Raw genomic sequence first — 144,179 nt, 5'->3', positions numbered from 1 at the left:
GTCCAAACAGCAGCCGTTGATATGCAATTCATTAATAGTTTTGATGAGAAGGAAAATCGATGCCGTTAGCAATGTCAAACAATTTAGAAAGATAAAGAAGTACAATAAAAAGCATGCCTAGATCTTTCATACCTCCTACAATTCATCAAAACTTAGTAAATTTAAATGAAAAAATTCACTCTTCACCTTGACGTTCTGTGTTCAAGGGTGTTGATTTTTGACATTTTGTACAAAAATTTACATAGAAAATCGTGTAATTTTTATAAAACTCTCCGGAGAATAGTGCCATTATTCCTTTCTGTGTAGAAATTTAGAAAAATTTTAAAATTATCGCTCAATTTAGTGTCCAAACAGCAGCGATTGATATGCAATCCCTCAATGCTTTTGATGAAAAGAAAAATCGATGGCGTCAGAAATGTCAAACAAGTAAACAAGGTGGAGAAGAATACGAAAAGTAGAAAAAAAAGGAAAGGAAGAATAAAACAGTTGGCTAGATCTTTTAGTACCCCTTTTCTATTAGGACTTCTGGTGAAAATTGGGCTGTTAACAAGACAGCGCTACTCAATATCGATCAAAGAGCGCTAAAGAATTATTTGTTAGAAAGAAGTCAGTTGTAAGACTTTAGTTTAGAAACTACAACGTTAAGTTTACTGACCTAAATCCTATAGAAATCTATGGATGATAAAGTTATGCCGTAGGAGACAATGGGTCTACCCTAAAAAAATGGCAGAAAACCAAAAAAAATTAAAAAATAATCAGTCGATACGAATTGATTTCGGCCATTAGAATCGACAAAAATTCACTGGAATTTAAATAATAAACCAATATTTTTAAGTTTATTTATGAGGGGGAAAAACAATTGTATGAAATGACTAAAAGTTAACTTTATTAATATACAAATTAAATAAAGAAAAATTTTAATTTATAAATTATTTATCAATGCAATGTTTATGTTTAAAAGTAATGAGTTTAGTGGGAAACGAACCCACGCTCTTATCTATATTTCACGTATTAAACATCTATGTAAAGTGAATAAGTAATGAAAGAAATGTATGAAAATAAGGAAGGGTCCGAACCCACTCTCTTTGCGTAGAGTATATTATGTACTGTGTGTGTTTAAACAATATAAATTCGAATCTTTCTGTATTAAACTGTTTTAGAAGAGAACTGAACCCATTTTATCATTATAGAATGCATATATTGTGCATCTAAGTGGCAAGAAATAAACGAATTTTGTCTCGAAAGGGAACCGAACCCACGCTTTTATTTACATAATGACTATTTTAAGCATCTATCTGAAGAACGTAAGTTCGATTCGTATCTGAAGTAAGCTAAAAGAAGTGTATTTAGTTTACGAAAGGAGCCGAACCCACGCTCTTCTCTACATTGCATTAATTAAGCGTATATGTAAAGAATATAAATTCTATTTTTATCTGAAATTTTTACAGAATTAGCTATTGTAAACGTAAAAAACAGAGAAATGATTCTTTATATATAAGAGACGAGGGTTGACATTTCTCTATAAAAAAAAACCTCATTTATTCTTAAAAATAAACAAATTTACACTAAAAATCTGCTTATAAATCTACTATTCTTACACAAAAAAATAACCTTTAAAACACTACCATTCCCTATAAAACTTTAAAAATACACTTTCTAGTTATATAAGGACTTAAAAATGTAAAGAAAAAAGTACACTTCTCAATCTTAAATCCCTACTCAACGTTGTAAAAAGACATTAAGAGGGATTAAGTAATTTTAGCATTCTTCGAAAACTATTTTTGCATTCGTTTCTTAGCTCAGTAAACCGGAATGGAGCCGTACCCTGTGTTCTTTTCTTCCGTTCTTGCAGGTTTTCGCGTTACTCGGGTTCCGCTTTAGACAGGTTTACGGCGTATATTAATGCAATAAAAACCGTATGATGTAGGAGAACGATCCGTGTCGTGACCGAACTTTCGATACTTCCGTCAAACATTATGCAGCTCCATTACTAGAAACGACTCGGTAACTTTGCTTCCTCCTACGTCACGGGTGTCTTCTACACACGCGATGTATTTTTATCAATGGAATCGCCCAGTCGTCGTCTACCAAATCACTCTTCTACCTCTCTTACCTGGCGCCGCTGTCAACAACGTGCCATCGATTACGTGTCACAATATGACAGAGTCATAGATCATATTCACCTTTCTGTTGCACAATGTCATAAAGTTGTATTGATTTTAAAAAATTCCAACATGATTTCTCTCTCCATTTTTTTATAGTTTCGTCCCCCCCTCATCTTTTTATCTCGGTTATCTTCATTGCAAATAACGTTTTACAATTGCTAAACATCTCCTTGTTCCTGTGGATGATTGATTAATGATTTGTCTTGACGTCTTCCCTTTTGAAGAAGCTTAAAATATGATTTTTTTATTAATAAAATTTTTGTTTTAAAGTCGTTACTAGTTTATATATTTGCTAAATTTTTTGTATGTTTAATTATGTAATCCCTTCTTTCGCTATTAATAGCGTATTGAAGTATGGATTCGTTATGGTTCTAGTGCTTGTTTTTGGCATTTTATATAAAATTTTTTGTGAGTATTTCTTTAAATACGTAAAAATATCTAAATTTATGATATTTTAATTAATTTTATATAAAAATTTTTACTATAAAAAAGTTTTACCCCGTGTTAAGATTCTTAACAGCGTATCAAAGTATGAGTTTGCGATGGTTCTGATGCTTGTTTTTCTCAGTTTATGTAATTTAAACACAAATTTTTATTTTTAAATGTTAATTATTTATATTTTTAATAAATTTATAAGAAAATTAATGTTTTAATGCCTTTTTATCCCGAGTTAAGATACTCAACAGTATACCAAAGTCTAAGTTCGTGATGGTCGAACCCACACTTTGGTACGCTGTTAATGCTTTGTTTTTCTTGGTTTATATATAATTTAAACCCAAATTTCTATTTTTAAAATGTTAATTATTTATGTACTTTTATATATTTAACAAATTTTATTTGAAAAATATTGTTATAAAAGTTTTCTTCATGCTTTAAACTCTCTTAGTAATGCAGTGAAGTATGGATACGTGATAGTTCCAACGCTTGTTTTTGTCAATTTAAATATATTTTAAAAGAAATTTTCCATAAATACTTCTTGAAAATGTTATTAATTTATATATTTTTTATTAATTTAACATATTTTACAGGAAAATCGTTATTTTAAAAGCTTATCTTCTGCATTAAGATCCCAAACAGCATTTCAAAGTATAGATTTATAATGGTTCTTATGCTTGTGTTTATCAGTTTATACATAGTTTAAACGAATTTTTTTATATAATTTTAAAAAGTATTATTAATTTAAACACTACTTTATCTATTTTTATATATTGAAAACTTAAAAACGTTGCCAAAAACTAGACTTAAAGACATTCCTTCTGCATTAAAATCTTGATAGCATGAAATAAAACATGAATTTATTTCTAATGTTTTTTGTGTTATAAATTTATATTTTACTTAAAATAAAAAAAATAAATACTTATAAGGTTTTTAATGTTTATATAGGCTATATAATTAAATACTATAAAAAGGTTTTTTTTCTGTATATAAGAAAGGTTTCTCTTAACTATTTTAAATACACAAGACCTTCACAAATAATTAAATATGAAAATTTAAAAAGTTTAAAAATATACGAAAATAATTTTAAAAAATATAAAATTTTTATATATTTTTACATAAAAATTCATAAATATTCACAAAAAATTTTGATATAAATACCTGATTTTTGAATGAAAATCTTATGCTAGACGTGTATTCATGTGCTAAATTTCTTCTATTTTTACTCATAAATCTCAAAGTAAAATTTATAAATAAAATTATTTTAAAATATAATATTTTATACAAGATTTCACATATAAAATTTATAAATATTTCCATAGAAAAATGAGTATTTTAGATGCAAAACCTTGACCGTGACCCCTACACTCATGCTCTAGATTTCTTCTCTTCTAAGCCATAACTATGAATAAAATTTATAAATAAAATAACTTAGAAAAATAATTAATTTAAATAACATTTAAAACACTTTTTATATATAAAGTTAATTAACCTTATTTAAAAAATAACGACGTAGATGAAACCTTGTTACTGAATTAAGATGTTTAATGATATGCCCTAAGTATGAATTCAATTTAATTGCTTGGAATTAGCATAATTTTCCGAAAAGATGTTTATATTTCATTCCATACTCGTGCATAATTATCATAATTAAAAGATAATAACTCTATCTTAATGCATTCTACTCGTAAACGTGACATTTTCAATTGAAGATGCTGATATCTTTATCGCTGCTCTTGCTGTTCTTTCTGTATTATGTAACTTAATGTCACCCCTGACTGTACTTTTATATCATTTACAGCTGCTAGTTTATAAATTATTTAAGAATTTAATACTGTAAATATCGTATCTACACTCATTTTTCTCTTATATAACTTTCAGCTGACTCGACTGTTATACAGTTGCCCATTAATGTCTGATTTAATCATTTACCATTTTGGCTCTTTCCACTTGGATGAAGAAAAGTCGAATTCGATCCATGTCTTGGAAGAATGATGATTTTTCAACCCTGTACTACTGCCCAGTGGGGTAAACTGGACAGTAGTAGTAAAGATAGACTGAAACAGGGGGGAGATGTAGTTTGGCCCATTGCCTTTGACTTACTACTCGCTACGTGAACAACAATATGACATTATCCTGATTTAAGACTCCACTACTTTATCTTTTTAACCGACAAAGAACAAGTATGACTTCATATATTAACCAGTTAAACAAAAGTCAACCGAATGGGATTCGATAAAAATGTTAAATTGTTATAGTTTCGAGTCGTATTTTACACAGAATTTAACGATTTAGGAGAAAAATGTTTATTTATTCGAATTAATTTTCTTTATTTTTATGTTTTAATAGTTATTTTATTAAATAATTTAAGCTTTTTTCGTGTAAAATAAATAGTATTTCTTCGTTTTAGAATATAAAATTATCTATTTATAAATGATTGCCATACTTTTCACACCGAATTTGTCCACTCTTCACTAGTTTGAATTCGGAAAAATGATAAATTTTTGATTAATTATACTTATTTTATGTTTAAAAATAAATTTATTAGTGTATTTTAATGTAAAAAGACTAAAAATTTTCCATTTAATACATAAAATTATACATTTTTTGAGCGGAAGAAACTACACATTGCTACACTCCTCACACGAAATTTACTCATTCGAATGGCAGAAAACTAATAAAATTAAGGATAATTAATAAAAAATTTATGTTTAAAATTAAATTTCGTAATGATTTTTAAATAAAACAAATAGAAATCCTTTATTCGAAATATAAATTTAAGCATTTTTCGAGCGAAGAAAATTAGACGTTCCCATACTCCGATTACTTTCATTTATCATATTTAACGTATCGTTAAAAGTATCATAATTTTTAATTATTGATAATTGTAGATCCAATTATCATCTTTAAAACTAATGTTTAATAATTATTCAGCAAAGAGATAAGTAGTCTTTGTGAGTAATGAAAGGGGAATTGATACGAAAGCGCAAGCAAGTTGTAAGTCTATTTATAATGTCTAGAACAGAAGGAAAAAAAAAGGGAGCAAGTGGAAAATAAATGCTTGGTATTTTCTTTAGGTCAGCGCATCGAGATCTCTATTTTAAGTATTTCCTAGTAATTAATTTTATTATATAATAAACAAGAGCGAGATTGTAAAACGATTTTCATGTAATAAATGAAAGAATAATATTTTCTTTGTCCTAAATTTACTCGTTTTGTAACACTGAAGGATCCACTTGTATACGTGGTAATGTTTGAAAAATTTTAAAATAATGCTCTAAATTGTAAATAGAATTAAGAAGACAATTAATAAAATAAATAATTATAGTGTAAAGTTTCAAAATTTCATAAATAAATGTAATTCAAGCGATTTAAAAGGGTCGCAAATTCGCTCGCTCTTCGATAATTCTGCTGTTTTTTTTTTTTTTTTCCTGTATTTTCGTCTTGTATAAGCTTTAAAAATAAAGATAATTAAGGTTATATAAGTGTATTATATAAGTCAATGCGCACGTTGTAGGTAAAAGCATCAACTCTTCTCGAATCATTCGTTCGAAGTAGTAAATTTAATGATTGAATTGTGCTAATGCAACCATAAACTCAAATTTCAAATTAACTGAAGCACTTGGTTATAAAAGGTATTTTAATGCCTTTACTCATTTATAGAATAATATCTTATTGAGTAATTAATTGCTATTGCCTAATGACTTTAAGCTTTCTCCATTTATTTATTTTTAGAATAAAATTATTATTATTATTATCTTTTTTCTTCTAATTTAAGATAAATTTCTTGCTTTTTAATTTAATTTTGCATTTATCTTTAAGAGAATTAAAGTATTTCTACTTGAAAATGAATCAAGATTTGAATGAAATGTAACATTTTTAAAGTATTTTCAACGTAATTTCAGTGTCTGTGTGCATTTATGTCTATATATATAGCTATACACATACTGTGTTTACATATTAGTATTTCTGCACATAGTTTACTATAATTCATACATATGTATTTCATTTTTCATGTAGCCCTATGTATATTTATTTATACTGTATAATATACATACATGCGTGCTTCTGTTCTGTGTACCATACTGTACCTAATGAGTACACATCTGTGTATGTATGCATTTGAAAAAAATATGTATAAGTATGGGTTATCTGTATGTTTACAATACTGTACATGCTTTTTCATATTTTCAGGTATTTTGAGCATGATTTCAACGTTTACATGTATATGAAGATACACGTGTATACCTTGGTATGCATTTATCTGGCAAATTATGGGCATAAATTATGGGAAAATACAGGATTTTATCTCAACAAACCATGGAAAAAATATAAGAAAACGTAGTTTTAGTACGAACAAATGTTTATTTTTTTTACTTTATGTAACAGATTTTTAGAAGATCCAAAAGTAGAAAGTGAATAGTTGAAGATATTTAAAAATTCTATAACAGTAACACAGCATGCTTTCAACATGACACAATACACAATAATACTTAACACGGAGAAATTTGCTTACAGGTCACACATTCAAGTATTTATATATGAAAAAAACATGACATTATTAGCATATATGACCTTAAATATACACACACAAAAATTTAAATAATTTCGTCTCGTGTAGGGGTGAGGCACCTAACTTAACACGTGTAGCACGATAGAAAAATATAAGATACTTTGTGAATTTTAATAATTATTAATTTATAAAATTACTCGAATGAATATCTTATGGATATAATACACAATTAAAGCCTTAATTTTTATTAATTAAAAGATTATTTTCAAATTTTTAACGATTGAAATTAGCGCAGCACCACACAATTTACGAACCAGTAATTAAATGATGAAAGTAGGCTAATTTAAATACCGAAATGGTATCATTAACTAATGTAAAATATGATATCAAACCGGAAACGAGTGACGTCACAAACGATGATACCTCCCGCAACGTAACACATTCGTTATCTACATAACCGGATCGAATTTTTTTTTTCTTAAGAAATTATTTGAAAATCTACCACCGAAAGGTTGAATATTTTAACAAGATTTGATGTAAAATATTCATAAATTTGTTGCCTTATAAAGTTACAAAGGACGGTAGTGTTATAAAGTACTGTAAAAAACGGTATATTTTATGTATTTTTTAACATAAATTATTCACCGATGTGATAAAATATCTGTAACGAAATAGTCGAATTGATATTGAAAGTTGTGTCTCAGGTTAGAGAATAACAACTTTCAATTTTTACCAAGCACTCAACAATTACCTTTAAAGTAGAAAAATAGGAAAGGAAGCCAATAAAACCACTAGTTATTTCTGAAACTCCAAACCTTATAACTTGCAGCTTTAAAACATTACAGGGTCTTGTATGTAATAAAACCGACCCACCAAATGCAATTATCTTAGAGAATTTTCTTTCTCGGGATATTGAATTCGTAACTTCTTACTTTAGTTCGATTAGTAAAATTTTAAGAGTAATTCTTCGTGTATTTTTTTTTATTCTTATCTTATTAATGGTGATGTAAGAATTTAACTGATAATGTAAGTTATTTTTCACGCAAGAACCGCGTTGTAAGTCTATATGGAATAAACATTTAATAAGTCTGCAGTTAAGAAGCACTGTAAATCTATACAGGAGGAATTGGATTGTAAGTCTGTGAAAGAGTATGCTGCACTGTAAATCTATACAGGAGGAATTGGATTGTAAGTCTGTGAAAGAGTATGCTGCACTGTAAATCTATACAGGAGGAATTGGATTGTAAGTCTGTGAAAGAGTATGCTGCACTGTAAATCTATACAGGAGGAATTGGATTGTAAGTCTGTGAAAGAGTATGCTGCACTGTAAATCTATACAGGAGGAATTGGATTGTAAGTCTGTGAAAGAGTATGCTGCACTGTAAATCTATACAGGAGGAATTGGATTGTAAGTCTGTGAAAGAGTATGCTGCACTGTAAATCTATACAGGAGGAATTGGATTGTAAGTCTGTGAAAGAGTATGCTGCACTGTAAATCTATACAGGAGGAATTGGATTGTAAGTCTGTGAAAGAGTATGCTGCACTGTAAATCTATACAGGAGGAATTGGATTGTAAGTCTGTGAAAGAGTATGCTGCACTGTAAATCTGTACAGGAGGAATTGGATTGTAAGTCTGTGAAAGAGTATGCTGCACTGTAAATCTATACAGGAGGAATTGGATTGTAAGTCTGTGAAAGAGTATGCTGCACTGTAAATCTGTACAGGAGGAATTGGATTGTAAGTCTGTGAAAGAGTATGCTGCACTGTAAATCTATACAGGAGGAATTGGATCGTAAGTCTGTGAAATAAGATAAGAATAAAAATAAGAATAATAAGATAAGAATAAAAGGAATTGGATGGTAAGTCTGCGAAGGAGTATGCTGCACTGTAAATCTATACAGGAGGAATTGGATCGTAAGTCTGTGAAAGAGTATGCTGCACTGTAAATCTGTACAGGAGGAATTGGATCGTAAGTCTGTGAAAGAGTATGCTGCACTGTAAATCTATACAGGAGGAATTGGATTGTAAGTCTGTGAAAGAGTATGCTGCACTGTAAATCTATACAGGAGGAATTGGATTGTAAGTCTGTGAAAGAGTATGCTGCACTGTAAATCTATACAGGAGGAATTGGATTGTAAGTCTGTGAAAGAGTATGCTGCACTGTAAATCTGTACAGGAGGAATTGGATTGTAAGTCTGTGAAAGAGTATGCTGCACTGTAAATCTATACAGGAGGAATTGGATCGTAAGTCTGTGAAAGAGTATGCTGCACTGTAAATCTATACAGGAGGAATTGGATTGTAAGTCTGTGAAAGAGTATGCTGCACTGTAAATCTATACAGGAGGAATTGGATCGTAAGTCTGTGAAAGAGTATGCTGCACTGTAAATCTATACAGGAGGAATTGGATCGTAAGTCTGTGAAAGAGTATGCTGCACTGTAAATCTGTACAGGAGGAATTGGATTGTAAGTCTGCGAAGGAGTATGCTGCACTGTAAATCTATACAGGAGGAATTGGATCGTAAGTCTGTGAAAGAGTATGCTGCACTGTAAATCTGTACAGGAGGAATTGGATCGTAAGTCTGTGAAAGAGTATGCTGCACTGTAAATCTATACAGGAGGAATTGGATTGTAAGTCTGTGAAAGAGTATGCTGCACTGTAAATCTGTACAGGAGGAATTGGATTGTAAGTCTGCGAAGGAGTATGCTGCACTGTAAATCTATACAGGAGGAATTGGATCGTAAGTCTGTGAAAGAGTATGCTGCACTGTAAATCTATACAGGAGGAATTGGATTGTAAGTCTGTGAAAGAGTATGCTGCACTGTAAATCTGTACAGGAGGAATTGGATTGTAAGTCTGTGAAGGAGTATGCTGCACTGTAAATCTATACAGGAGGAATTGGATCGTAAGTCTGTGAAAGAGTATGCTGCACTGTAAATCTGTACAGGAGGAATTGGATCGTAAGTCTGCGAAAGAGTATGCTGCACTGTAAATCTATACAGGAAGAATTGGATCGTAAGTCTGTGAAGGAGTATGCTCCAATGTAAATCTATACAAAAAAATTAGAATGTGCAGGAAAATTTAAACTGTACATATGTATTGGACTGGATTTTAAATGTATACAGACGTTAGACTATAAATTTGTACAGGAAAAAATTGAACATTTAATGTGTATTGCCCCATATCTATACAGATAAAAAATTTAACAGTAAATCAATATAGAAAAAAATATTGAACTGTAAATGTGTTTAGGAAAAAATTGGATTGTATATTTATACAGGAAAAAGTGAGATCATGAAGTTTATGGGTTAAATATACAAGAAACCAGTTATAAATTTGTAAATCCAAAACGGGATCGTAAATCTCTATAAGTAAAAACTGGATTATAAATCTTATACAGGAAAAAGCTGGACTGAAAGTTGATAAAGAATAAGGATTTGAGAATTGAATTGTAAAACTACGAAAAACTTGATTTGTTTATTTATCTAATGTTTTTTTTTATTTAAATTTACAGTCTACTTACACAGTCTAGATAACTGAATTGTAGTTCTGAACTGTTTAACTGTACAGATTTATTGTAAATTGTAATAAGGTGTAAGTCTATATATATACGGTATATGTATACAACGAATATAAAATAAATATATAAGATGTAGAAGAGAAAAAGGAACAGAAAGATGAATTTCACAAAAATTTTTATATCCATTAAAGTGGATAGGGGGGAAAAGTATAGATTTGAGAAGATTTAAGAGAATTTTTCAGCCATTTTTCAGTGCAATCTTCAAACATGTCCTCTTGATATTTATCTCAGTTTCAAGACATTTCGATAGACGTGATGAATAATGGCAAAAGTTCTATGAAGTAGTAATTCTGCTTTTGATCTCCATCAAGTCCCTCATCAAATACAAATTTCATCTTACAAGAAAAGTTTTAGGGCCTCCTAAAATATCTTATAGCTTCCGATTGTATTATAATAGCTGACGATTCTTTATTATCTCATTATTCTCAAGATTGATTCCACTTTTTTCAATTCACAATATTAAAATTCTACTCAGAGAACTTTAACCTACGACCCTGTGAAGTGAGGATTAAATGCCTTTTTTTGTTGTTAGAAAATTGCAAAATTTAATCCGTCTCTGCTTGATATGCTATTAGAGTCTGTAGTTTTTGGGTCTGTGCTGTAAATCCGATTGTTACTGTTCATGTTGGACGGAAACGAAACGTGTCAGTAGTAATTGGCAATGTTGGATAGTGTTTTGCCACTATCTTACTCCAGAAAAACACTATGATTATTTACTTCTTCGTTGTCCCTTATAATAAAGTCATGATAGAGATGAAGCAAATGGAATTGGAATGAGAACTAAATTGAAAATTGAAAAGAATGGGTTTAGAAAGGGAAATATATATATATAAATCAACATTATTGATATATCTTGTAAAGGGAAGGGTAGTGTACAATTTTATATTTTGAAAAATAGGTCTTGTTTGTTATCTTTGGAAACTATAAAAAGAAAGAAAATAACTTTGGTAAAATATCTTTTTACTCATTTTGATTGTCATTTTTACTTTAATGTGAGATTATTTTTAAAGTAACAGGGCAAGAAAACTTCACATAAATCTTCCTTCCAGAAGAAACTAAACAGAAACAGATGAGTGTTTGAAAGCGTGTAGGAACCGAACCCACGACTTCCGGTTTTGTTTGTAAATACAATTACAAATAACTGTTCGATAAATATTACAAATTCAATAGAAATTTTCGTGAAAATTAAAAAATTTAAACGATATTACCTTCATCTTTTCATTCATTACGTAACCGCATTTTCTAAGTATTTTAAAAATACTAAATTTACCACAAATTCTAAAGAAAGAATACTTTTTAAATTAGAAATGTTATAAACGAGAGATCAGATCTAGAATAAGAAAATGGGGAAAATACAATTTCTCATAAATTTCTACCTGAAAAATCTGATAGCAAACCTTAGTATTTGGTCATTATTTCAAAGTCACGTCTGCCAATTGTTGGTAAAGTCGTGACTTTATCGTCACGTATGTGGCTGACCTTGGATTAGAAAGACCACGATGTTAGTCTAGAACGTGTCCATGACCCTCCTTTACTAACTTGAATCCATCCGAATACAACATCGTTATTAGTTAATTCAACTACAGTTGATTATTTGGCACAGTATCACTAAAGTAAAAAAAGAAGAAAATGTCATTAAGTTGACAACTCGCTACTTCTGATGGAATTGCTGATCTAGCATTAATGCCTCGAGCAGAAAGCAATTATTGTTTTTAAACTACTTTATTTTTTAATCTAATGTTTTAAGTTTCAATTTTTATAGTATATATTTCCCATTACAGATATTAAGAGTCTACAGATCCAACAGATGAATTGAACATTTTCAAACATTTACTCGTTTAAATTGCTAAAAGAAATAATAAAAATTCACATTATATAGAGTTTAATCTGTTTTCAATTGTATTATGTTTAATTCAAAGTATTATTATTATTTTTTTTTTTTTTAATTTATTTTCGAGTGTTCTTCGAGTATCAAAGCGTGTCACTTCAGAAGAGTTGCTCTTTGCAAATTAAAGATTTTCTATATTCTTTTCGATTTATTTAAGATTTAATATGAATAAATTCGATTATATCTAGCAAATTTAATTATATTAATACTAAATTTTAATATAATTAAAAGTTAAAAGTATCATTTCCTGCGGTGAATTTACATCGTTAGCTTGCCAAATTCTTAGCTTCGTTTCTTGAAATTTTAAATGATTTATGATTAAAAAATTTCATAAATGAATACTTTTTAAATAAATTAAATAAAATTACAGATTTTTAGAGTAGATTTTTCAGTTGTTTTTTGTGTTTCCCCCCCCTCGATCGAATCGATTTTTATTCGATGATTGGTAAGCATTAAATGTAAGATGCTTAACCTAAACTAATTGGCTACATTCCCTGGGGCACTAACCTGAATGATCAAGCGAAATGCATGAAAACTATTCTAGTTATCAGTGATTATGGGGCCTTTAACAATTTGCCAATGCAACGGAAGCTACAATAATACCAATGATTGTGTTTGATTGTTTTAGCATCTTCTGGATTTAAGATAAGAATGAGGAGAACTGGAGAAATTAAATTATTAAATTCTCTTTTCTTCGAAATTAATTAATAGATTTAGAAATTAAATCTGTTCGGATTATTCTAAATATTTCATTTATTTCCACTTAATATGTATTGCTGTAAATGATGCTATTTTGGCTTTCTAAGCGCTCCTTGCGACGCGACGCGGCGCGCACTGGAAGCAAAGTTAATAACATAATCAAATTTACTTAATTAATATTCATATATAAATAATATAATTAAATTTAAACTTTTTCGAATTTGAAGGCTTAATTTATTGTATGTTTGGCTTTAATTAAGATAAACATCTATTAATATAATTAAATTAATTTAATTTATGAATCTTTGGGAGATGTGATTTATAAGTGCTATTTTAAAGCATATTTTCGGTGTAAAAACATGAAAAAAATAGAAAATATTTTATTTAAAAAATATATACAAAATTTAAATATGTTTATTTTATTTATTTATGTATATTTTTAATTTATTTTAATTTAAAATTTCTCAAGTTTTTTTTTTGTTGCGACAAACTTCGTGTATAGTAATATGAGATTGTATAGGAGAAAACATGAGAAAATATTGATGAAATAATATATATGATATTGGTTGGAAAGGAAATATAATTTCCTTATTTTGATAAGAAATAATCAGATCAGAAATAAAGTCAGCAATACTTGCCCAAACTCTAAGAAGTTTGTCTGTTTGTCTTGTGGAAATACGATAACTACATATCCCTTTTCTGGAATTCTTATTTGTATGAGTACAGATTCCCACAGTATCAAATGTTGAGGCACTTTAGTGTCCATTGTAAAGAATGCAAGATCTAATCTCCCTGTTTCTAAGATTCACGAACCACTCATTCATTCTTAAAATGCTACTATAAGATATTATTAAGTGCAACTAAGATAACAAAATTCTTCGAAAATATACTTCAAGATAATAATAATTTAGGCCCTATATATTGCAAGAAACATGATTTATTTAATATGATCTCAACGCAATTAGTCTTTTATAAATAACTACAATATGAATTTTTATAAATTAAACTACTTCTTCACCTGATCGCGTCGCGTCGCGTCGCTTCCGTCGTGCTTAGATTTATGATAATTATTTTAAATATTTATTTTTTTATATTTATATTTTTATATAAATATTACATTTTCGTAAATTTTTAAAAAATTTTAAAATATTTTCCACCAAGTTTTAATGCTTTTAATTAATAATAGAAAGGAAAATATATTGATTACGTTAGTCATCTCGCCGCGCGATGCGACATATGCGCGTACTGTAACTGTTAAGAAGATAAGATCTTAACCTTTTTTACATTACGAAAATAACTTTTTTTTTATTATTTTGATGAAATGTCGTGATAATGTATTTTTTCTTTAATTCTCTACGTTATTTTCTTATTTTTAAACACATTTAAACCAATTAACAGGTTACTTTAATACATTTTAACTACTTGCATGTTACGCAAAAAAATCGCACTTTTACGTAAATTAATTAAAAAATATAATAACATATTGATATATTTAAGAAGAATAAAGTATATTGTTTCGTTAAACAATAATTTCCAGACACTAAAATAATAAAATTTAAACAGAAATGTTGATTTTGCATTTGTTATAATTTCCTGGGGGTATGCTTTTATTGTTATTTATACTAAGAAAATCATTACGTTAAGAATACAAAATTGACTTTAGAGAGAGAATATATACTAAGGTAAGATTTATCTTCATTTTCGAGTCAGCTAGAATGATATTTGTTTAGTATGTTTAAACAGCAAAGAGCTCGGTTAGATAAGGAAATTGTCTCTCTGAGATCGGCATTCTACATTTAAATAAATTCTAAAAAAAAATCGTTAAGAAAATAAATTAAATTCTATCCTGATAAATTAATTTTTATATCCTAATATATATATATATATATTTATCACTAATAAACTGATATTTATCCCTCAAAAAAGCTATAATATCCGTAAAATGCGATGATCTTAAAGTGCGAGCTTTTAAATAGTGTTTTTTTTACTTTATATTATCGCTTTATAATGTAAATGTATGAAAGAACGACGCCGTAAAGTAATTTTGTATGTTTCTTTTTATTATTTTATTTTTAGAAATTCAAAGACATCAAAGTGGATCAAAAGATTCCCTCGTTAAACCACCGCTTCTTGATATCCACAAAGGCAAACCACTCAAACTTTTGGTTCGAGTTTTGGTCCCTGTTAAAGATCATCCAAATGTAAGTTATATATAAATATAAAAGTAAATTTATTAAATTTTCAGCTATTTTTTAACATAATTTTTATGTTTGTGATCCTAAGGAAACACTAGGAAAAATCGTTATCGTTAAACAGGATTTTCTTTCTGGAAAACATGAAATAAAAACGTTATTTATATTATTTATTCTTTTTATTATTATTTTATATGTAGAAATATATAATAAAAATCGTTTGAACGTAAAATTTTATTAGAAAGCTTAAACGTGATTTAAAACGAAAACAAAATTTTTGGCGACTGTTATCTTCTAGAAACGAGAATTTATCAATTGATTTATATGGCCGATAAAAAGCACGTATTAGTCTTTAATACGATTAATATTTAATAAAATAATCATTATTTATTCTTGTATAACATATCCTCGAATAAATAATGATAAATATTTGAAAATTTTATTCTTATCTTCGCTTATAAATCAGCTATATTTTCGATTCGTTCGGCTTTTTATTCGATTGCTTTCTGCCGAAATATATGACCGTTGTTAAAATTAGCGACCATTTGTCGAAATTACTATAAAAAATTGGCAGGAGAGACATCGAAAAAGAATCAATAGACACCTTTCAACGAAGTAATTCACTGTTTGTATGTTCTTTGTTATAAGGTACACGAAAAGAAGGGAGGGAGAATGTTGACTGGAACGAAGTCGATGGATCTATCTAAATTCGATCGAAATTAAATATACGAAAAAACATTTTATAATATAGAAAATAACAAAGTAGATATTGTATACTTAATCCGGGCAAGAATAATTCTAAAACTTTTAGAAAATAATCCGTACGTTGAAGTCAAATCCGGCTTGTCTCCAAAGTCTTTCTAAATCTGGTTTCTGTAGATGGACTAGATATTGTCTCTTGAGGATTTTACTCGCATTTGTTCCTTATCTGGTCTTTCTTTTCTTTAGTTCAATTTTGTCGGCAAACTTTTGGGACCAAAAGGTAACTCTCTCAAGAGGTTACAAGAAGAAACACAAACAAGAATGGCCATACTAGGAAGAGGATCTATGAGGGATAAGGCGAAGGTATGGTGATTATATTACTTTAAAGAGCATCTTTAATATACTTTTAAAGTAATAGATGGATTTATTTTATATTATATAACGTATTTTTTATATATAAAAAAAATTTCTGAAATGAAGAAACTTTTCGAGAAGAACATAAAGCACTACAAATTGAGCATATCGCTTGTGATTGATCTAAACTTCTTAAAGTGATTGCAATCGATCGACCTTACTAAATGCCTCATTACACTTACAATTTCGATTGTCAAAGAAAGTAATCAATAAATAATTAAACCTTGTAAACCTTACAAAATATTATTATCGATATAAATAAATTTCCCATTTTTAACGAATTTACAACAAAGAAATTCGTGTTTACGTTAATTTAAGCACCGAAAATATTATACATTAAATATTAAAATAATTTTGAAGATGTTACGTAGTTAAGACAGTTATCGAACGACAAGTTAAACGTAATTAGTTATATTAACCAGAGTAACATCGTACAGAAGTGAAAGCATTGATTTGTTGTTAAGGTATTAAGCTTGAAAACTTTATAAATATAACTTTATAAATTTAAATTCTAATTTTAAAACACAGGAAGAAGAATTACGAGGCAACGGAGATCCAAAATATTCCCATTTAAATGAGGAATTACACGTGGAAATCACAGCTTTCGCTCCAGCATCGGAAGCTTATTCACGTATGGCACACGCATTGAGTGAAGTCAAGAGGTTCCTTGTACCGGTACGTACTAATTTTAATAAAACCAAGTTTTCGAAATCGTAGCTCTTTGTATTTATTTATTTTTTAAAAAAGGACTACTACGACGATATACGCCAAGACCAACTACGCGAATTGGCATTGCTGAATGGAGAACGTTCTGGACCAAAAGCTGAAACATTCGGTTCCCCACCCCCACTTCCGCCCCCAACTGGTTCCACGAGCTTAACAGTTCGTCTTCGACCATCGACAACACGGGGTCGGAGGTATCCAGTTCCTACCTCACCAGCTGGAAGAAGTCTTGTCCAAGGTCCTGGTAAAGTCACGACAATGTGGAGAGCACCACCTCCAAGATCTATACCCCCTCCGGCTGGTAGGATAGTAATGAAGCAACGTGTACCAGAGGGAACAACTTATCCCGAAGACAATGGACATGTAAGACATTTTCTTAACATAATACACGCGAGAAGTCAATTTTACCTCCAAGTTATAAACATATCCATTAATATTTGGAAGAAAAATTATCGACACGTCACACTTCACTTGACGACGTCACGTCACGTTACTATGACGTATTCGAAAACGTATTCGAAATTTAATGTTATTTTGTTATTTAAATCGAATTTTTGGTCACTAAAACTCGTCATTTTTCACTCTTTCTAGCTTAATTTACAATAAATATTGCTATTATTAATGACTCAAATGCGAGCCGTTTTAAAATAATATTATAAATTCACTCCTTTGTTAAGAATTACTTAAATTTTTGATGATTTTTAACTTTATAAGTGAACGTCGCGGCGCGTTGAGTCGCGTCGCTAATAACGCGCATTACTGTTGATAAATTAACTGTCGTCTAAATTTTTATTTTAAAAATATTTAATTATTTATATACTTTTTATGTTATATTCTATCGAAATTTTTACTTTATATTTTCTGTTTACGATAATACACGTTGAGAAGATGACAGATAATAATATAATTTTCAGCTTTCATATTTTATGCATATCATAACTTCTAAGTTAATTACATGTGCGAAATATCTCGACGTTTAATTAAATTTATATATGAATAAACAGATTACTAAAATACCTTTATTTTTGCAGAAACTTCGATCACTTTTTATTATCTAAACGGTCGCGTCACGCGCTAAATACAATTAAACACCGTAAATATTAACTTTTTAAATATATTTTCTACGTTAAATTATTAAAAATTAAGAAATAAAACTAATATTTCCTTATCTCTTACGAATTGACAAAATAAAATCGTTATAATTTGCAAAATAAACAGTAGGCGACGCGACGCGACGCGACGCAACGCGACCGCTTACTTTTCAAGATGGAGGTAAGACATCGATTCAGACATTACACAATATTTGATACTTCAATCAAAAAGAAAATTGAATAACTAACTTATCTTATTATTTATGATTATTATTGGTAACTGAGTGTCTTAAACAGCAAAAAATTTAGTTAATATTAATAGAGAAATGTCAATCATGATGTAAATTGAATGACTCTCAACTATATTCGATTTGCTATTAGAATAAATTTAATCATTCCATCAAAATTCATTCTATCGATTGATATTCATCATTTGTATTCATAGTCGATCTTCTAAGATATTAAGTTTAAGTTTTTTTAAAAAAAATATTTAATAAATAACGCTTTAAAACCGAATTTTCTTACCTCGATTTAACGCCGTAATTTCGAGTAAATAAATGCGAAATATTTTAAAATTAATAGTTATTATAAATGATTAAATAACTTTATAAAATTAATTAATATTAATTAATTCTTGTACATTAATTTAAAATATTTATTTATATATAAATCTCTTTAATTGAGTATTACAATACTTAATCAAGTTATCAAGCGAGTTTCTACAATTAAAATTTAATTATCGAAATATCGAATAGTTAATGTAATATTCATATTTAACATTGCTATTATTGTTATTTTTCTTAAATAAAATCAACACTTTACAGTAAATTTAGAAATACAGTCGAACCTCCAATAACGAACATCAAAAACTGCTCAACGGCGGTTTTTCAGGGAATTTTCTTTTTAAAATGTAAACAAAATAACCTCCCAACGACGTCCACCACTGAACAACCACAATTTTTTATGTTCCCTTCATTGGCCGTCGTTCAGAGGTTTGACTATATTTCGAATAGTATCAATACTACACCCCCGCTTTACGACCGCTAGCATTAAACCTCCACTTGTACGACTTGTATAAATTTTCTATCATGACAATATAATAATATATAAAATGCCAGATTTTATTGGACATTTCCGGTAGTGTTATTTAAATAAAACTGTATTTTTACGAAAATAATATAAATTTATAACGCTAAACTTACAGAAGAGATCTCGTTATACGACTGCTTTCTAAGTACTGTAAAAATTAATTATTAAAATTAATTTATAATGATTTTTAAATAAATATCATAATACTAGAATAGTATGTAATATAAGGCTGTAGTTTATGGTAAAATATGGTTTAATAGAACCTCGATTTTACTATTTACTTGCTTCGTCGTAAAGCGAGCCGTTGTAAAGTAAGCTGTCATTATTATTGGACTTCAATCTTTAGATTGTATATATATATATATATTCTCACTGTCGTCCGTACGTTCGTTTGTATGTCCTTCATAATTTCTAGAATGGGGTTAGATAGATTAAAATCGAGACCAGATACGGAAAGAAATGATTAAAAATTGCAACCGGGTATTGTGAAGATGTCACAGTAATATACATTCGACTGTTATTATTATAATTATTGTTTTAAGAAATATATAATATTTAACGTCTTTTAACCTTTCTTTTTGCTTTAATTTTTTAGAATTTTTTGAACATTTTTTTCATATAAATTCTTTACTTTCTCATGTTTTTCATCAAACTTTTCCAGAATCGTTTTCAATATAACCGTCAACCACAATATATGTTTTTGTAAGCAATGGCAAAGTATTGAAAATTCTACTTTCGAGACTTTCATTATTAAAAAAAAATTTTTTTTGTCAATAATAAGACAAAAAAATAAAAATAAAAAGAGAAAATTGCGGTTGGACATAAGCTGGAAAGCTTATAGCAAACCGCAATTTTGTTAGATTAATTTTAGTTAGGAGAATGCCTGCTTATAATTAATGCCTACTAATTATTTTTATAATAGATTATATCCTGTTAATTAATGCCTATTAATTATTTTTACATAAAGATTTTTTTGTTTTTTTTTATAATAGACAATTTTGTTAGATTAATTTTAATTAGATGAATACATGTATTAATGCCTAGTAATTATTTTTATAATAAAATATTTATAAAATTAATCTTAAATAATTGACATTAATTGCAAATTCTCATAATATATTATCATTTTTCAAAAATTCTTTTATGATAATTTAATTATTATTATTATTATTATTGTTTTAAATATTCTGTTTATTCCAATGTAAAAATTCACAAAATATTTTTTAAATGTTTATCATGTGAAGCATGAATTTTTAAAGGCATTCATTTAGCAAGAATTTAACAAAATTAAATTATATCACTTATGATACTTGTACTATAAAAAGATGGAATTTTTCATTTCTTATAAAAAGAACGAAGTCGGAAGAGCAAGAAAATTATAATTATGTGATGTATTCTTGTTTGTAAATTAGATAAAAATTTCTTGGTTTAGTGAAAGTATTAAATAATGTAATAGAACAAGAATTTCACTATTTAACTTAGGGATTTCTTCGTTAATTATAGAAGAGAGAAAGAGGAAAACCAATTCTTGAAACATGTACTGTATTCAATTTAATATATCGAAATTTAGCTTAAGGCAAAACTATTCTCTCTTAAAATGAAATATATATATATATATATTAAATCGCTTTAATTCACTTCAATGCTTTCAGAATATAGTAAAATTTAGTATAATAACCCGTAATTTTGTTAATTATTAATTCATGATGAAGGTATTGTATCCATATTTCAATTACAACTGATGGATTCGGTTGATGGGATAGGGCAAAACATGGCGATTTGCCAAGAGGAATACCTTCCTGGAGGACTTTGTATCAGAAACTGACCCCTATTTAGGTGTTATACACGTAAAGAAAACCCGGAAATCTTCACTTTCGGTGAGGCGCGAACCCGCGACCAACTACCAACGTTCCATTCGATTATTGGTGGGCCTTAGCAGAAGAAAATGGAGAAGAAAGTTATCTTCTTTATTTTAATTAAAGGAACAATTATTAAATTTTATTAATATGTTAAACTAGAAAAACTAGAATTTTTAATATATAACGTTTACAAAAGTGAATTTTTATTACAATACTATCGGTATTAGGACACTTGAATGCATTTGTAGATCATTAGAAGTTGCGAAATTAAAAGTTTTATCGCGTAAACAATGGTTTTTTAAAAATATTTCCTCGTTGTTTTTATATATATATATATAAATTTTTGAAATATAGAAATTTATTTACATAGCTTACAGAACGAGTTATACTCACAATTTTACCGTAAAAAAAATAACCTAATTATTCATAAATACAACAAAATTTATCGGTTTATGATAGATATTTTATTGCATTGAATCTAAAATGATTCCCTGCTTTAGATTCAGTTTGCTCGAACGTAGATTCCTCATTTCATTTCCTGCATTTCTCAATATCAGCATTCTGGAAGCTGTAGTTCATTCTGTCTAGAGGGCATTTTCCACAGTTTGAAAAGTCTTGAAGGCCCTTCAGAGTAGTAGGCAGTGTCATGATAAAAAAAATAATATATAGGCTGTATACGCGTATATATATATATAGCGAGAGCAAGCTGGCATCAAGTGTTTTGCAAGGAAAATAGCAGCAGCGAATGCGAATGAAATAATCGTAGCATATTTTCATAAGTCGCTCGACTAAACTCAGTATGAAATATTAAATGTTTATCATAATAACTTTCAATATAAATTGTTTTTGTTTGAATTTATAAATGGTTTTTGAAGACAAAACCATTTTTAAAATCCCGTTTCTTGGGTAAAGATTTTTTACAATTGATCAAAATGTAATATTTTTTATTGGTTTGAAGTGATAAGAATTACTTAAACTAATTATAAAATATTGTAGCTAGATATTTGCTTAGTTATAAATTAAATATTTATATTTTTACCCATATTTAATACTTATTTTATGTTGTCTAGCTGAGCGCTTTTCGCATTACTTTGCTGTTAGATTTTATATATTCTACAATATTAATGGTGTACTCTTTTAAAAATTTTATTTAAAGACATCTCTGAAAACATTTTAAATACTTGAAAAGATAATAAATTATAAAAAAATACATTTTTAATACTGTAATGTAGGCCTATATGGTTAGTACGCGACTCGCTTATCTATAAAGGTTGTGCAAAAGAGTCTCTTGGTGATTTTAATAGATAAAATATAATACATTTTTAGTAATATTTTGCTTTAAATTGATATCATATTTATTTAATGGAAAAAACAAAATTAAATAATTACTGTAAAAAATTGTTTACATTGTGAAACAAAGAATAACTCTTAAAATTATCTCTAAAACATGATTATAAATGAATATTAGCACATTATAATCATTAAAAATTAATTAAATTTAATAAAAATCTTTAAAAATATTCTCTTGAGATAAGAGATTTAATCTAAATCTACTCGATGAAAAGGTGAAGTATTGAAAGGAAACCATAACTATATCATTTGCGGAAGATGAAAACAATTTTGGAGTATTACAATAAATATCAAATTTTACAATATGTCACATTTCGAGTGAGATTAAATGTTGAAATATATAACTATTGGATTTTCGAGCGAAGAGATCACATTCATGAAGCCTGGGGCAAGTGATTGTGACTGATGTCTACCTTCCTGTACTTCAATAAGTTAAAATGAACTTGTATTGATATAACAGGAAATTTTAGACAGGATCATCTTAAGGCTGTAGTGATCGACTGCACACCTGCCATTTTTTTTTCTTCTTCTTCTTTCTTTTTTCCTTTTAGCGAAGGATTTTCCTTTCGAAACTCTTTCCATATTCTACGTGAGAAGTAGGATAAACATTAAACTAACTTGATACCTCCGAATGGAATTGTGCGCTTTCAAACGTTCAATAAATCTTTTCACGAATAAATTTGTCAAACGATGTATTTGTGACATTATCAATAGTTTAGCTCCTTCCTCAAAATGCCTTCTATTGTTAATATATTAATGTTTGTCTTGAAATCTGTTCATAATTTACATTAACATACAGTAATAGCCTGTATTGTGAATGGATTCAATTATTCTATCTTCAGCTTATATAATTATTCTATACTCCATTCAGAATATACGGTTACATACTCTTAATTAATGCTTACAGAATATCTAAAATATTGTATGCAATATTATATATATGAATATACCTAGTTTTTTTTTCCTTTAATAAAAATTTTAATAAATTTATATATTTATTATTTTATTTTTTATATTTTTATAAAATTAAATAATTTATATATTCAATTTTATAATTTTTCTAGATGTATGAAGATGCTTATAATGATCATGCATATACTGAAGTATATGAAGAATTAAGGTAAGTCATTTTAATTAATTTAAATCATAATAAATTGATTAAGTGCATCTGTATGAGTTACTACGCGTTGAAACACACAATAATATCCACGTTTCGATAGATAATGCGATAAAGATTATATTAAATTGAACTTTTATTCAATAATTGAGAGCCTAAAATAGATTTTTCAATTAAAAAAATACTAATTGAAATAGGCTATATGTTTTAAAACGATGAAAAAAATATTATTAAAAATTATAAAACGACTAAATAGGACTTTGTTTTCTGATATCAGTAATGAAAACTATCTTGATGCATACCCTGATGAATATGAAGGCAATGGATATACAGAACCTGAATATATTCGTAAGTACTTTGTGTTTTAATTAATTTCTAAGTTAACGAATAAACCTAATTTAAAATTTAATTAACTTTCTAAATAATAAATAATATAATAATTAAAACGCGTTTTAATATAAAGCCCTATTATCACCATTCACCCTAATTAATTTCGAAAATTACAATGTATATATGAATATGTAATGCAAATCGGTAGCTATTTCTCGTTTATGTTCTTTATGTTGATACCGAACATATAAAATGTATAAATTATGCGATGTATACGTTATGTACTTAAATGTGTTCAGTATTTTGGTTTATTTTATGTTAAAACAAAAGGAATTATACGTTATAAAGAAATAAATACGGTAAAATAATATTGAGAAATTAAAAAATAAATATAGGCAGTCCTCTGTAATTTATGTAAGATATCAAGTAAATGGTAATTGAAATAATTTGGTTATTTGCACGATAATTGGTTAAAAACGTGATTAATTTCAAAGCGATTGGTTGAAGGCGTACTTACGATCGCGAAAATCAACCAATTGTTGTTAAGATAAGAATTTAATTGACGGGAAAGAAACCAATAGAATGCCTGTTATTTTATTTTATTTTTAATCAAATCTCCTCAGTTAAAATTAGTTTTGATTCATATTTTGTTTGAATGAAAATAATACTTTTATATTTAATTTTTGTGTTTTCGTGCTGTTGTTCGAAGTTATTATTATTTACTAACGTTCCATCCTGTAAATACCCTTCACTGTTTACGTTTGTTAAATGATTATTTAAAGTATTTGCTGCACATTTAACATTCACATTACTTCATTTTTATGCACAAAATCCTTCAAACTTATCTATCAGAAAATCCGTTGGATTATTCTGCCATAAAGTTGAAGTGTTTTTCTCGGATTTTCTAAAAGTTATAAAGCACTAGAAAAAAAAATCTTTTTGTATTGAAAACTACGGAGCCTTAACCTTTCTGAATCATTTATTTGCGTTTAGATGAGCATTGGAGCTCCACAGTTGGACGTGGAGGAAGAAGCAAAAGTATCAGCGGCGTTACCAGCCGTCCTCTGAGTAGAAGCAGCATTCGAAGCCATCCTTATGGACCACCACCTCAACCCGTCCTATATTAAATAAAACCATCACCTTCATTTCGTTTCTTTTGTACATATTTCCCCAAAAAAACAAATATATATATATACATATATATATATATATACATATACAACACTCACGATAGAAGATGATCGTGGGTATATTGAAAAAGTGTAAGTCTTCATTTCTAGTCAGGGTTGTTTTCAGCATAGTGTCAAAATTATATGGATGTGTTTCGTATTATAATCATCGTCATAAATAAACAAAAATTAAAAAAAAATCATTATAGAATATACTTTTAAAACTACAGAGAAAAAACTGAATACTAAAGATTATCTAAATCAATTTAAATATTGTCTAAGATATAATTGATGTGTATAATTTCTTCATTCGGCCAGTTAATTTGTGTAATGTTTAATATATGTGTAATGTGTACGAGAATATTCATAAAAATAAAAACAATGTTTAAAAACTATCATAAAGTAATTATATATATATATATAGTTTTTTTATTAATTCTAAAACAAAAATAATAAATATAATAACCTTCAGAACATTTTTTTTTGAATTTTTTTGACGGAGTTTCAAGCTTGAAAAAATGAAGTTTTGAACGTAAAGATGGAAGATACTTAGAAGGTACAGTAAACATATAGCCTATTAAATATCTTCTAAAATAATAATTAAAAAGAAAAAATACTTCGTGTAAACTACGAACTAAAATTAATATTAATAAAATAAATAAATATTTAATTAAAAAATAAATAAATAAATCGTGCTAAAACAGACAAAATAAACCGATTTGTACGATAGATTTTTTTTATATATTACCTTTATTGAAATTATATATTTTAAAAAATTTATTCTTATTTCTATTATTAATTTATTTAAAAATAAATTAATTTTTTAAACTTGTTCTTTTTATATTTATATATAGGCTGAAGAAGAGAAGAAAGGATTAGAATCGAATTTTATCAAAATACAAAAACACAAAATTAAAAAAATAAAAAAATAAATAAATAAATAGCATTTACGGGTATATTTTTTTTGAAGAACGAACAATTTATGATCGGTAAGAAAAGGACAACAGTTTACCCATTTGTTTACTGCCTTCCGATGTTTAAAACTCTTGAGATTTTTCACTTCAAACTGACAGTATGCACATTATCAACTATAATGGATTATTCAGTTGTCTAACTTATTAACATATGAAATATTAGTTTGAGAAAGAAATCTAGTTTAAAACACGATCAAATACGAGAATATTTATATAAAACTTTTCAAAAAATAAAATACGCCATATTATTCTTAATCATTCCTGTATATACGGTTCGAAAATTGACTGTCAAAACAACTTCTCTCTCTCTCTTAATACTTTTACTATTTATTAACCTTTTGTATACAATTTTTGGCAGAATTTTTCTAAATCGAAAATAACGTTTTTCTTTTATTTCCCCCCCTCTCGTCCCCCCTTTCTTTCTAAATTTTATTTATTTATTTATTCTTTTCCAACTTGCATTTTCTTGACATTTGCAATTTTTCTTTGCATAAAGTAAAAGGTAAAAAAATAAATAAATAAATAAAAAATTAAAATAATATTTATACAAAACTTCAACCTTTACTTGTTTTTTTTAATCAATTTGATTTGATTGATATTCGAAAATAATCGTTTCTGACAAATTTTATTATAAATTTTTATTTAACAGAATTTTATTCCCATTTGATGAATATTAATGATTAATGAATATATGAATAATTTTTAGCGTTATTATTTATTTATTTTTTTAAATTTTTACACGATAATTAATCACTACGCGCGTGTAATTTTTTTTTCTCCCTCCCTCTTGGTTTTTTTAATTGAATAATAATTATTTATTAAAAATCAATGAAGGAAAAACTGTTTTAAAAAAAGGATAAGAATTCATTCAATCTTATTTGGCATTTGTAAAATAAAATGTTTTACTTTATTAGTGATGTTTTTTTTTGTGTTGAAATTTCTTATTTTTGTTTTGTATTTTTTTCACCTCAAAACTTTTTGTTTTGTATTTTTTTCACCTCAAAACTTTTTGTTTTTTTTTTATATTTTTACTTTAGATCGAAACTAAATAAATGAAGGGGTTTTTTTGCTATCGTTTTTATTGCTCAATATTACTGTAGTTTTGGTAAAATACACCCATTCTCCCGACTCATTCTTCACTATCAAAAAGTTTGTAATTCAATATAAATAGTGAAAAAAAGTTAAACTTCTCTTTTCTACGAATGATAAAAAGAAAAGAAAGAAAAAAAAGATACTGTCCAGCTCTATTTATTCCTAGTGAATTCTTTCTTAAAGTATTTCACCTTTTATTTTGTATGACTTGAACTTCCTTCTCGATTCAACGTCTGTGTTATATTGAACTGTTATTTTCTTATCGTTCGGATCTATTTTTAAAAGATGAATTCACTATCCGGAAACCATTCTAAGAATACCATCCATTTATAAATTTGTATCTCGAATTTTTAAAAACGATTTCTTTCTTATCTACATAAAAAAACTTATCTATTTTTATTTAAATCAATGGCTCTTAACATAGGGTACACGTACATTATACCAGAGGTGAAAGACTTTCGTATTATAGATGTTTAAAAATAGTTATAGAGATTTTAATGATGATTTTCTTGAAAAAACGATCGTTATTTATCTTACTACAGAGTGATTCTAAAGTCTCTATACGAAGCAGAACATCTAAAGGTCCAGACTCGTGTGCACACTTATACGAGTATACATGTATCAGAGGTGTTAACGTGCATTTGCCACGAATGGGGGGAAGAGTATTTACATGTACTGTACTTTAAATGGAACCCACATAGCTCATATTCTGTGACTTGTAATTGATCTGTTTACTCATATATGGAGACGTTTGAACACTGTACTGTACATTCTGTACACCCCCTAACACCTTTATCTACTTGAGTTTTGTTGAAGGGAATCTTTCTTAGTCCCTTCTCTTAAAGTTAGCCTAATAATTAAGGTTAGGTTAATAAGTTATCCCTTATAACCTAAAGTTAAGCTAAATAAATAAATTCCCTTAAATAAAATGAAAAGGAACGAATCTTTAATGGGGATGCAAGAGCACATTTAAAAATTCAAATAGGGAAGGCAATAAAAAAAGGTTAAGAATCACTGGTTTAAATTATTGGGGCGATTTTAATGCTCTAAAATTTAGTATGCTTAATGGGCCAATAAACTTGTTGCATGGTGCTTAGCTATCTAAAATGGTGTTGTTGCTGCTGTTGTTTTTTTTTTTTTTTTACACGCAAAGTAGCTTAATTACTTCGTAACGATTTAATTGTTACAAGTATTTGTAGCAAGAAAAATATGTATATAAGTTAACAGGCAAATAAAAATTATATATATATATATATATATATATATATATATATTAAAAATATGTAATAAAAATTCGTGATATTTTTTGTAAGGTATTCGAAATATTTCTTAATTAAATATAATATATATATATATAAAACATTATATTCATCATTATCGTCATCAAAGATCAATTATCTCATATGCATAGTTCAGCCAAGGGAAAAGTATTTAAAGAAATTTTAATTAATTCTCATTTATTAAAAAAAATGTAAAAAATATGTATAAAAAATTTACAATAACACGCAAAAATAAAATTAAATTGTGTATATACACAGTTATTATTGTTTTGAGATGATTCTTTCGAATTTTATTTATTTATATACATAAATAGTCAATAAAAATTAATAATAATGTTAATTATAAAGTGTAATTACAATTGGTGTTAAATTGGAAATTTTTAATGTTAAATAATACCAAGTTCTTTCACTTAAAAAGAAAAAAAAATAATAAAATTTATATATTTAATAATGTAAAAAGCAAATATTCTGTAAATAAATATCATATAAAACCGAATGAGATTTTTTTCTGTATTTTTTTAAGTATAAAAAGTCATTATATATAGAATAAATTAAAGAAAAATAATTAAAAATAAATTACTTTTTTAAAGTGAAGTTAAATGCATTTACTTTAAATTTATTTTATATATTATAAAGTTCTAAAAATTAAAAAAAAAATGAATAGAATTAACAATTTAAAATGAAAATCGGAATAAAAAAATGGCGTAAGAGTGAACTTTTTGTTAAGATAATTATTACTTTTATTATAATTTACTGAAGAAAATCTTTTATAATTTTAAATATTAATCTTTTAACTTCATAAATTTTATTTATTTATTTAATTTTATTTGTTTAAAGCACTAATACAAAGTATTTTAACAGGTTTTTTTCGTAGATAGTATGTAATGTATTTTTGTACCTTTGGAAAGTTAGTGTTATATTAATCCGTTATATCAAGAATTGGAACACGTTTCCTTTGTTTATTTTAAATCTTTTCGTCTTTTTATAACTTATTTTCATTAAAGTACATCAATTCTTTAAGCTTATAAAGAACTGCATAAAATGCAATAACACGAATGGTTAGAGAAGTATTATAACGTTTTATAATAATCAATATTTTTTTAATTATAAAATTAATTAATTTATTATTATCGCTTGAGAGAGGTAATATATGGCCCTTAAAATAGACTATTTTACATCATGATTTTTAAACATAAAAGTAAGTTTTTAGGCCTTCTTCTATACATCAGGCCCGTCCTATGTTTGCTTGAAAGTATGCATTAAAAAGGTGTTTTAAACTTAAAACTTATTTATAAAATTTTAAAATTGGCTTTAAAATTCGATTAATTAATCAGTATTTTTATAAATTACATACAAAATATTTTTAAAAAATAAATAAAATTTGCAAATTATACAACCAAACCTATAAACAACGGCTAAGTTAGAAGTTATTTTTCATACAATTAAGTTCCTCCCTAAAACTGGTCACTGTTTAGTGTGGCCCTTATTGGAGGTTCTACCGTGTAATTTATACGAAATTATTATAATATTAATTAATTTTTAAAAAAATATTCTATTGACCTAATTAACTCGTTTATAAATATAAAACTTAAGAACATCCATGCATTTTCTTGAATGAATTCCTATGGTTTAATATTAGAAATTAAAATCAATCATTTAATCAAAAATAGAACAAGTCTAAAATTAAATATATATATATATATATTGGCATAAATTTTATACATTTTTATTTATTTTTTAATGATTAAAAATACATTGAATACATTCAACTTACAGCATCAATATTCGTACATATTTTCGATAAGTCGTATCTCTAACATCAAAAATTCGAACAGTTCGATCAATATTTTAACATTAAAATGACTAGAATGCTTTAAATTTACAAAATTTTAACGTTAAAATAAATATAATTATATAAAAATCTAAAATTTTACACGTTAAACAATATAAGGTTACGTGTAATTATAATTATCTTACATTATAATAAGGCTTTTACGAGAGAGGAAGGACCTTTTAATAATCCGAAATCTAAGTCCTGTCCCTGCATTAAGCATGGTTATTTGAAAACAATTTAATAAAAGGAGTTATTATTTAATTGCAGATATCAGTAATAAGATCTTAGAAAATTATTCTAGAAAAAAAAAAGAAATGCGAGAAATGTGAACGTGATGATACATTTATAACAAACAGGATGTGTGAAAACAGATCGAATGTATATAAGGATGAAATTTTGATGAGTCAGAACTATCTTTCTATTTTGAGCTTCGTTTAATGCTGAAAGAAGCATTCACTGAATGATGTTCATCGAATGTAATGTATTTATTTCATTCTAGCAATTGAATTTTGTACGGTTTTAACAATTTAAATTTATTATTTGGCAGGGAGGTTATTTTTTTATTTTTTTCTTATATATGCGTACGTAAAAATGGAAAAAATTCGATAGATATTGGCGTAAAAATGACTATTATTTAAACTCAATTTTTCGTATAATTTCTCATATAAATTTATGAGAAATATATTGTCGAGGATAGAATAATGATAATGTGAAATGAGATAAATCGTTTTATTATGGTAATTTAGAATGGTTTTAAAATTAAGTAGTTTTCTCTCTTTTATAAGTTACGTTTATTGGAAGATAAGTTATGTAATTTGTCAAAATTTACATGATTTCAATATGTTCCAACTTTTGTTTAAAATTATGTGAATAAGTGTTTGCTAAATTCGTTATAAATTCACCTGTTTAATATCATTTTGCAATTCACTTGGCATTCGATGTTTAAAGAATTCGAAATAATCTATAAATAAATTATGTACAGTACATACGTGCAATTTACTCGGTATTTGAAGGACGTACTGTACAGTAGTATCCTCCTATATAGCGCCAAACTATGAAAATCTGTAAGTGGATATTCTCTATAAATATTAGAGAATCCTTCAGCATCTGCCAATTATTAAGTGTATAATTTTGTATTGTAAATGTCATTATTATTATTATTATTATTATTATTATATTGTGTGACTTTCAAGCTTACAAATTCAAATTTATGTATAGATCTCATTACTACTTATTGTTTCAGGTAATTCAGTGTAGTACGAAACTCGATTTAATGCCAATTTAGAGGCACTGAATCGAAATTTGTTTCTGTGATTCTTATTGTTTTAAGAGCTTCTAATTTAGTCCCAATTTCAGATTGAACTAAATCGAAAATTGTTTAAATATTTCAACAAATTCTGGCGCTATATCCAAGCTTGAATTTAATTCAAGTGTTCGAGATCCTTCAGTTTTAGTACAAGCAATTACACTAAATCGAAGTCAACACCTAAATTTTTAAAGATCATTTTGAAGCTCAATTCGAATTTTTTTTTCTTTTTTTCAACTTAAAATTATTAAAATAATCTATAAATAAATTATATTCGTATATAAATTAAATATTCTAGACTATATTTTTGTGTATAAAGTTGGCTTAAAAGATTGAAATGTGTACTTCTTGTACTTCTAAAAAAAAAGAAAGAGAGAAGAATGGTTTTAATAATTAAAAAATAGTTTTTTTCAATCAAAATTTTTGTTTATATTGAAATTTAGTAGCATTTTTTTCGGTTAGAATGACAGCTTTGAAAAGGAAATAAAACATTTTCTAACCGCTACAAGGATTCGTAATATTACGCTACGTTGCTAACAACTGAAGCAAAATAGAGTAAAGTCGAACGTACAATATGTTTACTTCGTCTGAAAAATATTGATGTATTTTATATTCTAAGCATAGAATAAGTTAGAATGTATTCTTTTATATTATATCTTCGAATCAATGAATTAAAAATTGTTTTTTTTATATATATTTTTCCTCCCTTGAAAAATATTATGCATTAAATTTATACTTTTTTACATCAGTTTCTGTTAATCACATTTTCTTTGATGATATAAAATATACTGTTTATATGCTATTTATCTAAGTAAAATACATAAAAGTATAAAGGATTTTTAGGAGATTTTATATATATAAAGAAAAGATTTAGATTTAAATCAATAATTCGCAATTTTGATAACGTTTAACTTGATCAATTCTCTAACTTTTGTTGAATTTATAAAGCATATAAAATTATTCGTTTGTCTTATAAGTTAAAATATGGTTAAAAGACGTGGAAATGTTGACAGATCTATGGATAATCAGTTAAAGCGACAGTTTATTTGAAAAGTCAATGCAAATCAAAGAAGAATTGAGAACTATTCTTCAGCTATTGTAAAGTTGAAAGTTAGAATTTTAAACTTCTTCTTCGTAATTATATTTAATATATGTGTTAAACGAGAAGACACAATTGAAAACTAGCCAGAAAGTGGTGTCAGAAACTATAATTTAAATCCAGAATTCCTGAAAAACTGATGATAAAAGTCGTAGGAAGATGGGCTTAACAACTGTAATGTGGAGACAGAACAAATCATATTGATTTAATTCCTAAAAGCTGATGATGATGATGATGACGATGTAAATCATGATGACGTTTCAAATGCTAATTCTCAACTTTACATAATATATTCAAAAGATTTAATAGGTTTTGCATTACGATATGGAAACCACAAATTAGCAATGATGACTGTTCTATAAAATTTAAATATAATTATTATAATAAGTTATTAATATATATGTATAATTAAAAAAAAGCCATCAAACCTCTTAACAAAGGCCACAGAAGGAAAACAAGAAAAGATGGCCGTCGTTTAACTGAATTTAAATCACTATTTTTCACTTTAAACTTCGTAAATGAAGCACATTTTCTTCAAGGAGAAAAAATAAGTAAATAAATTTATTATTATTATTATTATTATTAGTTTCTTCTTTCTTTATTTTTGAGCAATCATCAAAATGAAATCACGCCATAATACGAATTTTCTATCATCTAGAAGGTTGTAATAAGTACAAACGACAAAAACATAAGCAATTTCCTAGATATAAATCTCTTCGCTCAGTTACATCCTATAATTTACTCAAAAGAATCAACCATAACAATGACTCGGAAGATACAAATTCAACTTTCTAAATTTACAAAAAAAGAAAAATAATAATAAATTAAAGTATAATAGAAAAAGGGATATATCAATGTAACTTTGACGTTATATTACATATATTAGGAATTGAATTTTTAAATTAAAATAAATTGAAAAATATTTTTAATACTTTAAGAAATTAAATTATTTTATGTTTTAAATATATTTATTTAAATTATTTATAAACAATAGCATTTTCTATATCAATTAAGGCCTATATTGATATAGAGAATGCTATAGAAGGAGGCCTTTAATTAATTTATATATATATATATATTTCCAATGATGTTTTGAAATTCAAAGCTTCAGTATATAACACATACAAAAATTAATATATTAAATTCAATTTATAAATTCTAATTTAAAATTTAAATTATAAATTTATTATATATATATATAAGCAGAATTCTATATATTAAATGTATGTAAAATCAGAAGATTGGCAAATTTTAAATGAAAATTTTTAGAATTAATTAGAAAATTAATTTTATACATTAATAATTTATTTTTAATTATTTTTCTTATTAATTCTTTAAAAAATAATTTATATAAACTCTGAATTTATTATTTATAGACAAAACTCTGTGTATTAAATGTATACAACTGCCAAACTATAAATGAAGATTTTACAATTATATCATTAAAAGTAATAACATATATTAATATTATAAGACACAAAATTAATGCAAAAGCTTTAATTTATATATATGTATATCAGTCTTTAAATATTTTATTAAATTTCTTTAAATTTAATGTATTTATTTAAGTTATATTAAGCTTATATATACTTTAAATCAGATTAAACTTTGTTTCATGTATTATACAGCTTCCATATATATTAATTACTTACTAATTCCTTCAATGCATAAATTTAATTTACTTAAAAAATAAAGTAAAATATACAAATTCGTATATATATATATATATATTTTATTTTTTAAACCTTTTCTCATGAATTTTTATAGACTATCTTTGACATGTTATGAAATAAAAATAAAATATCAAACGGTTGTATAGAGGCATTAAATATAAAATATATTCATAAATATTTAGCGTATAGAAGGGAATATTTATTAAATATAAAATATATTCATTTTTCTATCGAAATTTAAGTATCGTGTATTAAAAAGAAAAAAAAAATGTATATTTTTATGCACGTTTTTGACGGTTAAATTTCGTCTTTCTTGCGTAAAAATATATTTAAAATAAATTCTTGTTACGTATTATCTACTTTAATACTTGCAACTGGCTAAGAGATGTTTCTACCTTTGCTTTTCCTGCGGTCATCGACTTAAACATTGATTTTCCAATGTTATCTATATCTTAAAGTAACAAAGTTCCTTCCAGCTATTCAAAAAGAGTACAAGAAAAAAAAAAAAACAAATGTATTTTTAACGTTGATAGAATTTCGAAAAACTTTTACGAATATAAACACAAGTTATTTTAAAAGAATTTTATTATTATTATTACTATTATTATTCTTTGTTTTTTTTATATATAAAATAATATATATGTCTATGTGTGTTTTTCTTGTGTTTGTATGTCTGTTCCTGACATGGATATTATTTCCTACTTGATTAAACTCCTGTTCTTTTATATTTTATCTACGTATAATTTTTTTCTTTTTTAATATATCATTTAGTAAAAGTATACACGAGAATAATTTTTGTAATATATTTATTAAATTTAATAAAAATAAATAATAAGTAATGTTCATAGTATCGAATTTTTAATGTAATTATATCCACGATGAAAAGATGGAAACGAGAAGCATGGATTCGGTTTCAATTAGGAAACAACTGAAATCGAATCCGTGTCTTTTCAAACGTATTCTTCTTTTTCTTCTTCTTCTTTTTTTTTTAAAAAAAATACAATTAACAGAAAGATTTCAGTTAGAAATTAACCCGTTTTTCCACTCGAAACTAAGTACATTTCTCCTGTTTTGATTTTGCCTTTTGCATAAGGATATAGTTCATATTGTGCATATTATTGTTTATTAATGAAAGTAACTAATTATTTATTAGATAAATGTATGATTATAAAGATAAACGATTATATAGAATAGATTTACGAGTTTTTCTGTAAAGAAATATATAGAACTTTCATGATATTCCCACAAGACGTGAGTTTGGTTTTCACTCTAGGCGAAATTTATTTTATTTTATTTTTTTCATTCTAGACCTTGGTTATTGTTCGGACACTAGTTCTGTGGGCCTGCTAACATTTATATAAACGTATGTATACTACTATATATAAATATTATTATATCGATTTTATATATTAACATGAGATTACTTAAACAACTCTCAAGAAAAAAGTATTTAAGAAGTTTTTAATGCTCCAGTTAGTGGCCGTCATTTGCAGGTTTAACTGTATAAATATTTCGTATAATTCTTTTAAATAAATAATAATAATAATATTCCATTAAATTTATTTATAACTGAATAAAAAGCGATAAAAAATAGTTTTTTTAAAGCGGTAAAAAATTGTATTTCCATGAGAAATTGTTTACTGCGAAGGTCTTTATGCATTTAAAAACTTACGATATTATAATAATTCATCTTCACGTCAGAAGTAAACATATATATGTGTTTTTTTTTCTGAAAAAAGTAAAAGATTTATAGTTTTTTAAACCGTTTACAATACTCTGATCGTTTAAAACTCTCTAAGAAAACATTTTATCAATCCGCGAGATTTTTTTTACATGTTTGATACAATAAACTATCAACATCATCAAATATTAAGGCAAAACTTATAAAAAAATTAACGTTGGTATGTTATAAATATATTATAAATATATATATATATATATATAATTAAAATAATTGTATTTATCAATAAATAACTCGATATACATTAGCAGTAAATTGTCTTTCTCTCGATAAATTAATTATAAGCTGAATAATTTGCCTCCTGTGCTTCTTTCTCTAACGTTAAATATTTTAAAAAAAATATATATATATAATACATTAAGCATTAACAATAAGTAACGTATTAAATTATTTATAAAGTCCTACAAATATTAATATATATATATATTTTTTTAGTTGTAACATTGTAAGATGTAATGCAATCTTTAACAATTTATATCGTGATAGGCGATGTACCTTTTAAATATATCTAACAATAAAACACTATGGTGAAATTACAATAGAAGAAATGCCTGTCAGAGAGATGATTGATCTGTCTGTCTGTCCTTTCTTTTTTTTATACTTTCTCTCTCTCTCTCTCTCATCTCGTGGTTCAATCAAACGAATGTTTCGTGACGATCCTAATATTCTTGGCATTCACAAAAAAACTCAATAAGTACATCCTTTAACGACATTTACAACGAGTCTACAGTTTGCTAGGTTCAGAATTATGATTCGAGCTGACAATATTTTATAAAAGGATGCATCTCTGGTGAATATGAAAAGTGGAATTGAAATTTATTCAGGCATACGTGTAGACGTAATAGCTTTTGAATAGTGATGTCTTTAAATGTTTACCGTATAATATGAAATATTCAGCTTTCATTCCAGTTGAGCTTACGATTAACTATCGTAAGTGATGACCGAATACAACGTACGAAGACACTTACCAAGTAAATAAAGCGACGTTAACGTACAAAAAGTGTATATTATTCAGTAGTAGTATCACTTATAAATCTTGCTGTATACGAAAATGTATTATTTTATTTCCTTTCTTGGATTTTCTATGAGAATATTATTCTATAAGCTAACAGAGTAAGGTACAAGAAACAATGTATAACGTCATTTCTTATTAACACAGTTCTATTTAAAGAATGAAGCTATGTAGGTTAGACTAGAGTGTGAATTAGATTAACTTAGTTAAAAAGAATTATTTAGTTCGATGAAGTGGAACTAACTTAATAAAACATTTAAACTTTTGGAGAATTGTGTTAAGTTTTCTACATAAAAATAATGTTTAAGTAAACAGAATTTTTATCCTATTAATTGAGAACTTTATGTGTAAAATATGGTATGTGTTGAAATAATCGCAAAGTATTGCAGCTTGTGTTTTATTGCTCGGTTCATATTCCATAGAGAATTTCGTGTCTTCTTCTTTTCCTTTTTATATAAAAAAAAAAGAATTATTTTCGGGTTATTTTCTATAACGTTTCATAAGATTGAATGGAAATCTTAAATTATATCTAGCAAAATCGTTACAGAAAATGGAAAAAAGAATAGAATAGTAATGAGGTTTGCCAGTATCAGAAAAATAGAAGCTGTCACGCTTTTAGAAAAAAAAGTTAAGTTAAATCAAAGATACATTTGATCAAGAAAGCGAAAGTAAATATCGAAATAATTTTTATATTATTTTAACCTCAAAAACAATGTAAAATAAAATACTGTTATATATTATATACTTTCTTTTATAAAGTAATTCTTTTTAAATTCTCTTAAGGTAAATGCATTCGTCGAATATATTTTTTTCATGAGAAAATACAATAGCAAATCATTTTAACTTTCAGTAAATAAAAACAAATAATAATAATAATTATATTTTAAATAATAATTTCGAGCCTGACCAACAGTAGGCCTACTAAGAAAAATGAGATGAGACCTGGATTAGTCACAAATATGGGTTCTACCCTATCTTAAAGTAATAAAAATATATGAATAAAATAAATAAATAGAAATTTTTATCAATTATCAAGAGTGTTTTTAATCAATCATCGTGTTTTTAACTTAAAAACTAAATTTTGGGGGCTCTTGTCTATTCCTGGGGCTTGGGACAAATAGTAACTCTATTTGGTCTTGGATAGCTCTATAATAAATAGTTTAATAAATATTTTATAAGTTAAACAGTTCATTTTTAATTCCTTTTTAAAATTTAATCATTAATTTTGGATTGTTTTCGGTTTATTTTTTTAAAATTAATGAGCTTTAAAACAAGTAAAACATTTATAAAATTTTAAATATTTTGGTTCTATGATAAATTCGTAATTTATATATCCTTTCAAACACTTAATTAAAAAATAATAACAATAATTAAATTTATTGTTTACTTTTTATCATGCTCTATTTCTCAGCAACTATTTATCAAAGAAGTAAGCAATCAAAGAGATTATTTTTCTACATTTGAGACCATTCTATAAAACTTTAATGTTTTTTCGTTATTTTTAAACAAAATGTAATCGTTTTAATATCGTATATTAGATCAATAAAAATAAATGGCATTGAATTTAAACAATATATATCGAAAAAGACGAATTTTTTGCAAAATATATGTATGGAAAAAAACCCTTCAAGTTGGACTCCCCTATAACTGAACATCCCTCTGTACTAGACACACCCATACAATTTGTCTACCTCTCTAAGTTGGACACCTATCTACACCTTTGTAAGTCAAACACTCTTGTATTATACCTAACCCACCTAAATCGGACACTCCTCTAAGTTGTCTTCTTTTAATTGGAACGGGCGAACATCTACAGTATAATAAAAACAATAAATTTTCATGCTTTAAATGTCATTTCGTGTGGCAAGAAAAGAATAATAAAGCCACAGACCACAAAATTGTTGACACGGTGGAGGAGGAGGAGGAAGAGGAAAGATGACGAGTAAGAAGACAAGGACATTTGTGATTTTAATAAAAATGACATTTAACTTTTTAAACATATTTTATTGAATTTTAGAATATAGAATAGAATTTTAGTGCAGTGTATAGAGAGTTTACAGTATTTCTATAGTCTTATAATAATAGAAGTAATCGATAAATACTAATTTTTGTCTTTTTATTATGAAGCTTCCTGGAAGACCTTTGCTTCCAGAAAATGGCTTCCAACTCCATAATGGGCCTGAAAAAAAGGCCTTTTTAGTGTTCAAAGGCAGCAACGATTCAAAAAAAAAACAAATAAAGTTCAGGAAACAAAAATTTTGGTTAGTTGTGGAGTAAAGCAACGTATCACACGAGCGATGTGACAAGAGAGGAGGACCTTCAATGGGAAACTGTCTCCCTATTTAAGTGTTAGGCACGTAAAGAAAACCCGGAAAACTTCACTCGGCCAGCTCGTTGGTCAGGCACAAACCCACGACCAGTGTTCAATAGTTATAACTCGTCCACTGACGAGCAGAACAAAAGTGTGTATGAGCCTGAATGAGTAACCTTCCAGCATAAAATTGAATGGCATTCGGTTGACTGGTTGATTAATAAACACGAAATACTGGCATATTATACGCTGTCAGGCCATAGCTATGCCCATTACGAGAACACCTGACCCGCAATGGGAGTTGACAAAATGAGTGAAGGATGAGAAACAACGCTCTGATCCGTATTGCCTATGATAAATTGTGGGTAGTCCGGACCTTATTTAAACCCGAATCCGTATGGAACCAGATTAACTTTACATAAGGATTGGGTTCGATTTCTAAATTTAATTTCAATTTATTTACTTGAATAAATATTTTTATACATTACGATTTGTTGTAGTTTTAATGAATTAATTAATTTAATCTATAACAGCTATTTTTAAATATAATTTATACAGAGCCAATAATTTATCCATTATATATTTAATTATAAATAATTCTTTATCAAGAGTTTTTCGTTAATTTTGAGGACGGACAAACCGACTGGCTTAAGAATTCAATTTAATGTAGAAGCTAGAATTTAGCTAAAAAATAATAAATTTCTATTTTAATGAAAGACTACTTTTGCCATCAAAGGTATTTCACAAATCTTTAAATTAACAAGATTAAATTTCATGTGTTTCTCAATCAATTATATAAATCAAAAGGTGTCATTAATTAATTAAAATAATCGATTTAAACTTCGGCTTGCAATATCACTTCTTGGAAATATATCATTATAAGTGCAGTAATTAAAGAAGAAATTTGTAATTATCTCGAATTTTATACACGAAAATTGCAATTTTTTCGGTTAGTTTTCTTTATTTTCTTCACACGAAAAAAATTGTCTCGAGAAAATATAAATTTTAACTCAAAACGGAAATTTATTTAGCATTAAAAATTAAACGAATTAAAAAACTTAAAAATATATGGGCTTATATATTTAATAATTTATTTTTATTTATTTCCCCCTTAAAAAATTAAGTCAAACCCCTGAATATTGGTTAAAAGGATGGACGTTGTTCGGACGTTGAGGGTTATTTTATATGCATTTTTGTTTAAAAAGAGTTTATAAAATTTTTAAAAATACAATATTTTAATAATAATACAACATAATTCTTTTTTAATTTAACAATACAAAAGTACTAAAAGTGTTGTGTATTTTAACAATACTTTAAGAACAATGCTAACAATAAGAACAATAAAATATTTGCATCTTTTATAGAAACAATGAAACAATTGTTACGTCATTAAAGTTTTAAATTAAATTTCTTTAAGAATCAAAGACATTTACTTCATTAAATATTGTAAATAAATTTCAATTTTTGTTTGTTAAACTAAAAACAAAATGTAAAAATCAACACAACAAATACTTCGAAAACAATAGCAATATAATTTCATTATATTTATTATTCAAGCATGTTTTATTCCTGTTTAAATATTTAAATATATATATATATATATATATATATATTATTAAACTCCTTAAAAATTGATAAATATCTTATAAATAAACACATTTCTTAAATCGAAATCTTTTCTTTTTCCCTGTTTGTTTATAGAATTTTCTATTGAAGTTACTGGCAAATGTAGTGAAAAATGTACGATTCACTCTATAAAAATTTTTTTTTTTGTTTTAAATTTGCATTTTTTAGAAAAAAGTAAATATAAAAAAACACATTCAAGTCGGAAATGTGAAATTGACTTTCAACATTCGGAAGAAAAAAGTAATTTTCTGACGGAAAATTTGCTTGGTTGGTTAGTAGAATGGCTCAGAAATACGACAAAATACAAGAAATTTCTTCGTCTTCTGAAAATAATTACTTAAGTATTGACTTCTTTTCATTTCTTAAAGGCAAAAAGTAGAGAAAAAAAAGTATTTTATGGAACTATTAATATACGAATGAACAACTTTCCTATTTTGTTAGAAGATAAAGTAAGCCTTCTACCAGTTTTCAAGCCATTACACAATTTAAAAAAAAACTGCACACGAATCTGGACATTTATCCACTTTTTTTCATACTTTAACGTAGAAAAAGATTGGAAAAAATATAATTTTAATTACTATACTAGTAGTATACGGTATTAAAATAATGTTTTCTGTTAAATTAATATATTAAAATGAACATTTTTACATTAATATATTGCGTTAAGATTTTCTTGCTGGTGTCTCGTTTGAAGTTAATTAAATATAAAGTACTTAAGTCTGTAGTAGTTTTTGCAATAACGTATCATTGCTGTAATTTATCTGAATCAATTCGAGCTTTTGCAGTATTAAATAGAAAAGTTGAATTATTTATTTAGTTAAAGATATATCAAAGGATTTAAACAGAATGGCTGCAATGATGTAGGAGCATGAATGTAATATTGTACTTTAAGAAAATGAATACATGTATCAGCTGTTGGATCATTTATCTTTAAACACTTTTCATGCTTTAATATATTATCTCGGATTATCTTTAAAGTCCTACTCCATTTTTAGATTTAAATATACAAAAAAAAAAAAAAAAAAAAAAAAAGTGATTCATTTAAGCCCTGAATCAACGACTATGATTAAATTTTAAAGTGTAGTAAAGTTTCTACGATCATAAATATACAATATACTTACGAGGAAGCAAAATAAATCTGGTTTGTGTGAAAATTTAATAAAAATCTTTTATTTAAATCATTCTACAGACAAATATTTTATTGTAGAAAATGTATAAATTTAAATTTTATAACCGTATTAAATTTTTTATTATTATAAATAATTGATTATTTTATGTTTTTATGTTATGACATATCGTTTATTTTTCTAAATAATTTGTTTAGTTAAAAAATAATTATTTTTTCCAATTAAGAATCTAGGAAAAATTGTCCAGTTTGACAAATATACCACACTAAAGGACCACCGCTATCTGAGAAACTAATAAAAACATAGACTTAAATTGTTCTTTTATTGCATGCTACGATTAAGTTAAAATATGTAAAGAAGAAACAATGTCTTCTGCCTGGGGTGATAATTAAAAAAACTTCCACACCAAAGACTACGTTTTACGTGTTTTTTTATAGAACGATTTGAAAAAAATAGTAATTATCATCGCCTACAGAAGACATTGTTTCTTTTTTCTAGCATATTTAAACATAGGTCCCATCAGTGTTTCTTCATGAAAATATTCCTGGTGGGTATTTTTCTTATCTGAGGGGGTGACAATTGCAATTGTCATCTCCTTGTATATATATATATAAACAATAACCCTTTAGGTGTTTTTAGAAAAGTGTTTTATATGAGATTATGAGGAGATATTTTCAATCTCCAGAGAGTTATACCCTCCTGAGAAACCTCTTGTAATAAAACATTGATATCTACCTGTACTTTTAGGAGTTCTCTAAACGTTAGACAAGGATTTGTGTATAATTTTTTTTAATTATTATTTTATAAAATGTTAAAAGCAATAAATTAAATTCCCTTTTTAACTTTCAGCTCACCTCACTTCAGAACAATGGCCATTCCCGCATGGCCGTTTTTCACAGGTTCGGCCGCATACATTTTAGCATTATATCGAAATAAATCTTTTATTAATCTTTTTTCGCAATTATTTTATGTATTACTTCAACAAAAGAAATGCTGTAGCAGTAACTATTGAAGTTGAATAAAGCTCATAAATTGGTATATTATAAAAATTGATTATTGGAATAGTCTTTTACATAAAAGATGTTCAATAGGCAAACCAAACTGTGTAAAAAAGATGGAAATTGTTTGAATAAATATTATTACTCCAGTGAACTGAATAAACAGAAATTAATTAATTCTACAGCTTATAAGAATATCTTACATTGCTTTATTTACCTTTATTTACATTTTAATTGTTTGCTACTGAAAAAAATATATATTTGATGTATAAAGTGTAGCAAATATAAATTATTATTTAAAATAATTCCCAATTATTATTATTATTATTTTCTTCTCATATTTTACAATATATTTAAATATTAAAATAAAATTTAAAAAGAAAAATTAAATATATCATATCGCATTTCAAATATTGTAAATTTTGATGAAAAATTTACATAACTCTCTTCAAATATTAATACTGTATCTCAAAAATAAAAACTGCAAACTGAATTTTCATATCAATTTCTACACGAAATAAATTCGAAAACATTCTCATAAAATATGCATAGACTAGTGAAAGTTTTATATAAAATATGTCTCAAGATGTTGATAAAAAAAAATATGTGGAGGTTGCCTTAAATTGATAGCTTATGTCAAGTGGAAATAGTAAAATTTAACAGATTTGAATCGTATCTAGACTCATAAACAACGTTTATATATGTTTCTTGGTTGTATAAAAGGAAAATATGTGTACACATATATTTGTTGTTAAACACATAAACCGTACACGAGAATTACATGTAAACACTACATTGTACACAAATAGTAGAGAAAAACACTATACAGAAATATAGGGTTGCCATAATTAAGGTTTCTTTATTTAGAGCACTCTAATTATAAACAAATAAGCGGATTGACACCAGAATTTGTATATAGACTAAGCAAAGAATACGGAAAAATTAAAATTAATTGTGGGAACTGTACAGGAAAATTCACAAAACAAAACGTAGTAAATAACGAAGAACAACCTTAAAGTGACAGTTTACATTAAACGTTACGTATAAAGTCAGTGAAAACAATAGAATGGATGTGAATCCGTGTGATTTCTGAATGTGGGGCCATTTAAATAATAAGATTTATCATGGAAACGTTGCAACTTGAAGGATTGCATTACGAAGCATTACTGTAGAACACACTGTTCATCGCCTTCAAATTTTATACCCGAACAATGAGAGACATACTGAACAATATTTTCTTACATCAGTGAACAGCTTCTGCAAAAGGCATGTTTCTTGCTGAATGAATAAATGTATTTTCGTTGTTTTGTTTCCTGTATTTACCGGTAGTTTTGAATTAGTTTTGTTTTTTGCAAAATCCCTTTCCGCATCCTTTACAAAGTCTGTATACGAATTCTGGTGTCGATCCACTCTTTGATTACAGCTACAGACTGCTCTAAATAGAGAAAGTAACTATGGCTATCTTGTACTATGCAAAACGATTACACACAAATACTGGACAGAATAACTAGAGATATATATGAAATACTAGAGATGTTTATACATAAATATTATGTATACACATTACTACATATAATACTAATATTCCAATAAATATTGTATTTATTGCATGTGATGTTAAACTTATATGATGAGCATAATGACGTGTAAGAACGGTGACCATTCGATTTAGTGAACAATCTTTTGGCCTTTCCTATTCTTTGTGTACGTAGCGAATTCTTGATACGTTTATCAAGAATTCACTATGTTGAATTATTCCACTATAAATATATATATTATAGAATTCAACAAAAGATACAGCTTATATAAATTTACTATAAGCTGTACAAGTTCAAAAACAAGCCTTAATATAGATATCAATTCTGTAATATCTTACATAATACTTGCATAATATATCATTAAAATGTACATACAATATGTCTTTATAAGGTTTAAAAATATATTTTTAAACCTTATATACAAGATAGGCCTATATTGCTTCTATTCGCATGTATATTTCGAGTACACAATATAATTTAGTATTAATACTTTAATAATATATACATAATATAATTTAGACTGCAGTTCCTTACTATATAATCACACATATATAAAACATGTATTTGCTGATACATGTTTTTATATATAGGCTATACACAACGCCAAAGATGCGTGCCCTTTACCCTCATGAAATACATAGAATATTTTTTATTAATAAAAGGAAGCCCTAAAGATTTTATTTCTCTGTTAATAGAAGAGAACATTCATTTACAGGGATAGGAACCACTATGGGCCCCTATTTTTTCTCTAGTCCCAAGGTACATTCCTCAGCTTTCCCCTCCGAAGGCCCTGTATTAAATACACATACGTTATCTGTTATAGTGATGTTCGTCGAGCATTCAGGTTGATTTTATATACAATGTACTGTACATAGATACACGAAGAATAATTTTGTCAAGTGTTGCAAATATCTTTAAAGTTAAAAGACAGAAGTGTAGAGATCTGTTACGTAAAAGACATCAGAGTTGCCATCTATTGAAAGAAACTGCAAAGTAAACTGCTAAAAGATTTTTCTACCATTTAATTAAGAATTAATTAAACAAATTACGAAAGAAACCAATTTAATTAAGAATTGTTTAGATTATACAAATATTTGAAATTTTTTATTTCTACTTCATGTGAATTTACACGAGTAAAAAAGATTTTATTTCATTTCATTAATTAGAATTTTACTGAGTGTTTTTAATAGTAATTAATAAATTAAAATATATATAAATTATAAATTTTTAATTGATATAAAGTATATAAATAATGTATAAATGTGTTAAAATGTATAGCTTTTGCATTAATATTTTATATATATATGGTAAGTGGGGTCTTGCCCCTCCTTATCTTTGTAAATAAGTAAATTAACAAGAAAAATCAAATAAGTACAGATAAAATATTGTAGTGTGACTTATACACATGTATACAGTATCTAAGAGTTTACTCTACATCTATATCTACAGTGACACAGTGGTAAATGTAAGTTAGCACGTTGTAATTCGAGCCTCCTATCTGCCCCAGCTATTCTACCGTGCATTATATAAAGTATAAAGGGCCTTTTATAAACGAAGAAAGGCCTGAGCTATTTACATTTTGAGGCTTTCGTTACATAAAAAAAAAACAAAACAGAATTGAACAGTTGTATTATATTTTTAAAACAATGTAATATTTTAAAGACCCTATCACGTGAGCCTCTTGACCTGGACTTTACATTTACAGGGGCCTCAAAAACATTTATTACAAATTGTTTATTTCATCGCATTTCTTGTGATTTAATGGGAACCATTTATTTGTTTGTCAAATTTTATTATTTAAAAAGAAATATTATACAAGTTTTTAATTTTTTTTTTTTTATGTATTAAAACTTGTAAACCTCTAACAGTGCCTTAGTATTTTATATAAAGCAATTTTAAAATCGTACATCTGAACAACAGACAGACAAACAGACAAATCCACATAAAAAATTATTGATTTTATATAAAGAAACTAACTCATCTACTTAAGTAAATAGTTATATATATACATATAAACACATTAAATTTAATTTGATTAAAAACATAAATGAAGTACAATACATAAATCAATACCAACTAGTAATAAAAATAAAACTGAAAAAGAATTTCTAAATTCTATCAAAATTACAAATATCTATAATAAATATCAAACTTATAAAATTTTAAACTATAAATTTAAATTCCAATAAACTTTGTGAAATTCTAATCAAAAGATAATCTTTCTACAAACAGAATTATTATTAAAATTTAAATAAATGTCGGATGAGTTTTAACTAGAAAATATATTTGTGATTTATTAGAAGATGTAGTCAAGATTGAAGGATATTGTGGAAATTTTCAAAAAGATCATTGAGAATTTACTACGAAGATTTTTATGATCTTGATATTTCCATGGAGTTTTTTACGATCGAAAATTTATTGTGAATTTCTAGATTTTTTCAATCTCCCCGAGGGAAAAGTATTCTATAGTTTAGAAATTCTTAAATGTAAATCTATAGAAAAGAAATGTGCATTAATGCAGTTAAAGCATTTTTTTTTTTTAATGTTATAACTTTTATTATTCTGGAGTTTTCTTGCGGGGTATTTTTACATAAAAGATAATTTATAATTCAAAATATTCAAATTTAAATAAATCAGTTACATTTTTTAATGTTTCAGTAAATGTGTAAATTTATAATTTTTAGCTTTTAATTATGTTAAAATGGTTAATGTTACCTTAGGTAGCCAAGATGGCGGCTCGTCTCTAATTCCAGCAAGGAAACAGTGGGAAGCACGTTCTAACCTAACCTAACCTATTCTAATAAATTATCGTAATTATTGGCAACCAAATTATTAGAATAGGTTAGGTTAGGTTAGGTTAGAACGTGCTTCCCACTGTTTCCTTGCTGGAATTAGAGACGAGCCGCCATCTTGGTTACCTAAGGTAACATTAACCGTTAAGATTTATAAATAATGTAATGGAATTTAATATTTAAAAAAAGAACGTTTTCAAACTCTTAAGAGAACCTTAATCATACCATTATGGATTGGTCTGGATCCACAATGGAAGCGGAAGGAAGGAGCCTTCTATTTGCAGAACAGACCGCCTATGAAAAATTCCTGATTGTGCTCGCCCGGATTCAATTCTGGATTTCCTAGAGCTGTAGGCTGACACCTTAATCGCTCGTATATTTTAAATTTAAAATGATTACTTTCATCATTATCAATGTTTTCATTAATTATTTATTATCATTTTCACTTGACACTATGTAAATATAAAGCAATGAAAACAGAGCGCCTTTCCCTTTCAACATCACGATAAACAATAAAATAACAGGAGTAAAAAACAGTAAAAAAACACCTTAAAATGACATTATTTGGTATAGATATATTCCCTTAATTCCCCCGAGAATTTTAATTATTACGTATCATTATCTTTATTACTTGATTTATTATGGAATTTCATAAATGTACACTTGTAATAAAAGATAGGAAAGGTTTATCTGTGTAATGAGAGAATTTTCTTATTCTTACGTAGATAAATCCGTATAATATTATAGATTTATGTTTATATATTAAAGAAAAAAATATATAATTACCATTTTTTTAGATTATTTTCATTAAAATATAATTAATGATTGTTTTCTAATCTTCTATGCAAGTTGTGTATTGCGAATCCATTCTTATCTTTTTAAAATACTGACTTTATCGATTTGTAAATAGATAAATAAATAATTGAATTGGAAAGATTATTCAATTTTGAAATGATTTCAAAATAATATGAAAGTTTTAATAATAAATTGTATTAATAATTAGCATATCATCAAGTTCCGCTTCGAGGATTAGAGTAAATTTGAATTATATGTTACAGATCGTTAATTCTTAAAATGTATATCTTTAATGCTTACAATTGTTCAAAAGGATAATGAGAAAATTTAACATATATTTCGATATATTTGTATAAAATTAACGAATTTTTTTATTTGGATTGATAGTTTTATTGATTTTTTATTTAATAAATAACTAAAAATTAATACAGTCAAACCCCCGAACAACGACCACTGACAGGAACATAAAAATGGCCGTTGTTCGGAGGTTATTTTGTATGTATTTCAAAAAGAAACGTTCCTGTAAAAATGGCCGCCGTTACTGGAAAGTCGACTGTACAATTTCGTTGTAGTATGGTTTCAATGGTAAGGGCCAACAGGGCTAAACGGTCCACACTATCTTGATTTGTATGAAACAAATCCACCATTTGCTCTCCTCACCAGGCTATGCCAATGAATAAAGAATCTATACGATTCATTCACTTTCAATAGCTTTTTTAACTTAAAAGCATGACAAAGACATCAGCTTACTGATTTGAATACGATCCAGATCCTTATAATTTATGAGAACAGTTTGAATAAATGCCCATCTTTTAATTATTTTGACTGATCCTATCTATCAATAACAAAAATAATGGAAAAATTGAAATTATTTTGTCTGTATGGACTGTGTAGTTGGTAAAGAATTGGATTGGATTTGCTACTATGTGCATGTTTACGCGCGAAGCAACCAAACCAATTCAATTCAATCCATTCTAGTATACACACCGATTTTTATTGTGTTATGCATGAAATTGGAAAAAGTAATTTTATCAATGTATTCACTATCGTATGATTTAATGTAGTGTGTATAATAAACAGGATATAACACAAGATGATATTGAAAGATATTGAAGTTTTAAATTCTGTAATACCAATATTTTTTTAGTATTTGCATTGATGGCCGAAGCGGTTGAGGGATCAACCTATCGCTCCAGGATCGAATTTTTCATACTGTTCTATCAAACCATTCAGCATCCGGTTTGGCTTTTTAGTATTCAGCATTGTAGGTTTGGTTGAATCTATTATGAGCAGAGGAAGGTTCCCATAGGCCAGATGTGGTCAAAATTACTTAAATTTTAATAATTCATTACCACTTATAACCTTATTTTTACTCCCCGTTCTCAATCCGTATTCTGCAGAACATTGCTATTCCACGAAAAACAAGTTTAACGTTTTTATTGCAAATTTATTTCAATGTACTATAACATATTATTTTATTCATAGACAATTCCATGTTTGTTTTTTTTATTTAATACAACGAAGTTTATTAGTTCATTGCCTCCTTGTTTCGTGAAAATAGTAAACATGAAATTGCTTATCGATTTTTGAATATATTCATGATAGTCCTTCTCGTAATAGAAAGTATGTGAATGGTGTTCGGCGGGTTGAGAACCACTGCTTTAGAGAAATCATTAAATATATATATATAATAATAATAAAATAATAATCTGTTAAACATTACTTTTTACTCATATCGTTATAGTGTTTTACAATGCATTATTTTCTTTAAAGTGTTTGATTTGTTACTAAGTCAACAAGATATTAAACAATTAAAACAATTATGCACAGGAACGATAATATAAAATTCATTAAACTAAAATACGATTTAAAATATATTATTTATAGGTTTTCATATATATATGACAAACAACCGAAATGATTCAATTTAACACACGTTTTTCGGTTATAAATTTCATTTATTTGAAATTAGAAATAATTGAAAAGAATATTATTTCCGAATTTAACTTCAAAGATAATATTAAAATCGAATATATTATCACAGCGCACGGCATTAATTTTCGTTATCCTTTTCGGTAAATTTATGATATTACTGCAAACGACGTGTAATATACAATATTATGAATTCGTATTATGTAATTTTGGTTTGCATATTCACGTAATCAATCGGTTACATTCAACTATTAATTTAATTTTCGTCATTTGGTTACCTTTATTATAAGCATTATGCAAATATACCGTAAAGGGAAGAATGACTAAAATGGCAAATATTATATACATTTCAGTTTTCAATTGTTCCAAAAATTAAATGATGTTAAAATTCATTAGGAATATCTTAAATGATTTTATACCACAATATCGATCTTTTCATTTTCGTTATAATTTCTTATTATAAGAAAATTCAATAAATATATTTAGAAATAAAGGTTAATGTTACCTATGGTTCCAAGATGGCGGCTCGTCTCTGATTCCAGCAAATAGAAGAAGGGAAACAGTGGGGACGCACGTTCTAACTTAACCTAACCTATTCTAATAAATTACCATAATTATTACCAACAAAATTATTAGAATATGTTAGATTAGGTTAGAACGTGCGTCCTGTTACCACTGTACCCCACTGTACTGCTGGAATCAGACGAGCCGCCATATTGGAACCATAGGTAACATTAACCGAAATAAATAATATATCTTTATAAAACAGAGAAACACTGTCACACTGAACGAGGGAGCCTGCAGGATATATACAAGGTATCACGTAAGTCTGGAACTATAGAATATGTTGATATTTGTTTATTCTTTTACATGGTATTGAAGAAGATAAAACGAATTCATATTATTTTGAAAGTGTGGACCGCAAGCCGACAAAGTGTTCAATAGTCTGCAACCAAATCGATCGGAAGACTAGATTCAGCTTGTTAAACACTTCGGTGACTTCACACTGACTGTGGGATTTCACCATCAAACTAATTTGAAACTATTCTTTGCGCAGTGCCATGCTTTACCTATAAAAAATAACCAAATTTCAACTGAATTATGGTTCTAGCTCTATGGTCCCAGTAGTGATTGAGTGGATAAAGCCATTAAACACTGGTAATTTGTCGTAGATTCGCCCTTCACCAACGGATTAGCCATGTGGAGTTTCCGGGTTTTCTTCGTGAATGTAACAACTAAATGGGGAGTAGTTTCCTATAGAAAGTCCTTCCAGAAGGCATCTCCTCGACAGATCACCCGTGTGTTTCGTTACCTCATTCCATCAAACTATCCAGACTTATGCTCTCCACGAGAATAAATAATTAATATTTTTAAAATAAAGCGATAATTCCAATTACTCTAAAAAATGTGAGGTTTTCCGAAATCATGCGTATTAAAATTGTTATTATACACATCATTATTAGGATTATAAATTATATCTCGGTCAGCAACAATACAATACTAATCAAATTATTACTCATTATTATATGTGTAATAATTTGTAATTATTGTGCTTCAGTGTCAGTGATTGTCACCACAGACTCTGTTTTTTTGCGTTATGGGCATTGATGGTATTAAATTTTGGTAGTTTAAGATTGAGGGATGGGGAGATAAAGGGGGTCGTGTGTATCTCCAGTAGGGTCGATCTTAATGACGATTTTACTTGTTATTAGCATTTATACTATTTTAATAAAACTCTTCCGTACCCTCAAAATTAAGCTTTTTGCCATTTTATAATAGTTAAAAATATAAAAAGCATTTATAACAAAATCTCTTAACAGATGGCGCCACATACAAATTTATTTATTTTGCTTAATTAATAATATAAAAGTTATTATTTTTTTAAATAAAAACTCGTGACAACTGAGAAAATTATGCAACTCTCGTCGCTAGATTTTTTAGTAATTAAATAATACAGGCGAGAAGCTTTTTAAATTAATTAATACTTAATTAAATGATTTAATTTTAATTAACCAAAATTATTTAATTATTCTTTTTATATTACCGAAAACTGCTTAAAAACTGAAGTTTATAGTAGGCTTATTTACTAATATTGTGTTTTTAATAATATGGAACTTGTTATACGCGTTTAACTCATCGTCAAGTATTTTTAATAAGAAAAACAAGAATAACCAGGAAAATAAGAATCAAGAACATTGATACAAAGTCAAGTATCGGCAGTAGTTCTTCCCTTCAGGTGTATCAACAATTCTAACCTTAAGGAACAACACGCGACGGTATGTTTAAGAAAAATATGTTTAAGAATTAAATCAAGTAACGCGAATACTGATAAATATTTGTTTATGAGATAAGTGAAGATGATTATTTGTATAAATTATACACCGGTCACGCAAATGTCTAAAGTAGATTTTTTTTAAATGTGATTTTGAGGTATGTGTAGTTTAATATTTACAACGTCTATATATGTATATTGCATTTCATGATTTGTTCACATTTTATTAATTTTAGTTGACTGAAGAGGGATGCTATTAAGCCCGAAACGTATATAAATAACGTGTATGCGTATCAACTGAATGAAAGTTAATGATGAAAAATGCCAAGTGGTCGAGTGATTGCACTATATCGTGTTTGAACAAAAACGAAAAAAAAATACCGACACTGTTTCAAGATTGATAAAAATATAAATTGAAAATTTTAATTATATATAAAGTAAACATTTTGGGCCTTTTTTGATCAAATCCTTGGTTAGTCTTTCCATGCTCTGAAAGCGGGCCCCACGACGATATGATAAAAAGGTCCTCTTAGTGTACACAGGGTAGAGCAAGCGGCCGGATGGCCGAGCGATCAAGGTGGCAGCCTACCGCTCTGGGGGACCCGGGATCGAATCTGAACGGGTCGAGAAATCCCCAGGAATTTTTCGGGGGGTGGTCCGTTCGGATATGTTGGGCCCCGTCCCTCACCACCCGGTCGCCCCACTGTGGGTCTGGCCGAACCCATAATGGGCCTACTAAAAGAGGCCTTCTTAGTGCCCACAGGGCGGAAAGAGTTAAAAAAAAAAAAAGGGTAGAGCAAAATATGGAAAAAAATAATTCCATTGAATTAAAGCAATTTTTCTTAAAAAAAAAAATATTAATTTTTTCTGTGTTTTTATTTTAAATAAAATTTAAAAAAAATACCATTTGCTTCTAAAAGTTAAATGGCATGGCCCTCTTTGAATTTCTGAGAAGTTCTAAATCTCATTACTCTAGAATCGAGTTTTAAAAACTCTTAAAAATGACACAGAAATTCCAGAGAAGTTAAAGGAAAATTACAGAGTAACATGATAACCGATGATCAAGAAGATAACAAAATTTTAGTAATTGATAGTTAACCCTTTTGATTAGCATGTTTATGCTTCTAAGCAAATTATATTTGATTACATTATTATATTTACAGCTCTCGTTTATACACAACTCTCCAACAAGCAGGGACATTTTAATACCTGGGCAAACCCAGCAAATGCCGGGTTAGCATTCATTAAATGGCCATTAATAATAATAATAATAATAATAATAATAACTCCTCTCCGTGGTCACCACCTGGTCGTGGTGGAAGAGCCCAGTAATTTTACTGATGCATAGGGCAATGCAGGCTGGAGCACAAGCTCCTGATAGGGATACCCATGCCAGTAAGGTCTATGGGGAGAAATGAAGCTAAGAGTGACCACGCCCACATTCTGTGGAGATATTTTTTATGGTAATAACCAGATCAAAGTGTGATACCGGCTCGGACGTCGCCTGGGTTAACAAGGTCCGCGTTCGTGGGTTAGGCAGAGGCTCACGTTCGAAAAATAGGACGCAGTCTTCCTTGGTTACCGGTGGCAAAAGCAGCACCGGCCCAAGCATGCCTACTGCAATGCCCTCAACAGATGTGAGGAATCAACCCAGCCTTGGTATTTCTGTGGCAATGCATCCACAGACCACAAAGGCTGGAAAACCACGCCAACAGATGAAATAAACAGTAGAAATGAACGAGTTTATCATCCGTAATTATTACATTATAACAAAACTCGAAACAAACATGACAGCATACAGACAACAACTACACCATAAATTCACACAACAATATCCTCACCTCACTGTCACTGAACAAAGGGTTGTTGATCAAAAAAGAACAATTATACACAACAACCTTATTCCACAAACAACACTTGAACTTATCAAACAACAGGTTGCTGATCAAATACATCAACAAACAGAAACATCTAACATTAATGAAGATCACGTAACCTGTCAGGATAATCCAATAACAAGCATCGATAATAACACACATACAACAATTACCACTAATGATACTACAAACACTTCCTCATCCATCACTGATAACATAGACATGGATTTAGTTAATACGCTCTCACTTATATTTCAGGAAACACTCACTAAATATACAGGCACAGACGACCACACAACGACCACGAATACCAAAAATCAACATGTCAAAGGAAGTAGGAAAAACACTAAATTATGTAAACACTCACTTAATATCACACTACATTCATTCAATTTCTACACTCGCAGACATTCATACATTAGTTTATGCTGGGGCAGTCACAGTAGTGACACACCATGAACTGAAAGTACAATCACAGACAAATACACAGAAAACCCAATTCTATCACAAGCCTGCCTGGCAGAGAAGAATAGAAACACAAATAAATGACATTAGACAGCAATTAGGCAGACTGATACAATACACTAAAAACAACATAACACCCAAATTACGGAAACAGCTCAAAAACATTTTCAAGAAAATAAAAACACACACAAAACACGAACATCACAACACACGCATTACAGAATACATTGATACACTAAAACAAAAACTTGCTACCAAAGCACGTAGACTCAAACGATACAAAACATGTACACTACGAAAACAACAAAATAAATTATTTACAAACAATGAAAAACTCTTTTACAGACAAATTAATAACAAAGCAAACACTGATACACAGCACAGTGGCACACCAACAGAAGAAGAACTCACAACATATTGGTCTTCTCTTTGGTCCAGTGCTGTCAGGCACAATGCTGATGCAGGCTGGATTGAGGAGGAGAACAGAAACTTGCACAACATACCAACTATGCCCTGTGCTGAAATAAACATACATGATTTCCAATACACTGTTAACAGAACACACAATTGGAAGACACCTGGTGTAGACAACATTCACAATTTCTGGTACAAAAAGTTTACATCACTGCACCAGGAACTAGCTAAACACCTAACACACATCATCATCAATCCACAAGATATGCCAAATTTTCTTACTCAGGGCATTACCTACATGAAACCTAAAATCAACAATACCACAGACCCCCACACAATACAGACCAATTACATGTCTTCCAACACTCTACAAATTATTGACATCCTGTATCACAAACAAAATATACAAACATGTTGAAGAACACGACATTCTTACGGAACAACAAAAAGATTGCCGTAGAAATCACAGGAGATGCAAAGAACAGTTACTCATACATTTAGTCATTCTACGGCAAGCACACAAACAACACAGAAACATACACATGGCATATATAGACTACAGAAAAGCATTCGACAGTGTTCCACACAGTTGGCTGCTACATATTCTACACATGTACAAAATACATCCATCACTCATTGCATTCTTTCAAAACACTATGCAGCACCGGAGAACACCACTACATCTCAGAGTTAGTAACACTTCCATACAAACAAACCAAATTTTTATTAAGCAAAAAATTTTTCAAAGATATTCCTTGAGTCCTCTCTGGTTCTGCATAGCCCTGAACCCATTATCCAACATGTTAAATAACACGCAATATGGTTACAATATCAGACATGAAAAACAACACAGTTTACACTGTCACATCTCATGTACATGGACGACATAAAACTTTATGCATCCACACAAAAACAACTTCATCAACTCCTACAAATTACACATTCATACACCAAGGACATACAAATAGAATTTGGCCCAGATAAATGCAAAACACTTCACATAGAAAAAGAAATCCTGAAGAAAGAAGATTTTGCACTTGGAAATGGAGACGTTATTGAATCCATGGAAGAGGGCGAGTTCTACAAGTATTTAGGATTCCAACAGGCCAAACTAACAGAACATACACAAATAAAGCAAAGATTAATTAAAGCATACCAAAGTAGGTTAAATGCTATTCTCAGAACACAGTTAAATGCAAAACATACAGTCAAAGCAATAAACACATATGTTTTCCAGTACTCACATATTCTTTTGAAGTTATACATTGGACTCACACAGATCTTGAGCAACTCCAAAGGAAAACAAGAACTACACTTACTAAGTATAAACAACATCATCCTAAGTCCGCCACAGAAAAATTAACCCTTCCACGTAAAGATGACAGACGTGGCCTGATTGACATAGTTAACCTTCACTACAAACAAATACAGTCACTGCAAGAGTTTTTCTACAAAAAACAAGAAACATCACAATTACATAAAGCATTAACTCTAGCAGACTCAAATAACACACTATTAAACTTACACTCACATCATATAGACACAACACAACATATAAAAAGCATAGACACCATTAAGCAATCGTGGGCTCGAAAGGCACTCCATGGCAGGCATCCTTATGATCTGGCCCAGGATTTTGTTGACAAAACTGCGTCAAACAGCTGGTTAGCTCGGGGATGCCTCTTTGGGGAGACGGAAGGATTCATGATCGTCATACAGGATCAGGTCATAAATACTAAAAACTACAGAAAACACATACTCAAAGATGCAACACTCACAAATGACACATGCAGAAAATGTCACATCATGCCAGAGACTATACAACACATCACCTCTGGTTGCAAGCTCTTGGCACAGACAGATTATTTACACAGACATAATCAAGTAGCAAATATAATACACCAAGAGCTTGCAAACAAACACAAATTAGTAGACATCCACGAACCATACTACAAATACATTCCACAGACAGTATTGGAAAACAACACACACAAAATGTACTACGACGGAGCCATAATCACAGATAAAACAATTTACCACAACAGACCAGACATCATACTCATTGACAAACACAATAAAATCGCATACATAATAGACATATCCATTCCAAACACTCACAATATACAAAACACATGCACTGAAAAAATTAGCAAGTACACAGAACTCGCCCAGAAAATAAGGCATTTGTGAAGGATGGAAGGGTGCTTATTGTACCTGTTGTTCTCTCCTCTACAGGTGTCATACCACACACACTACACAAAAGCCTGGACACATTATAATTGAATAGAAACACATACATCACACTACAGAAGGCCACTATATTGAATACATGTCATATTGTGAGAAAGTTCCTGAATACAGACACACACACACTGATACATTTCTTTAATTTCTGTTTTGGTTACTATGTCTTGACTTTGGTCCGGCATAGTACACAGCCACCGGTGTTAACCGAGTATATCTCACTTAGCCCAACATAATAATAATACATAAATTAATTTAGACGAGATTTTCTTGTTTTTTTGCTGATTGTACAGTTTACACTTTCTCGATCACATATTGTCGTGGCTGAGTCTTATCTCTCTCCATTCTTGTTTTGTGTACTGTACTTGCGTACGCAGCGCTGTTTTATTAACTCTAACAGCCAAACCTTAGTGTAGTATGACTACTAGGCCTATTCTAACAGCATATTGCCATTAGTTCTAGGTGCCAACTAGTGGCAACACTATTGTAACCAAGGTTTATATATGTAGGTCAGGACACGAACGTTACCTTACTTTTGGAGGTTTAGTGGTACCTACATTTTGGGGTACCTACAGGAACGGTACCTACATTTTGGGGTTTTTTGAATAGTTCAGGTTTTAAACAAACTTGTATGAGCAGTTAGTTTTATACGACATTAAATTAAAATTACATAAAACCAGTGAGATTCTAGTTTAATAATAGTTACATAAAATTGTGATTTACATAATCATTCGTAACTCGATCAAAATGGTTTAAAAGAAAAGCATCCTTATCATTTTGCTGTCTTGATTGAAACTAATCAAATTAGGCGATAAAACTAATGCAACTACTATGTAGTATTTCCTAAAGCGGTGCAATAATATCAAAGAAAAGTCAAAGAAACAATACCTCACCTCCTCTATGTGTGACACTTCGCAAGATTTAGCTTCCCCGAAATCAGCCTACAGCCTATTTCCAGGCAATATACGAAGTCACGCTGCGTGCTCCGCTAAACCTATCGCGTGTTTGACAGTCGGTACAGCACGGTGATCAAAAAACCTAACGATATTTATCGGTAAAGAATAAAGAAAAGTCCGGCATGCAACCCTTTGCCAGATATTCGCATCCAAATGTGGTAACCCAACGGCGGCAGTTCCGATCACCATCTTGCTTGCGGACGTCGTGCTTGCAAGTTAAGTTACGCACGGCAATCGGTACCTGTAACAAATAAATGCATTAACTTCTACTGATCGAAACAGTATTTACCTTGAACCAGTATTACCGCCTATTTTCCATGTTCCGCATCGGTCAACGCTCGCTATCTCTTGCCCTGTCTGACGCTTTGCATGTGGTCTTGCTCACTTTCGCTCGCGCAACCGAAGATTTTGCTTTTCTCTGCGTATCTGCAGTAAATATAAATAATCTAACATCCGAAGATTTACTTTTACAACCCATTCTTTCACTTTTTGAACACTTAAATATAGCCGACTCACACGGAAACCTCGTATATATTATATTGATACTTTATCGATAAGCCCCAAAATGGCCGCTGCCGGATCGTGTCCAGACCTACTTATATAAACTTTCATAAGGCTCAGAAATCATAATCAAAGAGAGGCCCACCCAGGTCTTAATTATCTAAGAAAATATTTAAGAAAAATAAATATTGATATTGTATATTAGTTTATATTTTTAAAAATAGGATAAAATAAATGTTAAATTACATAAATTTAAATTATTTTTTTTTGTTTTTTCATTCAAATATAAATTTTAGATTATGTATAAATAAAATTAAATCAAATCATCAAATATTTTGTCATAACTAATGCATTTTTTTCCATTTTTAAATCAATTTAAATTGAAAAAATAATCTAAATTTTTTCAAAATATTCAATATAATAGTATTAAATTCAAATTTTTCCTCTCCACCTGTCAGATATTTATATCGAATGTCATATCTACATACGTTATATATAAGACTTTACTTTAAAAATGTCATTCCAGAATACTCTGAAATACAGTACAATGGAACCTCGCTTAACGAGTGTTTCGCATTACGAGTAAGATACTGGAACGAAATTATGCTCGTTAAGCGAAGTTCCACTGTATAACTTAATATTTAAAATAATTTTAATTACAAATTTTATTATTTTCTTAAATTATTTAATTAAAATAATAATTTCCGACAAGCTGACAAACCAAAAATATTCTACTACTGCGAAGGATTCTAACTGAAGTTCAGGGCAGATCCTTAGAAATTTTTATCTGTGAGATTTAGGATCTGAGTAGAATCCAGCATCTTAATTTGGACACGTTGGACTTGGTCTTTTATAAGTTATTATCAATTTCTTTATTGTGAGCCTAGTCAAACCACTTTGGAATTGTAAAAAAGTATTCTTAATGTCTGCGAGATAGAAATAATTAAAAACTAAAATATAAAAATGCAAAGAGATTAGCGTATTTGGGCGCGAAATCCATAAAGACTGAAATGTTGAGAATAATTTATGTATATGTGGATGGATGGAAGAGATGCAGACACCTACAGTTACAAATAAACCCGTTTATTAACTCTAAATCTTACAGATTTCTATGAGTGTCGGGAAGTCCGGTTACGAAGTGTCGAAAAACCAAAACAGTCCAAGGCGGAATGGTGAAGTTAGGGATGAAGAGTCTATATGTAGAACACTTAAGACTAGTCGGATAATTCACAACATGAAGCAGAGGAAAGTCTGCTTTTGTCCTAGAGATCCAGGCTTCTAAAGGATTGTTCCCCCGGATCTCTAGCTTTCCGATTAGTCGGTTTCTTGTGTTTCGGGCTACAAAGGGTCAAATTCGATACCGCGTTTTATTCGATCAAGGGAAATTAATCGCACTTTGAAACCAGAAACAAAATTTCAAATCTTATCTTACATTACTTATTTGATGAAGATAAAAAGTATCTGGTGACTACATTTCTGGGAAATATCCACGAATTTCTAGTGTCAGAACTAATGGTTACCATACGTCATATCTTATCTCGATACATCTCTACACAACTTGATTGATGCGATCGATGAACAGGGGAAACATCAAGCCATTTCTGAAATTAAATTTCGTTAGCAGGTACCAGCCATGCTCAATGATTATCGTTGGACTCTCAAAAGAGAAAGCAACAGTGAATATAACAGATAGTCCGCCGTACGTCACCGTATGTTAATTGTACTGTACATACAGTCTATTTTCCTACATACTGAAATATACTTGTAAAATCTAAACCTTGCACGATAGATCATTTTCATAGTCATTTTCGATTCGATTGAATTTGGACTAAACGAAAATTAACAATAAAAAGAGTGAAAAGTATCTGATGAAATAAGTGGAAAGATCCCGTTCGTCGTCTCTGTGACGAAAGTGATCAATTGTTATCTAAATGGAGCTTTGTCGGACAATCATTGCCACTATTTTGACTTAACAATGTTCAAAAATACCTAAATTTAGAAAGTTCGTAGTCAGAACTTACCAATAAAATGGCTTCAGATGATGCAAAACTCAGAAAAATGCTTGAAATAACTCACTTTAATCGCACTCACTGAAAATTCGACCGCTCGCAACCAGTGGCGTAGCGTAGTGGGGGCGGCAGGGGCGGCCCGCCCCGGGCGGCACGTTTAGGGGGCGGCAAAATTTCACAATAAATAATAATAATACAATACACCTGTACAATACACAATAATGATGATTGTTCTTGCCGAAAAGTTCTTTAGAATTACTGTATATTTTAGTCTTTTAAATTGAGATACCTAAATAAGGGGGCGGCGAATTGACACCCACACTACGCCACTGCTCGCAACAACCATAAACAATCGCTCGCAACAAATTGCCAGAGTTTTATTGTTGCGTCGCTACGAAATTTAATGTAAAACCTTAAGATTTTTCAGTGAATTTTGTGATTTTTCCGTCTCTCTGTAGCTGAAGAGAGGGATTATCGCGAAACGTTCCTTGTATATACATTGGTGTTAACAGTAATATGTATTCAAAAATTTAGTATTCTCGTGTTTCGTTTCTGTGTAAAGATGAATAAAAATTTCGATTTTATGATGATCCCTCTAACCGAAAAAAGAATAGACTTCGAGTCTAGTAACCCACCTTTCATCTACCTTGTAATTTACTTGAGTGGCGCTGTATGATCTATTAATAAAATTGAACCATTGTTAAATTGAGGTGTCCGAATTTTATAGATAAAAGCTTATACATGATCTATATATTTAACTGCAATTTGGAAAAATTGTAGACCTGAAACTGCGCACTGTCGTTTGTCTGTATGTCAGCCTGTCTTTGCTCAAACTCGAGAAACGAGTAAGATATGTTCAACTAACATTATCTGTATTATTATTTTACTTCTCTGATCGATGATAATTAATTATTGAATAGTCCTCTTGTGCTGATATGTTCGGAATTTCACAGCGAACGCTAAGAATATGGTCCAAATAGAAATTTAAACGCACAATACAATAGAAAAATAATAATTGCGTGTTTAAATATATCTGCAGTTCTTAGTTTATTGAAATATCAAAAGTTAATTCACTGTAACAATGTAAATTTAAGATTAGACTGGTCTCCTAAAACACTTTTAGAGTTTTTCAATATTCTTCTATTTACAATATAAATCGTTTCGCTAACAATTAGTCGGAATTTTGACGCATCGCTACGCTCCGTACGCCGGTAAAAAGTTACGTGTATCTTAGAACTCATTTGATATCTCGGTTCGTTTTCAGATCGACGATTGACAGACAGAAACAGTAGGCTTTTTATTTGAAAAGTAAACAAAGGCAGCATTAATTTGTTCTGTAGAGAAGACGAGTGCGATGTGGTATTTAGCTAGTATGACAGTTGGCCGACGACGGCATTTCTATCGGTAATTTGTTTAAATAGATGTTTGGATAGGATTGTCCTCGCGTCGCCGTGGCGCAATCGGTTAATGCATTCGTCTATCACCCGCAATGGTTGTTGATTCGATCCCACCCGGTGATGAAATAGCAAATCGAGCGCAAAGAATTTTTTAAAATTATTTTTTGGCGGCTTCGAGTTTAAAATTTGTTATTCATTGGCAATGTAGGCACAGATACGTTTAAACTGGACTTTTGCAGAGAGAATTCGATGCTGTTTGCTTTCTTATTAAATAATTTTATCGTACGTTTAAAACGACAAAACGTACTATTAAATAAACTTCTAGAAAAAAAAATACAGTTTGATAAAACGCAAGAGCTACGCGTTCGACAAAACGAAACGCCAACAGTATGCATCAGCTTGGAATCGAACCCGGACCACCCGCATTCTATCATTGAGCCACCGATGCCCGTCTCTCAAACAACTGACTATTACTATCATATGACGTTTGCATATGATTACGTATAAGTGCAACGTACAAATATCCGATGCTCTGCTGATGCGTCACTACATCTAACTCATTCAGATAATGCAACATTTGAAACTTGCACAATTCTTCTCCAACGACTGCAACGTATTCGTTGCTAGATATTACTCTGTCTGTCAAACTGAAATGATGTTGGTGGAGTCACTGACGAGTTTAAGTCAAATTCCTTGTAGAGATAATGGCATGAAGAGCATCGGTAGTTCAACGGAAGAGTACTCACTTCCTAAGCGAGTGATTCAGGGTTCGAATCCCGGCCGATGAATGCTGCTCGAGTGCAAATACCTCGTAATTTAACTTTTACGGCTTTGTACAATTTTTTTCCATGCAAGTAACGGTTTTTTTTGCAGAAATTCGGCACGTGGTTTCGCTTCGTTATGCAATGTGCAAAAAACTATGGCGTGCGCGATTGGAAATTGCAAGAGGACCAAAGGTTTAGGTCAACGAATGCAGAAAAGTACATTTGGTAACTAACCGCCGCACAGAGAAAATCGACAAAAGGGTGGCTGATGATGATAAATTTAACATTATTATAGTTATATATAATAGTCATCATTATTTCAGTAGAATTTTGTTTTTCGTTAACTTAGAAGAAGATTGGTCAAGCCGATCTGATAGCACGCTCCACAAAAGCGAATCAAATATTAATTTTGTTTAAAATAATAATTTTAAACAATTTAAATTTTATGAATTCTTGGAATCGAGTAGTTCAGAAGAATTTTTCGCTGAATATACAGTAAGGGATGTGGTTTATAGATTCCAGAGGAACCGCGTAGTTTTTTTTTTATAGCTTACAGTGACCGTAAACGAAAATGTTCAGTTTCCTTTTGCTTATGAGCGTGAACATTTGTAACGAATGGATTGAACGGATCGTAATCTCGAATATATGATGTCTGACAGACACACTAAAGTCCTAACATAAGCACTTCACTACTATAGTGGGGCGTGCTAAAAAGCGTAATTGTAGAAGTCACCATAACAATAGACCATGAAGTTTCTAAATATTGTTTCATTTAAAAAATTATCATTAGTACCATCTCAATAACATCACGAAATATATCTATCGCAGATGCAATGCGCTTCGCTTTCAATGTTGCAGATTTTGGTAGTAATAAATGTATAAGAATTTGAAATCGTTTTCCAAATGGTTAGGCGGATGGTTCGATAAGTGTCATAAAATGTCGATAATACAGATTAGAAAGAATCCAGAAAGAATTCGATTTAGTATTGAAGTCTACCTGTCATTTTTCACAGGCGTTCTAATCGAAGTGTTTTCTACTTCTTTATTCTTTATACAAAAGATACATGGCAATGCTCAATTTGCAAACTTCCTTCACTTATGTTGGCTTGCCCTATTATAAATAATATACATTGTACAGTCTATCTTAATTCTATGCATGATGGATTAACTGAATAAACATTAGCTCGTAAACAGATAGCTAGGTTATTAAACCGATAAAAACGCCATCCTGCCGCTTTGGAGTCGCATAAAATTTTTTATGCAAATCAATTAGAGAATGTGTTATTAATCATTGATTATGCAACCTCTCAATTTTACGTCGATGAGTTTAAAGTTATAAAAAGCAAACTGATTCGAATCCAGGTTGGCTCGGAAATTCTTATGGATGAGTCGAACTGACGTCGGACTAAACGTAGGGCCATTTGACCATCTTCGCTGTAGGACTGGCTGAACTTATGATAGGAATAGAAAATATTTTAATTGTTTTCTGCTCTTGTTGGGCGAAAAGAATTAAATTTAAAATATATACTTAATATGGGTTGATATATCGCATTGGAAAGTCAAATTTTATCATGATTTTGAAATTAAGTTTGATTTATGTTAAATATTTATCAAAAAATATATTATATTAAACAATATATTAATTCGTTATTAATATTTAAAAATTTAATTTGTATTATTTTACAGTTTTTTAAATTTATTTTAATTTTATTTTTACATTAAGTCTTATTCAATATTAGAGGGCGTTGTAGGTCATTTGTAAACATTCTGCAATCATGACAACTGTTCGTGTCACTGTTTATAAGAATTATGAGCATAAATTCATCTATTTTAAAGATGTATGGTATTATTTAATTTATCTACATTAAATTAATATAATGTATTTTATCCATTTTGTTTGTTTATAGCTAAATAAGATAAGAAAATGTATAATAATTCGTTATAGTTAAGCATCAGGCTATGAATTATAATCAGATTTAATGTAATATTGGTTTTTTCATTATTATTATTATTATTTAAAGCAGTTGTTATGGGAAGATTTCGAATTGAAATATGGGAATTATGAATGTAAATCTTGTTTATTTCAAAATTACATTTATAATAATGAGTTGTAAAGAAAATTTTCCAGTGGTTTTAAAAAATAAATTAAAATTATTTTTATTTGATGTAATTTTAAAAAATATATTAGAATGGTTTGTATATAAATCCTTCATTCATTAAAAAAATAAATCAGATATGCTCTATGATGATGGTTTAATTTATCATATAAAAAATTAACTTATAATTTTTGTCCGATCAATACTTGTTTAATGCTTATAAACTGTTTTATTTGCAGTTTTCGTATATTTTCATAAAGATTAATTAAAAATCAATCCATATTTGATGTAAATCTTGTTAATATAACCAAATGAAAGAAGCAGTACACCTTATAATACTCCGGCGATATATTTAATCATCTTTAATCAATGTTAATATAATTGTACCTACAAAGACATAATCAACATTATAAGTAATTTTAAAGCTTTGATTAATTAGATATTTATTTGCTCGACAAATCTGAAATCTAAGTTAAAAAAGAAATCCTCTAAATCCTTATATTTGGTCCTACTGTATTTCAGTTCGTATTGTAAACATATTCAGTGTTGTTCTCTTAAAGAGTGGTGCAATTAAAGTTCTTTTTTTCACTCGATAATATAATTTCTGTAATTTAATTCTATAAATATCAAAGTAATCAATGTTTTAGAATTATCTGTAATACTGATTTTGTCTACAATTGAATGGTTATATGAATAAGATTTGAATCAAGTGTATGCGAAGTTTTAACTAATGTTTATACTTATTGCAAAGGAAATTATAAAGATAAAAATTAATTCAAAATTAATGTTTACATGATATAAATCTTATTAATATAACCATACAATTGAAGATCAGCTTTATTTTATATTTTATTATTATCTTAGATTTATTTTGAATGTTTATTATCATTCTTTATTTTGTTTTGCTTTTGTGTCAAATATTAATAGATATTATTAATAATTGTTTTATTAATAACAAAATATATATTATGCACTATGATTTATATTTCATTTTTTGTTTTATTAATAACTTATTATCATTTATTCTTATGGGAAATGTATTTTATCTTTATTCCTTTGTTTCCCTTTATTTTCCTATATAAGCAGAGGGTGTACTATAGATTACCCCCTATGGAATTTCAGGACTTTGATTATATACAGTATTAAAATTCATTATGAAATCTAATTTTGAATAAAATTAATTAATTCAAAAAATTAATTTGTTTTAATATACAGTTTGAAGGCATTACAGTTCCTTTAATTGTAAATTTGAATTTAAAAAAGTGTTTTATTACTTTCTTGTTGAAATAAGTGTTTTTTTCATTTTGAAATTTGATTTTTTATAATAATCTTCACTCTTTAGCATCTTATATCTTCATATATAATAAAAGGAATCTATAGATATCTGTCTATAGATAGAAGTTGCCTAGCAATAATAAATTAAATGTATCAATGCGAAGTTAATTTCACTTGGTCAATCTTCCATTAACTTTAGCAATAAATTTTTAAGTATTTCAATGAATAGCTTCTAGTAAGTATATTAGAATAGAGAGTTTTTAGAAATTAATTTTTTATGGTTTATTTTTATGTATTTTTTTAGTAAAATGTTTTATTTGTGTGTTATTTTTATGTTAAATATATAGTGAACAGTAAGAAACATATTTCTTTACATTGTCATTATATAATAAATATTTTCTTAATAAAAAGTTTTCATTTGTTACTCCATTATTAAATTTAAGTAAAGCAATAAAACATCAACTAAATAAAAATTGCAATTTTTTTAAGCTAAAGCATTTATAGAAATTATTCCACATCTTCAAAAGTTTCTTATATCTTGTCACTTAATATATATAGAACATTTTCTTATAGCTTTGTCAGTTAACATTTATAGAACAGCTTCTATAAATGTTAAGTGACAAAGCTATTATATAAAAGAATTAACTGCAGTTGAGAAATAGTGTTTGAAAATATTTTTAGAATTTTGAATTTTTAAAATGATTTTCATTAATTAATTTTTCATATGTTTTAAATAGAATTGTATATTAATAAGTTATAATTCTTACTAATTATAATATTACAGCACTTAAGTAAATATGTATAACAGTCAGAGCTAAACAGATTTGAATAATTTAAACTGTAAATATATTTAAAAATTCTATATTTTTATTTTGAATGTTTAAGTGTTAATAAGAATGAAAATATCCATTTCTATTTAACAATATCATTAATTTATCTGATCTATTCATATGAATCTATTTGATATAAAAACAGAAACAATTTCAATAAATAATTTCATTTTTAACAAAGTTATAGGTCCAAAAATAACTATGTAATTCCTATTATTATTATTATTATTATTATTATGTTGGGTTAAGTGAGATATACTCGGTTAACACCGGTGGCTGTGTACTATGCCAGACCAAAGTCAAGGCATAGTAACCAAAACAGAAATTAAAGAAATGTATCAGTGTGTGTGTCTGTATTCAGGAATTTTCTCACAATATGACATGTATTCAATATAGTGGCCTTCTGTAGTGTGATGTACCGTATTTTACGGACTATAAGACGCACTTTTTTCTTCGAAAAATTGCCTCCAAAATTCAGGTGCGTCTTATAGTCCTGTAGCGTCTTATAGGTATTTTTTTAAAAAATTGCTTAAAAATTAAGGCGCGTCTTATAGTCCGTAAAATACGGTATGTGTTTCTGTTCAATTGTAATGTGCCCAGGCTTTTGTGTAGTGTGTGTGGTATGACACCTGTAGAGGAGAGAACGACAGGTACAATAAGCACCCTATCCATCCTCCACAGATACCTTATTTCCTGGGCGAGTTCTGTGTACTTGCTAATTTTTTCAGTGCATGCGTTTTGTATATTGTGAGTGTTTGGAATGGATATGTCTATAATGTATGTGATTTTATTGTGTTTGTCAATGAGTGTGATGTCTGGTCTGTTGTGGTAAATTGTTTTATCTGTGATTATGGCTCTGTCGTAGTACATTTTGTGTGTGTTGTTTTCCAATACTGTCTGTGGAATGTATTTGTAGTATGGTTTGTGGATGTCTACTAATTTGTGTTTCTTTGCAAGCTCTTGGTGTATTATATTTGCTACTTGATTATGTCTGTGTAAATAATCTGTCTGTGCCAAGAGCTTGCAACTGGAGGTGATGTGTTGTATAGTTTCTGGCATGATGTGACATTTTCTGCATGTGTTATTTGTGAGTGTTGCATCTTTGAGTATGTGTTTTCTGTAGTTTTTAGTATTTATGACCTGATCCTGTATGACGATCATGAATCTTTCCGTCTCCCCAAAGAGGCATCCCGAGCTAACCAGCTGTTTGACGGAGTTTTGTCAACAAAATCCTGGGCCAGATCATAAGGATGCCTGCCATGGAGTGCCTTTCGAGCCCACAATTGCTTAATGGTGTCTATGCTTTTTATATGTTGTGTTGTGTCCATATGATGTGAGCGTAAGTTTAATGGTGTGTTATTCGAGTCTGCTAGAGTTACTGCTTTATGTAATTGTGATGTTTCTTGTTTTTTGTAGAAAAACTCTCGCAGTGACTGTATTTGTTTGTAGTGAAGGTTAACTATGTCAATCAGGCCACGTCTGCCATCTTTACGTGGAAGGGTTAATCTTTCTGTGGCGGATTTAGGATGATGTTGTTTATACTTAGTAAGTGTTGTTCTTGTTTTCCTTTGGAGTTGCTCAAGATCTGTGTGAGTCCAATGTATAACTCCAAAAGAATATGTAAGTACTGGAATGACATACGTGTTTATTGCTTTGACTGTATGTTTTGCATTTAACTGTGTTCTGAGAATAGCATTTAACCTACTTTGGTATTCTTTAATTAATCTTTGCTTTATTTGTGTATGTTCTGTTAGTTTGGCCTGTTGGAATCCTAAATACTTGTAGAACTCGCCCTCTTCCATAGATTCAATAACGTCTCCATTTCCAAGTGCAAAATCTTCTTTCTTCAGGATTCCTTTTTCTATGTGAAGTGTTTTGCATTTATCTGGGCCAAATTCCATTTGTATGTCCTTGGTGTATGAATGTGTGATTTGTAGGAGTTGATGAAGTTGTTTTTGTGTGGATGCATAAAGTTTTATGTCATCCATGTGCATGAGATGTGACAGTGTAAACTGTGTTGTTTTTTCATGCCTGATATTGTAGCCATATTGTGTGTTGTCTAACATGTTGGATAATGGGTTCAAGGCGAGGCAGAACCAGAGAGGACTCAAGGAATCTCGTTGAAAAATTCCTCGCCTAATAAAAATTTGGTTTGTTTGTATGGAAGTGTTACTAACCCTGAGATGTAGTGTTGTTCTCCAATGCTGCATAGTTATTATAATTATTATAACCCAAATAATTTTTATTTTCCCAACTATTATATATAACAGAAGGAAAGTATGGAGATAAGTCAAAAAATGACCCCAAGATTTTTACATTTTTAGATTTAGGACACCTTGAAATGTCTAGAAATGCAAAAAATTCAGGGGTTTTTCTCTATGTATGGATGTGTTTGTGTGTGAGTGGCATGATTTTGTTCGTCCTCTTTGAAGCTTAATAACTCTTGTGCGTTTTGTCGAAAATTTCTGAAATTTTGCAGGGAGGTTTGTTTTCTAGGGAGATTGATGCTATTAAATTTTAGTGATTAAAGGTTGAGGGGTAAGGATATAAAGGGAGATATAAGGGAAAATATAGGGGGTCATGCGTGTCTCCATTAGGGAGTTACTTAATGACGATTTTACTCATTACTAGTATTTACAATTTTTTATAAAACCCATTCCTACCCTGAAAATTCGTTTTTTTTCCATTTTATTACTTGCCTACCTCATTACTGCATGTCCTGTAAAGTGTTTGTTTAGAAAGTGTGACGTTAATTAACACTTTCTTCTTGTAATTAATGATTGTTTATTTTCTTATCATTTCCAAGTAGCTTGTCATAGTCAATGCCAAACAAAACATGTGTTGTAATGCTGTAATTGTTATATATTTAATTTGCTAGTAGAGTACTTTAAACTCAGACAAACCTTTCTTCTAAGCAGTTATATTGTAGTATGTCTGGTAAGTATCTAATAAGATTAATGCATTATACTTTGTATTTTGACTTCCTAACTTTATTACGCTGTGATTTTTATCTAAACTTTTTGTTTTTGTACTAACTATAAAACAACAACTTTTTAAATAAAGAGAAAATTTAGTTAAAGTGAAGGTATGAAGCGTAATTATTATCTTTAACTTATTTTTGTTGTTCTATTCTGAATCGACAATGTCCGAAAATACCCGATTAATTTATCATACAAAATTCGGCACATTATAAACATAGAAATCATGTCTTTTGAATTTTTTTATTATAATGACACAGTTTTATTTATTTATACAGAATTAAATTAGAATTAAGTAAATTTTTTTTAGCTATATAATATATGTATAGTGTATAATATATATTTTTTTGTATAAATTTAAAATTATTAATATGTCAGGGAAAAAGTTTTATTAGAATTACATCTACAATTCTTTCTTAGTTCATAATTTGACAGTCATTTTTCTAATATATTATTAAAATAAGGCTAAAATTTTATAAATGGGATAAAATTATATGGTTTTTGATCTGTTTTTTCATAATGACTGATTCAAATACTTATATGGATTTAAAATGTAAACTTAAAATTTTGAAGATTTAATAATGAATTATTACATAAATTCAAATGCGTATTTAGAAGAAAGTTAAGGTCTAAATTCTTATATAGCTAATTCATTAGCTTATTTTTCAAATAGTTATTTAATTATGATTTAATAATTGAGGTATTATAATGTTAAAATTATCAATTTACAAATACAAATATAACAGTTTGATTATTAAGTGATCTTAGTATTTCGTTAATATGATTTGTATATTATATGCATTGTAAAATTTCAGTGAACAAAATTTTATAATATGGTATTCTGAGATTAATTTTTTATTGCTTTTTTTAAAAGAAATTTTTCTATAAATTCTAATGATTTTCTTATATAGTTTTTACTATCAGAAGTTATATTATAGAAAGAATAAAATAATATGATTAATGACAGTCATGCACAAAGATTTATGCGTGAATAAATCCAAAACTAAATGGTATTTATAAAATCTGGAAATAATTCAAATTATGTATTTTTTTAAAATTAATGATTTTAAATTTAATTTATATTTTTTTCATTTAAATTAATTTGTATATATATACTGTTAAATAATTAAATTATTATATTGTTAAACAGTATTTACACAAATGGTGAATTATATTATTATTATTTAACATGGTTTAATGATAGAAAAAAATATTATAAAGAAAAATATTCAATTTTATTTAAATATTTTTTATATAATCTGTATTCTTTCAAGAAGAATCTGCTTTAGTAAAAACACAAATATAACAACGTATAAACATGGAATTAGTTAAATATCACAGATTATTTTATTAGATCATAACTCAGAATATAGGTTGGATATCTAAAAAATTATATTTTATTTGTTTCTGTTTTTTATTAAATTAGTATAGTAGACTCTCAAATTAGTTTAGTAGACTCTCAATAATTTGGTCTCAGTTATCTGGCATATCTTCCATGTGATTGCTGTGTGCTTCTATTTCTATAGAAATGTTAGTCATGTCACACATTTCACTTTTCTGTTTATTTAGGTTTAATTTCTTTGTACAGTATTGCATTTCAATGAGCAGTTTTATTTGCATGTCTTCCAATGGTGAGATTCTGCTGGTTTGCACCAGTTTATCAGTTTAGCTTTCTAAAATCATCTTAGTTCGATAAATGGATTGTTAACATTTTACTTGTAATATTTATTTGGGCAATTATGCAAGCATCTGTGTTTGTGTAAGGCTACCAACTTTTTACGGCTTCATGAATACTGGAGTGGAACAAAAGAGAAAATCTATACAATAGAGCAATAAGTGTGAGCAGAGTCATCAAGAGTATGGGGCTCAGGTACAGTGGGCCCTTTTTTGCCTCATGGTGATCTTCTTTAGCTATTATTTTTTTGAACGTTTGAAATACATAGAATGTTTCTTTATTGCTAAAAAGCAGTTTGTTATTGAGAACTTATTGCTATTATTATGATTGATCTGTGACCACCAATCATACACAAGCATTTGATGTTTCTGCTCAACTCATGGGTGCGATTGATAAGTTTTAGAAACAAATAGCTGTGTCCCTGGGAAATACAGGACAATAAATATATTTCAGGAATGTTTTTATGCATTAATGAGTTTCTGAAATTTTTCAATTTTAGATTTCCTATAAACCAAAAGATATATATACAAGTATATATAATAATAATAATAATAATTCAAATATACAATGTTTAAAGTTAAATGAATTTTATTTGTAATTTTTAAAATAACATTTTAGAAAATCAAAAGCACAGATTGATTTATCAGTAAACTGGCTTCTTAATTTTGTTAGGAATTCTCAAAAATAAAAAAAATTCTTTTGTGTTTTGTACATGTTGCTTTAATGGACACCAATTAATATGACATAATTCAAATTTTTTTTTTTCGTTTTTGTTCTTTCTGCCCTGTTGGCACTAATTGTGCTATTCTTTCAAAGGTTTGGCCGTTATTGGGCTGCAATTGAAAAACTGTAGATCTATAAATTCCCACTGTCATCTGTCTGTCTAATGAAAGAATGAAAGCCGAGACCAGATATGGAAAGCTTAAGAGCAGGAGGCCTTAATTAGCTATATACAAAATATTCCAGTGCAAACTGGAAGTCAGGTTATTTCAATTCAAAAATTTTCCCCTGAAAGGAGTTAGATACATGATTGGCATGACTATTGTTAATGGAAAAGTATGTTGTACAGGGGCAAGCCACTACTAATTTGAGGTGGAGAGACTATATTTTAAATTTCAGCCCAGCATTGTGACAATGTCAAAATAAATAATTGTGTAATGATTTTTCACATACTAATATACTAAATTATAAATTTATTATACTGATTATCTTTATTGTTTTGTATATTTTTTCAATATGCATCTAAATGAAAAAAATAACATACACATAAACACACATAAATTTATAAATAAGTATTGTTTTTATACTTAAAAGGCTATTAGTCCCACCACTTCTGAGTTCATGTCATTCATTGTCTTTAGGCCTATAGGCTACACACACAATAATCTTGCATTCTTACTGATATGGTACCCCTCTGTGCAAGGAATGGCTGGATTAGCATGAGTTTATTGTATTACTTTACATTATTTTTATCATTTTAATATCTTAACATCCAACTTACTTCATGTAGAATAATGCAATGGTTCTTTCATTTAATTTTTTTATTACAAATTTAATAAAAGAACACAATACAATTGAATATCATAAAATTTTCCATAAAGGTTTAAAAAATCAGAATTCAAACTTTTCTCAGATGTCATATTCTGTTAGAATACGTATCCTCTTTTATAGAAGATAGTAATTGTCAGGAATATGATATTGACAGTTAAGAAGATAACACACGGGCAGATCTAGGTTTTCGGGGCCTAGGGCTTATTGAAGTCCAATGGAGGCCCCATTTTTTGTTAATACAAATAACACTACAAATTACCATTATTATTGTATTATTAATATTAACTATTTTTTACTATACGATAAGTGCTCATTGTTAATGAGAAAGTATCAAAAATTTATGATGATGATGCAATTTTTGTGGGCCCTTGACACGTGGGGGTCCAGGAAAACATAGGGCCATTATATGTAACATATAATGCCGATCTCAGCGTTTTCTCCCATTTTATTATAACCTTAACAGTAATTTTATATATTCCTTTAAAATTTTTTTTCTTTATGTAAAGTAAAATTGATTTTTTAATAAATATATAGTAGAGAGATAATATTTAAATCTTTGTATATATTTATTTTTTATGCATGCACTTTATGCAAAATTTCAAAAATTAAGTTAATTTTTTTTTGAAGTTTTATATTATATATAATATAAAATTAAACAAATCAAATTGAAGTTTTGCATTCATTGCATGCATTAAAAGATAAATGTTATACATATATGCATACTTATCAAATTAAAAAAGTAGTTAAAAATGACTCATGTATACAATTTATAAAATTTTGATTATATTTTATACCAGAATGTGAAATTAAGTTATTGAAATTAATTAATGACCGGAAAATCAGATACATTGTCATCTGTTAAAAGTTTAACGATTAGTAAATTTGAAATAATGTAATTAAATTTTGAAAATGTGTGAAAACATCTGCTGGATAAAGATTTGAACCTGTGACTTTTCTAGCAGGAATGCATTGTCAATTATATCATTTTAATTCTAGACAGAATTTGAAGCAGATGTGCATATATTAATTGTAGAATATAATGATTGTGATGATTAATCTATATCAATAATTCATTCATTAATCATGAAATCATTCAATTAGCATCAATTATAACCTTAGAAACAGTCTAGTAAATTTTATTTTTTCATTTAAACAAAACAAAAAACATATTACACAGTTATATTTTCAAAATAAAGATGACAGATGTGTCAGGAACACAAAACAAATGTTTATTTAGTCCCAGACAGTTTCGACAATAGTTCCGTATACAAAGAGACAATACACTATAGTTCCAACCTACATGTGCAAGGCAACGGCCAGTGGTGATATTCGAAATATTTAACAAGGGGTTCGCTAGCAGAAAATTTTTCCCTGATAATCACCGACAAGCCAAATGGAAGTTTTGGCTAGAAATAAATACAGTACCTTTTCTTGCAACCATATATCTAACAATCAGTGGCGTATTTAGAACGTAACGAGCCATGGGAGAATGCCAGGTAACAATAGTATTTTAGAGCGGTCGACCTTTTTTTTTTGTTTTTTTTTTCAAGGCAGAGAAATTCTTTACCGCAATATGGTGCTTCTAGAAATAGGCACATGTCATCATCTCTCGAGATACATTATACTTTTTCTTTCGCTGTCCATAGCCCGACACGTGTTCCACAGCCATCTTGTATTGTCTCGCGCGCGTGGCATTCTGGGATCTCTCTTATGACTGGATCTACTTTCAAGAACACTCTTGAATCAATCGCGATTAAACCTCGATTGAAACGGTCGAGAGAGATTGCACCAAGACATACTCCCTGACCTTGCTCACAATCTAGATTGAAATGCTCGGTGCACATGGGGTATAAGGTCCTAGTTTAGTAGTATTACAGAGTATAATACGCATATTTTAATATATTTAAAAAAAAAACAAACTCACTGAGAAATGTTCCGTGTGTTTAACAAGGTTCGGGAAACTGAAAATTTTAACAATGGGTTCAGGCGAACCTGTGCAAACTGGCCGAATATCACCACTGGCAACAGCTACAGTTTCATCTTGAATAGTTTCACGTTCGACCAGAACATTGGGTTTACTGCACACAATCTACAATTCAACATCTGGTGATTTCAACAGGACTATAGTAAACTTCAATCTAAATAATAATAATTCTTCTGGTTCTGATACCAAAACTTATGATAGAACCCTGTCATTCCGTTCAAACCTTCTCCCTAAACCTAAAACACACTATTTTGATGTTTTAGAATAAACAAATATTCATTCCATCAAACTTTGATTCAAATATTGTTGAATGCCCTAGATTTATATATTTAAATATTGAATTAACTTAAAATTCTGCAGGAATCCTAACAACTATTCAAAATCTAGAAGAAATATTCTGTTTTACGAAGGCTATTTTTTAAATAAGGTCCGTTTTTTAATAAGAAGAAAAATACTGTAAATATCGTTAAAATATATTTTTTCCATATTCTACATACTTTTATCTACTGTTCTACATAATTTCCATTTTGTTTAAACATTTGTCATACCGCTCAACAATTTTTTGAATTCCAACTTCAAAGAAATCTGCCACCTGTCAAGAAGCCCAATCCACGACTGCAGTTTTCACTTCTTCTTTGTCGTTGAAATGTTGACCACCAAGGAACTCCTTTAAGTATCGAAACAAGTGAAAATCACTGGGTGCAAGGTCTGGACTGTGTGGATGATCGTATCGAGTTAAAACAATAAAGCACTGTTTAATATTTGTTTTTTGATCATCAGAAAGCAGTCTTGGAATGCACTGAGAAAACAATTTTTGATAATTCAGTTTCTCTGAAACAATGGTATGCAAAACTGATTTTGAAATCTGTGGAAATTCAATTGATAAAGTTGAAATCGTGAATCGTCAGTCCTCTTGAATTTTGTTATCCACATCACGAATCAAATCTACAGAAATCAGAGAAGATCGGCTAGGGCGTGGCTCATCATGCACATTAACTCGCCCATCCTTGAACATTCTTATCCATTTTCGAACTTTACTGTCACTCATAGCATTATCACCGTAAACTTCACAAATCTGACGGTGAATTTCCGCTGCTGCCAAGTTTCTTGCATTCAAGAATCGAATAACAGATCGTATCTCACATTTGGCGGGAGACTCAATTTTCTTAAACATTTTAAACTTCTACAGCTCAGCATACAGACAGACGATATGGCTGCAAATGGCGTCAAAACGCGTGCCAAGCTTGCTCGGAGCAGAAGTGTATGCATACTGTTGTGATTGTGCATTATTCTCACTTTCATTCACAAACGGACCTTATTTAAAAAATAGCCCTCGTATATTACTATTACTGCTTTCATATTTTATTATTATATAAGATTTACAAGAAAATGAATAAACTGGGAAGTAGAAATAATAAACAGTTCAAAATGTGAGGTTATAATAATGTACAATCTGTCCAATAATTAACATTTACAACCAATTTGTAAAAAATCCAAATTATGAGGATATATATCCTTCTCTACATAACAAATGCTTTGTGTAATTTGTCTTTATACTTGGTGAAAAGTATTTCTGTACTGTAAATTATGGTTTTATATGTGAATAAATACAGCATATATATACTGTATATTTCTGCTGATAAGACAACCTTTGGATAAGATGAGGTATAAATTTTCGTCAAAGTTTTATAGTTTTAGCATATACCAGGTTGTTCAATAAGTTTTGTCGTTCGATAAAAAAAACACAATTTTATGGTTTGAAATACATTTTATTATTCAATATAATTTCCCTGAACTTCAATACACTTGTTCCAGTGATCTTCTAATTTATGGATTCCATCCCTGAAGTGAGAATCCGGAAGACTGTCGAAATACGCTTCCACGGCTGCTATTACCTCTTCGTTCGATGAAAATCGTTTCTCACACATGAATTTTTTGAGATGTGAGAACAGCCAGAAGTCAGAGGGAGCTAAATCTGGCAAATAGGGAGGATGTTGCAACAATTCGTATTTTAATTCACTGATTTTCGCTATGGTTTTTTGAGCTGTATGAGAGGGTGCGTTATCTTGATGAAAAATGATTTTTTTCTTCTGTAAACCAGGTCTTTTCTCACAAATTTTTACATCCAGCTGGTCCAAAAGATTACAATAATAGTCTGAGTTTATTGTTTTACCAGTTTGGAGATAATCCACGAACAATATTCCTTCTGCATCCCAAAAAACTGATGCTAACACCTTCTTGGCCGATTTCTGGACCCTAACTCGCTTCGGAGCCGAAGTACCGGGTTCACACCACTCCTTAGCCTCTTGTTTTGATTCAGGATCATGATGGTAGACCCAAGTCTCATCCATAGTAATGAAACGACGCACAAAATCCTTTTTATTTTTTCTAAAACGCTCCAAATGTTGCTGAGAAAGTTGCATTCGAATGTGTTTTTGTTCCATAGTTAGCGAATGCGGCACCCATTGTGCACACAGCTTTCTGTAACCCAAAACATCAGCCAAAATATTGCTCACACTGCCTAATGAGATCCCTAGGGCTTCTACTAAATCTCTCTCAGTTAATCGACGATCTTCCAAAACCATATGCTGTATTTTTGCTACGATTTCTGGTGTTGATGCACTTTTTGGACGTCCTTCACGTGGATCGTCTTCAAGACTTGTATGGCCACGTTTAAATTCAGCAACCCATCTTTCTACTGTTCTAATTGAAGGTGAAGAGTCCTTATACACTTTTACCAATCGTTCATAAATTTGTTTTGGTGCTACACCTTCCAAAAATAAGAATTTTATCACTGCACGATATTCAATTTTTTCCATTGTAAAAAAATACACTGACATGTCAACTTTGAACAGCTGCAAATATAGAAATGAGTTGACAGATCTACATGAAACTTCACACGTGTTTATAAAAAAGTAGTACTATTTTTAGAGTAATAAAACGACAAACCTAATAGCGCCATCTCTTATTGAACGACAAAACTTATTGAACAACCTGGTATCTGTCCTATAAGACGACCCCCAAACTATCAACAGCCTATGAATTTAGTTTAGATCAGCGATCGTCATCTGGATAATAATATTGTATAGCATATACGGAATTATGTCCTATTCGTAATTTTTCAAACAAACAAATTTTATTTTCTGCCTTGCTATTGTTGCAAACGTTCGCCCTGATTCAGGCATTCGGGTAATGACCTTGACTATTCACAAAAATGTCGTATGGGCTATTCTATTTTGTGGACATGCCCTACTCTCTACTAGTAAATAATTACAGTTTGTCCGTTTTTTTATAATGGTTTTAATTTATATAAATTTCAATCTAATTTTTTTGTATCTGTCCTATAAGATGACTGCGGATTTTGGGGGCCTTTTTTTTACGATTCAATTATCGTCTTATCTGCGGAAATATACGGTACGTAATTTTTTTTAGCATCATTCCTTGTAATCTTTCTTATACCATTGATGTTTTACAGATACTAGCCAGATTACTCATTAAATATTTGGTTAGATTAGAATATGACTTGCCAATTAGTTTAATGTCATGGTCACTAGAATTTTAAATTATATTTATACTGAATAAAATCTCGAAACATTTTCATAAATACTATTCATTTCTTCATTCTTAACTTTACAAAATTTACTTGTGAAAAAAATTAAGATTTTTGAAATTATTTTCAAAATTTGAGAAATAAGTTTAGTTAAAATTCAGATTTTTTAAAAATTTTAAATCAGCTTATAATTTTTACATATTGCTTTTTGAATATTTCACTTAATACAACATTCTTAATAGAAAACTTATTTTCACCCATTTTTGTGAATACTCAAAAGATTTTATTCTGGACAGAACTGCTTCAGAAAGTATGTTCACTCATTGTTAAATCTGTCAATGATAGTCTGTTTGATTAATTTTTTCTATTATTTATGTATTATTTGAATTACAATATAACAAATTCCACAATTTCTGCCAAAAAATTTCTGCTTATATAACTAGAAGAGAATTCCATAAATTTATAACTCATTTATTAATAAAATAAATTATTTTAAATTAAAGTCAAACAATATAAGCGAACAGTTTCAAAATAAAATAATTTCAATTAGTTGTTTATTTTTTACTTCATGTTTTATTTTATTTATTTTTAAAACTGATTCATGTTCTAGATACAGTGGTACCTCGGTATACGTCTGCTTTAGAATACGTCCAATTCGGAATACGTCCTGTTTGGACGAAACAAATTTTGCTCGGTATACGACTTAATTATACGCGCTGTCTATGAACAAGTAGCACTATCGGTGTACTAGACCAGACTAGACGTTCGCGGTGCCACGATTTATAACTTTGTTAAATTTCTTTTGATTTTAATTTGTAAGTAAAATTTTATTGTTTTTATTAATCATGAATTGCAAAAAGGCAAATGAAAAGCAACAGAAAACTTTAAAAAAAATGACTAGAATCACAATGGAACTGAAAAAAGAGATTGTTGAGAAATATGAAGGTGGCATGCGTGTTCGAGATTTAACTGTTGCATACCGTATTCTGAGAACGACGATATCGACAATCATGAAAAATAAATACATTATTAAATCTGCTAACGTTGCGAAAGGGGTTAAATCAATTTATAAACAGAGATCAAAGATATTAGATCATGTTGAGAAATTGTCTTTTGGAGAGTTTGATTTGATTTTGATTTAATGATTTAAATAATACGTGGTACGATCTAAAAGTTCGGGGACTGCAGTAATCTATGACAACAAAAGCATGTATTTGAAGTTACAGCGTATGAAATGGATTTTACCAAACCACCTCTACGTGTTCAGGTTAATTTCACCCATGTCATATGATTAAACCGCGATCGCTGCTGTTTTTTTCTGGAGATAGTTACCCTTGTTCTGCGACGTAATAAAAGTGGAGTTTCAAGAACAACCTCCAACATTTCGACTTCACCGTGACTTTTCACCGTAGAATCACCGTACACCTTTCTTAGCAATTTTAAAATCTCCGTAGGTGTTTTACCTAAACGCTGACTAAATTTAATGTTGGAGGTTGTTCTTGAAACTCCATTTTTATTACGTCGCAGAACAAAGGTAACTATCTCCGGAAAAAAACAGCAGCGCTCACGGTTTAATCACATGACATGGGTGAAATTAACCTGAACACGTAGAGGTGGTTTGGTAAAACCCATTTCATACGCTGTAACTTCAAATACAGTCAAACCTGTTTTTATGCGCTCTTTTTATGTGCGATTTTTATTTGTGTGATTTTTTAATGCGAATTTTTAATTTGTGCGGTTTTTTTTGTGCGATTTTTTATTTGTGCGGTATAGTTGGCGACCAGTCTCGTGCGATTCGTCATGTCTCACGTTGACTTATTATAGCTAAATAAACTTATTATAGCATAAATGAACTTATTATAGTAATATTATTGCATGAATATGCGAAAAATGAAATAATTTACTTTTTAAGTCAACAAAACACCACCTGGACAAAAATATGTAAAACAGACGATAGACCAGACAATGCAGTCAAGTGCTGACATCTGTTGTCAATAAATTCTATTTTGTACGGTTTTGAGTTATTTTCTATGTGAGACTTCTTTTATGCGGTCCCTATTGACCGCATGAAAAAATATATTTTTAATTGTGTTGCGAAAACTATTTTTTATAGCCCCTTGTGAAGTTTCGTGCGATTTTTTTTATGCGTTTTTTTTAATGCTGTCCCTATCCCCCGCATAAAAACAGGTTTGACTGTACATGCTTTTGTTGTCATAGATTACTGCAGTCCCCGAACTTTTGGATCGTACCACGTATAACACAATGTACTGTAATAACTTTAAAAATCTATAATAAAATTTATTTTTTATTAATGTGTTCAAACAATGTTTAAATTATTTTACAACCCCATTAATATACCATATCAATACAGGATTTTTTTACATGAGAACAGATTAATCATTTTTACATTACTTCTTATGGGAAAGGTTGGTTTGGTATACATCCAGTTCTGTATAAGTCTGGAACTGATTAAGGTCGTATACCAAGGTTCCACTGTATTTCAGACTTTTGTCTATTCCCTGATGATGCAATTTGCCAAAAGCATTTATAATAAACTTTATATTAATTTGATTCAAATCCTCTTTCTTGGAACAAATATTTTTTCAAAAATTCAAGGACTTGTTGAATTCTATTGATGGGCATATAGCAGGGATGGGCAACCCGCGGCCCTCGGGCCGCATGCGGCCCGCAGTAATATTTTTTGCGGCCTGCATGGCATAAAATATGAATAAATATATCAATTTCTCAGCTTAATGAGATATTCAACAAAAATTCAAACGTTATTTTCTACAACTTATATTTGTGAATAGTTTTTTTGCAATGAATTTAGTAAAAATTAAAACAAGAAACCGACTAACAGACACATGGAAACTAATTTAAAACTAGCGGTGACTAATATTTGGCTAAATATTTCCGATATATTACGTTTAGATCAGTGCCAGAAGCTATATTAAGTATGTCTATGCTAATTTATAATTATATATGAATAAAGAATTGTGATTTACCGACAGTTCCCCCCTCTTTTCTCTTGTGTGCGGCCCGCATCAGTTCAAAAGTTTTGAAATGCGGCTCTTACTTAGAAAAAGGTTGCCCATCCCTGGGCATATAGTCTGTGAAAGTTTGAGTTTTCTAAGTTTTTGCTCCAAGAAAAGCTGTTTGAATTGAGGAGCTTCATTAGCAAATATATTTATTTACGAGCAAATATTTATTTTGATGCCAAGCTGCAATTTTTAATCATATATTTTAAATTTATTTAATTTAAAATATGTTCTCTATCTCAAATTAGTAGTGTCTTGCCGCTGTGCAACATACTTTCCCTGTTAGATGGCTGGCATGATTTTATTACTAACTCCTTTCTGGTAAAAGTTTTTAAATTGAAAATACATGACTTTATAAACCAAAAGTTCATATATAGTTAATTGAGGCCTTTTTCCCCTAAGCTTACCATATCTGGTCTTGACTTTCATCTATCTAACTCTGTTCTCGAGATTAAGGAATGACAGTTGAAATTTATAGGTGTACAATTTTTCCAAATTGCAGTCCAATAAACATATTTATTATTTATGCACTGTTGGAATAAATCATGGGTATTTTTCTTAAAGTATATAGAATGTTATTGAGTAATTTAACCAAATATTTTCTGGTATAATGTTAGACTTATTGTTGAGTCTAAAAATTATACAAGTTATATGTGTTTGGATAGCACTAAGTCAATCAGAGAAGGGGAAATTGAATTGTTGGAATAGAAAATTGGAAAATAAATGCAATCTTGATAGTTTATAAAATATATCAAGTATTTCGATTACTTATAGATTTTTGTCTTTACTCTTATAAAACGTCTTTAACTAAAAATATAATATTTTTGAATTTTATTTATATTTTATCATTTATATATTTCTTTTCTTTGCAGTTATATATTTCTTTTCTCAAAATAGCCCTTTATATTTGAAATTACTGTTTTATTATATTTCAACACTTTCTTAAATTTTATGAATATATAAAAACAATGGCAAAGTATTTGCGCAATTCATTAAAATAGTCTTTTATGAATAAAATATATTATCAAAGATTGTATTTATTTATCAATAGTAGCAAACATTGGTTATATTGGTTATTGACAGAATGTGATATCCAATTTCTAAACTTCTAATCCCTATCTATTCCAATCCCTAAACTTCTTACTTTGTTTATATATTGTTTTCAGATTATGTATTTATGTATATTATGGCTATTAAATATAAACATAATTTATTATATTTAATAGCCATAATATACATAAATACATAATCTGGCAAATTGTTTAACTTTAATAAAAAATCAGGTTAATAGTTTATACTTGTATATAATGTATTAATACAGTCTATAAGCTCAAATGGAATAGTTAGTTTAGAATGTGCAATTCAAACATTCATTAAATTATAAAGGTCTGGTGATGAAATGAGAATGTTAGCCATTCATTTAATAAAAAAAAGATATTTTCTGGCTTCTTGAAAACTTGAGTGTTTGTTTAGCTAAAGCGTCACCAAATTACGACCCGCAGATCAGTTCTGGCCCACGAGGTCAGTTTTATCTTGCCCGCCACTGCACTGTGACACAAATGAGGTAAAATATAATTATTTATATGGAAATATCATAGATTGTAGATAAACTTACTATGTAGAAAAAATTAAAATAAGTGTAAGTAAAAATGCCAAAATAGGCTCAATCTGATCTTTGCATTTCACAGTAATATAATTTTTAGAAAAATCAGTGAAATAAAATTTGGCGACTTTTTGCAACTTTGGATATCGGAGCGCTTTTTTGTGTACGTACCTGCAATGGAGTTTCTAAGAAAAGAGATTATGAGCACGCTGCAGAGATTGCGTTTGCATATTGGTAAATAAATATGTTGGTTTTCTTTATTTTTTGTGTATTCAGTGTACTGTATTGAACAAAATGGTTATGCAGCCCACTCTTGTCATTCTTTCAGTTATCTGGCCTGCTGTGAAAAAGTGTGGTGAACCTTGGTTTAGCTAATCGCTTTAAATTTTGATTTTTTAAAAATTTTTTGAACTTTTAATTGGTGTTTTGGTATTTTCAAATTGATGAAGAACAATTGGAAGTTGTTGCCCATAACCTTAAAAAATTGCAAAACTAGAAATAATATTATAAAATAAAATTATAATGCAGTTAAGGACTCAAAAATATAGCCTATTATAAATTAATAAGTATCTATTTAGAAAGATACATGACAATAAGTAATTTTACATCACTGTATTAGTATAAATAACTATTCATTTGCATCATTAATGCTATCATGTAATAATATGTTAATAAATAGCCAAACAATCATAATATGATAATGATAATATATTTTATGTTAGTCTTATTTTGCATACATAATTTGGCAATGGTTACGACAAATTTCTCGAGAATTTTAAAGAAATTAAGTATAAAATAAGCAACTTTAGCTAAACATCTATAAATCAACTTTATAAGCAGGCATTGAACTATGGAAAGTGCACATTAAGTTTGAAAATATATGGTACATTTTCCATCTTGAATGTTTTATTCTCTTACAATATTGTTTTTAACAGCATTGTTTCTGTAGTTGCAACTGAATACATGATGTGTAATTTTAACTAAAAACAAACATTTTGATTAAGTAAATCTAAATATTAGAATCATGACACTATTTTTTAAAGTAATGTGTTATATCTATTGTTAATGTATTGATCTCAGCTATAATCAATAGCTAATTTTAATTGACATATCTTTATATAGTATATTGTTGAATAAGTAAGAAATTCATCATAGTTTAAGAATTTCTCTCTTGTTATCATCAGATATTAAAATAAAAAAAGCTTCAAACCAAAATCTTTGTAATCCACGAGAAGTTATTGTATAGAAGAAATGTTTCCAACCATTGTAAATGGTCATCATCAGGTTCTAGAACTGTGACTATCCCTCACTTAATGACAGAATTTTAAGTAAAGAATTAAATCCTTACCGAAAATTCTGTTGCAAAGTGTAAAGTTGTTAAATGAATAAGCAAATTCCATTAATTTCAATTGGAAAAATTATAATGCATTCCATCTCAATTGAAGTTATTCAAACATATTTCATAGACAAAAAATATATCAATTAAGACATTGCAAGTAAGTGTTTTCATTTGTAATAAACAATAATTTGGAAGGAAATAAATACAAGAAGATATAGATAGTATAAAGAAAGGTTTATTTTGTACTCGTTAAAAGATGTAATGACATGCTGGGTAGTGGTTGATGATAAAGTAGAACAAAGGAGTTATTCTCTAGAAAGTTATGTAGAGACAAGTAATCCACCTTCTAATTCCATGTCTAAATCAGATGTACTCTATGATAATTTTTTCCTTAATACTTTCACACTAAAAATTTCTAATATGAAAGGCTTTGAGATATTTAGATATTTCCAGTTCTACAGATAACTCTGGGTTAAAGAAATTCAATCTATGGTGAAGCAAAGTGCCATCTTATGTTCATAAATCATCATAATTTTTTTACACTTTTTGTGGATACTAAAGAGCCTATAATCAGTCCTACTGTGGGCCTAGCTAAACCCACAATGGGACAGTTGATAGTGAGGGATAGGACCCAAAATATTCAGAGCAGACTACTCCAAAGATTCTTGTGCTTTTTTGACCTGCCAAATTTGTTTGTGGGTTTCCAAATTAATAGCCTATGTTAACCCAGTTTTTTTCAACCTTTTTCATTGAGTGGCACCCCTGATTGAAGAATAAAAAATCGTGGCACCCTTGACTGGCGGCAGATCTAGAATCTGAATAAGGGGGACTAATGGGTGGGTCAGATGAATTTTTTGGAAAATGAATATTATGCACAACGCTGGGGTGGGGTCTGGGGAGGGGACCCCTACACGGGAAAAAAAAATTTTAAAAATTGAAAGTTTGAAGTAGCATTTTAATGCAAAAATAGTGTTTCTACGTGTTCAAAATCAAAATTTAAGTCCATTGAATTTTGTCGAAATACTGACAACGAGTTATCTTGAACTACACTTAAGTAAATTTCCAAGAAAATGGCTAAAGGTCCTAAACTTTGCGACACCCCAATCGTGGCACCGTGGCACCCTAAGATGCCGCGGCACCCCGGTTGAAAAACACTGCGTTAACCACTTGGCCATCCAGCTGTCTGTACATCATCTTGAAGGGTACACAAGCATATGTGATAGCATTTTTTAAACCATAATTAGGAATAAAATTATGGACAGTGCTTTCTTGTCTGTATTGTTCATAATTTATCTTAGAAGTGTCTAAAGTTTTCTTTGCCTGTTCTTCTTCATCATCAGAGAACCTATGTTTGTATTTGAGTTCACTTAATGTGTACTCTTTATCATGGGATTTCAAAAATTTATCAGTATAATCTGCATCACCTCTTTAGAACCCAGCCTTGCAAGAACCAAAATCTTTGCTTTTGCATTCATTAAATTCTGTAATGTCTGTGACTATAAATCAGCAAAAGTCATATTACTTTTGCTGGTTTAAAGGTTACGTTTTGAACTTTTGTGTTTTTTCATGTACTTACTTGGCTTGCTGTTCCCATTTAAAATACTTGTTTTAAAGAAGGTGTATATATATGCTTCATTTATACTGTATCTTCCAAATTTATGTTTAAATGTAAATTAAAAATAATATAAGTCTATTACTTTTTATTTTTAGATGATAAATCAGTTTTGTTAGGATTATTTAACTTTAAAATATATCAGATTTAATTAATGTTTGTATTTGTTATTAATAAGAGTATTTAACATTAGTTTTGTTTTTTTAGATAATTTATTAAAAGCTATTCAGTGTTTGCTAATTTATATAATGTTTGAATGCTAAGAATTATATCTTTTGGTAGGCTATGGTTTCTTTTTCATACAAATAATGTTTAAGTAGTTTATAAATATTTATAAATTATTTTTGTTACAGAGTTAAGAGAAAATGACAAATATAGAAAATGAGGACTGTATGTGGAGGATTAGTATTTACTTCAGATTTTGAATCTGGCAATTTAGCAAGAGTTGAATTAGTTTCACGTAACGGAAAGAATTATGGAACCACTAATGCCGAAAACACTACAGAAGACACTTGTAAACTCAACAATTTGTGTCCCTTCCAATCCGTCGGTGATGCATTTTGTATCCGAGGAAATATTGCATCGTCGTGTACTCAAACAAAACCCGAATATGACAATGGCAGGCCTAAAAAACCTGGTCAACCAATGGAATTTAATATTTGGCTCCATGCAGATTGTGCAGGAACTCCTTATGAAAATACTAATAGGTAGAAATATAAAAATTTCTATATTTAATTACAAAATCTGTTTTAAATTTTTGAATTATAAATGGATAACTTTTTATTTAAGTTAACTAGAATATATTTATTTATTCTAAAATGAAGGAATGATCCAGACAAACAAATAATCAATATTTTTAAAATTGATAAAATTTTGTGTGCTATTTATACACTGAATCAATATTTTCAAAAGGAAAAAAAAAAACAGAAATATTTTTTTATGCCCAATAAACAAATGTATTGAGAAAAAAAATTTTAAATATATTTCACTGTGTAGACGCAATGGCAATGTCTTTATGCAATTTTAATCCTTTTTTTACTTAAAATTTGTGTTAAAATCTTGTGATTCTCTGATTAACTTTTCCATTGACAATTTAATAGATAAGGTATTTTAAAAGAAACTGTAGTTATAAATCAGAATGGTTTAAGTACTGTATCATTTTGCCTGCCATAAGAATGGTTGAGTTTTGTATCTTAGATGCTGTCAGTTATCTTCTTATGCATTCTCCTCTATTTCTTGAGCCCATTTAATCTCTTGCAATATGAATGAGTGAGATGATTTCAGGAAATTAAAGCTAACTGAACAATACCACGTATTACTATTTTCTAATAATGAAGACAATTCTTTATCAGTGAGCCATATATTCATTGTCCATATATCTCCATGCATGGGCATCAGCAGAAAATTTTCCAGGGGGAAAAGCTTGGAGACAAATAATTATATCAATTAATTTTTATTTAATTTTTAGGGTTTTTTTCACAAGTAGATTATAGAATACTGCATTGCACCAATACAAAACAGGCAGGCAAAGCTTCCCGTGGTTGAGGGTGTAAGATTACATATCTCAATTGCTTTTATGATTACATTTTGTGGAATTTTTTACTTGATTCCAGAGGGGTAAGTGCCCTGTTTGCACCTCTCTCTGAATGTCCATGTCTCTGTGGACATTCTATTTTTGTCTAAAAAATCGATTTGTTTGTACAAATATATGTAATGTCAAGTTGTTTTGTTCGAAGCTACTTATTTATATTTGTAATGTAATAAGTTTAATATTAACAATTGTAATAACAACATAAATAATTATTACAACACGATATCTACCAAGTTCTAAATTTATACTAAGAGACTATTTTTGTCCCCAACTGAAGTGTAGCAATAGCTTGTGAACTCATGTTAGATCATTAGGGGCTAAATTAAAGTGACTTGTCACTGCATAAGCAGTGAATTCTCACCTTTGTTCTAAAACTTCTTATCTTTCATAATAAATGTGCAAGGTATATGTTAATGTATTATACATTAGCATAGGGTTTTTATGCAAGATATAGTATAATACATTAATATATATAGGTCAATTTTTTAATGAAAATGGAAAAGGAAGATTGGTATTCAAAAAAAATTTTGCAAGAGCTTTGCCATATTTTGAATGTTGGGTAGCATGTGCTCATTTGTTTACATTTTTACAATACAGCCTCATGTTAAGTCAATTTCCCATTGACTTAACATGAGCATGACCTTTGACCCTCAAAATTTAGCTTCCCTTATGACATGCCTTTTTTTTTTAATTCCATTAATGTACAGAATTTTGTCAAATTGGCCACATCATACTTTGCAAAACTTGTTTCAGTGATTTGTCAGTTTGAGTCGCTACCAAGGAAGCTTGCTTACTTCACATGTTGTACTTCGAAAAGTTTTTGGCAGAAATTATTTTATTTAATATGTCTCCAGAGTGCACTTTGTGAGAAATTTTTGCATGCTGTAATAATTTACATATATCCTCATGATAAGATCTTTTTGGAATGCTGCTTAGTTCCAACTGCACAGCCTCCCAGATTTCTGAAATTGACTAAAATTGTCTTTCATTTAAAGCAAATTTTAATTTAGGGAACAGAAGCTCCAACTGACCACTTCCTGATCCCCAAATTAAAATTTACTTCAGTCAATTTTTAAAATTTGAGAAGCTGTGTGGAGGAAACTAAATAATATTCTAAAAAGATCCTTTAATGAGGCCATACATAAATTACTAGAGCAAGCAAAAATTTGTATTATAGAGGAATGTATTTTGGAAACTGATTCTAAATTGACTTATTTCATAAATTCAGATCTGAACTTAATATAGACACTTTGTAAGTGTGTAATTTTCTGATATTTATCAGAATCATTGGATAAAATATTAAATTTGTACAATAATTGTTGCAATCAAGCCCGAAAGTATAGTGCCATTTGGTGGCTTACCTAAGATTTCCTACAAAAAGCAGACATTGTATTAGATAAGAAAAATGGAAACTTGTTCTTTGAGGAGGATCCTTCAAATAAATATTGTTTTGTTGAGAAGGAAACCCTGATCCTGGTATGTGTTCAATGGGGTCATCCAAAACCCCTCTGGGTTACACCCAAATGAAGGTGAACATATGTCCAGCAAACAGAGAGAGCAATTTGGTGCATTAACACTCTAATATGAAAAGGTTTTTCAAGAAGGAAAGGAAACAACACCATATGTTGAACATTATATTAATACGGGTAATTCAGCTCCAGTCGCTGTTTCTCTTATCTCCAGCAAGGAAAGAAATACTTAAAAAGGAAGTTGAAAAATTGTTGAAGAAAGGGTTTATAGAAGAGAGTGAATCTCCCTATGCAGCTCCAGTTGTACTAGTTCCAAAATCTAATGGGGATGTACTGTACATCTTTGTATCAATTTTTGTAAACTCAATGCTGTCACAGTGCCAGATAGTTATCCATTACCAAGAATAGATGATCTGTTGAGTGACAGCACATCTGCGGCTTACATATCAACTCTGGACCTGAGTTCCAGGTACCATCAAGTTAGTGTGCACCCTCTCTGAAAGAGATAAGACAGCTTTTGTGTGCCACCTTAGAACTTTCCGGTACCTTCGTATGCCATTTGGATTGAGAAATGCCCCCTCAACCTTTCAGCAGTAAATGATAAATTTTGCTATGGTCTGCCAAATGTAAAAACATTAGTGTGCTTACATGATATCATCATATTGTCATCTACATTCGAACAGCATCTCATTGATTTGAAGGTCTTTGAGAGATTATTAAAATTTAATCTGCATGCCAATCGTGTTAAATGTAACTTTGCCTGTCCACATGCGAAATACCTTGGTCATTGGGTCATAAGTAAAGGAATTGAAGTAGATCCTGGTAAGGTTAGCTCCATTTTGAATATTTCCCCACCAAAAATTGTTAAGCAGTTGCAATCATTTCTACAAACATGGTATTGCAGATTTGTTCTTCATTTTGCAGACATGTCAAGACTGTTAAGTAATCTAACTAAGAAGAATGCTCACCGGAAGTGAGGTGCAGAAGAGGAAGCTGCTTTTAATAAATTCAAACACTGCTTAATAACATCCCCTATATTAAAACAACCTGATAAGATCCTTTCTTTTGTCATTCATACAGATGCTAGTAGTTATGCCCTTGGAACAGCACTTCTATAGGGACATGGTGCAGCAGAACATCTTGTTGAATATTCAAGTAGATTACTGTCCTCTGCAGAACACAATTACTTCACAACAGAGCGAGAAGCCCTTGCAGTTATTTGGGTATTAAATAAGTTCCATGGTTATATTGAGGGCAGCGAAACAATCATTGCTTCTGATCATCAACCCCGTGGTTAATGAGCTTCACATCGCTGTCCAGAAGACTTGCTAGATGGTCATTTCAACTTCAGTCTTTTAACATCAAGATACAGTAAGTTCCAGGAAAGTCTAATGTTATAACTGATAATGTTATCTTTACTGGCCAACCTGTCGTGAAGGTATTAAGGATTCACGTGAACTATGTGCAGTTTTAGTCGACTTTCCAATGAATAGTCCAAGCAAAATATGTAACAAACAATTAAAAGATCAGGATCTCCAGAAAATAATACAGTCCTTTGAAGATCCAAATAAAGATAAAGTTGATTTTTCAAGATGTACAGAGCAAGGTTTCCATATGAATAAAGGAATATTACATAGATACTCTCCTGATTCAGAATTTGAGAAAGCCCAGCTGGTTGTTCCCATGCATGTACTGTACATGAGAGGGAATACCATGACTCTTCCATAGCTGCACATTTTGGAGCTGAAGGCACATATCAGCAAATTGTGAAACATTATTACTGGACAGGGATGTGTAAGCAGATTACTGAGTATGTAAAAATCTGTCTTGAGTGTAATAGATACAAAGCATCAAATGAAAAACCAGCAGGCTTATTGCAAACACCAATCTACTCTCAGCATTTTGAAACACTCTCAATTGACCTTTTTGGTCCCTTTCCAGAAAGGAAGACTGGGAAGAAATGGATATTCATTTTTGAAGATTGTACAACCAAATGTGTTGAATTGTTTTCCCTAGTTAAAGCAACAGCCAAAGAGTTAACTCCAATTTTACTAAATGAAGTATTTCTGCACTATGGTTTACCTTCATGAATAATCAGCAATAATGGTCTGCAGTTTGTTAGTGGTGTGATGCAACAGCTATATTATCTGCTAAAAATAAAGCAAAGCTTACTACCTGTTTATCATCCACAGACCAATCCAGTGGAAATAAAGAATTCTCGACTTAAAACCATGTCTTGCTAACCTGGTTGGGAATGATCATGGTTCTTGGGATGAGCATTTACCAACAATTCGTTTTGCTATGAATATAGCTAAATGTGAAACCACTGGTTAAACTGCTGCATTTTTACAATTTGGTTGAGAAATGCATACCATCAATGATGTGGCATATGATCTTTGATCAATAGTTTATAATGATAATTTTAAACTGGAAATTACATTTCAAAATATCCTCAGTTTCATTAGAAGAAATTAGAGAGCAAGACCAATTGGAAATTAAGCAAGACCAATGCAAGGTGTACACTAAGACTTCAGAAACAAGCCCTTCATTTCTGGCCTGGAGACCAAATATTAGTTACTTCACATCCTGTAAGCAATGCCAATCAACAAAAGTGTTCTAAATTTATGCCTCTCTATGATGGACCCTATATTATATTATCACAAAGATTAGCAATGTCATATGAAGTATCCAGTCTGGAAAAGCATACCATCTTTGTGGGTGTATATCATACTGCAGCCTTGGTTAAGAGCAAGACGTGCCAGTTGTGCCATTAAGAAAATGGGGAAGACCAAGGACAGCTGCTGGTTCCATATCAGGGACAATTTTGGAACCAGAGGGGGAGATTGTAATGGATCTCTTGGGATTTTTACATGGTGTGATGCTAGTATGGTTGGCACAGTAGTCAAAGTGGAATGTTAGACCTGTAAAATCTCTGGGTTAGGGAGATTGGTAACATACTTAAAAGTATTTTGAATGTGTTGTAAGTTTCAGACAAAGTGTTGTTATAGTTGGAATTTTTTCTTATATACAGTAGAGAGTCGTTAATCCGAATCAGTTGGGGACTGGGGTTGTTCGGATTAGTGATTTGTTCGGATAACCGATTATGTACGAAAAAATATATTAACCTGTCCTGATGTTCAAATTTTTCTCCGTTGCGTGTCGCTTCGTGTTGAATTTTCGTCGATTTTAAGCCTAACGAAAATTTTTATAATAATAATCGAGGCTATTGTATCATTAAAAATTATTTCTTTATTTTGTACAAACAAAATAAATATATTGAAGAATATAAAAACATGAAAATTATACTTTAGAAGTAAATCTAGTATCAAAAACGTTTGATTCAGCACGACACAGTCCGACTGAAAATCGTTCGGATAACCGGCGATTCGGATTACCGGGGTTTGGATGAACAACTCTCTACTGTATATCAAAACTTGTATATTTTTCTAAATGATTTTCAACATGTTTAATTTTTTTTTAATATATGTTATCTTAGGACTTGGTTTCACTTTGGGATTCAAGGAGGTTACCCAGAAACTTTGATTAAAATAAATATTGTAAATATGAATCGTCAAATTAAATTATTTGGTTATGGTATGACACCAGTTTATAGAATTGTACCAGGTAAAGAGAGATGGAATCGTATTCCTAGGAAACCAATAATTCAGGTACATTTTTTTATTTATATTTATAGTTTTCAGTTCTGTTTAAAAGATGTTATTTTTTGATATATTTTTATTATATACAAGGTATGTCTGAAAAGTAAGTGTACTGATTTAAAAAAGAAATTTATTAGACTTATTTGAAATTACAAATTATCCTCTTTAAAGTATGACCCCTGGAAGACAAACAGTGGGACCTGTATTTTTTCTCAAAATATGTCCTAATTTCCTACTTTTCCTTCTTAATATTCATTTTGATATAAATATAATTACTTTTTTAAGCTGTTTTAATACCCTATTATAAGAGAAGAAAAATTTTACATATTTACAACACACAATTCTGTTATTTTTTATTAAAATAATTATAATCCATAGAAATATATTTAAGAATTACTTGACAAAATTTTTGCTGATTATACCTGAAAACCACTTTAAAAAAAAAAGGAAATTGTTTATTCAAATTTCTTATTTACATTTTTATTTGGATCACACACTTTTGGATGTCCGCATAGGACATCCAAAAGTGAGGATAAGTCTTTTTGAAATCAAAGATGAAAAGACTATCAAAATGATAATCTTTCATCTTTGATTTCAATTTGGGGTATGGATAAAAGTCACATGGAGTCAAATCTAGGTCATAAAGAGGTTGTGAGAGTTCTGGAACTTTCTTGACCAAAAACTATCAAACTGACAGTGGAGTACAAGCAGGCACATTGCCATGGTGCCACAACCACTCATCTGCAATATCCTTATGAACCACTATTCCTGTTTCAAAAGTCATTGCCGGACATCCTGATAGAAAACTTTATTTGCCATCTCATCTGTTCTGGAGGTAAAAATTCTTTACAGAAACTTCCTTAAATGTCAAAAACAATTATCATTGTTTTCACTTTTGATTCGATCATTATTGTTTTCTTTAAACAAGGAGATTGTGTAATGTGCCATTTCTCACTTTGTCATTTGACCTGAGGATTATACTCAAGCCCTCATGCTATGTCTTGTCACTGTCTTGACTTTCTTTAAGAAATTTGTCAGTTTCGTGCTCTTCCAGCATATCTTGGCAAACTGACTCTGCTTCCTTTCTTCAGATAGGTTCCTTTGCATAATTTTCATATAAATTCTTCACAATATAAATAAACGTCACTAAGCCCGATGAGTATATAATCAAATACCAACGATTGCCTTAAAAATTGGGCTTTAAATTGGCTAATTAAATGATTGATATAAAGTAATTTGTTACTAGAGGTAGACGTTAGGCACCATCTCTTATCTAAGTTAATAATTATAATTTAAGTAAATATTAAATAAATTTAGAACCTTCTGGAATAAAAGAACTGACCTAGGGCGGGGCTTAAACCCACAACCTCTGCTTGCCGTGCGGTGCACTTGTCAGTTACGCCACCCGGACCCCAAGCAAGTTTTCACTTCCAAAAGTATATTAATGTAGATATAACCTTATTTGGTTAAGTACAGTACTGGCTGGGAACGACTCCTACGTCCACGGCCTAAGAACAACTCCTTGCAAAATTTCTGTTAAAGTTCTAGGAACTGTATTTTTATCCAAGCTCATCTGCTGTCATCCTGATGAGCATTCAACAGTTTTTGCCATCTCAATATCAGAGCCTACATTTGCATTATTCATTGACATGGTTGGCCTTCAAGAATGAAGTTTCTCTTCAGCAGTTTTCCAATCTTTTCAAATTCTTTGTGCTGTATGGAAACCATGTTTCTCGATAGAGTTGCATCTCCATAAGCTTCAGTCAAACTTTTAAATGTCTTGGTAAGAGATTTATTGAGTGTAATAAGGTACAAAATTTGATGGCATGCCTTTTGATGTTTCTCTTCATTGAAAATGTTATGAGGTTCCTCACTCAACCATGTATAAACAATAATAGCTTCACATTGACTCAACCAATTATGTCAGGACATACTTTTCTAGTTACATAACACCAGCTACACAGGAATATGCAGCAACATCGTGTTACAGTTTACAAAGTTGAACGTAGAAAGTTTTGTGCACTTTGGGACATACTTCATATAAAATTTTTTTATTTTTCCTACTGAATTAACTTCTTGTCCAGTTATAAAAGCTGAAATATATTTTTCTCAAAAACATAAATATTTTATTACAAAGACTGATGCACATTGCTGTAATATCTGTACATATATATATATATATATATATATATATATAGCACTATAATATTACAAAGGTTCTGCACACTACTTGTAGTGCATTATCAGCGCAGTGTGCAAGGCTTCATTTCTTCAATGCTGCATTGAGTTTGCTATATAGTATTATATTATAGTGGCTGTTGTGCACCAGTATTAATTTTATCAATAACCAAATTCACTATTTGTGAAAAGTAACATCTTAAGCTTAAATAAATAAAGAATTATTAATTTTAAATGATATTTATATAAAAAGTATCATACGGTTATATGCTAAAAATTGGAAATTTTTATTTATTCTAATAAATATTTGATATCAGTATTATTTATTAAATACATTTCTTGTATGTTGTTGTTCTAGGGAGTTGAAGACAATAATTTTATTTTAACATTTTGTCATAAACTACCGTCAGACTCAAATGCAACAATATATTTTGCCTTTACGTTTCCATTTACTTATTCAGAATGTCAAGATATGTTAAATACAATAGATAAGAATTATCTATCTGGTGCCTATAAAACTGAAAAGTAAGAACTATTCTATCAATATTATATAACTGATCTAATTAAATTGGATATATATTTTAATGTTGAATTAAATGTTTTTTTAATGTAATATTTTATATTTAATATAATTATGTAACAGAAAAATCTATAATTTAACTTTTTGAATTTGAAAACTTTTGCATAGGATCTGTGATGGAACCAGGAGAATGATAAATGACTTCAAAATAATTAATTGAAAAAATAAATCAGAAAATATAAGTTTATCATTTTTACATTAACATTACAAAATTAAATATCATCATTCCAATGTTAATCCGTCTCTGTAATCCAAACGAACACTTTTGGTAGACGTATCTCACAGCAATTTCTGGTTAGCAAAACTATTTTTTATTTACAATTGAACTACATATGCATTTCGGGTTGGTATAATGTACTCCAACCCCTCCTCAGTGTTTTCACTATTTTATAAATTACAAATTTATGCATAAAATAGGAGATGGGAGAGCAAACCTTCCTCATCCCCAACATGAACAAATAAAATATTTTCCATAGGTATATAACAAATGCTGTTATTGATACTTTTGGTCTTTCTTTGCCTTTCGACTCTGTCGAAATCGGAATTAAAAAGTGTATTTCACTTGTAGTTCTCGGAATTTTTTTAAAAGAAAAATTTCTTAGAATTTATTAATTTTAATGTTATATTAACCGATCTCATTGGTTTTATTATTTATTTATTTTCTAATATTTAATTTATAGCCGAAGAGTTTGGCATATCATTTGGCATGTTTATTATATAACGGGCTAGGGTTGTCGATTTTATATGTATGTCATATGTCTGAACACAAGTTTAGAAAAATGTGTGATCACAAGTGACACTAAGATGCTAGCAGAACAAGTGCTAAACACAGACTGATGGAGCATGTGCAAAATCTGGGACTTTCCCTCTCCTTGTCACTCGTTATGTGAAACATCGCTTGTAAAGCGAGTCATTTTTTTTACAATTTGTTTTACTCATTATGTGAATTAATCATTATGCGAGGTGCTCGTGAAGTGAAGTTTCACTATACATAAACAAAAACAGAATTAGAAACAATTATCATTATATCCAAAAATTTTTGTTGTATGAGAATTGTATGAAAAAAAAATTCATATCCAAATAAAAACATCTGAGATGTAAAAAATTGTGACAATTTAGATGACAGTCAAATTTTTTTTTGTGGGAATTTTCTTTGATAAAGGTAAGCTCAGCACTTCAAAGAAAAATGTAGAAAACATAATAAAAATGAATAAATCTAGTAAAAACTAATAAATAACCAGGGGGACCGGATGGCCGAGCGGTCAACATGGCAGCCTACCCCGCTGGGGGACCCGGGATCAAATTCAGATGGGTCAAATAATCCCCAGGAATTTTTTGGGGGGCGTTCCATTCGGATATGTCAGGTCCCGTCCCTCACCACCAAGTTGCCCCATTGTGGGCCTGGCTGAACCCATAATGGGCTTGCAAAAAGAGGCCTTCTTAGTGCCCACAGGGCAGAAAGAGTTAAAAATAATAATAATAAATAAAAATAAATAGCCAGGATGATGATTACATTTAAAATTTACAAGAAAATTTAAAAAAACACTTTCACAAGAAGGTAACAGAAGAAAAGTGTTTCTTCATCTTGCATCTTAGGAATATATGAATAGGAACATCTTTCTGAAGTGTGAAAAGGACATAGGATCTTCATCCTACGGATGTTTCAAGAGCACCTCACTGATAACAAGAGAGGCTTAAGTTTAAAATTTGAGCTTTCTAGACCCAGTATTCTTTTTTATCCAAGAGTAGTACCAGTGAATAAAAGAAGAAAAAGAAAATAGCTTTTTTGGCAATTTTTGCACTTTTTGCACTTTTTGATTGCTTATGTTTCAGCAAGCCCATTATAAAAGATGAAATTTTGCACAGTACCTACGAAAACAGTTTCCTTTGAATGAGACGGAATGAGATGTTTGGGGGCAGAGAAATTGGTCCCCTGAAAGTTGGCAACTGTGATTTCTATATACAAATGAAATCTGTGCCTAGTGAAAAAGTCAGTCAGTAACTTTTTCACTTGGCACCGAATTACTACCATGACTGTGTGCTAAGTGAAAAATAGATAATCTATATACCTGTATATAAATGATGATGTTTGTTTGTTTGTTATACACTCCTAGGCCATTCAACCAATTGCTATGAAAATTGGCAGTTACATTCACATACTTTTAACTTAGATAATGTCAAACATCACACATCAGAATATGTATTGGATTTCTGTAAATCAATTAATTTATATCTACATTCGATTTGCTGATTTAAACTTAGTGCAATCTATTGACAAAAAAAATTAACAAAATAAACTAAATATAATTCTTACAAAAGGATATAATTTTAAAAAATATATATTATATTCACTTAACTACTGCAACAATGATATAGCATAAAATAGATGCACTATATCATTACTGTGACAGGTAGCATATAGTGCTTGCCTGCATGGAATTGAAAGTGTTACTCTGTGAAAAGTCTATAAGTATTTAATTTTCCACATCTAACAACTCAGGTTTTTTCATTTCTGAATGGTAATACTGTTTATCAATATAATTAATATCTGAGTAATTTAAAATTACAAGAAGATATGATAATCATTTATTATTGACAAGCCTTTTCAGCATACTTTGAGTATTATTAGCATGTTGAAAAGCTCTGTATGATCTTGCTAAATTAGATTTAGAGATTCTTTAGATTTCGTAAATGGATAAAGATATTTAATAATTTTAAAAATATTATTCATTAAATTATTTTTTCACAAAAATTTCAATATTTCTTTATTATTTTATGTCTTATTGATTATTTTTATAATTTTCAACAATGTTTTAATGTGAAAAAATTTTTTAAATGACTTGCTAAAAGGAAGGAATATAATTAATTTTTTTTCTAACCTTTAATTGGTTTTATTATTTTTAATTAACAAACATAGATTCAAAAATAAAACAAATTTTTGGCATTGATTTTATTACACAAAACACGCGGAAACTCTTACACTATACCATTTTCAAAATAAGCTTCTACTATTAGCTACACACTTCACCCGCATCCATCACATTTGTCAAAGCAGAAGCTATTTTTTGTGATTTATCTAGGATTATCATCACTTTGGTAAATACTTCTGCTGCTGATTTAAACATGAAACTCTTCAGCTTTTCTTTCATTTTAAGTAATAGATAAGTCTTTGACGCAACATAAAAGTGTAAAGAAATAGAAGAAGCATTATTATGCCCTTGGTCAGGTATTAATTAACCGAGAACAAGTGATTGAAGCACGAATATGGAAGTTGCAATGATGAAAGCACTTAAAAGACACCACAAAAAATGACTTTCAGAACTGCTTTGACTAGTGGACACTAACAGAAATGTATAACTGCAGAAAAACATACTTTGAAAGGGGTCAGCTGTAAATACATTAGCATAATATTAGCATAATGAAAATTATATTAAAAGTTTGATTTATTTTTGACACTATCACATTGGTAGAAATGTAACAATATTTATGTAATGAGATGGAAAGTATTTGCATTGATTGATAGTTATATTACAATGCACTTATCATTCAGACTATATTTTATATTAGATACCATAATAAATTAATTATCTTAAATTAGTTATCTTATGAATTTTGCTTTACAGTTCTGAAGATGACATTTATTATTATCGTGAATTAGTATGTAATTCACTTGATGGCCACAGAATTGATTTACTCACTATTACTTCTCAGCATGGAAAAACTGATGAATTAGAAAGTACTTTACCTCATTTATTTCTTGATTCATCACAGCCAAGATGTCATAAATTTGTGGGAAAACGAGTAAGTTTTAATAAAGTAACTATTATTGAGTTTTCTTTAATAAAAAGTTAAAAGATGACATTTGTGCAAGCAGGCTAGCTGCTTGTTATGTATGTATGGGACTATTATGAGGGAAAACAGTAGTATTTGAGTGTAGGTATCACCAATTATATTTTTGATGACCAGATGAATGAGTGGTTAAAATGGCAGCTTACCACTCTGGGGACCAGGATTGAATATGATGGATCAAAAACCCCAGGAATTTTTTTGGGGGCGATCTGTCCAGATATATCAGGCCCTGTTCCTCATCATTTGGCCATCCTATTGCAGAACTAGTTGAACCCTTAATGGGTTTGCTAAAAAGTAGGGATGGAGTTGGTGGAAAAATACATGACTTGATTCCTGAGTTGGTATTTTTTTAAATCGACTCTGACTCCTGATTTCCATAAAAATATTCAACATTTTGACTTCTGACTCCATCCCTGCTAAAAAGGCCATCTTAATGCCCTTAAGGCAGAAAGTAATGCTTGTTGGTTTAACCTCATCTTGCTTTACAACATACTTCCATGGCGCATATATTTTAATCATAATGACACAGCATGGAAGTTGTAAAGCAAGGTGAGATTAAAATCACACACTAATTACTGTTGTATATATTCAACAGTTCTATGATAATTTAACATCGTTGTTTATATTTTATAGTTTATTTAGTATTTTTTGTATTTTATGTTATTTTTTAGTTATTTACCGTCAATTCATATTTAGAACACTTCTAAGAACTTCTAAAATTTAAATTTAAAACAATACTACGTCATGAATGTTTGATTCTGAGAATTGCTACTCAGTTAGCCAAAAACATTTGACGAATAAAAATTGTTGCTGGAATAGGCTAGAACTCTTTACATTTATACATTATATTAATGAGCTGCTTAAATTGGAGTAAAGTCTAGTTAACATTATATGGTAGATGATGCTCTCTATTAAAATAATGTTTATATATCTTTTACCTTTTTTAATGTAGATGTGAAAAACTTATTTTTTTTAAAATCCATATTAAAGAAATTAATTATTGCTTAACTTTATCCTTTTTATCCTTTTATCCTTTATAACTTTTGTTGTTGTATGTGTAGGTTGTAATGAAAGTAATGCTTGTTGGATTGTAACTACACGAGACATAAGCCACTACATATATCTGTAGAGTAACTTTTCATCTCCAACATGTTGCTATTTAAAATAGTTTTCATTAGTGATGCATTTGTGCCACCTTAGATTAGAACCCTCTTGTTAAAACTACTTTGGAAAAATATCTTTGGGGCACTCTTTACCTAGCACCTAATAGTGATCAATGCTAGGTAGGAGTGCCCCAAAGAGTTCGTGCTTCATCTGTATCATCAAAGTGCTGTCCCTGAATGTTTTCCTTTCCTTAACAAAACAAGTGGAAATTGGAAGGTGCAAGATTGGGGCTCTAAGGGGGATATGGTATCCTCATAGTATGCGGTTATGAATTATCATGGTATAACTGGATTGCTGTTTCTGTTGTCTTTTCTTTCAGATGAGTTTTTGAAGTTTTCAAGTGATGCAATATAGTGGTTGCTGTTTATTGTCTCATACTCAAGGAAATCAAGAAAAATTACCTGTTTGTCATTCCAAAAGACATTCACCATAGCCTGGGTCCTGAGAACTGGCTTTAGAATTTCTCTGGATTAGGAAAGCTGTAGTGCCATTTATTGATTTTAGTCTCTGGTTCATAATGGCATGCTCAGGTCTCATCACCAGTGTAAACACTTCTGGGGAAAAAGTTTTTTGTGGGCTTTAACTGTTTCCAAGAGTTCCAAACACACAGTTGCTTCTCGTTAAATCAGCTGTAAATTGACGAGGAATTGACATAGCAAACACTTTCTAGTCCAGTACTGTTACCATTGCCAAGTTACTCAGCAGTTTCTTGGACAGTGACATGCTTGTCCAAGTGTATGAATCGTGTTATCCACCCTGATTTGGTTTTTATCAGTGATTTCTTTTGATGGTTTTCCACTAAGCAGTTTGTCTTTAATATTGGTTTTTGCCTTTTTTAAACTATTTTACACACTTTTACACATTTTTTGCATCAACTAGTGCCTCACCATGCACATTTCTGAGCATTTTGTGGCTGTTGGCAGTAGAAACTTCTTCTTTGGTCAGAAATTCAATGACTGCTCTTTGCTCCCTCTTCATATCCATGGGTTGACAAAACTTAGAATTAAAGAAATTATGTCAGTCATGCAGAAAGAATTAATCTATCTGGTAGTGTAAAGGCATCATATTTAGGTTAATAGTTTTAGAGAAAATGTCAAACAGGCATTATTTTCAAAACAGCCTTTGAATAATATATTTTATAAAATAAAAGCTTGATATGTTCAATATAATTGTAATTATATTTCAGGTAATATTTATTAGTAGCCGTGTTCATCCCGGAGAAACTCCATCTAGTTTTGTATTCAACGGTATATTGCAATTCCTTCTGTCTCCGTCGGACATAAGAGCAATTACATTACGTCGTTTATTTGTTTTTAAACTTATTCCCATGCTTAATCCAGATGGTGTTGTACGAGGACATTATAGGACAGATTCACGTGGTGTGAATTTGAATCGTGTTTATTTGGGAGCAAGCATTTTATTGCATCCTAGTATATATGCTTCTCGTGCTTTGTTCCTATATTACCATAAATTATATGCTGTTAATGGAAGTGAAGGCAGCAGTAGTTTAAGCTCTCCTAATTCAGACAGTAGTAACTCTGATCCAGGAATTAAAAACAACCTTAAAAAACCACTACAAATGACCGAAAAATTACGACAGTTAGGAAGAAAGTTTAAAATTTGTGATAATTCAAAAAGAGAATTTACTGGTAAAGAACATAATATTAACAATATTATTGATATTAATGACGTTATCAATATCAGAAATTCTAGTAATAAAAATACTAATGAAGAAAAAGATAGTATAATGGCAAGTGCTGAAGAACTGACTCAAAATAAAATAAAATCAGACGATTTTAGAAATGGAAAAGTTAATGGAAAGATCAAAGGTAATTCAAATCAAATATTTATCAAATATTTGAGAATGAAAGTTTTCAAATAATAATAAAAGCTTAAAATTTTATTTCAGAAAGTAACACTTGTCATGAAATTGGAAGATATACTGAGACCGGAATAGCTAAATCTGAATATTCTAATAATAATGTAAGTATTATTACACTTTATTTATAACAACATTTTATACTCATATTATTACATAAAATAGTCACAAATGTGCACACACATACACATGTCAGGTATTTTTCAGGAGGTGGTTTGTCCAGATATGTCAGGCTCATCTCTCATCATCTGACCAGTCCATTGTGACCCTGGCCGAACCTGTAATGGGCTTGCTAAAAAAACCTTCTTAGTGCATGTAGGGTGGAAAGAGTTAAAAAACTAAACAGTCTAATGGTGGCTGAGTGGATAAAACCAGTAAACACTGGAAATTGGTCATATACTTGCTCATAAAAGACCTCCTGGGAGGAATTCCTTCCCTAGGCAGATTGCCCGTGTGTTGTGTTGCCACATGCAAACAAAACCAAATCAAACCTAAAAAAAAACTAAATAAAAAAATCTTGGCCATTCAGGAAACTGATGAGCAAATGATTTGTAAAAGTTTTATAAATCTAAAATTATGCAAAAGAATTATTTAGAAGCATTCCATGTATAGTGTTATTAGTATTATTATATGACATAGTAAAAAACAGTGTTGTTAGTGAAGAAAGACATGTCATTATCAAAAATATTCATATAAAATGTAGCTAAAAACTTATCATAATGAGACAGATTTTGAAAGTCTGATGATATATCTAGTACTAATTGAATATCGTAGAATCATCATGTATATTAAATATTACCGAAAACTTATTATTTATTTTATTTTATTTTTAGTTAAAATCAGCAAGTGGTAATGAATCTAATAATGATATAAGTTGTGGCACAGATACTTATAAATTTGAAATTAGTACGTCGGAAGAAGAATTAACAGTCGACAAAAAAGATATACCAGTTTTACCTCCAGAAAAGAGTGGTATTGCGTACTATATTGATCTCCACGGACATGCTTCTAAACGTGGTTGCTTCTTTTATGGTAATTATTTTGGAGAACTTGATAAGAAGGTTAGTTCAAGTTTAATTATTTTGGATTTAGTAAGAGACGATAAAAATTTTTTCTCTTATTTAATTTATTTAAAATTTATTATAAATTAATCCAGTAATAAATTGTGTTATTTATTTGTATGAGAAAACAGTTATTGTGAATTTAAAATGATCTTAAATTTTACAAAAATAATTTTTTTAATAATTGAATTTAAATTGCATATTGAGTTTTAGTTTATAAGTTATAATTTTTTGGTTTTACAAGTAAGTTAAATTCTTAAACTTACTTGTAAGGATTACAGAGAAAAGAAAGATAGAAATTATAATTTCTTTAATTTAGTTTTAGTGTTAATAATTGGATATTCAATGAAAATGGTTGATTCATTGGATAAATGTAGCAATATTTTGAAATTTCAAATGTATTTTTACTATGAAATATTTGACTAAAAAAAAATTAACATGAAGTTTTCATCAGATTCTATAATAAAAATATTTAGTTTATTTACTCTGATGTTTACTAATTGAATTATAAATTTTTCAGACCGAATCCTGGACGTTAGCTAAGTTGATGTCAATAAATTGCCCCAACTTTGATTACTCAGCTTGTAATTTTAGTTCACATAATATGTGGACGAGTGGTAGAAGAGAAGGTCAAAGCAAAAAAGGAAGTGGTAGAGTTGCTTTTTATCTTCTTACTGGAATAATACATAGGTAAGAAAAATGTTAATTAGGATTTTAGATATTCATTTTAATAAATCTTGTTTTATTTTAATGATTTGATTAAATAAGTAATTAGTAAACCATACAGTAATATATAAAAACAATAATAATTTATTTAATGTTAATAAAAATATTCATCATCATCATCATCATTAACCCTGGGCTCATTGCCCATTGGTGTATGATGCCTTTTCCACTATTTTCTTCCATTTCTCTCGATCCATTGCTGATTTTCTCAATTCCCATACATTTGCTCCACACCACTTCTTTACGCCATCAATCCATTCTCTATATGGTCTGCCTCTTTTGTTGGATCCATCCATACTACCATAGACTAAAGTCTTAATTTTTCTATTTTCATTCATTTTTGTAATGTGTCCAAACAGTTGAAGTTTTTGTTGTATAATTTTTTGTAAGCGATTCTTTTTCATATATATCATATTATAAAGTTCTTTGTTTGTTACTTTCTGCAGCCATTCTATTTGTAACAGTGTGTTTGAAATGCTAATATTTTTCTTTCCATATCTTTAGTTATTACCCATGTCTCACGGGCATACAGCACGCAGGAGAAGATGCAGGTGTTCAATACTTTTAATTTTGTCTGCAAACTAATTGCTTTACTTTTCCAGATTTTGTCCATTGCTTTCAAATTTGTTTTGCCTTGGCTATTCTAATCTCTATTTCTTTTTTGCATTCCAGATTATAGGTTAGTTTGCTTCCTAAATATGCAAAGCTCTCAACATTTTCAATGTTTTTCTTATCTACTAGGATGTTTCATGTTGTTATCACCAAATATCATTGTCTTAGTTTTTTCACTATTAATAGTCAGTCCATATCTTTTTCCTCCTTCATTAAGCAGATGTAATGTTTTCTTTAGTTGTTCTTCACTTTCTTCAATAACTATGTCATCTTCAAATCTCAGGTTATTGAATTTTACACCATAAACTGATGTTCCCTGCATCTCTTGCATCATCTTATCCATGACTCTTTCTAAGAGACTTAGAAGATAGTTGGAGATATAGGATCACTCCATAAGATTTTAGCACTGCAAGGTGGGTTTTTGGTCTGTGCTGTCAAATGTCTTCTGAAAGTCCACAAGACAGGAATAGATGTTTTTCTGCTTTCTTCTTACCTTTTCAACTAATAGCTGTAATGTTAGTATCTGTCTCATGATGGTTATACCGTCGTGAGACAGGTTAGTTTTACCCTACTGATGACTAGTCGTTGCAATAGTAATCCTGCTCAGTACGAGAGGAACCGTAGGTTCGGACACTTGGTACATGTGCTTGGTCGAGCGGCCATTGATGCAAAGCTACCATTCGTGGGATTATGACTGAACACCTCAAAGTCAGAATCTCCCTAGCTACGGCAACGATTGTAAGTTCGCCGAAATGGGGGGAGTTTTTATTCCCAACCGTCGGGATGGCTAAGGGCTTTTCGCATGTGGGTGGCGGTTTTGAGGAGGCAGAAAAACAAACGTTTCACATAGAAACCGTTTATTTTAGTCATAAATGCTTACATAAATTTAGCAATGGTCCTTGAGTTCAGAGTTTTAGGTTGTTTTCGGTTTCGGTCTGGTCCTACGCTGGAGGGGCCCCGTAGCAACGTCGAGTTAAAAGTTCGAAATTCTGAAGAGACGGTGCACAAAAGATGAACGGAAACACCACTGTTGGAGGTGAATGAACACAACAGGTAGTCTAGAGGAAGCTCTTCTGTCCTTGACATCGGAGGCTTTATAATTTTCTCGGGATCGAATCATTGCTAATTGGCTAACTCTTCTCCTCCTCGCTTCCCAATTGGTTTCCCACCTGTCTCCAGGTGTAAATGGAGCTTCGTTAGGTCGCAGGAAAGGTCGACAAGAGAAGGTTTATCCGACACCGTCTTTTAGACTATGATCGCGTTTAATTGTTGACTATGACACCGACGCTCATTTTGATATTTTTTTCTTTCTAGTTTCGTTTTGCTTTCTAAACTGTGTCTTAAATTTTTAATATTTTTCTTTCTAAATTTTCTTTATCTAAAATTTTGTTTTTCCCGTTACTCTTTATGAGCGTCGACATCAAAGTCCGGTGTCGCCGACTCGACACTTATAAAAGTTATCATCTCGCAGTTTGACTTAACAAACTTGTACATATCCCTTTTGGGGCTATTTCCGGGCCTCACACGATACAGGTGAATTAAATAAACAATATTATTTCTGATCTGTAAGACTTATTATACTGGATTTATGGATGCAGAAATTAAGTCCTGTTAATTGATAAAGTACCAGTAGATGACATAAGTTTGATGGCTTTCAAGTTTATGGCTCTGTTTTTAAGTGAAATTTAACAGTTATCCAGGTTTGTACCTGCTAGATGTAGTGTGACTAAATCAGTAAGTATTTTGCAATACACAAAATCTTTCAGTTACAATATGTTCTTGTGATGTGCCATCTTTAATAGTGTATACAAGTGTTTCTGTTGCCAACTGGTGATAAATAAAAGTGAGTAAAAAAGTTTTTGATCTCATGAAGCCAGAGAACATTGATGAACTGAATAGGCTTACTTTTGCTGATGAAGATGCTATATTTTCATATTTATTATGATTTTTATTTAAATACTAGATCTATAGAGAAATTGTCATATTTTAATAAAAGATCTTGTTTATTATTCAAAATATTGATGATAAAAAATTGTATGAACACTTTCCATTTTAATATTTGTTAGAATTATTTATCATTAAGTTTAATAATATGAAATTTAATACTATTTTAACATTTGATTTAGTTACACATTGGAATGTAATTATAATACTGGAAGATCAATTAATAATTTGGCTAAAATAGAAGGAAGTGATGGAATTTTAACACCACCATTACCTGGAAAAGCCATTCCATATTATAGTCCAACTGTCTATCAGCAGGTGGGATATCATTCAATTATGTATTAATGGACCACTTAGGTTGACGTGCATTTAGCCTGCTGGCTCCCACTTGCACAACAACAATATTATATATTAAGAAATTAATAATAACATTCTATAATTAATAATGAAATTCAATAACATTTTAGAAATATGAAATTTAATGATTAAGTAATTTAATTTATGTTAACATTTAAATTTAGCAGGTTGGAAGAGCTTTGGCAGTATCTATATTAGATGCGACTGGACACAATCCAGTTTCTCGACTTAATGGTACGTCTTACAAAACAATGAATGGAATTCGAAATTGGGTATATAATGATCTTGAATCTGATAAAGCTCAGAAAAAGCAAGCCAAAGATAATAAATCGTATAGTTGGAGTATGGGATACAATGATAGGTAAATACAAGTATGGTTTTCTCAAATGCAAATTTTAGATTTTATATGCTTAATTATATCCTCATTATTTATGTTAGTAATGATAGTGATTAAAATTTTACTTAGCCTTCAGTTTATGCTATTTATTTCATTAACAGGCAGGTTAAAATTGCTTTTTCAATATCTTGTATATTTGTGGCAATCAATATATTGAAATGTTTGGATGTTATCCCATTTTAGTTAAACTAAAATGTTACATTATGCTTGTAATGTGCCCCAATTTTCTAATTTACATTTTTTATGTGTAAATGGTTGTCAGTTTTTTGTCATATTCAGTTTCTATCTGCAGTGAAACTAGCTGTATTTAGTAGTTTAGAACAGGTCACCAAACTACGACCTGTGGATCAGATCTGTCCCGTGAGGTCAGTTCATCTTGCCCTCTGCCGTACTGTGCCACAAATGAGCTAAAATATAATTATTTATATGGAAATATCATAGATTGTAGATGAACTTATTATGTAGAAAAAATTAAAATAAGTAGTGATGTAACGAATAGTATATTTGGCCTCAGCCGAATACTGAATATTCGGCCAGGAGTGTGGCTGAATGGCCGAATATTCGGCCAAACTATTCGGCTTGATTAACGCACGTACGAAAATTGGCGCGCAAACCGCATTATGGCAAGGATCGCGCACTCTGCTCTCTATTAGATCGCTGTCACTACGATTTTTTCTTTCAGTAGGTCTAAATTAATTAAATTATAATTATTAAAGTTAATGTGAGATGGAGCCTAACGTCTACCTCTAGTGCCGAATTGGTTTATAATTTATGTAATAGCCGTAAATAGCCCGATATGATTTGGCAGTTGTTGGTATTTAGATGTATGTTATAACTTATAAGTTATTTTATTTGCAATCGATCTTTTTAATGCTAAAATTTTGTTTTTACTATGTATTTGTAGACTGAATAGTGTCCTAAGGATATACTTTAGTGGGGACATATGGTCTAGTTTCTGCCCAGTTGTGGAACAGTTCAAATATATTATTGGGGGTTTTCTATTTGTGAAGTTTTGTGATATTTTAGTGCTATTGTTTTTGTCAATATTTTTAAAATTAACATAATTTCAAATGTTATCTTTTGCATATAATGAAAAATGCTCATTTTTTGCTTTATATATAAAATAAATTATATATTAGTTACTCATCTTCTAGAAATAGATAATTCTTTCATTAAATACGATAAGTTTCAATAAAACGTTTTGTAAATCATTTTAAAATATCGTAAAAAATATAAAAATATACGCGAATACGAATATAACATAATTAACTAAACAATAATATTAATGCTTGATACATTTTAACCTACACGCCATCAATGCCATAAGATATCGGGCTAGATAAAGGCTATAATATTATTTAATTACGAAATAATTTAATACTAGAGTTAGATGCTATTTCTTATTAACTTTAATAATTATAGTTTAATTTTCAGCATTAATAAAAGTTACCAAAATGATTAATTTACTGTGTTTTTGTTATTTCTTACTCCTGTTTTTAGGTATTCGGTATTCGACCGAATAGTGACTAAATATTCGGTATTCGGCCGAATAGTGAAAAAATAGGCCGAATAGGCCAAATACCGGGTAGTAACCGAATATTCGTTACATCACTAAAAATAAGTGTAAGTAAAAATGCCAAAATTGGTCCAATCTGATTTTTGCATTTCACAGTAATATAATTTTTAGGAAAATCAGTGAAATGAAAAATTCAGCAACTTTTCGTGACTGGAAATAGAGCGCTTTTTGTGTAAGTACCTGCAATGAAGTTTTTAAGAAAAGCGATTACAAGTTTGCCGCAGCAGTCACGTTTGTGTATTGGTAAATAAATATGTTGGTTTTTTTATTTTTTGTGTATTCAGTGTACTATATTGAACAAAATGGTTATGCGGCCCATGCTCACCATTCTCTCAGTTATCTGGCCTGCTGTGAAAAAAGTTTGTTGACCCCTGCTTGAGAATATAAAGCGATAATATATTAAATATACTTTGTGTAATATTTATATTATTTTATTTGAGCTTAATCAAAATAAACTATATACATACAGTTTGATTTCCATATTACAAAGTCCTATACAATGAATTGTTCTTTACAGTGGAATTTTCTGTGGAATATTGAAAAATACATGTTTTTCTATATTCACTGTTGATACATTTTCTATTTAATGAATTTTCTTTATAGCAAATTCTCTGTGTTTTCTGGAAACCATTTGTTATGTGGAAGTTTGATTTTTGTATGTACAGTACATATAATGTCTGATATTAAAAATCATATGTTTACAATATTTATAATTTGAATAGAAATTAGCATTTTTTTACATCTTTCAGAATAAATGATGAAATATACAATGGTTCATAAAAAAAATTTAAGCTACATATATCATATGCTTTACATGTAAATTACAAATATGCAAGCCATTAGTATGTACAGGTAACCCCCTGTATAACATTAGTATGTACCCTATTAGTACCCTATTGCCTATTAGTATGTACCCCCTGTATAACATGGCACTTCTATAGCACGGATTCGCTCTAACACGGTTTGAGAATTGGGAACATCCCTGTATAACACGGCACTTCTATAGCACGGGTTCACTCTAAAATGGTTCGGAAATTAGGTAAAACCCTCGTACAACATGAAATGTAATAAAAACTGTTACCAGTTGATGATGCTCAAGCTGAGGTCATCAGCTGGTAAGGATGAATAATCCTCTGGTAAAATATTTACTTAAATAATAAATAATTATTTTACCCATGAAAAAAATCTACTATATAAAGCTGAAAAACCGGATTCTATAAATGTATGCCAAAAATGACCACTAGGGGCAAGTATTTAAATTAACAATATAAATTCTTTTATATTTATTTTATGTTTTTACTGTATGATATTCAGTATATTGTTATTTTAATTTGTAATTTTGTATGCCCCGATGCCTGGCATTGGGCCTTTCGACTTGTGAATAATAAATCCGATTTAAAGAAGGATTTAACAGCATTTTTTTTAATTCTTGGAACCGAACCCCCTTTTCGCACTAGTTCTTTGTTTCGTATAACACGGATTTGCATAACACTGCAATTTTTTGGAACGTAACTCCTGTGTTATACGAGGGTTACCTGTAATCAAGACAATTAAGTACAGCCTGATTTAGTAGGCACTAGATTCAGTCGATAAAACATTCAAACCCAGAATAGAAAGACAGGTATTAATTAATGTATTTTCACCTTGATTAACCAAACACTGTTTTCTGTAAACAAAAGAAAAAATTTCCTACTCTTCTTATTTTCTAAAACCTGTTAGTAAATAATACAATGTATTATTTGCTTCCTATGAATGCCAGTTAAAAATATCATGCTTATCTTTGGGATCACTGTTTCATATAATTTCCTCGTGTTCCTAAACTTTTCATTGAGACCAGTTTAGATAGTATTCTTGATAGTTTTCATCAAACATTAGTACAGTACATTGATGGCATAATTTTCAATTGTGTAATGCTTTCGTTATACAAGGAAGATGTATTAAGAAACTTGATGAATTTTAAAAAGAACAGAATAACAGAAACAGAATGAATCAAGTCATGTGAATAGAAATTAGCATTTTTTATTCTTCATTCAGTTATTAAGAAATATCAACAGAGTATTAGTGTTTCCTTAAGAATTAAATTTAATTCTAATTCAATTCACAACTTAGAAGAAATCCTGAATACTGTTTTCAGACTTATCTTTTGAAAGATAGATTTATGACTATTTGATAAAGTATCTGTCATTTGATATTTACGTTTGCTATTTTAATACATTAATGTTGATTTATAAGATAATTGTTGTATTTTTTATCACTGTTGATCAGTTTATGATCGAACAATCAAAGCAATTATTGTTCATTAAAAAATATTTTTGATCTGAATTTAACAATCTCCTGTTTTGTATTATTAATGGGGCTAAATTTTATAGCATTTCATTTTAAAATTAATTAAAGTAAATTATTCAAAATTTAAAGTTTTTTGAAAAGATGATATCCATTCACTTTCAGAACAATTATTAATTTTAAACAATTAACTTTTTTATGTTTTTATTTAGTTTTCTCATTAATTTTCTAAATATATATTTCTTAAAATAGTAATGCTGTTTCATCAATAAGAAATGAACCGTTAAATTATAAGAGAAATGATTTAAAGAAATTCCAGGTACAAAGAAATTTAGGTAAGTATTTAAAAAATTAAATTTTTGAGTAATTATTGATTATATATTTAATTATTCTCAAGTAATTATTATTTGTAATGTTTTTGTTTTTATTTAATAAAAGTTTATCAAATGTCCACAATGTTGATTTCAATTTTGTTCTAAAACTAATTGTTATTCCAATTTCACACAATAATTGTGAAATTGGAACATGAGCAGAAGTGTATTTGATGCATTTTAAAGAAGTGGTATTAAGTAATTGTTATATTATTCCTGTAAAAAATATTTTTTACAAATAAATAGCATATAATTTTTTATTTTAAAATAATAATTATGAATATCAGAATAATTGAAAAGTAAATTTATTGAATATTTTCCATTTTAAAATACAGGTTCTTCCAGAAAGAATGCTACAATTTTAAATTTTTGTAATTATGTCAATTATTACCTGAGACGTATGTATTGTACACTAATCAATAGAGTAACTGTGAATTTCATCTACCATATGCATACAAATGTCATTTTGTCTACTGCCTCTAGGAAGTGTCATAAACAAAAATGGTGACTTTGCAACAGAGAAAAGTTTTGTGTGCTGCAGTCTGCAAATTTGGAATCAGTTATTATTGTGCAACAAGAATGTTTGACTTACATGGTGGATCACTTTGAAATAGTCTGTGAAACGTAAAAAAAATCATCAAAAATCATGTTGCACAGTGATGACTGACTCCAACTTTGCATAAAGCAGAATACAAATGCTTTTTCTGTTGCAGAATTGCCATTTTTGTTTATGATGCATTGTAGAGGTAGTAGACAAAATGACATTTGTATGCCGATGGTAGATAAAATTCAAACAGTTACTCTATTAATTGATGCACAATACATACTTCCAATATTTAAAATGGTAGCGTTCTTTTTACAAGACCCTGTATATTCTATATAAATAGACTTGTAAATAATAATTATCTTATGGTGATTCATTTCAAAATTTTTTCAAAAATATTTAAATAGTGGGAAACATGTTTGCATGAAAATAAATTTAGTTTGTTTCTATGACTTTTTATCATTGTGATTTTAGTTTCCGTGTGCATTAAATTTTTTATAAGTTAACTTTTAAATATTCGATCATGGTTTTTAATCCTAATTTATTTTAACAATACAGAAAGATAATAAAATAATAATTAGATACACTTGTTCTCTAAATGATATTTATTAAATTTTAAAAATTATTTTTATAGAAATATCTAGAAAAAAACCAAGAACAAAGCTTTCTAATTCTATTAATTCAACATCTCCTTCAAGAAATTACAGACAGATACTAAAAGAACAAAGAAAAATTAGAAAAGAAAATGTATCTAAAGGCAACTTTCAACATTATAATATTGAAAATAAACCCAAAGAAACTGAAGTAAATATATCATTTAATAATGGTATAATCTCAGAAATGACAACTGAATTCCATAAAAATAACAACTCTGAACAAAAAAATAATAGTAGTACTTCAAATCCGGCATTACTTCAATCGTCTCCTTCTCAAAAGAAATTGGAATTTTTACAGAAACATTGGGAAAATATAAATAAACATAATTCTTCTCCAATAACAAAGTGTACTTTAATTCCAACACTTAATATTCTCTCTCTTTTTACTGAACGTAAAATACCATTTAGATCTGAATTTTCAGGAAAAGATAAAAATCACAAGATATCAGTTTCCGAAGAGGGTAAATGTAAAGTTTGTATGTCAAATGAAAATCTGTCTGAGAATGAACCTCCTTTTAAGGTAGAATTGCAACCATCAAAAAGTAAACAGTCATCCGGAGCAAACTGTGTTGTAGAAAAAGAAGAAATTTATTACAGAATTAAGGATTTCAATGGTAATTATAAAATCTATTCTATTATTTAATAATAATATATAATTTTTAACTTGTATTTATGTAGTTCTCAATTATCTAATATATAAATGACATTAACACTTTAATAGAAAGATGTTTGCTACAATATAAAACAAAAATAAGTATACCAAAATATATAAATAATTTATCAGAACTCTCAGCCTGTAATTTTTATAAGAGCTGGTATCATAGCCAAAATTTTAATTGAAATTTGGTGGCTTTGATAATTTTGATGGGATGTTCTAGTTCAATATTATTTAACAGTTTATTTTCATAAACATTATTCCTCTGCTTAAAAAACTATTTTAAAACGTCTGTATTATTTTTCTTTGACAGCCAAAGAAAAAATATAGACAACACTTAATTGATTGTTGAACACAATTAACAAAAAAGGGGTTAGTGGATTTGTATGTGCTTATTTTTTAACAATGTAATTCATTCTAATATATGAGAGTTAAATATGCATATACGAGGGCTGTTCAGAAAGTTTGCGGCCTCAAATAGAACAACAAACAAAATAATGTTAAAACTTTTTTATTTTTCAACATAGTCTCCTTTATTAGCAATGCACTTATTCCAGCGATGTTCTAGTTTTTTTTGTGCCATCACAATAGGTTGATTTGTCAAGGTGTGTAAAATACTCATTCACTTCAGAAATGACTTCATCATTTGAGTGGAATCTGTTTCCAACCAAGAAATTTTTTTGGTTTGGAAAAAGGTGAAAGTCACTGGGGGCCAAATCAGGTGAGTATGGTGGATGTGGAACTAATTGGAAGTGAAGTTCATTTATCTTTTGTTCAGTGATTCTGACGGAATGTGCAGATGCATTATCGTGGTGGAACAGAACCTTTTGCTTCTTCAAGTGTGGCCTCTTTTCTTCGATTTCTTTTTTGGTTTTTCCAAAAATTCACAGTAATAGACAGCATTGATGGTCTTTCCTCTTTCTAGGTAGTCATTAAAGATGATGCCTTTAGCATCCCAAAAAACCGAGGCCATCACTTTCCCCACTGATGGAACTGTCTTTGCCTTTTTTAAAATTTAATTTGTATACTAGTACTTTCTATATATTAACAGGACTTATTATACTGAAAAATTATGGATGCAGATATTTAGTCTTACAGATCAAAAATAATGTTCTTTATTTAGTTCACCTAAACACACACACTTTACACATGTGTTTCGGACTTGTTCGTCCCTCCTCAGCAGGCCTTTAAACGACACTTTCTATAATTAACAATAATCAACAATAAAAACATGTTTCGGTACAATTATCACTAAAATTAATTAAGAACACAAACATTTCCCGACAATAAATATTTAAAAATTCTTACAATTTCTGTATTTCCGATCTTCTCTACATTTCCACTTAAACTTACGATCCACAGCAACCATACAACTTTACACATTCCTAATTTTTTTACATTAAAATCAGTTAATAACTAAATTTATTGTTTTAATGTAAAATATTATTTCAATTCACTTACTTCTTTTGGTTTGTTTGTTTCTACTTAATTTTGTTTCAAATACATTCCCATCTCCTCTTTTATACCTCTTCCTCCCCCCTTTTTATAATGCTTAACCATGATTGGTGGATCTCTCTACCATTGTTGTTATTCATTTTATTAGTTTGCTTAATTATGCTAGCATAACAATAGAAGATATAGAAAATTCTTTAAGAAAAATAAATACACCAGAATGGATAATTAAATTGTGTCTAATTGTAATGAAAAATAACTATTTTCAGTTCGATAAGAAATTCTACACTCAAACAGAAGGAATACCTATGGGTACATGTATAGGTCCAAAATTGGCCAAAATAACAATGATAGAAATAGATGAAAAGATCAAAAATACAGAAGGTATTGAATTTTACAGCAGGTATGTGGATGATTGCATAATAATTTTTGATAAAACGAAAACAAATGTAAATATAATTATAAATAAGACCAATAAGATGAAAGAGAATATTAAATTTGAATTAGAAAAAGAAAAACAGAATAGTATAAATTATTTAGATATAACCGTAGAAAGAAAAAATAATAGATTAATTTACAAGAAATATATTAAACCAATACAAATACCCAAAATAATTAACTATAAATCTGTGATTCCGGTCAGTATGAAATATAATATATTTAAAATGTATATGACTAAAATAAGGCAAAGAACAAGCGAAATAGAAACACAAAAACAAAAAGAAGAAGAAATAATTAAAATGTTTATTTTAAACGATTACCCAAAATGTATAATAAAAAAATGGCTTGAGAAACTAGATAATGACAAACAACCAAAATCAATAGATAAAGAGAAAAAACTTATTATTAAATTAAGATATGTTCCAAAACTATTTGAAAGAATTAAAAATGTAATTAAAAATAGAATCAACTTAATACCGGAAAAAATAAATTCAACTAAAAAACAATTATGTTACAGAAAAGAAGAAAAATATGATATAACAGAGGAGAAAGGAATAGTATATTCATTTGATTGTAATTGCAATCCAAAGAAAACATATATAGGAGAAACTAAAAGAAAATTAAAAATAAGATTAAGTGAACATATCAGAGGAATCAAAGGAAAATATGCAAATTCGGCAGTATCGGACCATTGTAATACAGAAGGCTGTGCAATAGATCTAAATACGGTAAAAATTAGAAAAAAGGAAAAAAATAATTATAAAAGACAACTGTACGAGCATTTAAATATAATTAAGCAAACTAATAAAATGAATAACAACAATGGTAGAGAGATCCACCAATCATGGTTAAGCATTATAAAAAGGGGGGAGGAAGAGGTATAAAAGAGGAGATGGGAATGTATTTGAAACAAAATTAAGTAGAAACAAACAAACCAAAAGAAGTAAGTGAATTGAAATAATATTTTACATTAAAACAATAAATTTAGTTATTAACTGATTTTAATGTAAAAAAATTAGGAATGTGTAAAGTTGTATGGTTGCTGTGGATCGTAAGTTTAAGTGGAAATGTAGAGAAGATCGGAAATACAGAAATTGTAAGAATTTTTAAATATTTATTGTCGGGAAATGTTTGTGTTCTTAATTAATTTTAGTGATAATTGTACCGAAACATGTTTTTATTGTTGATTATTGTTAATTATAGAAAGTGTCGTTTAAAGGCCTGCTGAGGAGGGACGAACAAGTCCGAAACACATGTGTAAAGTGTGTGTGTTTAGGTGAACTAAATAAAGAACATTATTTTTGATCTGTAAGACTAAATATCTGCATCTATAATTTTCCAGTATAATAAGTCCTGTTAATATATAGAAAGTACTAGTATACAAATTAAATTTTAAATAGAGTTAGAAAGGACAAAAAGGCATAATAATTAAATGTCTTTGCCTTCTTTGGTGGTGACGAACTGTGGTGTTTTCATTGCTTTGACTGTTCTTTTGTTTCAAGAGTGTAGTAGTGGATCCACATTTCGTCAGTAGTCACAAACTGAGGCAAGAAATCCTGTGGGTTTTTTCTGGTAGAAGTCCAAACACTCCTTTGACATCAAAGTGCGAACACATTTTTGCTCGGCAGTCAGCAGATGCGCACCCATCTTGCTGAGACCTTCATCATACCAAAATTTTCGGTTAGGATGTGGTGCATTCGGCCGACAGAGATGCCTGTTGTCTCAGTTATCTCACGCGTCTTCAAACGGTGATCTGCTAACACCAAATTGTGGACTTTGTTGTTATTTTCTTCAGTGACAGCAGTTGACGACTGTCTGCTGCAAGGGTCATCTTCCACACTCACTCTGCCAGATTTAAAAAGGGCTGTCCATATTTTCACAGTGGTGTACGAAGGAGCAGACTCTCCCAAAACTTTATCCATGTCAGCTTTGATTTGAGATGGGGTCAACCCTTTTCTCATCAGGTATTTTATGATCGCACGAGTCTCTGTCTTCTCCATTTTTGACAAAGCATGTGCACACTGACTATCTGCTAAGCTGTCGTAGCAAAACTTTACGACAAATCAAGCGGAAATTGGTATCGTATCTTTAGCAAAGATGGCTGAATTATTCCCGCCAAAAATTAAATTGATTGCAGCGCAGCATATAGGTAATGAACTTTCCGAACAGCCCTCGTAGAAAACAAATTATTAAAAAAAACAATTGTAAAAAAAAAAATGTGTTGCAAAATTTTTAAAATATAGATTTTTATATAATGATATTGGCAATCATCTATCATTTTGTATAATTTGTAGCAAAAATTTTGGTATAAAAAACATTGCAAAACTTTTAGCTCTTAAAGACATTTAAAGCTCTCAAAAACAAATTATCCAATGTTTATTGAAAAAGCTATAATATTCTTCAAAAAATCACCCAACTTCCTCAAATAATTTGAAAAACATGTTTCTTTTTTATATTAAAACAGAATGTAAAGTAAGACAATTTTAAAAATAGATAATTGGAAACATTAGCATAAAAGTGGACAAATTTTGAACCCTCAAACAATATGTGAACATCACTCTCAAAAAGCTAATTGTCCATGCAAAATATGAATTGTTGAGATCTAATTTATATAGCAGATATTCTATAGTTGACACTTACTCTCTGTGCCTAACTTCCATTTCTATCTCTTTCCATATATTTTCGGTTTAAGGCTTCTTACTGAAATCCTTTCATCTACTTTGTTCCTCCTACTTTGTTTTGGTCTATCACACCATCTTTTTTCTTGTGGGTTCCAATCTAGGATTTTCTTTGGCCACTTTCTGTTGTTTGAGTTTTATGAACAAGCCATATTAGTTGTTTCCTTTCTATTTCATTTATACTGCCTTCTTCTTTCTCAATGTGTCTTTTATCTATATATATATTTTTTTTCTAATTCCAAACTATCAAAATGTTTAAATCAGTTCTCTATACTAACAATATCATTATCTCCCTATGTTTTGGAAGCTCCTGTTTCTGGATTGCCATCTTCTTTGCTGTCTTTGTGTTGATTTCTCCATCATACATAATAATTCCTTTACTTGGTAGTGTCTTTTTTCCCCTTCACCTAACCTCTTAGATAGAATGTTAACTTTATTTTATTTTTATCGTATTTTGGTTAATCTTGTTAGTTGTAAGCCTCGCTTTCAGCTAACTTTATTTCACAAACATGAACTTTTGAGCTCACACTGCACACACTGTCTGTCCTTCATTTGTAGTTCCCTTGCTGATCAGTTTCCAGGTATGAATACTTTTAGGATTAACAAAAACTTTGTCATGCCTTAATTATTATATTTATACTGTCCATCATTGGGGTCACTGGCAAATGAAAAGAGAGAATTCTAGCTCTCAACTTTGGTCAGCTTCCCTTTCTACATCACCCAATGAACTCCAGCTGCACCCTGACTTTTCCAGTAAAATTGAACCATTCAGGAACAAAGCATAATCTTCTTTGTCTAGTTTTTTTCTTGATTAGATAATGCCTATATACCTACTAATATATTATATGCAGTATATAATATATTTTTTGCTGGAAAGTGTATAGATGGTGTTAAGTTGTTTATTATATCTTATAATCCTTACATATAAAATGTAATATAAATGTGTTGATATAAATAATATAAGAACCTATATTATGTTAAACAATACAAAATGTGATTATTTCATATTTAAAAAATACATGTAACAATATAATCAAAATTAAAAAAAATTTCAATGACTCAAATCTGTACATAACAAATTTAATAACAATAAAATAAAATTATAAATGTAAAAAATAATTATGGTTTATGGGATTCGAACCTGAATAGTAACGCTCTTCACACAATGCTTTAACTTAACATGCCATATCACTAACACATTAATGATGCTTCTGCACAAGTATTAATAGTTTTAAAAAAACTTTAATTGTGATTTTCTTGAGAATGTTTTAATAGTGGGTCCTGCGGCTTTGGTAGAGTTTAAGTAAAGTAAATGCTATGCATCCACAAAATTTCATCGAAATTGGTGATGACAACATCCTGGATTCCCTTGTCAGCAGTGCCGTAACTAACGTTTTATGCGCCCGGTGCGAGCATCTGTCACTACGCCCCAAAACTTGGTCCAGGTCATTTCTGCGCCCCCTCTAAGGTCTACGTCCTGTGTCTGGGCACCGCTGGCACCGCCCTAGTTATGGCACTGCTTGTCAGTAGACTGTTGACAGCTGAAAGAATGTTGCATAGTCCAACAAATCACACTTTCTATTGTATTTTGTTGATGGATCAGTCAGGATTAGGGTTTCTGATTTCTTGGTCTTTTGCTTGTCCCAGGAAATCCCGGGATAGAATTAATTATTTTTAAGATATACAAAATATCTTGAAATCAAATGATATAATTATTTTTTATTTTTTAAAGTAATTTAATACGTTCTGCAACCTACAAAATCACATTAATAATGCTGTGTAAGATATATATTAAAAATTATCTTTGAATTACGTAGAAATTTTTCACAAATAGAAAAAATTTATTAAAAGTTTGTTGGAAACTGCATGCAACAAAAATGTGAGATAAGCCAGGGGCTATAAGGGGTTACCCTATTAACCACTTAATCGGCACAGGTTGTTGAAACCTGACCTCGATGTTGTCGAATGGCTAAAGGAGGGCAAAATTGAATGGGGAGGTTGTGAGCAACTCGATAGGTGTCCATGTGCCAAGTAAGACAGGTTGACAGTATAATAATAAATGCTTTTATTTATTAAACCTAACTATGAGGTACAAGAGGCTACACAGAGTTAGATGCATATACAGGTTATATAAGGCTAAATGCAGTTATGTGCGATTACAGTGTTAATATTTACAACTATTCTATGATAGCTGTGCCTAATTCCGTTGATATACTCTTTTCCATCCAGCTTGACAGGTTTCTGAATGGTTCCATGAGCATATCTAAGAATTTGGATGCTAAAATGGTTATTGCCATCCCCAGATCTTAATTCCATTGAGTATCTTTAGGACGAGGATGAAAGAGCTGGTTAAATGCTAAAAAGGGGCAATTTGCCAACATGTAGCAGTTGTGTACTGTTATCATGAAGAAATCACTAAGAACTACAAGTTTTTGAAGTCATTGTTTAGGTAACCAATTACTCAATGAATTTGAGTTGTCGCTGCAGCTAACTGGGTCCCAACAAGGTATTAGGTATTATACCTAATAATATACCACTCAGTGTACTGAGATAATCAAAATTTTCTCATAACATGGAATGTTTGGTAAATTATTAAATAAACTGGATTTGTATTTATTAATTTATGCAGTACACACTATTTTAACTTAAGCTTACTTATCGAATGTAATGACTTTTAAATTATATAATCAAACATTTCTAATTTCTCTGTGATAAGTCTCTGATATCTTCACTATGTAGTGATCCTGTTCAAAATGGAAATCTACCAAACCAGAAAAAAATATTCAGTACTGTGCGATTCTGATTTACACAGATTTTACTGTATATATTTTTTAGCTTTAATTTAATATTAAAATTTTTCAAGTAGTTTTAATAATATCTTAATCTATTGAATCTGTATATTGCAATTTTGTCTGACAAAGATAGACAACGCTAGGGTTTCCTTTTATTTTAAATTAGATTAACTCGTTTTTATTATAGAACATTTTTTATGGATGGATGAATTAAAGTTAAAAGAAAAACATTTGTTATTAATTGACAATTTATTTTAGCAGGTTGTGTTTGTACTGAGCAAACAGTTGACTACTGAGTGATTTTTTCCCCCCCTCCCCACAAGCATGCATTTGAAAACTGAATTGTTTGAGTTGGGAGTAGTTTGAGTACTGAGGTACTGTACCGTTGTATTCAATTTAGCTAATGATGACAATGTAATCAGAAATATGCCTTTCTTAATCTTAAATATCTTTATATATATACATATATAAAGATATTTTTGTTTAAATCCAGTATCTAGATTTATACTTAAAAATATCAGATGATCCAGAAATCCTTTGATATAGCAGCAATTTGGTGGTGCCAGGAATATAAAATTTTCTTTATTTTTTTCTATGCAGTGGCAAGTTACATTTTTTTCTCTTTAATTTACTATGAATTTTTATTTTGCTTATGTATGCGTGTATTTATTATTAATTTAGTAGTCAAATAGCTACTTAATAGCTATTTGAGCTGCTATCCTACTCCATTGATTCATACAGTACTGTACCTCGTATTTTGACATCAGCAAAAAAGATTTCTTTTCTTCAGGCATAGCATTGCTGCCAAAACAATAATAGAAAGTATCAGTGTGCAGAGGGGGTACATAGAGAAGAAAACATTTAATACATACAGTTTCATCCTATTACTGAAAGTCTAGACAGAAGTTGAACCACTCTTACGCACGTTTGTGTGTGTGTGGCTTATCAATTACATTACATAAAGTTTAGTAATATAGTAATATATTTCAAGTAAATTAAAAATAACCATTATTAAATTATAGAAATAAGTATTTATAAAATTTTAATTTCTTATACAATTTTTTATATAGTTCCTGTACAGAGGACAATGTTATCAGGATGTAAATCACCTATCTGCACTCCTGCTTCTATACAAGAGAAATCGAAGCCATTACCTCATATATCTCAATCAACTTCCAGGATATGTTCTGATCCTACAAATTCTGTAAATACAAATATTTGTACTGTTGAGCTTCCACAGTTATCTAATTCAAATTCCGAAGTAATGCTGCACAAGCCTTTTGTTAAAAGTAAGGAAATATCCGAATAGAAAAACATTCATATCAACTTTCCATATATACATATATATATTTAATAACAGAAATTTTTAATTTAAATAATATAAATAGATAATGATGATTGTGCTTGGCTGCATAAAAATTTTGATCTTTGCAAGAAAATATTACAGATTTTTCTTGTGTGTATATATGAATGTGTGTGCGCATGTATTATAAAACTTTGTTAGTTTTAAATTCGATATATATGTAAATAATTTTTTAAATTGCTTTAAAATATATATATATATATATATATATATATATATATATTGTTAAAATAATTATAGTCATATTATTAATAATAGTCAAAATTATCTAGTCATTTTACTTAAATAATGTGTTCGTTTATTATTTTTAGTTACATTTTTTACATTAAAATATAACGTACAGTTTTTATGACGTAAAAATCAATTTTGTGGTAAAATTATTGTGGTGATAACAAATTTTCTTGTTGTTGTTTTTATTATATAAAGGTTAAAGTTTGTATTGAAGAATTGAACAAAATTCTTCCAATTGTTAACAGATTTTTAATTAGAATAATTATTTATCTTAAATTATTATTACTCCATGAAATAAAAATTTTCCATTTATAAATATTCTTGGTGCACTTGATCATATATTTATATGATGATTTGTTAAGGCAGTGGTCAGCAATACTTTTTTTGTTGTTTGTTTGTTTGTTTTTAATAAAGTAACATAATATAATAATTTTAATACATTTTATGATTTTTTTTCTAATTAAATTCTGTTACGATTATCACAGTTTTTTTAATTTTTTAAGAATATAACTATAATAATAAATAATTTTAAAAAATATTTTGTAATATTTTAAATATAACAAAAATTCTTAACTAATTAATTTTATAATTAAAAATAAATATTCAAAAATTGAGTAAAATCTAAATTAATCTTAACATATACAAATGTCAACTTTGCACTTTCTTTTGAATGTTTGCATTCAATTTATTTTCAAACCACACGCATTATTATTTAATATTTTTTAATCAGTACATAATGCAATTGATTTTTTAAAATTAAACTTTATATTATTTTGTTTCTAATCGTAAAAACACGTCATTTAAATCTGGTTTACACAGTATTACTACTACTGTAATTTTGATGCACTCAATAAAACATGCCAACGAGATTAGTCAATGATTCAGATGTTTACGTAATGCACTGGAATGTGACTTGTGAGTTGTTCTGAGTTTCTGCAAGAGCACTTATTTCTTTTGAGAGTGGTGAGAATCAATCTAGCACATAATTTTAATCTTGTAGATCAGAATCATGTTAAATTGATTGGTTTAATGAGATTTTACGATTAAATTTTCTGTGATAGTCGTGATTTGTCAAACCAGGTCACCAATAAGGCAGTTACAACATCACCAGCCTTTAAGCTGATGAAGTTGTAACATTAAAAAATGAATTGAATTGAGTCTTCAATGGGGTTAATTCATTCCAAGATATCTGTGCAAGTTGAAAACCTGTATAAGTCACAAGATTCTTAAATACAATATAATTTTTTTAATAGTAATAAGCTTTTGAAATGAATATTTAAGCTAAACAGCTTCTGCTTATGAAAAGAAAACTTTTATTATTATTTTTTTTAAGTTAATATTAACTTGAAGGTTTTCCTGCTTGTTTTATATATTGAAGGTGGTGTGTAACAGATGACATTGTTAGTTGTAAGTCTAAGAATTGCATGTATCTATGTAATTCCTTAACCTTAACTGCATTTAGTAAATTTTCTTCTTCTTCCTCTTCTTTTGATGTCCCATCCATTCTAGATGTTGGCTATCGTTACTACTAATGTATTCCTATTGCTGACTCTTCTGAACAGTTCTTCCAAAGGAATTTCACACCAGTCACTCAGGTTTTTCTGCCATGAAAATTGTTTGTCGTTCTGACCCTTTTTTTCCAGAGATTTTCCCTTGAGTAACAAGTTGTAAGATTCGGTACGTGACACCATTTCTCATCAAGTGGTCGAAGTATTCCAACTTTGATAGTGTTGAGCAGTTCTTGTTGTTTATCCCTTCATTACAATATTTTTACATTGGTCACATGTTCTATCCAGGATACTGTTAAAAGCCTTTGGTAAATCTATATTTTGAAGGCTTCAATCTTCCTTTCATCTGTTTTGGATATGGTTCAAGATTCAACTTTGTACAATAGCACTAGGAATACACAGCATCTGATTATTCTAGTTTTTGTATCAAGGGTTAAGTCTTTAGAACATAGCAATTTTCTCATTTTTGGGAAGACAGTTCTTGCCTTTTCTGTTTGCACTGTTATCTCTGTATTATGATCTCAGTTATCATTTAAAACCTTAAATGCATTTAGTAAATATTATTAGTTTATTAAATTTTACAAGATACTTTTTAAACCTTTGTACTAGATAGTTTCTAAACATGTGTTTAATATTGAACTGATATATAATGTAATCTCTACATCATATTAATATTAGCATGTGTTCATATAGATATTTTTGTTGGGGTGCAATTTGAAAACACTGTAGACCTATAAATTCCCACTGTCATCTGTCAGTTCTTCCTTAATCTCGAGAATGACGTTAGATAAAAGTTAAGACCAGATATGGAAAGCTTAGGGGCAGGAGGCCCTGATTAACTACATTGGGTGGGAAGTCACAATATTTCAATTAAAAAATTTTCTCCTGAATGGAGTTAGATACAGAACCAACATGATATCATTGTTAGCAGAAAATGTATGATGTACAGGGGCAAGCTACTAAACTTAAGTGCCTTGTGACAAAAAATTGCAGCCCAGCATTGTGAGAATGTCACAATAAAATTGGTCGTTAAAAACTTATATTTTCCTAAAAGACTAATTAATTAATTAATTAAATATATATTATAGTTTGGCTTTGTAAATAAGTCAGTTATTAAATTTTTTATTATAATTTAATAAAAAGATGCAAAAAAAGTTTTTTCAAACAAGTTCAGCCAAAATTCAACAATAAACAAGATATTGTTGGATTTTTCTGGACTATTTTAATGCTAGAAACGAATTAATTTTATTACATAATTGGGGCTAGGGTAAATGGAGTTGCCATTTTCTATATAATTTAATAACAAGAATTAATTTTTTATTTAATTAATAATTTTAGAGATGTACAGAAGAAAAGTGAGATTTAATGAGATTTGAATCTGCAAACTTCTGCAGGATAAGCAAGTATATTATAAAGTTACATTAATAAGCTTCAAGTCAATATTCTGAATGTTTCTAGTCCAAATTATTTATTAAAATAATTTATAGCCTTAAAATAGTGTAGAAAAATCTAGTAACTCTTAATAATTTGCTGCTTTAAAATTGCAAGCTTTTATATATTTAGAGTCCAATAATCATTTTATAAGACTAATATATTTGACTATTTGTTATATTTTAAAAGAAAAGTTATGAAAATTACAATTTTTAATAAAATGATATTAAATAGCATGAAAATTTTTCTGTAATATTTGCAGAAAGATTACGTAGAAGAAAATGTTACTGAAGATTATTGAAGAAATTAGTCTATAAAACTTAGCTAACAGGTAATAATTGATCAAGGTAAAATTTATTTTCAACACAACAAATTATACAAATCTCATAGGCTAGATATTGGTTTTTTTTACTAAATGTCAAAACTTAAAGGCAAAATACTTCTTATATTCTATAGTAAAATATTGCACTGTACGAAAATAGCACTCTTTAATCTTAATATATACAGAAGCACTGCTTAATTTATATAATTCTAGTGTGTGCACTTTCAATTATATATATTATATTATACTTGCATATTATTTTTCATCTCATTTTTCTTTTAGGCCATAGTTAAGTTGACAATGAAGTACCAAAATATTATGTATAAAATAATGTAAAATTTTTAAAAATACAAAAGAAAGCTTATATAATGCATCTATTTTAAAATCGTATTTAATTTTAGTAATAATCTGCCCTCATAATGAATACTTACATTATAGAATTTCAATACAGTGTTGTGTGTTGCTTTGTATGCACATTATTAGCATTGTAAAAGTATCATTATAACGGAGGAAAGAAAATTGTACTATTATGTTTTGGTAGTTTTAGTTAATTACTTTTTTAAGAATTAATGAAATATGGATTTTTTTTTATACGTCGTCTTATTTAATTGTAAATCTATTTATTCAGTTTAAAGAATATGGTGCTCGTTAATTGTTATTTATATTATGTGTGTATTATGATGCATTCATGTACAACATATAGCTTATTGTCTGATGTTTAGATATTAGAAGGTTCTTGCCTCTTGAAATGCCATTCTTGAATACGTAAAATGTACTTGAACATAAAAGAATTATCAATAAATAAAGTAGACTATTTTTGCTTAACAAAAGAATATTTAACAAAAATTACTTCTATTAATAGGGAGGTTGAGATATTTTATTTGTGTATTTTATCATAATCTAAACACGACGAATAGAAATTTCAATTACAGTAGAGCATCGTTTATCCGAAAGCCGGTCAACCGAAAGCTTTCCAGTCGGACCGTGTCGTGCCGAATCGAACGCTTTTGATACTAGATTAACTTCTAAAGTATAATGTTTTTGTTTTTATATTTTTCAATATATTTATTTGTTTGTACAAAATAAAGAAATAATTTTTAACGATACAATAGCCTCGATTATTATTATAAAAATTTTCGTTAGGCTTAAAATCGACGAAAATTCAACACGAAGCGAGACGCAACGGAGAAAAATTTCAACACCGGATAGGTTAATATATTTTTCCGTACATAATTGGTTATCCAAAAAACCAGTTATCCGAACAACCCGTCTCCAATTGATTCGGATAAACGATGCTCTACTGTAGTTTAATACAGTTCATTCCTAATACTATCAATTGAAAATCACCTATATATATATTGATTTGAACATTTTAAATATGCATACTATATATGTGCAAATATATATGAAACTTTTAATACATTTCCATTAATTTTTATAATTATAAATATTTATTTTAGTAATTGTAAAACAATTTTTTTTTGGTCTATTTTAGAAATTTCCCGAAGATAACTTAATTGAAACAAATTGCACCTGCTTGAAATTTCTATGATTTATTAAGCTTAAGTTATGTAATTACTTTCAATTGGTAACAACGTGTTTAGTCTAATTTCTAATGTGAAATCGATTTTGACTTAATAATATTAAAGGAATAAACAAAATAAAATAAAACTTAATAATGAAGAAATTTAATTTAAACTCTTATTAATACCATATGTTTTTAATTTGTATATTTTTATGTATATATATATAAAGTTTTTGTTAATGAATTTGAATTTTATTATAAAAAAATAATTGCTGACCACTGATTGACAAATAAAATATGAAAAAACTTACTATTTTTTTTGCATAAATTGAGAATTATTCATAAATATAATCATTTAATTATAATAAATAAAAATAATGAAATAATAAAAAATGCAATTTTTAAGTGTTTTTACTTTTCTAATTTATTTATTTTGTAATAATATGCATATATACATTTGATTTTCAAATTCAGTTTTGTTTCAGAATTTAAATTATTTTATTTTTCTGTTTAAAGTATAAAATGATTTTCATAATTAAAATAACAAATTTAGTTTTTATATAATATTAAACTCCAATCTCCTGTAAACTAATTACGCCAATTTCTACTTTAGGGGAGCAAAAAATCATTTAACAATTCTCAAATACTTTAGAGCTTTGTCAACTCATCTTCAATTGTACACTGTTTACTAAGACAGTAGACTCTTGAAGATAAATTTAAAATTTACCAATGGATGGCTGAAATGGTTAAGACGTCAGTCTACTACTCTGCAGATCCTTGGTTGAATCTGGGTAATCAAAACACCTTGGAAATTTTTTCATGCACAGTCTTTCCCAGATATGTCAAATCCCATCCCTCATCACCCAACTGTCCCATTGTGGGCCTGGATAAATCCACAATGAGCTTGATGAAAGCACAAAAAAGAAGCCCTGAAGATGAGCTGAAAAAGTTCTAAAGTACTCGGAGCTGTTAATTAATGATATTCTGCTCTAACAAAGTAGAAGTTGGTGATATTAGTTTTCATATTGGAAATTAATTTATATATAAAATCAAATAATAAATTATGATGTAAGTGGCAAATTTCTGTAATAATACGTCGAATATCAATGTCTATATTTCTGTACAATTTGAAATCTTCAGTTTTAGCATTCGAGAATCATTTGTATATATACTTATACACTTTACATAATTTAAGTATAAATGCACAATTTTATAGAATCTAGTGAAAATGTTTTAATTTTTATTATATTATTTGTATAAATTTTATTAATGATGGGTAAATTATTTATTTATATTCATAAAATTCTTATATAATAGAGATTATGATAAATATAATAAAAGTTTTATCTTCTATGAATTTAAATTCATACTGCATTTATATATGAAGTTTTTAGGAAGACATCTGCTAGAAAATGTTTATATTCTATATTAAGTCTGTATTACTTTTTTAAGCAATCTACATTTAATATATTTATAGTTTTTAATTGTTTTAATTTATTGTAGAAGAAATTTTACAATAATTTCCAAACAGCTTTATATATATCATGTTTGCAACATTCGTATAATTTTTTAATTTTTAGAAGAGCAAAGGCGATATACGAATCATCATCAGAAAGTTATCTTCACGTGTTTTCACCAACCAAATCCTTATTTTGGATAGCCTCGTTACTCCAAATTCAGGTTTATAAGCAGAAGTTTTATTTGCTTTTTGCTCATTTGGTTTGTTTAAAGAAGTACAGAAAAATATATTTTGGACTGTTATTGTTTCTTTGTTACTTTCTCATCATGTTTTAGTCTCAGTCCAACTTTTTATGATCTTCCATAGTTTCTATTTTTGCCTGTTAGATAGCATTGTAAACTTTTCGTAGATAGCCTTGAGCTATCCATTCATTTTGGTATCCTCTTTCCATCTATCCATATATTTATAGATTCTATTAAGGATGGAATCTATTTTTAATTATTTTCTTGTCATTTTTCTCTTCTTACCTAGAAATGTATAGTCTCTTCATAATTGAAGTTTAGACTATTTACAAAAATTTATAATATTTTTGAGTCTATCTTAATCCTTTTACATCACCACAGAAGTAACAGTTAACATGGTTTTTTGAAGACAATACTTCTTAAAAACAAAGGTAAAAACAGGTAAAAAATCCACAATGTTAAAAATGATGAAGTGCCAGCCTTTTCCTGTAGGATCTGACACTTTTTACATTAAAAAACACGAATTCTTCTCACCATGTTCTCCTTATCCATTCTTAAACTGCTTCTGGCCCTCTCTTATATATCTCTCTTTTTATGCAGACAGATCTGATTTCTTTGCTCTCTATTCTTCATTGATTTGGCATTCTTTAGTTTTCTTTAGGCATAATTAGGCATTTTTAGTTATTCTTTAGGTGTAATAAATAAAAGTTCTGTTTAAAAGTCAAATACTGATGGTGTGAGACTAACCAAAATAAGAATTCAATCTCTTAAGACATGCTATCATTTTGGGTACTAGTTATTTATATTTTATATCTATTCATAATTTAGAAATTTTATAATTAGATTTAATAATAATTGTGATTATATATAATTTCAAAAATAATTTCTCCATTTTGTTTTTAGTGTTTATTGGATAAATGATAAATTATTATTTTAAAAAATCTCGAAAACAACTTTTTTTACAAATTATTCTTTTAAAAATCATTATGTTGATTTATAAATAAGTCAAACATAGTTGAAAGTTTTACATTTAATCCAAGTAGAATTGATATCAGAAAACAGATAATTCAATGATTACTATAAAATTAATCAAGCATTAAAGAAACAATGCAATTTCTAAAGAACATGTTCAATCTGGTCATTAGTTTATCTCATATTAATATTGCTTCATCTCATAGAAAAATCATATGTACCGTATTTTACGGACTATAAGACGCACTTTTTCCTTCGAAAAATTGCCTCTAAAATTCGGGTGCGTCTTATAGTTTGTAGCTTCTTATAATCCATAAAATACGGTATATCTCTTTACTCTCATATTTATTTTCAATATGCTCTATGCGTCCATTAAGTTTATTTATTTCTCAATATTTATATTGGGTAACATTTTATTAATATATATTACTGGTTTTTGATTTATACTAATTCTCTTTCTCTTATTATCATCACTATCTTAAAACTAAATCTGCATTTTAATCCTCGTCCATCACATTTCACTTCATTTCTTTCTATAGACATAATATTAATAAAATATTATAGCATTATTTTGAATTTATGAGTTTCTTAATTCTTTTTTATCTTATGTGGTCTGTAAATTCTTCTATCATAAATCATTTTATAAAGCTCTATAGCTTGATTTATTATTTATTCTTTTTATATGTTATTAAAATATCTTATATAAACTATTTTCTAGCTTATAAACTAAAAATTTTTAAATTTAAGAAGTAACATTTTTTTAAATGCATTTCATTTTGTTTTTTTTTAATTACAACTGTAAAGCACAATAATGGATTTAAATTATGCTACAATAATTAGTTCTCATGCATTTTATTTTCCTTCAATGAATTTAAAATATATTTTACATAGTACTAAAAGTTATTTCACCTTTGTTTTCAATGAGGCATTACAAAATTTTTAGTTTTATTTGTATGTTTGCATGTATGATATCATGGCGATTATAGTTGTATTCCATTTAAAGAAGTATTTTTGAGATAATATAATTACTTTAAGGGCTTATGTACAGTACGATATAATGAATATCAAAAGAATAACACAAAATCTCTCCGTGTTCTAGAAGTTAAAATATTTAATTATTAAACATTTTAGATTGTGATGATGATAATGAATAGGTGTTGATATAAATACATTTGAAAATTAGCCATAGTAAAATAATTTTCTTATGTTTAAAAGATAGATCAATTTATTCAGATTTGTATACTGTGAAATGAAGTTCTAATGCTTCATTTTATAGAGATACATTCAACCAAAAGAATCACATCCATTCAGCTGTATTAACTTATCATAGACAAAGACACGATCATTATTTATCCAGCATCACACAGGCACTGTTTACTGCTGGAGTCTTTATTTAGGCTACAAATGTTTTAATCTTCATCTTGTCTGTATAAAAAAGGAATTGAGGAAATCTGGGACTTTTATATTTACCATATATATATATTTGTCTATTAATGGTTTTGTTACATCACTCTTTAATACAGGGCAGGGCAGAAAGGACGGACGTTTTTGAAATGGCTAGAACTCACCACCAGGTAGAGTGACAGATTTGTGGCAGGTAGCATGAAAGTAGTGAGGTCTTAGCATTGTCTTTTCAGTTGAAGGCATGGAGCTGTTTATGATAGAATGCCATGTCTTTGCGTACAACTGAGGAAACAGTCGTAAGCAAAGGAGATTGTTCAGTCATACATATCTGATGGGAATACATTTCCACATCCTTGCGTACGATGGAAACATATTCCCATGAGATGTGTGTGGTTTCAACAGGATGGGACGATGGCTCACACAGCTAGAACATCAATTGACGTTACTCGTCGTCTCTTCCCTGGTCACCTCATTTCCAGGTTCAGTGACATTCATTGGACTCCTCGTTCGCCCGGCCTATCCATGTGCGATTATTTCTTGTGGGGACACCTCAAGGCACATGCATATGAGCATAAGCCCATTCTTTGCAAGAACTGAAGGAAACTATTCGCATGGAAGTCGCCAAAATCACCTCCAGAAATGCATAACTGATAACAGACACCACACAGGAGATGTTGTTTTCCACACTTGATTCTGTAAAATGCTATTTCAATACAAACTCACATCTTCCAACAAATATCTTTTGTAGTAACAATTACAGATGATGTGATGTTTTAAAAAACATTTGTCCTTTCTGCCCCACCCTATATATGCTAAACATTTAAGAGTTTTACGTACATCACTTTCAAATCATCACTGAGAAAAGTTAGTGTGTGACATAAATTCAGGAGAAAAATCAATTCACCAATGAGTATCTTACAATTAATTAATAGTGCAATCTTAAACGCATAGCTTACTGTTCTGCAGTTTAGCAATTTTTTTTCTTCTCTTTCCTGTTTGTACACTAAAGAAGTTCTATGCCTGAAATGCATTTGTTGGCTAAATAAAGATTCCAGAAGGAATTAGTGCCTGTAAGTTGCTGCATAAATAAGAATTGTGTCTTTATCTAAAAAAAATAAATGGTAATGCCAATTCTCTTGAAAATATGCTAACTTTATTTGCTTTTTTTAAATTTATAACCTTAAAAATTTCTAGAGACTTCAAGTATTATAAATGTAGGAATAACATTAAAAGTTTTAATATTATTTTTATAAAATTACAATATATGTAATTTTAAAAAGAAATTTGTTTTGAAAGAAAAGTTAATTATTATAACTATAATTTAATATATAATTTCTTTTATTATATATTATCAGAATCTCTATGTGACTTAATATATTTACGTTTATATTAAATTACAATGAATTATTAAACAATTTTACATTTTTTAAAAGAAAAAAAGTGACCAAATAAGTTCTTCCCTTTTAATACTAAAAATATGGTTTGTATTGTGTAAATATTTTACAATAATTATAAAACGATTCTCAATGTTGTTGGTAATTAATTTGCTTTTTCAATATTATATCAAATAAAAATGTAATATTGTGTTGTTTACATTGTTATATTTATACAATATAAAGATGTATAATCCTTATACAATGTTATGTTTAATTAATTTAAATCTTATATTATTTAAAAAATAATTTGGTAAATAAATAAATGAATTTTAAGATTTAGAAATACTATTTAAAAAATGGGATAATGATTTTATCTTGTTTTAAAATTGTTATAAAAAATTTTGTTAATTTAAAATATGCACTAGTTAAATTTAATATTTGAAATATTTGTTAAAAATATAAACTTGGTTCTTGTCTAAGTAAAAATATTGAATTTTTTAAAAATGATGTATTTAGTTCAATGTAATTATGGATAAACTTGATTTACAGTGATTACGCCATACAAAATTTATAAAATTAGTTCAAATAAGTATATTAGTATTTATTTTATTGCATTTCTTCGATAAACAATAAACCAAACATTTAGAAATATGCTCTCTAGTAATCTTGCATTTATCATCATCATCTCGATTTAACAAGTAATTTATCACTACAACTCCAGTTTTTGTTTCGTGTGTTTTCTGATATTCAAACTAATGAATTTAAATATCACAATTTTGATATACTCTCGTACACCCTCGTTGAACCTTTATCTCCGGTACTGCTTAACTTTCAGAAAACAAACATTTTTGGCTTCACCCGAAGCCGAAAACGTTTGTTTTCCGAAAGTTAAGCAGGTCCAACGAGGGTGTACGAGAGTGTTCACGAAAACTCTCTTTATTCGTCTCAACTTTCGAGAAGTTAGGTAACTGCTTAAACTATACATAAACTGTCCATAAGAAAAAAATTAAACATGAATATATTTCAATGTTATCTACGTATCTTTAATTGCTTTATGATTTAGATTGATTTATTATAACTGTAGAGACTGAAGATGGGTTGCAAAATTTGACATGAATAAATACACTTGGATTTCACTTCAAAAAGCTACTTGAAGTAATTTGTAAGAAATTCATTGTGTCAAATGAACAGTTGAATCAAACTGTGACAATGTCTCCAAACACATAAAGTTAAGTATAACTATTATATAACTGCTTTGCCATTAACTGCAATATAATTAAAACATCATTATCTACATTTTCTTAAAATATATTTTAAAAATAAATATGGAAGATATGATTGAAAAAATATATTGCTTTTAATCTATATAATATACATAGAATATTCTTAAGAAAATTACTATGTACAAAATAATAATAGTTATATTTAGTTTAGCTCGTAATTTATTCAATGAATAGATTAATAATAATTTTTTATTGAACAGTTAGGGCAAAGTTTATGGATGTACTTATTTGAAATCATTTACATTTTAAATAATAATAAAATAAAATTCCTTAAATGGAGAAGTAATTATGAAATTAGCATTTATTATATACATATTATATGCAGGGCTGGATTAACCACGTGCACAGTGGCATCCAATAATTAGTCAGCATCTTAAAAAAAAGAGAGAGAGAGAGAGAGAGAATAAAACAAATAAAGAAAGATGAATTACAGAATGTATTTTGTTTTTAAAATTCAGTTGTAGAGGAGTGGGTGCAGGAGCATACTTCAAATTTCATGCAGAGTGGCATTATCATGCAGTTTTCAGTCTTTACCTTGGATCTAATTCGATGATATAGAAAAGCCGATTAGCAGAGTATTTATTACATAAAAACACGCGAATAATTTAGAATTCTAGAAAGTCGTAATCTTGTTGATATTTGTTATTGATTAAATTTTACTTTTTAATCCGTCGTTGCTAGTGTTCAGTTTATTATTTGGAACTACTTTCTGCTTCTGACAATTTTGATATTGTGTATTTAGCAAAAGCAATGAGAAAATAGGTAATTTGTTATTTAAATGTATTTTTTTGAATATCAAAATAGAATATAATAAATCATCTGGTTTAACATTTTATCAGTCTTTAAAACTACTTTATTAATCTTTAATATACCATAATTTCACTTCTTTCAATTCTCAACATATTTGAGACCTCTCTAGAAATCTTGGATCTTATCTAAGAAAAAAATAAAAAGTTACATGTGACAGATAATTTATAATGTTACATAAATAATTGAAGACATTATAAAATGTATGATAGAATTACTTATATATGAATCTATTCTTTTATTTACATTGTTTATTATTTATAAGAATTCTTTTTATCTGTAAAAATGTTATAACTTCTTTCATTCATTGTATAAGAATATTTAATTATTGTAATGTTTAATATAGTTGCTGCTGTGACTTAATAGAATTATTTTACACGCTAAGCCTCGAGAATGGAAGAGTAGTTCAAAAATATTTGATATTTTGAAATGAATTATACTCTTTTAAAAGCATTTAAGTCTGTTTTATTCAATAATTTGATTTTGGAAGAATAGAATTTTGCTTCCATTTTGAATTTAAAAATTTTCATTATAGTTAGAAATAAGGAGTTCTAACAAGTATGCTAAAGACATATTTGTCCAAAGAGTCTAAAGAATTAAAAGAGGATATTCAGTATTGGAAATAGTCATCATCAGATTCCTAATATTAGGATCTCATTTATTTTAATTTATGAATTAGTTCAAGATATTTTTAAAAATGATTAGTTTTAAATCTTAAGTCATGCGATAAGTTGTTAACAGTTTCATTCAAGATGATGATAACGATTGATTTTATTAATGAGAATATTTTTAAAAGAATTTCTTGTCGTTCCTTTGTACGTTTCTTAAAAAGTAAATGATTAGAATATAATTTGAACTATTAAATTCTTGATAAAATGGCTTAAATGACTTAATTGTAATTATTCAAATTGTAATGAGTTTACAAATCTATTTTTATTGATTTTATTGCTGTAATATAATAAAATGATATATCAAATTGCTTAAAAAATTATTTAAGAATATCTCTGAAGGAAAATTACATCAAAAAGCTCAAGTTTCTTGCTAAGAAATTTGTATATTCCTATAGAATTTATCATACAAAACATTGTTTCAACTTCATATCAATTGATGATGAAAAGTTATGAGCAGATTTAAAAAATGATTTAATGGAGCAAATCCTAGTTGTACGAAACATCAAGAAAATGCCAAAAAATAACTCTTTTATCATGAAGCAATATGTAGAAAATCAATACAGGTATACTTCCCCTTACGTCGGTAATTGGTTCCAGGAGAGGCGACGTAAGTCGAATTTACTTGTGTGGTTACGACGTAAGTCGAAACTACGGTGGAAAACGCCAATAACAAGCACTTAAAGACCGCTAAATAAGACGACGACACGGAAACACAGATGTTTTCGTGTTTCGTTCTCTGGGATTTATGATGATTATATTAACATTTACTGTAAATGTACATATTTTAATATGATTTAATGTGCTTTTAACGCTTTTCTAGTGATATTACGACTTCAGTATTTGTGGCGGACTGACGTAAAGTCGAATAAAATGACTTAAACTTGATTTTTATTTTTCCATATACTTTTTTGAAAAACTACGTATAATCGAGAACGACTTAACTCGAAACGACATAACTCGAGATATACCTATATAAACAGCTCAAAAGTAATTGAATTTATTTTAACTATATATTTGTTCCATAAAACCATTTTTTATTATCGTAACTTGTAAAGATTATGTTTATATCTATTATTATTAAAACGTTTTTGAAACTTCATCTCTAGTCTTCAGTAGAATGAATTCCCTTTTAATTTCATATATTTTCAAAATCACTTTCATTGCATTCCAGATTGAATTAGTTTAATTTATTAACTTTATATTAACATTGCACATCACAATTATACATTATTTTGTTCTAATAATCTTATTAAGAAGAAATACATTTTAAAAGTTAAGCTTATAAGTAACGTTTTAATTAGTAACTAAACATATTTCTATTTTTATTTGAATATAATTAATGAATGAAATAATATGTTAAAATTGATTTCATTTATATAAAAATGAATATTTTTGGCAGACTTGGTTGCTGTTCTTGTTGTTGTAGCACTAAATGATCAGGCTGAAGGAATTCATTTCTTCAGCCTGATCAGTTATTGGTTTTACACTTAAAATGAATAGGTACTGTATATTTAAAATGGTGAGTAGACTCTGTCCAATATGTCTATTTGTTGCAAATACAAATTTAGATTCATTAAGATCAAGTATATTCTATTAGATTTAAATTACTATTGATTATTTCTGATAGCTTTATTGATTTCAAAATCGATTAGACAGATTCGCAAATGAGTTAGCATATTAATTGGATAAAAAAAATGTTGCCTGTTTAATATCAATGTCATTAAATAGATTTATTTATAAAATGTCGACAAAGATTATATAACAGCTTAATAATGCTATACAAATGTATTTATAAAGTAAATTAATTGGGCTGCAATTTGAAAAAATTGTAGTCCTATAAATTCCCATTGTCATTCATCCATCTGCTCTTCTTTAATCTTGAGAATAGAGTTAGATAAATAAAAGCCAAGAACAGATACAGAAAGCTTAATGGCAGGAAGCTCCGATTAATTATATGCGAACTTCCGATGCAAACCGGAAATCACGTTATTTCGGTTAAAAAGTTTTCCCCGAAAGGAATTAGATAGATGACTGGCACGACTTGGTTGATAAAGGTAAAGTGGGATGTACAGGGGCAAGACAATACTAATTTGAAGATGAAGAGCATATATTTTATATTAAATAAATTAAAAAATATGATTAAAAATTGCAGGCTGGCATCGTGACAATGTCACAAATATAGTTGTTAAAATAATTGTGTAGTTTGTATTTATAAATATAAATGTATAAAAACATGTATTACTGGGACTGTCAAGAGGTTATATGGGGGACCAAGGATAGAGCTGGTTCTTTTTGCTTTTTTTATTTTGAACAAATAAAATAAAAATGCTTTTCATTAAGAAAGTTCATGTAAAGTGTTTATTTTTTTGTTAGTAAAAATAATAATTTAAGGGATAGGAACTCTTATGGACTCCCAAGAATTCTCTGGACACGGAAAAATCTCCAGCTTTTTCCTCTCATTAGTCCTGTGTTGCCAATAAACTGATGGAAATGATTGATTTTTTTATAAGCTGAATAATTCACCAGTTAAATTTAAAATAAAATTATTCTTGCATATTTCTTAGAAAATTTTATAATTTAAATTTATTTTTCAATTGCAATATTTAAAATTAAATAACCATATTTTAAAATAAGTAAGTAATCATTGATTTTATAGTTGAACTCTGCACAGAAGAAAATACATTCAGGTATTGTAAGTTAATTAATTGAGTCTATTCTTATCACTTATATTTTTTTTTTATCCCAAAGAACTATTTGGGATATTTTAATTACCAAAAAGAAAATACCCTATCACTATTATATGAGAATAAATAAATATATGTGTGTGTGTGTGTGTGTGTGTGTGTATATATACACACACAGTAACTACATCCTCATGTATATAATTGAATTATTTATAAATATATCTAAATTATGGTCATTTGAATTATTACATAATAAAGTCCACAGAGTCTTGTTCTCTTCTACTACTACAACTCTACACACTAGATGATTCTATAATTTTTGCACATCCTCCATTCATCGTATGTCACAGATTTTGTTAAAATTTATACTCGTGAGGATGAACTAGCCACTGTGGTTACTCAGCTGAAAATTAATCAATGCACCTTTAACAGCGAGTAAAGTATAAAGAACACTGTTTCTGACTCGAGTTAATGGATCACGTTTAGGCACGGACAGTTGAAAGTGAAGATTCTACTTTCAACGCTCATGCCCGAAGATGATGCAATTTGTAAATCTCATTCACTGTTAACGGTAATTCGACCATTTTAATGCCATATACTTTTCATTCTCAGCATTGAATTTTATCTTCCTGATGAAATATAACTTTTAATCATTTTAAACGGGGACCAAGAAAAAATGAACTATGTTTAGCAAAAATTCATTTAGATTACAATGATTTTAGTGTAGGAGTATTATAAATTTAATTTAATATTTTCAAATTTGTTAATCTAATTTGACTTCCGTGTATCTTATTACAAATGATTTCATCTACCCTCAGAAATTAATTCTTTTCTTTTTTCCACACAATGTTACAATTCAAAACTATTAAATTATATCGTAAAAGTGTTTTAAAGTTTTTAATGTCTTACAATCAACCATTGCAAATCAGTTAACTTAAAATACGTAAATTGCATTGAGCTAGATATTGGATCTTCTATCTAAGTCATTTTTAAGCACATTTGGATGAAAAATTATAACTCTCGTATATAATATAAGTAATGCTTGTGATGTTGTCACGAGAAGTAAAGTGAGACTTTACAATTAATTCAAATTCTTGGCTTGCGGAACGTATAGGTTGGGTGGGCAACCTTTTTAAGTTTGCATGCCGAAATTGCTAAATTTATGATACAAAATTGTCTTGCGTGTCAACTGAAGTTTTTGAGAGCAATTATTATTCTGACTATTAAGTATTGATATAAACTTTTCAAATAATCAAACATCCACACTTAAAATCTGATAAATTCTTTATGAAATACAAAAAAAGTGTAAAATGTAGAGTATTTTTTTTTTATCATCATCTAGCTGCCCGCCTAATGATGCAACAGCTAAACGGGATAAAACTTTAAGTCAGTATACATGTCTTGGAAATAGGATGTTTGTTTTATTATTTATTACTAAAATATTTGATAGTGTTTATTTCTTTATTGCATTTTTACTTAGTACCGCTCTACTCAATAAAATTGTATTCTGTTAAGTTAAAATACACAACTCTGTAAATATTTTGGATATTTGTTTCTTAGGGTAAGCCCTGGGTTGCATGCTGGAAAAGTCTTCGGCATGCCTCGTTTGGCACACGTGCCAAGAATTGCCCACTCCCAATATAGGTTTTTTCCATTTTTGCTTGAAAGTCATCATTATTAGTGCCAATCATCTGCTTAACATTTAAACTCGACACTCGGATCGCTTCGTATTTTATAGAGGAGCACAATTAAAACGGACCATAATAATTTTGTATCAAATTATCATGCCAAATTCATACATCATGTCGAATCACGTAGATATCTTTTTTATTGTATTTTATAGCTAATTCATTTAAGGAAACGTTAAATTTTGTTTATTTCATTATTTATATATATCAAAATGTTTATAAATATATATATATCACTTCCACATTAATCTGCCAATTTTTATAGTGGCTTACCACTAAGTTTTTACCACTCTCTGTAGGATATATATATTTTATATTTCAGAAGTTAGAGTGATGTATATACAGAATATCTCAAAAGTCAGTTAATCAAAATCTATTTTAAGAGTAGTTAAATCAATTTGTAACAAACTAAATGTTGTTGTTCATGTTTCAGTTTCTTTTAATGTAATAGTTTAATCATGAATACTCTGCATGCATTTGTTTCAAATTGGTTTTATGACCTGTGTTAACTGGCTTTTAGATCACCCTGTATATATCTTAGAGTATATCTAAATTAATGATAATTTAATTTTCATTTATTATTATAAATTACAGATAAACCATTTAAGGTTAATGTTACCTATGGTTCCAAAATGGCGGCTCGTCTCTGATTCAAGGGAACAGAAGAAAGAAAACAGTGGGGATGCACGTTCTAAGCTAACCTAACCTATTCTAATAAATTACCATAATTATTACCAACCAAATTATTAGAATAGGTTAGGTTAGGTTAGAACTTGCATCCCCACTGTTTTCTTTCTTCTGTTCCCTTGAGACCAGCAGCCATTTTGGAACCATAGGTAACATTAACCCCATTTAAAATGATCTTTTATTTGGATTATTTGTAGACAAATACTTTTTTTATAAAGATATATAGGTTTTTTTTTTTAAATTAAGATCCAAATCTGTTATATTTTTAAATGTAACTTGCTTTCTTTTCTAGACAATATACTTATATAATAAAGTGCATTTTCCTTAATGGCTAATCACTGGCAGTTTATCCAATTAGAATTTTAAGAGAAACTAATATTTATTACCGACTTGAAGTTGTGCCTTTTGCAAAATTTATATTTAAAAATATCATAACTTAATAATGCCTGTATATATTTCTTAAAAGAAATTTGTAATGTATCCTAAACGCTTGTGAACGTGAAAATTAATGACAACAGCACAGTCAAGTACAGTAATTATTTGAAACTCACACAGTTCAGGTGTTTGAATTTGATTTAACACGATTTAAAATCCATAAATATCCATTATTCGAATTAATTAGTCCTGAATCCTGTGCATTTCGGATGATTCACTGTAATGCGAATTTTTAAAATTTAAATAAAAGATAAAATAAATATTGATATTTTATTCTGAAATATTAAACTTTGTTTTTATAAGAATTTATGCAATGCATATTTAAAATCAATGCAATGCTTTAAAATTTGCATAGTGCATCACACATTAAATAACACACAAAATATCAATATCTGCTAAGTAAAAGCAGTTTTTTGAAAAATTTAAGAAGCTCTATTGTAAATTCTAGATGCGTTGATCAATTGTAAAGTTGTGAAAAAATATATATAGCAATTCAGAATTTAAGAGCAGTTTATATAAAAGTATAAATAAATAAATAAATGTATATGTATATATATATATATATGTATGTGTGTGTTAAATCTGTATGTAAACTAATTTGTATTTATTATTATATTTGGGAAAGATGATGTCAAATTGAATTAAGAACATCATAATTCTTCTCTGTTCCATATTGTTAATGGTTTTTTGAAGCAAAGAATTATAAGTGCATATGTATATATATATATAATATAGAAGATGTATGTTAAAAACTATAATTAATAGCTTGTATTTGGAATTGTTACAGTTTATGAATGCTTGAAGCATGTTTGCTTAATATTTCTTCTAGAGTAAAAACAAAGAAAAAGAAAAATTGCAAGCAGAGTTTTTATTTTCTGATGTTTGTTTATTTTTCATAATTTTAATGTCAAAGGGAGCTTTTAAAAATGCTCAAATTGTAATTTTCATAAATTTTATTGTAAATAATGCATTCAAAGAATGCAATAAATATGGTTTGTTTAATAAATATTAATATTGAAATTATTAATAATGTATGTTTGAATTAGCTTAAATAATTATTTAAAACACATTTAAGATGTTTTCTTTTGTTTAAGCAATTCTCTACCTTTTTGTGCTCTTGTTTAGTCACGTTTTTTCAATTCAAATCTTCGCCTCTAAAATAGTTAATAGATGACCGGCACGAGTCTATTGTCAAAAGGAAAAGTATGATGTACAGTACAGGGGCAAGCCGCATATAAACCGGAAAGACCAACATGCCGGAAGCAACGAGGTTACCGGTAAGTCGGTTAAACTGTAACTAAAATATAAAATTAATCAGATCTAATGAAACTAATAGTAAATTAAACGTTAAAGAAAACATTCTTCCTAGTCCAATAAAATCATAACATTGTAATTTGACTGTCTTAAAATCAGGAAGAGAATTTTCGTTTACAAGACAATAAAACAGTTAACGACTTATTGACATTAGTAGTCAGTCAGTGTGGGCTACACTGACCATCTACCCTAGCCTTAAAAATAACACTTTTCTCCCAAATTTCATACAAAACTAATGTTAATTGGTGCAAGTTGAGATAATTTACAGCGAGTTTCTTTTAAATTTAATACGTTTATTTCTGCGTTTTTGAATCAAACAACAATAAATACACGAAAAAAAGCACTTTCAGAATTTCAATAGTATTTTACGTCGTTAGAAAACAGGCAAAATGAAGAAATTAAACATATAATCATAGTTTTTGATGTAATGCAGACAGTTTGACAGTTTTAGGATAAAATCTCATTCATTTTTACGTGACGTAACTCGTTCGTATTTTTTAATGCTCCCTGTAGAGAAAAATGTATAACTTCACTTAAACCGGCATTCCTCATGGAAAACCGTCTTGCCATTTTCACTATATGGAAATGTCTGATTTCATGGTCTCCGAGATAGACCAGCATCCCAATCATTCCACGAAAATACAGTAATAATAAATTAAATTCGCAACTCTTCGCTTACCCTTCGTCGTTTCAAACGAATGGCAACCCAGAACTCACCACGGGGAGGTGGTTGCGCCAGAGTTCCATTAAGAGTTGGAAAGAATGCAACTCCACACCTGACTAACATTACTTGTGGAGTTTCATTCGTACTAACTCACACTTCAAAACATATTTATAATTACTTCCGTATATTAATTAAACCAGTCGAATGCAATATTCAAACAACTACTAACGATAAAAGTCAATAAGGATACCTCGCCATAATAGAACAAACACGAATATTGCCAATACGGTATCATTCGATTCGAACTATTCTGAAACAACATA

At 28.9% G+C, this 144,179-nt stretch overlaps 2 protein-coding genes across 6 annotated transcripts in view; both read left to right on the top strand.

Annotated features, from left to right (window-relative positions):
* Positions 1 to 26,683, top strand: part of LOC136970660 (KH domain-containing, RNA-binding, signal transduction-associated protein 2-like) — a 49,666-nt gene extending 22,983 nt beyond the window's left edge. The window contains exons 2-9 of one of the 3 annotated variants that reach the window (XR_010880015.1): positions 15,357 to 15,481; positions 16,421 to 16,537; positions 17,117 to 17,263; positions 17,336 to 17,674; positions 23,765 to 23,820; positions 24,095 to 24,165; positions 25,141 to 25,409; positions 26,171 to 26,683. Coding sequence is in view for 2 of the 3 variants with exons in the window: in XM_067265120.1 (XP_067121221.1) it covers positions 15,357 to 15,481; positions 16,421 to 16,537; positions 17,117 to 17,263; positions 17,336 to 17,674; positions 23,765 to 23,820; positions 24,095 to 24,165; positions 25,141 to 25,274 (989 nt within the window). In the remaining variant the exon portion in view is untranslated. Of the gene's footprint in view, positions 1 to 15,356; positions 15,482 to 16,420; positions 16,538 to 17,116; positions 17,264 to 17,335; positions 17,675 to 23,764; positions 23,821 to 24,094; positions 24,166 to 25,140; positions 25,723 to 26,170 lie in introns of those variants that run through there. The other 2 variants (XM_067265131.1, XM_067265120.1) reach the window with 2 other exon arrangements.
* Positions 26,684 to 65,107: 38,424 nt separating this feature from the next.
* Positions 65,108 to 123,324, top strand: LOC136970554 (cytosolic carboxypeptidase-like protein 5). 3 transcript variants are annotated; one of them, XM_067265018.1, is made up of 14 exons: positions 65,108 to 65,183; positions 87,230 to 87,583; positions 93,433 to 93,604; positions 96,132 to 96,298; positions 99,977 to 100,154; positions 102,553 to 103,195; positions 103,276 to 103,349; positions 104,079 to 104,306; positions 104,827 to 104,996; positions 107,771 to 107,906; positions 108,113 to 108,306; positions 112,454 to 112,536; positions 113,751 to 114,386; positions 122,861 to 123,324. In XM_067265018.1, the coding sequence occupies exons 2-14, from the start codon at positions 87,258 to 87,260 to the stop codon at positions 123,097 to 123,099; spliced, it is 3,246 nt and encodes a 1,081-aa protein (XP_067121119.1). In that variant the 5' UTR covers positions 65,108 to 65,183; positions 87,230 to 87,257; the 3' UTR covers positions 123,100 to 123,324. The 3 variants fall into 3 exon arrangements, with proteins under 3 accessions (XP_067121119.1, XP_067121104.1, XP_067121112.1); XM_067265003.1 differs by having other exon boundaries at positions 108,110 to 108,306; XM_067265011.1 differs by lacking the exon at positions 65,108 to 65,183 and adding an exon at positions 66,858 to 66,951 and having other exon boundaries at positions 108,110 to 108,306.
* The last annotated feature ends 20,855 nt before the right edge of the window (positions 123,325 to 144,179 follow it).

The sequence above is a fragment of the Centruroides vittatus genome, unplaced genomic scaffold, assembly GCF_030686945.1.
Source record: "Centruroides vittatus isolate TY-2023 unplaced genomic scaffold, ASM3068694v2 contig_1049, whole genome shotgun sequence".
NCBI classification, from domain to species: Eukaryota; Metazoa; Arthropoda; class Arachnida; order Scorpiones; family Buthidae; genus Centruroides; species Centruroides vittatus.
This window is presented reverse-complemented; position numbering and strand designations above follow the sequence as displayed.

Coding starts and splice junctions, on each gene's coding strand:
- LOC136970554 (XM_067265003.1), top strand. CDS start 87,258: ATGAGGACTGTATGTGGAGGATTAGTATTTACTTCAGATTTTGAATCT. Junction 100,155..102,552: donor ATAAATTTGTGGGAAAACGA/GTAAGTTTTAAT, acceptor ATTATATTTCAG/GTAATATTTATTAGTAGCCG. Junction 114,387..122,860: donor CAGAATTAAGGATTTCAATG/GTAATTATAAAA, acceptor TTTTTTATATAG/TTCCTGTACAGAGGACAATG.